The following is a 144,179-nucleotide window of genomic DNA, read 5'->3' as shown; positions in this document are numbered from 1 at the left end:
ACATCTCCCCCTCTAATGTTAGTATTAATTTTCTTCATTCCAAAGGCCAAAAGACCTTCAGAATTGCCATCATGAAATCTCAAAAAATGCCTGGCTATTGGTGTTAAAGGTTTGTATAGCTGTTGATCACATTTGGCATTTCTTATACTTCCAAGGTGTTCAAGAATCCTCTTCTTAAGAGGTCTTATAGTTTTACCAATATAGTGTTTTTTACATGGACATTGTAAATTATATATCACTGCTGTTGTATTGCAATCAATGTGTTCTTTAATATGCCAAATCTTTTTGAATTTATCACAGTAAGTTTCCATAGTTGTCATAACTGAACAAGCTTTACAGGTTCCGCATTTTCTTGAGCCCTTTTTGAAATATAAGGGCTTCTTAGGTGTTTCAAAATGGCTTTGGACTAAAATGTCCCTCAAGTTTTTGGACCATCTCCAGCTCATTTGGATTTTGTCTCCAGGGATTCTCATCAAATCTTGATCAGTATGTAATACATTAAGGTGTTTAAGTAAAATTCCTTGTATAAGTTTCCATTCGTGGCAAAAAGTCCCCACAAATCTCACACATTCTTGTTCTTTTTTCTTAATTTTTGGTGTGAAAAGTTGATCTCTAGTATATGTGTTAGTATCTTTATAGGCTCTTTTAATGCTCCTATTGCTGTATCCAGGAAATTTTAGTCTTTCAGATAATTGTCTAGATCTGACCCGAAAAGTCTGGTCTTCTGAACAGTTGCGCTTCATGCGCAAGAATTCCCCCTTGGGTAGACCCTTCAGAACCGGAGGAAAATGCGAACTAGTATTATGTAAAATACTGTTGGTAGATGTTTTTTTGCTAAATAAATCTGAGGATATGTGTCCATCATCTTCGATAGTCAATCTGATATCCAAAAAGTTAATTTTCTCTCTACTTGCCTCGAAAGTTAATTTTAGATTAAGGTCATTGGAATTTAGCTGATTTAAAAATTCCATAAATATCTCAACTTCTCCCTCCCAGATGATAAGGAGGTCATCAATATACCTCAACCACAAAATTATGTGTTTTGTATAGATCTCATTAATCTCGTTAAAAACATACTCTCGCTCCCACCACCCCAGGTAGAGGTTAGCATATGTGGGGGCACATGTGGTCCCCATTGCAGTGCCTCTTACCTGGAGATAGAAGTTGTTATTACACACGAAGTAGTTTTTGGTAAGTACGAATCGTAATAATGATATGAGAAAATTATTGAAGTTGCTATCCTGATCCATACTTAAAAAATATTTCACTGCTTTGATCCCATATTCATGGCTAATGCTTGTGTAAAGACTTTCCACGTCGCACGTAATAAGCCATGTATCATCATTCAAAAAAACGTCTTGAATTTTGCTCAAAACGTCTGGTGTATCCCTTATAAATGATGGTAATGCAAGAACATAATATCTAAGATGGGAGTCCAAAAATTTACTGGCGTTTTCAGTGAGACTACCCATCCCTGAGACAATCGGTCTCCCTGGTGGGTTAGTCTCATTTTTATGGATCTTGGGTAGTAAATAAAGGGTCGGGACTTTTGGATTTCCAGTCATTAAGAAATCATAGTCCCAATTGTTATAATACCCTTAATTTTAGCTTCTGTAATGATCTTATTATATAGATCCAAAAAATCATTGGTGGGATTAAAAGTAAGACGTCTGTAGCAGGATTCATCATTAAGTTGTCGATTCAATTCTACCACATATTGATGTCGAGACCACAAAACAACATTGCCCCCCTTGTCTGAGGGCTTGATCACTGTATCTTCCCATTTACGCATCTCTTTTAATGCCCTTCTTTCTTCCCTAGTCAAGTTGTTATCACAATCCTTAATTGTTTTCTGATTTTCTAATCTATCAAGATCTTTACTTACCAAGTCTACAAAGACCTGCACTTGTGGGCAAATAGAGATGTCTGGTGAGAATGTGGATTTTTTCTTTAAGGCAATTGCTTGATTCTCTATAGGATTTAGTACATTAATATCACTACGTCCTAAGGATTGTGTATCCTCTAATTCTTCCAATATGGCAATAGCTGTTAAATCATTCTATGAGAGTTCAACATTCGTATGGTTATTGCCTTTAGTCGTAAAGAACTTCTTTAATAATAACTTTCTGGCAAAGAGATTGATATCTTTTTCTATTTCAAATCTATCGAAAGATTGTGTGGGTGAAAAGGACAGTCCCTTATTAAGGACTCCAATTTGAGGAAGTGTTAGGTTCCGATCAGTAAGATTAATGATTCTCAAAGAATCAATATCATCTATTTTCTGTATCGACGATGATCTCTTGGTTCCTCCCTCCATTCCCTGAAACTCCTTTTTCCTCTTCTTTCCCCTTCTGATCCTCTTGAATGTCGTCCTATAGCATTCCTGGTTTCTCTGGGGGTAACCCCTAAAAAACTCCTCTGTTGTTGGTGAGGTGGTTCATTTTCAGATGATTCAATATCTGATGTAGTGTAATTTAGACAACTATCTGGTGTTCTTCTTTTAACATTATTCCATTTATATACTGTATCAGATATGAAATCATTCCTATCTCTCTGCAATTTTCCTCTTTTTCTACTGATAATATCTTTCTCAATGTTGTCTACTTCCTGCTTATATTTATCATATGTTTTTTGAAATTTTTCTAAACTTTCAAATTGCTTTAGTTTAGTTCCCAAAGTGGAAATTTCTTGTGAGTATTTTTTCAGTAGTAATTCATCATGTTTGATCAAAATGGTAATTAAACTCAAAGAGCAGGTTGTAAGTGTATTTTCCCATTCTATTTTTAAAGTATCAGAAGCTAATTCAAAAGAAGGGAATACCCTTGGTCTTAAACCCCTTGGTGTGATGGACTGCTTAATATAATTTTCAAAAGTCACTTTATTCCAAAAAGTTTTTGATTGTTTAATAAGCATTTGTTTCAAATGATATAAATCATTCATCCAATCTCCACATAGAGGATCAGAGTTAGATATTTCATTACTAAATACACTATCTGTATAATTTTTAAATCTTGTTTGTCTGTCATCTAACTCACGGCTCAGACTAAAGTTAGGCATATTTGATTCAGTTGCATTTGAACTAGACATGTCGTATATGATAGACAAGGCAGGTTCAATAAAAATTTGACTTAATTGTTATGATGGTTATATCAACAAATATAATTCTATTTATTATGTTTTCATCATATATTTCTGTGCTGACCAAAGAAAAAAGGGGTGAGTTGCCTCACCAAACATATGCTCAGACTAACAAATATCTAGTCGCACAAGAATAGCTCCTAAAGAGGAGAAAAAACCCTCACATTTATTATTTCCAAAAATCAGTATCATCAAATGAGGGGTGCTACCAAGGACATCTACAATATAGTTGCCAAAAAAGAAGAGAAAAGGGATGAAATGTCCCTGTTGGTGCACATAATTGAATATTAAAATGTAACTTTTATTAATGAATATTAAGAAGAGCAGCGAAAATAGATGAAAAATTATAGAGGTGAATATAAAGTAAAAAAATGTGATTAAAAAAGCGGCACATGAGTACCCCCTAAATTGACGTCACAATGTGATAGTAGGTTATACTATCCAACATGTATCATATACAATTGGAGTATCTGATTATACAAGTATCTATATGATAGTCACAGATAGGGTGTTATCAAGGAAAATATTCACTATTATTAAGCTAGTATTGAATCACAAGGAGTCATCCATGTGTAATGTTATCAGTTCTCAAATAATGTTTCAATAGCTGGGACAAAGATAATAATATGTCCCATAAATATATTATTAAATACAGATCTGCCCAGCTATTTTGTTGCTCATGGCGTGGCGTGAGTCGCGCCATGGCCTTGTGGCGTGGCGTGCAGGCCTCTGAGTCGTGCCATGGACTTGTGGAATACCGTGGTATTCTTCAACGAAGGATATGCTACGGCATGTAACACAGTGCTTAACTGCTGGGTGGCGAGTGCTCCACTTTTGTAATTGCATGTAATATAGTGCTTAACCGCTGGGTGGCGAGTGCTCCACTGTACTGATTGTCTATCATATTCACAGCATTTGTATGAACGCACAACCCATACTGTATTTTTAATGTCGCATAATATACATATACAGTATATACTGTAGTACTGTACCGTACTAGTGGTTAGGTGATCACTTTGGTAGAATTATGGTCCGGGGTTCGATCCCTGGAAAAGAATATACCGTACTGTATATTTTTTTTTGTCACTGTCTGCTCTGGACACTATAGTGAAACTTGTTTAAAAGGCTATAGTGTTGTTGTTTAAAAGGCTGCTTAAAAGTAAGACATTACAAACAGATTGTGTGTTTCAATAGTGCAAAACTTTCATCAATGTCTGCGCTTTCGTCAATCGGATTTCATGCGCATGCCCAGTGGAGGGTTTACAATGGGATCTGTAGTGCCCAGAGAGGGCTCTGTACTGTACTGTATTTCACTGAATAGTGATTTCATACTGTGGCTATGGTGGCTGACAGGGCTCTGCATCTGCAAACTGATGGTGCCGTACAATTTAGCACCACAGAATAGTGATTTCATACAGTAACAGCAGAAACTGTTAGTGAATCTATTGCCTCTGCATCACATACTGTGCTCCCAGAAACCGCAAAACACAAACATGTGACAATGCATATGCGGTCTCAGCCTTGTGCACTATGGCTACGTCCCTTGGACTGTGTCTGAGAGTGGTTTCCATCTGAGAGAGAGTGCTCTGTGTTCAAAGCTGACTGTGCGTTTGATGCGCAAAATAGCGTTGCATCGCAAACTGATGACATTGGTGATACTGCTCCAACCTTGCACACTAAGTACGGTAGTAGTGGGATCTGTATGAGAGAGAGCTCTCTGTATTACACGGTTGGCACTATGGTGGCTGTCAGCCATCTGCGATGGATTAGAAATGGAGGGGGGTACAATGGGATCTGTGGCGCCAAGCCATATGCCATGTAGCGCTATGCTATCACTGAGCATGCGCAGTTGGCTGTATTACTGCAGTCGGTACAGTATTGTATTCTGTTGCATTTCCATCTCTGGCGGGCGCATGCCCAGTAGGAGGGTTGCGATGGGATTTCTGGCGCATGCCCAGTGGGCCGAGAGTCATACACAGTGCATCAGGTCCCTTCCCCCAAAGCAAGCCAAGAGCCTCACATTACCATAATAAAGGAAGCTTTGTTAATCCATTTACTGTAAGCAGTCAGCTCTGCCCTAGCGTCCTGAAAAATGCTACGAATTGTCACCATTGCCAAAGACACCATCCCCCGTCTGCTAGGACAACTAGTGTGCCACTATGAATGTGCCTGTACTGAATATTCAAAACTGACGGTGCCGTACAATTTAGCACCATAGAATAGTGATTTCATAACTGCAGAAACTGTTAGTGAATCTACTGTCTAGAATGTGAGACAGGCCTCTGCATCACATACGTGCGCCCAGAAACCGCAAAACGCAAACATGCGACAATGCATATGCGGTCTCAGCCTTGTGCACTATGGCTACGTCCCTTGGACTGTGTCTGAGAGTGGTTTCCGTCTGTGAGAGAGCGCTCTGTGTTCAAAGCTGACTGTGCGTTTGATGCACAAAATAGCATTGCATCGCAAACTGATGACATTGGTGATGCTGCTCCAACCTTGCACACTAAAGTAGTGGTATCTGTATGAGAGAGAGCTCTCTGTATTACACGGTTGGCGCTATGGTGGCTGTCAGCCATCTGCGATGGATTAGAAATGAAGGGGGGTACAATGGGATCTGTGGCGCCAAGCCATACGCCATGTAGCGCTATGCTATCACTGAGCATGCGCAGTTGGCTGTATTACTGCAGTCAGTACAGTATTGTATTCTGTTGCATTTCCATCTCTGGCGGGCGCATGCCCAGTAGGAGGGTTGCGATGGGATTTCTGGCGCATGCCCAGTGGGCCGAGAATCATACACAGTGCATCAGGTCCCTTCCCCCAAAGCATGTCAAGAGCCTCACATTACCATAATAAAGGAAGCTTTGTTAATCCATTTACTGTAAGCAGTCAGCTCTGCCCTAGTGTCCTGAAAAATGCTACGAATTGTCACCATTGCCAAAGACACCATCCCCCGTCTGCTAGGACAACTAGTGTGCCGCTATGAATGTGCCTGTACTGAATATTCCAAACTGACGGTGCCGTACAATTTAGCACCACAGAATAGTGATTTCATAACTGCTATCACTGAGCATGCGCAGTTGGCTGTATTACTGCAGTCGGTACAGTATTTGTATTCTACTGTAATGCTGTTGCATTTCCATCTCTGGTGGGCGCATGCCCAGTAGGAGGACGCCGTGCGTCGTGCATCGTGCGAAGTACGACGTGCATCACTGGCTAGTCAAAATGGCTTCTATGAGGGCAAGACGCTACTCGTCCGGCGAGCTCTTTGTGTTGGTTAAGTGGCGGGACCAAGCGTTCGCCACTAACCAAGACAAAGAGCTCGCCTACAGAAGTGCAAGCCGTGAGATACACAGGCTATACGGCCTGCGCCGCAACGTTCGCTCACTGCAGCGCTGGTGGTCGGACCTGCTGAGGAGGGATAGGCCTCGCCTACAGCGCATCCACAATATTGCTGTGTTTATTGTCCTGTTTGTCTCCTTCATACGGTAGATGCATATTTGCGTATTTAGGGGCATACTGTATGAAAGCTTGATGTGAGATTAAATTGGGAAATATATATCACAAATTAGCTCAAAACTATCATTTATTAAACACAGCCTGCAAAATGAAATTTACTAGCTGGTTATACTGTACATATTATGGCTGATGTACAGTAAGAATGTAATAACCCCCTGTGTTTAAGATACTGAACATTAAATTATGTACTGTATACTGTACTCAGTCTGTACTCAGCAACAGTACTGTAACGTATTTCTCTTGTTCTTTACACAGATTTTGTCATCAAACATGGCAAAAATCAGCAAAGCCATCAGCAAGATAATTGCAAGCATGAAAAAAGAACACAAAACAACACGACAGATCCATGCCTGGCTGAAAGAGTGTGGTGTTCTTGTTAGTTTACAGACTGTGCGCTATCATGCATTTGAGAGAACGCGGACCAGATATAGATTTCCTTCTAAATGCACATGGTAGGTACTTTACATCAACCTTTTTTTATTACAGTATACTGTATGTTGCTAGATTGGTACTGTATTGTGTTCCAATTTCAACACTAACTGTCCAATAATTGCTATATGCTCTGTATGTGTTCTACCGTAGGAGCGTCAAAAAGATTGTGCACAAATTGACTTGTGAGGTTGATGAGCGTACAGCTTTACAAATCAAGCGTATTCTAAAAGCAGAATGTGACCTGGACATCTCCTGTTCCAGCATCAAACGGATGCGTAAGGAACTGGGATGGACTTTTGGCCCTACAAGGTACTGTACATACTGTAAAATATATATACTGTATATTAATAATGCACTGATTTTACATGACAGTAAACTAAAACTTGCTTTTATTTCACAGGATAAATCCCATGATAAGGGATGTTAATAAAGTAAAGAGAGTTGAACAAGCACAACGGTGGATAGATAGTGGAGAGAATTTTAATGACGTCATTTTCACAGATGAAACTTCGGTTTCTCTCGAGAGGTTCTCAAGACTGTCCTTCCGACACCGTGCACATCTCTCACTTAAACCACGTCCGAAGCATCCGTTAAAAGTCCATGTATGGGGAGGTATATCTCGTTGGGGTGCAGGACCGATCTATATTTTTGAAGGTGCAGTACAGTAATGCTTGTTCTAAAAATTATTTACAGTCCTGTACAGTGTATGCTTGTTACTGACAATTTCTCATCTCTTTAGGCATCATGGATAAGACCTTCTTCCAAGAAAAAATAGTAGATTGCTGTATGGTGCCATTTGTGAGAAAATGCTTCCCATCAGAACATCGATTATTCCAGGATAATGATCCCAAACATTCAGCTTCAGCAAAATTCATGGAAGAGAGAGGGATAAATTGGGAACGCACACCACCAGAGTGAGTATTGTCCTATAGTACTGTATTAACTGTTTATTGTACCAAAAAGTATGTACAGTACCAAGCAGTAATTATTCTAGTACACTTTTTACTAAAGTACAGTACTGTGACTGAATATTTTTTTTTTCACTTACCTGTAGGTCACCGGACATGAATCCCATTGAAATGGTCTGGGCCCAGTTGAAGAGGTTCATTAGGTCTGATGTGAAACCAACAACTAAACAGGAACTTTTGGATGGGATAATGAAGTTTTGGAGAACAGTATTGACACGTGCCCAGTGTAACAATTATATTGATCATCTCCATAGAGTCTTACCAGTTGTCATCGAAAGAAACGGTCAAGCAACTGCTATGTAGCTTATACTGTACTTTATATAATTTGTAATGTGGAGGAGGGGTTTAACTTCCTCTTTTCAGTTTGTGATCTGGACTGCTAAGTACTGTACACTGTGTCCATACTGTACTGTATGTACAGTATTGTGGTTGTGCTTTCTGTCCCTACATTATACAGTATTCTCCTAATTTATTTTGTAAGCTCTTTGTCTACAATAACTTTCCCTTATTGTACCTTATGTACTGTACTTCATACTTTTCCACTTTTCCTTACACCTACTGTACATTGACCCCTGTTCCAAGGCACACATTGGCATCGTCACAGATTGTGCTGCAGCTGCCACTTTCTGCTACTGCGCTTGATGTTGCCGTTTGTAATGCAGATGTTTCAAGTTTTCAGGTTCCTTTAGTTCATATACAGTACATTACTAGTGGCTGCTTCAACATCCACATCCATAGTTGCAGACATACAGTAGTGGGTGCACCGTGAATTGAGAGACAGGCTTCTACTGTACATCTACTGTATGGTTAGAGCGGCGGCCCCTTCGACATCAGGATAAGGTGAGATTTTTGGTAATGTTAGTGCTCTGTTATCGTATTCACACAGCTGGTGTTCACCTCCATCTGGGGCACCCAAATACTGTCTTGTTTCATGTATTTTTTTTTTTATCGTTATATTATGGGCTGTGGGCCTAGGGGCACTGCTTACAGTATTTCACCACCAGGCTTAATTACAGTATAATACAAATTACTGTAGTTATTAATAAAATTGTTAGTCTGGTTAGTTAGGGCATATATTAATGTGGAGAAGTGGATTAGTGTGACACTGTTAGAGCAGGGAAGGGCCCTGCACAGTGGATTCTCTCTCCTACAGTACAGGGTGTGTGGGATCAAGCAGGATGAACAACAAGAGCATCTCTGGTGAGAACCTGTGTGTCTGTCTTTTACTGTCTGTTTGTCTCTGCCTATCCTCCTTTCTTCAGGGCGTACAGTGGACCTTGCACTCTGATGCACGGTAGAGTCTGCACCTGGTATAGGTGAAACTCTGAATCTGAGGCCAAAAGTGCCAGTGATGATTTTAAATTAAAAGCCAACTCTTTTTCTGTAGTCCTCGGTCCCCCAGTAGGGCGTATCGGTCGGCATTGAGGAAGGACTGTTCTCACGTCATCTCTTTCCTCCTACTGTAGGTACTGTACAGTAGTCATGTCCGTGTCCAGCTTGGAACTCCAGGACATGCCAGCGGCAGAAGAAAGAAGCGTGTGACAGTAGAGGACTACAGGAGTGGAAAGCTAAACAAGTTCCCCCACCCCCCCTCTGTAAAGCATGTTACTGTAGGTTAAATAAAAATTGTCATTAATTTATACAATTGGTGTTTGTACTGTATGTAATTCAGTCTTTAAGTGCGCCTGAGATCCAACACGTGCATCTGTTATTAAAAAGGTACTGTACAAAAAGTCAATAACACACAGATGCAGGGGTGTATCATCCTATTTGCCAGGATTTCACTCACCAGGGGCGTGCCGGCTGATGGGGGTTGACGCCAACAGTCATATACTGTACAGTATCCCTGTTGCCCATCACAATGATTTCACAGCTGCCCGGCACTTACAGTAGAATACAGTACAGTAGACATACAGTACTGTATACACTGAGGGACGTTTTCAATTTTGGGGTGGTCTATTTACTGTTTTTAGCCGGTCTCGTCTTTTCACACCAAGGGGGTCTATTTACTGTACTAAGCAGTGTTAGACAGTGAGAAGTGATAAAAAAGTTATAAGGTGTCAGTCAATCAGCTCCCAACTGTCATTTTTCAAACACAGCCTGTGAGATGACAGTTGGGAGAACATTGGTTGGCACTTTTTCACCCATTGGAGCAAAAACACGGGATTGGCTAAAAACAGTTTGGGAGATTACGTCATTTTGCCAGGCGTGAAATTATCGCTGTATTCAATTTGAAAGCTTTTCTGCCTACTGTAGGCGGGAAGTCAATGCAATGTACAGTAAGACAGTATGTAAAAAAGTTTCGCCTACTGTATGAATAGCAGGCGGAAAAATTTGGTGAATTGGGGTGCAATGTTGCGGGAAGCCTTCAACGTCCCCTAAAGGTACTGTAAACTGCGTAACTTTTTTTAAAAAAGTCAGAACACACTAAAAATTCACTTTAATTTTGGGGGGCGGAAGAAAAAAAATTGGGGGGAAAAAGTGAAACTTGTAGGGGTAAATTTACTAAGATGGGAGTTCTATTTAAGAAGTTACTGTACTGTATGTTGCCCATAGCATCCAATCAGATTCTACTGTACTTAGCATTTATCTACAGTAGCACCTTCTAGAAGATACTGTACAGTAATACCTGGAATCAGATTGGCTGCTATGGGCAACATCACTTAATAGCACTACCATCTTAGTACATTTACCCCCTAATATATAAAATGTACTGAGTTTAGTAAAAAAAAAAAAAAGCGCTAAATGGGTATACAGTAGATCTGGGCATGCGCCTGAGATACGATGACGTACAGTATTGTAGGAAACACTCAAGCCAGGTGCAAACTTGGTATTGCAGGCAGCTGTAGTGTAATGGTAAATAATCAAACCAATACATTACGCTGCCTGTACAACCCTTTTGCGGGTTCGAAGCTTGAAAGGTTACACTTTTTATTTTTTATTAACAAGGTTAGACTTTTTGGTCAAAGTACTGTGGCATAGAAATACCAGAATTTCTGGATAATGTACTGTATTAGTGAAGATTTAAAACAAAATAAAATTACCGTATACAGTATGTACTTTAAAGGTCTCGAACCAGCGGGACAAGAAAATGGTAGATGCAGTAGGGCTAGGCATTAGCCCCCTAGACTACTGCATCTACTGTACTGTAGTTCCTAGAGTCAGGGAATCACTACAATGTCTACCGTATTGTACTTACAACTACAGTTATAAGTACCGTATAATACAGACAACTGGGCATGCACAGTGCTATGAGACTCAATACGCCACAGTGTAGCACGCAACAATGCGGTATACTGTATGGCGTACCGTATGGAGCAACAAACTACAGTACTGTAGCTGGGCACATATACAGTACAATAGATTGATTTTTGTAAGGGTTGGATAACAAGACTGAACTACAGTACTATAGTGAACATTAAAAAAATAAATTAAATTATAAAGGTCTCGAACATAAGGAGAGAAGTGTAAGCAAGATGGATCACCTAAGCCCTTGCTCACAAGTCTCTCCTAGTCCTCTACAGTACTTTATGTGACATCTACAGTACCATACGATGAAGTACAGTACTCAGGCGTCTGTAGCGTAGAGGTAAGAAATCGAACTTCTACATTGCAGACGTCTGTACAACCCAGGTTCGAAACCAGGAAGCTTAATAATGAAGCTTTTCATTATTATTAGACAGTCAAGGTTACACTTTTTATTTTTAATATTATTATTACACAGTCAGTGTAATAATAACACACTTGTGTGTGAATCATGACCTGGTACTGTACAGTATGATATTCCATACTGTATGCCATGGTGTACAGTACATAGCCATAGTGCTACAAGGGTATGGCTATGGCGCAGCACCACTGGCAATGCATTGCAACCCCGCCACTGGGCACAAGCCAGAGATCCTATTTGTACCGTAACCCATCAGAACTGGCTATAAGCTACCACAACGCAAACTGTGCTGACATTGACGCAATTTTGCGGTTTAAACGCTGAGTCAGTTTGTACTATAGAGACCCCTCTCTTATACACAGTCAACTATCAGTTACTAAACATATTAAATTACTAATGTTACCAAGTCTAAGACAGCATTTTCATTGACGCAAGTTTGCGCTCTGCATCTGCCCTACAAACTGCTGTTAGTCCACTACTGTAGCACCTTATGTACTGTAGTAATGAATTTACTATTGTGTATCCTGTGCAGTACTGTAAGTCTCGGACAGTGCAGAATGGCACTAGTGTGAAAATTCAACAGTACTGTTAGCAATACAGACAACTGGGCATGCACCATAAAATAGCGCTACTTAATGTATGGCTTGGCTCCACTGGACATGGGGCACACATTCCATTGTGATTAAAATCCGACCACTGGGCACGCGCAGACATTGACGCAATTTTGCGGTTTAAACGCGCAGTCAGTTTGATATACAGAAACCAGTTTCTTTAACAGGGCCCATTGCCACTTGATGGTCATAATAAATCACTATAATGTCCGCGTTCATGTCAGTGCCGGCATTGATGCAAGTTTGCGTTCTAAGGTACAGTACTGTATGTACAATAATAAAAATCCTAGTTTCGCTGTTTGACTCCCGAAGCACTGGGCAGACATGCGCTCCACATGTACTGTATTGAATACTGAATATTTTAAGTGAAGATTTTAAAAATAAATTAAAAAAACATACTGTATTTTCAAGGTCTCGAACCCACGGAACAAGAAGAGAGGAGAAGCAGTGAGACTAGGCATTAGACCGCTAGGCCACACGCTTCACCCATTACTAGAGTTCTGTAGTTTGTAAAGTCTAATGTCTAAGCTTCTGTCAAACAATCATCGGCCGGTGATACAGAACATTCCGTACGGTACATTGGAAAGTGACACCTGGTGGGCAAAATGTTGTATTACACGTAATGAATCACACGCATGCGCTATGTAGTTTAGGAAAAGTGACACCTGGTGGGCAAAATGTTGTATTACACTTAATGAAATCAGACGCATGCGCTATGTAGTTTAGGAAAAGTGACATCTGGTGGGCAAAATGTTGTATTACACGTAATGACTTTTTTCACTAATAAACTTTCTTTGTGGCGCGACTCATGGCGTGGTGTGTGGCGCGCCATGCGTGGCGTGAGAGATAGATATTTGAGAACTGATAAAATTACACATGGATGACTCCTTGTGATTCAATACTAGCTCAATAATAGTGAATATTTTCCTTGATAACACCCTATCTGTGACTATCATATAGATACTTGTATAATCAGATACTCCAATTGTATATGATACATGTTGGATAGTATAACCTACTATCACATTCTGACGTAGATTTAGGGGGTACTCATGTGCCGCTTTTTTAATCACATTTCTTTACTTTATATTCACCTCTATAATTTTTAATCTATTTTTGCTGCTCTTCTTAATATTCATTAATAAAAGTTACATTTTAATATTCAATTATGTGCACCAACTGGGACATGTATACTGGAGTGGGCTCTGAATCCGGAGAGCTGACAAATTCACAACAGTTTGGTAAGTATCGTGCTATGGCAGGGTAGATGCAGGTATACGGGAACAGCCTGAGGTGGAGACAGAGCAGGAAACGAGTCACAGATGGAACTGCAATAACAAACGAGCTAGGGAGCACAGAGAACTCTCACACAGCTATGCTATGTATACATTCCACTGGCAACTAGAGGGTGTGCTGAACACCCTTAAGTACCATGGGAAGGTGCATGATTGGTTGCTTAGAGTTCACACATGATGCTCTGACCTAATTGGCCCATTCAGGTCACATGCCCAAAACCAAGATGGCGGTGCCCAGCAGTCTCACCTGTCACCATATGGCCTGTACCTTTAGGACATCAACTCGCACCTCACACCAACCTACAGACACCAGCACCCCCACTGGTAGGACCGCACCAAAGCACCCGCACAGGCAGAGACCGCGACTCACCGGGTAAAACAGCTCTGGTTGTGACAGTACCCACTCCTTTACGAGTGGCCTCTGGACACTTTCCAGGCTTATCGGGTTAGAGGCATGAAACTCGAGAATGAGGCTAAGAGTGTGAACATCCTCTGCTTTAATCCAGCATCGCTCCTCTGGGCCATAACCCTTCCAGTCCAGTAGGTACTGCAAATGTCCATATCAAAAGCGGGAGTCCAGGACTTGTTTTAATTCGAATTCTACCCCTTTTTCAGTGAGAACTTTAGGAGGTGTTGGTAGGACTTTGAGGAATTTATTGAGAATGAGGGGTTTTAGTAGGGAAATGTGAAATGAATTAGGAATCTTGAGGTAAGCAGACAGTTTTAGACGGTAAGCCACAGGGTTAATGACCTCGATGATGGAGAATGGACCTATGAATCGGGGTGCAAATTTCATGGACGGCACTCTGAGACGTAGATTGCGAGTGGAAATCCAGAACTGATCCCCAGTTTGCATCTTGGGAACAGTTCTACTTCCTATCTGCTCCTCTTTTACAACGCTGAGAGGTCTTGAGTAGAGTAGCATGAACTTGTGTCCAAATCTGGGCAAATTTCCATAGAGTAGAGTCAACTGCAGGAAAATAGGACCTGATTCAGAGCCGTTCGCTAGGGCGCGATCGTTCGCTAGCGGGCGTTTGTTGAACAGTGCGCATGCGTATAATTTGCAGTGCTCGTGCGCAAGCCTGTCTTAGCGATGGGGAATCGTGTGCTCGTAGTACACAGACTTCCCGCTACTATGAGTGACAGATGGAGCCATTTGTGGGTGGTAACAGGGGAAGGTGCTTATGAACGGGGGAGTGGTGGTGCAAACGCAGGCATGCCTGACTGTCAAAACGGAGTTTTAAGGGCATCCGTAATTACAAGATAGCGTCATTGTACACGTCAGTTTGCATCTATTTCGATGGTAGAGCTTGCGGAAACCCAGGGTCTACCCCAAGCACTGCATGAGCAGGCGATGGTTCTTTACTCTGCCGACGTCTGCAGTCAAATAATAGAGTAGCAGGTGCTACTCATTGCACTGAATAATTGCCAAGTAGATGCGTTAATTAGCATATTTTTTTTATACATTTTTCTGGTTACTCTTTTGGTTTGTGATTGTGATATTTTTACAGATACCAATCCCAAAAATCTGTTTCTTCCCTAACAAGTACATGATAAATTGATTTTTGTAGTATTTAAAGTGTAATCTTTTTTTTTTTTTTCTGGAAACTCCTTTCAAGCTGGTGTGGAACTGCACATCCCAGCATGTCATTCCAGAGTAAATACATGCCTAATCAGTAATACTGTGCCGGGCTCGGGCCGGATTTGTAGTTCCATAGTAGATCTAGTGGTTTTTATTTTTTTTGAAGAAGGATAAAAAAGCATTTTAAAAAGACAAATGAGTGACTTTTTTAAAAACATTTTTGGGTGTTTATATTTCATAGTCCAAACATTTTTGGCATAACTTTTTTTTTGTTTACATTATTGAAAATAAGTGTTTTTTCAAAACGATAAAAAAATTTTACAACATAAAATATACTCGATTTTCTGGGCGAATTTGGTATGGGAATAGCATCAGAAAATGAAGATGTGGACACTTACAGATGTGGGTGAGGAAAGTGTGCCTGTGCCGCCACCAGATGATCCTCCTCTACCTCCTCCAAACACATCACCTCCAAATGTGGCTGGACCATCAGATGGCACGATACAAGGTGCTAACTTCCAGGGCTAACTTGACCGCTAGCATTTCCTGTTCTCTGATGGCGTAGTTCCTCTCTGCTGGAGAATTTTTTTTATAAAACATCCCACATGGGTGTGTAACCTTACTAAACCCTAGTGAGGTTGCTAGTACTCCTTTAATGTGATATTATGCCTCCACCTAAGCTCTAATAAAATGAACAGCTTAGGACAACCTGATAAAATACTATTGTCAGTATTAACCCAGGTTACTTTAAATGTGATGAATGCTGCACATATAAAGTTGCGTTGTGATGTACATAAAATAACATACAATAACTGACCACCTGTTATTTCTCTCCACAGGTCTCCGACGGTGACGCTCCCCCTGTTCCAAATGGTAAGTACTACACACCAATTATGATATGGTAACACTTTTTATCAATAAATTATATATTCACGTTTAACGTTAGGTGATTATACATTTATAAGAACATATAGTTATTTCCATGTGCAAAGGGAACACTCATTTACCATATAAGTACCCTAATATTAAATATCTTGCTATGCAATTAGTCTCTGCTTTTAAGTCTGTATTTATGGCAGATAAGTGAGTCTTTAAATGTCCTGAACCTTAAGGGTTGAATCTAGTAGCACTTAGCAAAGCTTAAAAGGAAGTCTATATATTATTAAAGTTCAATGCTGTCCTCCATAAGTGCTAAAGTTACCCTTTTCCATATATATTTACAAAGTTCATAATATTTACAAGTAGGTTTATAGAGATGAAGCCAGTGCTATATACAGCTAAATATGCTGTTCTCTGGAAGTCTACAAGATCGGATTTGTAATCCAATAACATTAGTCTATGTGGTCATCCCACTGTTATGAATGTAATATGTTGCAATAGGTATCCTTTCCTTTCTTCTGTCACACTGCTTTCTACCTCCCCAGCTTGGGATTTAATACTTCACAAGGATTTCCTGTATTACTCCCTGTACTACAAACAGATTCTTTTATTATGCTTCTTCTCCTCCCCGGATATGATTTGCATATGGCATAAACTTCCATGCAGTAGTTGCTGTTGAATATTATCCTATTAACTAAGATGCACTGAAACTCTCTTTGTCCCTTATGTGGGGATCTGCATTATTGATAATTAATGTGCTCCTGAATGCAGATAATTAAAGATAATACTGCTGATGCATAAGTGCTGCTTGCTGTGCAGTGTGTACATCTTTGTTTACTCACTCACGCTTTATCTGCACTGTATCTTCCTCCTTCTCCTACGGAGGGCTGGCTCTGCTGTCTGTGACAGGCAGGACAGGCAGTGAGTTAGCTTGAGCTGCAATGCAGGGTGCCGTGTGATGGCCACGCCCCCTTCCTACACAGCTGTCAATGTGGCCAGCTTCCCTGCCTCCAGCTCTGACAGGATGGCTGCTGCCCGCCGCATGACACGCTTCCTGTGTCTTACTCAGCAATGAAGCCGAAGCCCAGCTAGCACTGTCCTCTCCCTCAGCTGATGCAGGTAAGCCCTCTCTGGTTCCAGTGTCAACAGGCTCCCCCGTCGCTGCCACTAATAGCTCCAGTGGCTAGGCAGCGCCGGAGAGACAGTGTCCTAAGTGCTCGAGCGGGAACAGCAGACTGCCCCACAGCACTCCAACGGCTCCCTAACTCCCTTTCCTCCGCATGACTCCACTACTCTCCCACCCACAGCATGAGCCCCTCTCTAACTGCCCTATTCTAGTCGCATGCCATTTCTAGCACCTTCCAAAGCTTGTGCTGCTGCCACTGACTTCATCCCTGTCCCACATGTGTACAAATAAAATATATACATTACAAATCATGCCCTATTCTCTCTCTTCTAACTAATACAACATACTTGAGTCCTGCATCTATATTTAAACTAATTTAACCCTCTATTTACAACACCTCATTCCCCATATAAATACATATGAGCATTCCATATTTTACTTAAAATTATAAATAATTGTGTGGTAATTTGGACGTGTTTTTTGTTTTAGCCAAAATTAATATGGCTACAGGTGGATCTTGTTGTCCTCGGATTTCTGCAAGAGAACAGCTCCCACTGCCTCAGAGGAAGCATCCACCTCTAAGAGAAAAGGCTTGTTGGTGTCTGGTTGTCTCAGGACTGGGGCCAATATGAAGGCCTGCTTCAACATCTGAAAACTTGTTTGTGCCTCAGGAGGCCACTGGGAGGGAATGGACCCTTTACGGGTTAACGCGATGATGGGAGCCACAAGAGACGAGAATCCTTTTCTAAACTTCCTAATATAGTTAGAAAACCCAAGAAGTCTTTGTACTGCCTTTAGAGAAGTGGGACAAGACCAGTCCAGAATCGCTTGAACCTTTTTGGGATCCATTTCCAATCCAGAGCCAGAGATAATGTACCCTAAAAATGGAATGGAAGGAACTTCGAAGACACATTTCTCGAGTTTGCAGTACAGATTATTTTTCCTCAGCTGGGTCAGGACTTCTTTAACATGATATTGATGTTCCTTGAGGTTAGAAGAAAAAATCAAGACATCGTCCAGATACACTGTAACATAAAGTTAGTCTCTGAATATTTAATTTACAAATTTCTGGAAAACTGCAGGGGCATTACAGAGCCCAAATGGCATCACTAAATATTCAAAGTGCCCATCTTGAGTATTGAAAGCGGTCTTCCATTCGTCACCAGAATGAGATTATAAGTCCCTCGTAAATCCAGTTGAGAAAAGATTGTGGCTCCTTGACCCGATCAAACAGCTCTGTATTGAGAGGCAATGGGTATCGATTTTTATAGTCATATCATTTAGTCCCCGATAATCAAAACAGGGTCGGAGATCCATATCCTTCTTGGACACCCAGCTCCGGCAGGAGAAGTGGAAGGTCTGATGAAGTCCTTTTTCAGGTTCTCCTGGATATATTCTGACCTTGGTTTCGGGCAAAGACAAAGGGTATGTACGACCTCGGGGAGGAGTCTTATCTGGCATCAGGCTGATTGGACAGTCCCAGTCCAGATGTGGAGGTAGGATATTAGCCTTACTTTCAGAGAAAACATCAGAGAAAGACCTGTATGAAATAGGAAGTTGAAGATTTTCTGATGTCTGAATTTCTCTTATAGGTTTGATGTGTGGAAGACAAAACTTTTGACAATCATCGCCCCAGGAGTAGACTTGCATAGAATTCCAATCGATCTTGGGATTGTGCTTGCATAGCCAGTGGTAGCCTAGAATCACTTCATGGGATGCTTTGGGTATACTCAGAAAACTGATGAGATCTGAATGAAGGACTCCTATACAAACCAACACAGGATGAGTCCATTTGGAGACTATGCCATTGACAATAGGACTGCCATCGACTGCAGATAGGGTAATAGCATGATCAAGGGTAATACAGGATACTTGTAGTTTTTTTACAAATCCAAGAGTAATAAAGTTTTCTGCTGCCCCAGAATCTAGGAGGGAGGAAACGGGCACAGGACCTTGTTTTAAGTCCAGGATTATGGGCAGAACAGACTACATATTTAGGGAACGGTGTTACTTCTCCCGAGTGTCCAAGGGACTGATTAGGAGCAGAAGTTTCCCAGACGGCGGGAGCAGGAGGCTACATGATGGCCAGACTCCCTACAATACATGCAGAGATTTTCTTATCGGCACTTCTGCCATTCTTCATTAGTGAGGCAAGCCCAGTTAACCTGCAGAGGTTCATCATCTGTGGTTCCAAGAGTAGAGGCGGTGGGAGGAGTAACAGGACAAAACCTAGAACGATCATTCCTACTTCCCTCTGCCTGCCGCCCCCGAAACCGTAGATCCACTTTATTACACAAAGAGATGAGGTCGGTGAGTTTAGTGGGAAGATTTCGAGTGGCTAGATCATCCTTTAGCCAGTCAGAAAGGCCATTCCATAAAGCCAAGATTAATGCCTCCTCGTTCCATTTCAATTCTGATGCTAAGGTTTGAAACTGGATAACATACTGACTGACTGGACGAAACCCTTGTCTGAGGCATACAATTTCGGAGGATGCTGAAGTCGTCCTTCCCGGTTCATCGAAAATTCTGAGTGAAGCTGGAAAGTGTGAATAATTATACTGTAGAGGTTCTGATCACTCCCATAGTGGGGAAACCCAGTCCAATGTGGTTCTGGACAGCAGAGAAACAATATAAGCCACTTTGGTCCTGGGAGTAGGAAAATTGGAGAGTTGAAGGGTAAAGTAAACATCGCACTGGTTAAGAAAACAACGACAAATCTTGGGGTTACCATCGAATTTACTGGGCGTAGGTAAGTGCAGACGAGGAGAGATACTGGGTACTAAAACCACCAGTGTATGCTGATTGGTGGTCGCTGGAAAAGTAACAGTGACGAGGGAAGCCTGCAAGGTATCTTGTCTGAGAGACATCTCCTGGAGAAAAGTTGCTGCTGCGAGGCCTCCAGGCCTTCCAGTCGATTGGCAATACTCTGTAGCAAATCCATTCTAGGTTCCTGTTCAGTGGCCTAATCCATTTGGCCAGTGTAAACTGTCAGGGTTTATTATATTTTGAACCCGGGGTGGATGCAGGAGAAAATACAGAAACAGGTTTGCAGTATTGGAATGGAGCAGGTTTAATTGGATTATTAATATTCATGAAATGATAGTAAACAAGTAAGTGGCAGAGTGATGTGAGGCAGAAACAAATGTCTTGGCAGAAAAAAACAAAATCCAAATAGTGAGGCTGAGAATCAATGACAGGCAGAGAAGCAGAAAGTCCAATGGAGGCGTAACTGAGGAACAGAAGTCTGTATACTGGACTGGGCTCTGAATCCGGAGAGCTGACAAAGTCACAACAGTGAGGTAAGTATCGGGGTATGGCAGGGTAGATGCGGATATCCGGGAACAGCCTGAGGTGGAGACAGAGCAGGAAACGAGTCACAGATGGAATAGCAATAACAAACGAGCTAAGGAGTACAGAGAACTCTCACATAGCTACTGTATGCTGTGTATATGTTGCACTGGCAACTAGAGGGTGTGCTGAACACCCTTAAGTACCATGGGAAGGTGCATGATTGGTTGCTGAGAGTTCATACCAGATACTATGACCTAATTGGCCTATTCAGGTCACATGCCCAACAGGGGCGTATCTTCATATTGGCCAGGATGGCACACACCAGGGGCGCTGGCCGGTGGGGGGGCTCCACTCGGCAGTGCCAGTTCAGGACCACAACCACAACCGATCATGCCCTGCAGGAGGAACCGGCCGTCACAACCCCCAATCATGGGCACTAATTTTTAACATGTATACTGGTAGCGGTGTGCCCGGTTCCTCTGCTGCCGGGCACACCGCTACTCATACACTTTACATTTACAGTGGGCAGCGCTGCGCTGTCTTTCTCATGTGCTCCACTCCCTCCCTGGCTTGTCTTCTGTCTCTCCCATCCTGACCCACAGTGACTTGCACCGCCGAACAAGACCATGGTGCTCGGCGGTTTGACAGCTCCTCCTACCTCCAGGAAGGCCGGGAGCCAGATCGCGACATCACATCCCACTTTATGCCTGGAAGAAGAGCTGTTGGCCCCACACAGGCTATAGAGACAACCATGCAGGCTGCAGACAGAAAGAGGAAGCTGGTAAGACAGCACGGGGTGGGAGGGTCTTGAATTTACAGAGGGGAGCAGGAGGTGGTGGATGCAAGATTGACAGAGGGAGGCAAGAGGCTGGAAATACAGTGGGGGCTAGAGGCTGGAAATACAGTGGGGGCTAGAGGCAGGAAATACAGATTGGAGCCTTCAAAACAGGGCAGAGCCTTGTCAGACAGGTGGCAGGGGCAGGAACGACAGTGGGGGGCAGGTGTTAGAAATACAGAGGGGGAGAAGACTTGAAAGACAGGTAGCAGAGGAAGGAAAGAGTGGGACAGGAAGCTTAAGTGACATGGGGCAGGAGGTGACACAGGGAGCAGGAGGCTGGAATGATATGGAGTAGGAGACTGGAATGTCACAGTGAGCTGGAGGCAAAATGGAGTAGGAGGCTGGGGGAGGCTTCATGGGGCAGGACTTGATACAGAAAGCAGGAGGCTGGAGATGACACAGGACGCTGGAAGAGACAATGGGGCAGGAGGTTGGAGATGACAGAGCTGGATGCGACATTGGGCAGGAGGTTTGGGAGACACAGAACATTGGTGGAGACTTGGAGCAGGAGGTAACACAGGGAGCAGGAGGCTGGAGACGACACGAGGCACAAGACTTCAGAGATACAGGGCATGTAGCTTGAAAGACACATGGATGAATTGGACACAGAGCAGGAGTCTGGAGTGATAAAGATGGTCTGGAGGGGACATGAGCCATGAATTTGGTTGAACCTCTGTTGTATGATAATGACATTGGTTATAATCCTACACAAACAGGCATTTTCCGGTTAATGGGAGTTCCTACATGAATAGTGAATACCGACTGTGTGCCCAAGGAGGATCAATTTCTTCAGAGGTTCCCCATCGCAGAGAAATCACCATATAGGTAATGTGTAATTTTATTTAGTACACACATACACACTGCTCTGTCTGTCAAAAGTCTGTGCTGCTGCTGATCTCTGTCAGAAGCATCACTGACAATGATGCTGATCTCTGTCAGAAGCATCACTGACAATGATGCTGATCTCTGTCAGAAGCATCACTGACAATGATGCTGATCTCTGTCAGAAGCAGCCGGACGATGAAGGAAGGGAGAGGGGGTGATCGCCACCCGCACTGCCAACATGGTGTTGGTTTACTAACTGCTAGCAGGGAGAGGGGCACCAGTCCCTTACTCTGCCAGGGGCTCTCGGACCCCTAGACACACCCCTGATGCCCAAAACCAAGATGGTGGTGCCCAGCAGTACCCAGTGTGACAGTGCTGCCAGTCTCACCTGTCACCTTATGGCCTTTTCCTTTAGGAAATCCACACGCATCTCGCACCAACCTCCAGACACAAGCACCCCAACCGGTTGGACCATGCTAAAGGACCCGTACAAGCAGAGACCGCGACTCACCAGGTAAAACAGTTCTGGTCGTGACACCTGTCCCACATCAATTAACCCATTTTCCTGCACTTTGTACTTTTTCACCCCAAAAATTACATGTCATTATTGGCCAAATTAATCTAATTAAAACATTCTCTTTGCCTAATTAGTCATTAAGTGTCCTAGTGGTTCTGAAACAAGTCACAACATTTATACCTTAAAATAGGGATTTTCTCTAATAGGATAGCGCGATAATAGGATAGCACCATAAGTATTAATTTGCACGATAAGCCGTTTTTCACAAAAAAGTGGCTTATCACACCTAATTGAATTCCACCCTATATCGTATAATAGTATTTTCACTATGAGGGGGTCAATTCAATTAGCCACGAGTCCCCTCACATCATGAGTAAGTGCGGCCATATGCTGCACTTACTGTACCTCAGGAAACACTGTATTTTGGGCTGTGTACAAATATCCATGAGGTGGCAAGTGCGGTGCCATCGGTGACATTTCCATGCCGTTACAACGGCAAATCACCACCCTCATGACTAACTGAATTGAGACCTGTGTCTTTAGGTGATAATGGATTGAGTTAATTTGGGTAACAAAACATATCAATACATATAGTAGCTATTATGGGGTTTTATAAATATCGGAGAAGTAACAAATGGAAAAGTAATCCATAGCAATCAATTAGCTTCTACCTATCATTTTATAGAATGTACTTTACAAATGTACTTTATAAATGCTATCTAGAATCTGTTTGGTTACTATTTATAACTTCTCGACATGTCCATTAGGTTTTGATACATTTCTCCCATATAAAACCTCATGCAACTAAATACCATCAGTTTGATCGATGCTCGCAATGGGCCATTGAGCAGCCACAATGCAGCACATAGAGCACAATACAGGACAATAAGAGCCCCAGTACTCTATGACCAGGGCTGCCACACACAGAGATGTGATATTGGACCTGTAGCTCGGACTAACTAAACAGAATCTAGAAAATAATTTATTTATGTTTTCTTCTGAACAACAGATGGGTGACTTCATTTGAAACATTTTCTTGCAAAAAGCGCATCATGTGACTTGTGGCATGAGATGGTTTCCTGGTTTTCAATTATGAACTATCTAGCTTTTAGGGTAGGTAGTTAGTAATAAACAATATTTTATCTTTATATTTGAGTAGATTCATTTGTTTAAACACACTGCTCAATTATGAGTACACGGGCCTCCATCAGGGGGAAACTGCCGGGTCCTGACACTTGGCATAAAGGAGAGGGCCCGTCCGCTAATACTTCCTTAGGTGAAAAGGAGCCCACTCCGACCGGCGTGCCGCGTCGACTATTTGTGAAATAACTGATTTGACAGGGAACTAGGAGGCCTGTCACTCCTCCCACCCACCCACTAGTTCAATAAAGGTTTTTTTTTTAGTCGGCGTGCGTGACATCACACTGTGCCGTTGGAAGAGAGACGAGCCGTGCCAGCACGGGAGATGAAGGAGCCAGCCTCCTTCAAGGAGAAAGGGGTAAGTTATGGGACTTGCAGGCTTGCAGCAGCATCCAGCATGTCATGCGGGGAGTGGGGGCTTCCTGGCTAGGGATGGAGAGGGTGAGTGTAGAGGGCAGAAAGTTGGATAGAGTGAGCTGGGCCATCTGTATTACTTATATACCAGGCACACAGTGAGAGAAAGTGGGTACACAGTAGAGAAAGGCAGATAAAGCTGGGGCTGGGGCTTGGGGGTCCCTGTCTGTTTTGTTAGTCCTGGGCCCCGAAATTTCTGATGGCAGCCCTGTGAAGTTCCATGTGGTGAATACTATTATTTATATAAATGTAATTTATATAATGGCTATCATATCATAGTGCTGTGTTCATGATCACAACATACTAGCAGTAATTGTGCTTATACAGTAGCTCGTTCTATAACATGTATAATTAGCACATAAATTATGCTCACACAACCTCATATAACTATGAGAATATGAGTATTATAATAAGCATTAGTACGGGGGTTCCTCAAGCATGTGTTCTTTCCCCCTTGCTTTTTTCTTTATATATGAATGATTGCACCAAGGAGCCCCGTGTAAGAACCCTATAGCAGTGTTGTAACTAAGGAGGATGGGTGGGGTGCATGCCCTGGGCGCCACTGGCTGGCCTCTAGGTCAGTGGTCAGTGTGTAGTGCAGACCACAGTGAGTGCGGGCTGCAGTACACAGTAAAACAAACTCACTGTCGCTGGAGCCGGGTAGTACACTTGTACTATCCATTGGCGGTGTGTATATTTTAGAGGCAGACAGACTCTCATTGGCTGCTGCACCCAGGGCTGGAGCTCACTCATGAGTTCCTCCTTCTGGCTACCACACTGGGTGAAGGGAGAGATGTCATGACGTCTCTCCCATAGTGCAGAACGGGAGAACAGAGGAGCGGACAGCTGCTGGCGCGCGGATTCAGGTAAGTGTTATTTTGTCTGTCTACGTGTCTGTGTTTTATGTGCACAGTAAAAGGCACTACTACTGGGGGCACTGCATAGGGTACACTATATATGGGGCACTCCTGGGGGCACTGCATAAGGGGCACTACTGTGGGCTCTGTATAAGGGGCACTACTGGGGGCACTGTATATTGGGTACTGCATAGGGGGCACTATATAAGGGGCACTCCTGGGGGCATTATATATTGGGCGATACTAGAGGCACTGCATAAGGGGCACTACTGTGGGCACTGTATAAGGGGCACTACTGGAGGCACTGTATAAGGGGCACTACTGGGGACACTATATATTGGGCACTGCATGTGAGGCACTCCTGGGGGCACTGCATAAGGGACACTACTGACGGCACTGTATAATGTGCACTATAACAGGGGGCATTGCATAAGGGGCACTACTAGTGTAGACAATTTAATAAGGGGCACTACTACCACTGACAAGGGGTGGCCTTGAGGGCCGAGGTGCGGCAAAGGTGCCAAGGTGTGGTAATGCCGCAGATGCAGTGAGGCAGCAGGCAAAGATGAGACTAGAGGAGACCACGGCTTGCTGCAAACATCCCTTTAGCTGGTCCACTGCCCTGGGTTGTAACTGCAGTGACAAGCACAGAACGCAAAGACTGACAAGGTGCACACAAAAAACAATAACATAGGTATCCAACTTCCCCTTCTAAACGTGACTACCCCTTCCATAAGGAAGGTGGGCCTGATTCAGCAAGGATCGCAATTCTGCTAATATGCACACAACACAGTTGCTAATATCAGCAGTGATATGCATAAAATTGCATTCACATTGCGATTGCAGCCTAAAATAAAGATGCCCCCCCCGCTACTCAATCCATATACTTTAGCAATATAGCAAAACAATCGGTATCATCGAGTAACATCTGACCCATAACATCTGTGGTGTAGCAGTGGCTAATATATGCACGCCCCTGCAACGCCATTGAAGCGCACTGTCACGCCTGTGTTCGCCCGACCACCCCCCCATCACCGCCCACAAATGGCAGTTCCTGTCAATCACTCTGCGATGGGTCTGCGTGGTCTCTGCGATCGCAGTCCTAATCGCAGTGGAGCCTTCGTGAACGCTCACTGTGATGCATACGCATGTGCAGAATGCAACAACAAAACCTGCTTCTTGAAAAACCCGTGTGCCATGGGGAAACGTGTCAAAGCTACAGGTGTCTTCCACTTTGGAGCAGTTACTGCATACCTTGTTCACAGTCAGAATGTCTAACAACTCAGGAACATATTCAATATGGGGCGAAAAGTCCATTACTGGCAATAATTAATCGCCGATAACGTCATTTTCGCCTGTTTCCAATATCCTCATATTCAATTTCATTGACTTTTCGTTGGAGCGAAAGTCAATGTAAAAAAACGGGGATAATTTTTTCGCTTGCCTTTAGAATTGGGGTTTAGAAAAATTATCTGTGTTAAAAAAAAGTAAAAAAAAAAAATAGATTCGCCTCAAAAAATGAATTTAAATTTTGGGTTTTTAAAAAAAAAAAAGGGAACTCACTTCTACATTAGCGGAATGGAGTCCAGAGGGTTTCCCTTATATGCGGCAGGTGTTTTCTTCATTGCGGGAGTAGCGGCAGGTGCATTTTAGCAGAATTTTTAAAAATCATTTAAAGGACTTAAAAATATGCTTGCACCCATTTTCAAGTACCCCAAATTTGATGGGCATAGTTATTTTTTTCCCAAAAAAATTCTAAATGCTCTTCTGCATCACCTTCTTACAAGCCGCATTTATGCACCTGCCACGGCTATTTAAAAACCCGACTTTCTTCTGCAGGCAAAAATGGGGGCACCCATTGTGATCCCCCATTACTGGACATCTTTAGCAGGGTCCTAGGATTATTTCCCGAAAATTTCTGTATTTTTACGCGGATCCAAGTTTTGCTGGTTCCCGATTTCGCCTTCTTTGAAATTGAATACGGGGAATAGTGGGCACGCACACAATACTTTTCCACCTGGAAAACAGGCGAAGGAGGCGGAAAGTCCAGTAGGCGAAAAGTCTGGACTTTTCGCCTCAAATTGAATACGGACCTCAGTCTGCTGGAGCAAGCATTCACAGCCTGACGGAGATCCTGCATGCGGAGGCCCGGGGTGGCCCAAGACCTACTTGGGGAACCGGCGGCTATTCAGGAGCGAATGTCCTGAGCCGCCTCGTATTGTCCGTTGCCGACAGCCCAGCACACCTCATTATTTCCTACAGACGCTGGAATTACTAAGCAGAATCACAGACCGAAGTCTGATAAAGAGGACTGTGATGCTGTGAGTAACAAGGATTTCTCCTATGCGCTGTTTTTAATGTATCCCATTTACATCTAAAGGATTATTACTACATTCTACTTTGGAACTTACTATTTGTACATCTGTGAAAGATTTATATATTACAACATTTGGATACAAGTGACTTGCCACTTAGTTTCATATTTGAGACTGTTTACTACTCTTTTGGAACTAGCAACATTAAACTTTTATACGCTATTGCTATTTATTGGATACAAGTTCTTATGCTCTCACATTATTGATATAGTGAATGTTATGCAATAGTATTTATTTTACTCCCGGGAGCAATAAGTTTGTTTCTATGTATATATTTCATATATTTAATAAATGTATTTTATTGGAAGCATTGGTTGATACTGTGTTCATGATGGTTTAAGCGCCTTTGCAGTATTTCTCTGTTCTGATCGCAGTGGAGCCTTTGCAAATGCTCATTGTGATGCATACGCATGCACAGAAACCACCAATCAGATGATTGCATGTGTATTAGCAACTGTGATACTTGCTGAATCAGGCCCGGTGTTCGCTGACAAAGTTGAGTGCCCCACACAACAAATATAGATGTGACTCTAAATTTGCACCTGAGGGTAAATTTATCAAAGGTCGATTTTGCATTTTGAGATATTTGAGGTGCGATTTTCATTTGATTTGTATTCGATTTTGCTTTGGGGTATTTACTAAAGGCCAAATCGAATGTAAAATCGAATTTCAAATCGAATTTTAGTCAAATCGGCCTCAAATCGAACATCAGTAAAATATTGGTACTTTTACATAGCCCAACACACAAAACCCTTATTTACTATCATTCAAATTGAAATCGATCTCAAAATCGGACTTCAAATCGAACTCCAAATCACCAAATGAATAGACCTGCTTCATGCTTTCGATTTGACCATGAGCAGGTCGGATTGACACAGATACATGCAGACATTAGTGAGATACCTGCATGTATTTGCCTGCAAAAAGCAAATAAAGAGTTAAATGCCCCCCCCCCCCCCAAAACAGAACCAGCCCCGGACTTTGCAAAACCAGGTCTGGCTGACTAAGCACAGGGAGAAAAATTACATAGGGTCTCCCTCTACTTAGTTCAACCAGCACTGGGCTATGGGAACCAGGGCTGGGTCTGGAATTACAGGGAAAAATTTGCATAGGGTCTCCCTGTAATTCACAGAACCAGCCCTGGACCCTTTCTAACGGGGGACTGATGCCACAGCCAGGGGAGCCCTATCACCGGGCCCCCCAGCCCCAGCATCAGCCCTGACCGCTAGTCAGCGCAGGCCAGGGATCCCTAGGGAGTTGGAGACCCCTCCAATAAAGGGGTCCCTCTCTTCAGGGCACCCCTAGCCTAGGCTGATAGCCCGAGGCTATCTCCGCCACCCCTGGGTGGTGGGTGGCGGGATGATTGTGTTAGTGTAGTGTAAAAATAGAAGAATAAAAACATAGTCTTTACAGTAGAACAGCAGATCCCAGCAAGCCTCCCCCACATGCTGGTATTTGGAGAATCACAAGTACCAGCATGCGGGGCATTAAGGGCCCACTGGGACCTGTAGTTCACCTGTAAAGAAATGTTGAAATAAACACACACACACCTTACACAGTATAAGTTTAATACACACATATATACACACTCACACAATACTCACCTATATTACCTCGAGTGGTCTCCTTGTCCAGTAGGCATCCATGGGTCTTCTTAAAATAACAAAACAATAAATGCGTCCCTCGTACTAAGCAATAACCATCCTAACTAGGATGAATATTCCTTCCTGAATGAAGCGCACAGACGTGGCTTTCTCCTTTGAAGGTCCGGGTCTGAGCGTTCATTGGCTGAGAGAGGTTAGGCCCCGCCTCTCAGCCAATGAACGGCTCCCTCCATTGAATTCAATGGCGGGAACCGCAAAATAAACTTTAGTTACCCTGCAGCTCCCACCATTGAGTTAAAAAAAACAACCAACATGAAAAGAGAACAAAAGAAAATTGGGAGGCCGGTGGGGAAGGTCAGACTGAGAATGCATTGTTTATGCTAAATTTTCAAAGATATTTTGTCCCAAGTCATTATATGGGCTGGGCCACCAGAATGACTTGGGATTTAGGATTGGAGAAAAATTACTCTTATATATATATTTTATATAATACTGGGTTCACTGAGGGGCCAATGTTTCCTCTCTACGGTCAATTCATTACTTTTAATTCTGTTCCCCACAGCACAGTGTTGGTAACCTACTGGTGACATGGTGTTTTTTATTTTACATAGCCCTGAGATGAAAGTGCTGGAGACAATTAAACATTTGTACACTATTTCTTTATTTATTCATGTGCAGCGCGTCCTTTCAGTATGATAGCTGCTTTCATACAGAATGTTTGCTTTGGTTGTATTTACACTGCACATTGGATATATGTAGAAACAAAGATTGATTTAATAAAAAAGGCATATGGTCTTACACCACTATTGGGAGAGGTTATTGAGAAATGAGTTTGACAAATAGAGTAATAGTGCAGTGTACAGTATTTGTAGTGCAAACCCAATATTTAGTCAAGATGTCCTTCATAAATTGTTAATGATTTATTAATAAGGGTGACATCTACATTTTGTAACAAAGATTCAGTTGCCAATTATTGACTGACTTTCCATTTCCTAAATTATTCTGTGAAAAGGCAAAAGTGTGATTTCCCTCGGTGCCCCTGGTACAAGGAACCCACCTATAAATAGAGTGCAGATAAGGACACTTTGTAAACATCTCCATTTTGTTAGTCTCTTAGGAAGATCAGAAACCCATGAACAAAAGGTTTTGAATTACTTGAATTACTCTGGATCAATCATCTCTTACATTTAATGTGTAAACAAGTATGTTTATATATATATATATATATATATATATATAGTATCCAAGTCTCCAGCACTCCTCCTGGCAGTTTAAAAGAATATAATGGCGCATTTGCCTTCCATGGGGCAATCACCCGTATGCATCCAAAATAAATCAAGGCTGCACCCAGCGACTTAGGCAAACATCGTGTTCTTTAATCCAACGTTTCCAGCCCACAGCTCATCATCAGGGGTAAAGCAATCCAGTATGTATTGTTTTATCCCTGATGACGAGCTATAGATTTGAAACGTTGGATTAAACAACACGATGTTTGCCTAAATCGCTGGGTGCAGCCTTGATTTATTTTAGATATAAACTGTATATATATATATATATATATATATAGTATGTATATATGTGTGTGTGTATGTCTACCATTTCATAAATTCATGTGATTTGTAATATAGCTGGCCTCGATCCTAACCTAATTCTAATAAGTACAGATATGGCCCAACATGATAGGAATTTAGCGGTGATTATAAGAACAGGTCAGTACTGTGTGACTCATCTTCTGTGCTCAGGGGTGAGTGGTTTAGGCACCTATCAGAACCTACCATGGTATTGTGCATATAGTTAATAATGTGGTGTGGGGTCTCTTCTCTTACTGTACCAGTTCGAGTTGGTTACAGAATTCTACATTGAGGAGGCATCCAGGTGTTGGAGTTTTAGGCTGCTCTGTACTAAGAAGCTCATGCATGCTCCTGCAGAGCATTGCACCTGAGACTCTTGTCTCAGAGTGGGCATACTAGAAAGAGTGGTCCCATCTGCCAGAACACTGGAGTGTGGCATACTGTCCATTGCCAGATGAACTGCATGGGTACAATCTTAACTAGGGTACTGGCGAATATTGATAAATATGCCAGTTGATGTTTATTGCAATCGATTATTCAGTTATCATTGATTAATTCCACTCCTCCATCCAAGTGCCTACTTAATCCCCTTCTCCCTCTCATTGTCCCTATCATCATCCTCCATGCCTCGCAACCCCCCTATAAACATATCTGCTTTGTTAACTTTGCAATCCTGGCCCATCATCTCTTCAGACAGACACTCCAGGTCTCCCCTGTAAGATCTTACTCACCATTCTCCTGCTCCACACAATTCTCTATTCTTCCTATTATGTTTCTTTCCCTGCCCTCCCAGTGGGAGCAGCTGCTCTCAGGTGTATTACTCTGGACCTGTTCTGCACATGTTCAGAATGGATTCCAAAAACTGGGAATGTGCAATCAGCGGGCCCATAATGCCTAGTTACACTTCTTGCCAGACTTCATATCCTGTAAGAAGAGCAGCCAGACACAGGGGGTGGGCGTTCCTGGGGATTGCCCATCACTGCTGACTGGGAGCTGGGAGAGGGGGTGGTGGGTCCGTGGTGAGGCCAAACTGTGGGTGTTTCTATTAGGATCACCAATCACAGACTGTGTGTGGCTGTGGGAGTGCAGGGAAGCCACAGCTGCCTATACTGTACCCCAGTCAGGGAGATGAGACTCTGGACCTCATTCAGAGGCGGTCGTAGCGGCCGCACGGTCGTACTCATCCGATGTTTTTCTTTCTGCACCTGCGCACGTCTAGCTGTGCGCATGTGCGTACGAGCTCTACCGATGCAAAATACTGTCGGTTGTAGGGCTTCCGAACCGGAAGTGGCTTGCAAAAGTTGATTGACAGGAAAGTCCGTTTGTGGGTGTATACGGGGGTGGTGGTCTGCAAACGGAGGCGTGCTTCAGCATTTCCAGGCGTTTTAGGGGAGTCCATAATTTATCTGCTTCATACGACCATGAATTTCGGAAGCATGACAACGTCACTCTACGAACAGGATGATCGTCCAGGGTAAGGTAGGCAAGGAGCGTCCGTAAGCCACAACAGTACAATCGTTAATCCGATGTTACTTGTGATGTTTCTAATTGGAACCACACAAACCAAGCAGCTAAGAATCGTGCATTGTAACTATTAACACTGCTAATTACCTTGTAAATGATTTCACTTAGGGAATTCTTTACACAACTCTTTATTTGTGGTTTTTTAACTTATTTCTTTCTGTCCTTTTTTAAAACATCTAGCATTGTGTTTTGCGTAGCAGCCTTTTCAGATACCCTACTTTTTAAACCAATTATACATTGATATAGTCAAATATGGACATTTTGAAAATAACATTTAGTTTATTTTTTGTAATTAGCTGTAAATCATAATCATTTTTCATATTGTTATGGCAACATTTGCACAAAATAAAAACGAACAATCAAAAATAAAACAAATTAAAATATAAAGCAAAAAAAAGGGCAAATTATAAAAGAGCTTGAGACATTGGTGACAAGAAATATGGTGACTGGACAAGAGGTGAGGGAGGAGATATCCAGGGCTACTTGCGTCGTTTTGGCCAGCTCGGAGGAAGAGGAAAGCTACGGACAGCCGACTGGCGTGTAACACGCCGACTGGCCTGGCCAGAGATAGATGGTATTTCCTCTGGCCTAGGCATAGGGCTCTCCATACTTGCGGGGGTGGCTGTTGGGCTGCCAGAGGTGGTGGTCCTGGGAGGAAGGGAGTCTCGCTCCATCATGGCAGGTGGGTTTGCCTGCTCCTGGGTATTGGCCCAACGATCCTTGGCCCCAGCAATGGTCTCCAGGGCCACCGCCACCCTCACCAGAGTGGTCTCCTTCCTCAGGAGAACACATCTGTTCTCCTAAGTTTGGGAGACCAACCTGGTGAGGAGAAGCACTGCTCGTTCCGATGGTTGCCCTGGAGTAGTCCACAGGGTCCCCAGATGGAGTACTTGGATCCTCCCCTGCAGAGTCTCCATCTGTGCTGGATCCAGGCCTGACCTCAGGAGCAGGCACTACCTCCTCTGAGTCTGGAAATAAAAATATAAATATTAGTTTTTGAATTTTTTTTTCAAGCATACACGTTTTAGCTTTATACGTTTTCGAAACAATAAATATTTACATTTTTGAACATGTGGAGCACTGAAGTCGGCCATGTCAGTGTCCATAGTGGACACGCTGACTATCTCCTCTTCCGTCACACATCCCTGAGCCAACGTCTCCAACCTCATCAAGGCCAGCTCCTCAGGGATGGGACCACCACCTGTCCCCGCAGCATGGTCCACCCTACTCCGTAGCTTTCTCTTGAGCTGGTATGTAAAATCAGTCCATCTGACAATGTTAATTGTCATTTTTTCAGGGTTAGTTTATTATATTAATATCTAGCTTTTGACTTCAGTACACTCACAATATCATTTCCTTACCTTTTTTTTATGACTTTCATGGTTCTGTGGGTTGTCCCCACAGCATTAACAGCCCTGGATATCTCCTCCCAAATCCTCTCTTTGGCTCCAGCCCCCATATTTCTTGGGGCATGTACAAGGTTATCCATTGTCATGGTCACCAATGTCTCAAGCTCTAGCCTCGAAAATGGAGGATTTCTGGGCCTTGGCCTGCTGGGCCCCGCCTCCTCCTCCTCTCGTGGTGGTACTGGATTCACAGCAACTACAATAAGTTGTTGTTATTATAGCATTTTTGGAACATATGAACTGTTATTGACAATTTTTAAAAATGTGTTTCCAACTTACCTGCCTCATTTTGTCTCTGGCCACCATGCTCCTCGCTTGCCATTTTTAAAACTTGTGAGAGAGCATGAAGTCTAGTGCTTGTGAAGACTATTTGATAGATGTGATCGCATCTCTGGATTGGTTACCCGTGCATCCCTATTTGCCTACATACAATGCACACCTTGCCTGCATTATTCAATCACTGCGTGGGTTGGGCGAGATGTGATCGCATCTCTGGATTGGTTACCCGTGCATCCCTATTTGCCTACATACCATGCACACCTTGCTTGCATTATTCAATCACTGCGTGGGTTGGGCGAGATGTGATCGCATCTCTGGATTGGTTACCCGTGCATCCCTATTTGCCTACGTACAATGCACACCTTGCCTGCATTATTCAATCACTGCGTGGGTTGGGCGAGATGTGATCGCATCTCTGGATTGGTTACCCGTGCATCCCTATTAGCCTATATACAATGTACACCTTGCCTGCATTATTCAATCAATGTGTTATTTGTGCCCTTATTTAAGGCAAAGCCAAATGGTCCCTTACTTGTGGGTTGTAGTTGGAGTTATTTTTGCGGCTGGAAAGGATTTGTACTGTTTACAGTGTTTGGAGTTGTTTGAGTGGTGCTTGTGTGTGTTTTTTGAGTGGTGCTTGTGTGTGTTGTTTGAGTGGTGCTTGTGTGTATTTTTTGAGTGGTGTTTGTATGTGTTGTTTGAATGGTGCTTGTGTGTGTTTTTTGAGTGGTGCTTGTGTGTGTTTTTTGAGTGGTGCTTGTGTGTGTTGTTTGAGTGGTGCTTGTGTGTATTGTTTGAGTGGTGCTTGTGTATTTTTTTTGTTTGTTTGTTTTAATTTTTTTGGTGTTTTTTTTTTGTTTTTTGGTGTGTGTTTTTTGTTTAGGTTTTTTTGGGGGTGTGTTTGTTTATTTATTTATTTTGGAAAAAAAAATGGTTACTTCGTGTGCTTTAGTGGCCGTGTATTTTGTTGTGGAAAATAACAACATTGTTTGCAGACTCCAGTAAGTGTTTCAGCCTACTGCAAGCATATTTAATATTTTTATACCCCCCAAAAAAATACGAACATTCTTTCAACAATTATAGTCATGTTTTATATTTTTTTTTAGGCGTTCAACAGGCCAGTTTGTACTGGATCCAGGTAAGTGTCTATTTATTTAATCCAAAAAGTTTGTCGATTTTAAATTTAAAGGGTTTTATGCTGTTTCTTTCGATTTTACAAATGTTTTAGGGTGTTTTTTTAAAAATTGAACAGTGATTTTGTCATTTATTTATATTTCACAATTTCAAAGTTAAGGATTGTTTTACCAATAATAGTAGTAATATACTTGCGTATGACTTATTCTTTTTTTTACTTTTCCAAAAAAAACCAATTATTCGGAACACAAACAACACCTGTAGGGGTTCCAGAAGATGGCACAGGCCGACCCTGTAAGAATATGCACCATTATTACTAAGCTAAGTATTTTTTAAAAATTTTTTGAAAAAACATTCTCACCACAACTAATTTTTTTAAATTCAAACTTTACAGAGCGATGTTGGCCAGCTAATAGTGGCCATGTTGCCCCCCACCAACCTTCCTCAGCCTCCTCCTGGGCGTAGGCATAGGAGGCGTGCAAGGGCCAAGATATATAGAACATGTGTCACCCTTTTTGGAATGCCTGATGATGTGGTTTTAACAACTTATCTCCTGCCTCCAAATATTATCCTAGACACTCTTTCAATAATAAAGAATGATCTAGAAAGTGAGATTAACATTCCTACAGCAATCACACCACTTACACAGTTGTTGGTGGTGTTACATTTCTGCACCTCAGGGTCCTTCCAAACCACTGTGGGGCTGGTGGATGGCCTCTCCCAGCCCTCATTTTCATGGATCCTGAGGCATGTGCTAGATGCATTCTTCAATTGTATAGCACATTTTATTAGTATGCCTTTGGATATGGAAGCCCTTGATGTGGTAAAGCAGAAGTTTTTTGAGATTGCAGGCTTTCCACACATCATAGGGGTAGTGGATGGCACTCACATAACACTTCAGCCCCCTGCATGCAGTGAACAAATCTATAGGACCCGAAAACATTTCCATTCGCTAAATGTAATGGTGCTATGTGATGCCTCCCTCCAGATCCTCTCCCTGAATGCCAAATTTCCGGGCTGCAACCATGATGCGTACGTAATCCAGCATTCAGGGATTTGGCCATAATTAACCACACTGCAAGCTGGTGATGCGTGGCTTCTTGGTAAGTATAAAACCAGTATGTAGCTATAGTAATAGTGTAAACATGGTTTCATAAAAAATTTGTAGAACTTATGGTGTCCCATTTCCAACAGGTGACAGTGGATATCCTTGCACGCCCTGGCTGCTGACTCCTTATTTGAATCCCACACCAGGGCCACAAACTCAATATAATGCCGTGTTTACTGCCACCAGGCAGGTGGTGGAGCGCTGTATCAGCCTTTTAAAGGGCCAGTTCCGGTGCCTCCATCACTCTGGTGGTGCACCCATGTACTCGCTGGATATGGTTTCTCACATTGTGGTCCTGTGTGGGATTTTACACAACATTGCAATAAGGAGTCGAGTACCCATGCAGCCAGAGGATGCCTTTATGAGAAGATGGCCGCCTGGAGGAAGTTGTTGTGATGCTGACGGGGGGGGGGGGGGCAGACACGATTATGTGGTTTCCAGATTTTTTAGGTATTAATCTTTATGTTAAGTTTGTATTTTACACTTAGAGCAAATGTATTTTAAGGTGAAACTAATTTTTGTTTTGTTTTGTTTCCAACAAAAAATAGAGTTAGAATTAGAATTAGTTACACTATGGGAAGGCACCCAGCTTTGTTAGCAAACTATTTGAAATGCAGAATTACACCATTTAATTTGTTTAACAAAAGAGGACAAATGTTTTTTTAACACAAACTTTTCTTTAAATGAAAACATTTAGAACTGTGCGAATGTAAAAAAAAACTAAAAACGCTGCAGACTCCCCACTATTCACTGTAGGCAGCAGTAGGCCTCCAGAAGATGCCCACTTGCTCGAGTGAGCTCCTCTCTTATGCCTCCAAGTATGCTTGTTGGATCTGTGGACATAAAAATGTATTTGTAGGTTAAAAACATCTAAAAACTGACCCACATTTTAACAGTAAACATTATTCAATGTCCCAAACAGTGGGTGGACACAATGATGTTAGGGTGTGTTATAAGGTTTACTCCACACAACATTATTAATATGTTGAAACATTTAATGTCTGAAAACACTGGGAAACCCTAACTATGTGGCATAATAAAAAAAAACCCTAGGATGATTTGAAATCAACTGGGAGGTGTATTCCTAAATCATGATGGCCATAGGATTAAAACACACTGCACGTATTCACTTCTAGAATGTTCATGATAATCCAAAAGTACAATGTGTTTGTTTGCTGTGGCTAACATCACTTTTCCAAATGAAGTTACATCTTAGTACTTTTTAAACACAGTGTACACAACATTAACAAGGTTAGTCTGGTTCCTATCACCTTCCCAAGTCCTGTGACATTTTTTTTTATTTTAAAATACAAATAAAAAAAAAAAAATTTACACAAATTAATAAGCATTTAGAAAACCCCAAAAGGCAAAAATTTTTGGCCACGGAAAAAAAAATATAGTGCACAGCCACAAAACATAACCACAAAATATTGAGTAACATGATTACTGTGCACTGATTATGACACCCATACTATGATAATGAAAACAAACACACCCCCCAAAAAAGTAACGGCTAAAAACACAACATGGATAACAACACCACAAAAAAAAAAAAATGGTTAAAAATTTCAAAATACAAAAACATACCATCAGAGCCTGCCGGGGCAGCTACCGCTGGAGATGGTGGAAGGGTGGGAGGGGAAAACGGCTGGAAATTTTCCGAGGGAGGGGTTATTTGGGATGAGGACTCGGGTTCGGGAGGGGTGAGTTGGGATGAGTGGGCAGGGGAGGGAGGATTACTAGGGGAGTATTGGAAGAGGGAGGGAGGGTTACTGGGGGAGTATGGTGGTGGGGAGGGAGGGCTGGGTTGAGCGGATGGGGAAGGTGAGGATGAGGGCTGCAGGTTGGGCCCTGCATTGCGGGCAATTCTGAGGGCCCTTCTCCGTCTCCGCTGTTGTCCTAAAATAAAAAAAAAAGGATAACATCTTAGTTTAGTTTGCACTTTCTGCTACACAATACAAGTACACTTTACACATTCTGGACAATAGGGACAACATACATGAGTGTTTGTTTACATTTGGGAAAAGAATTGGAAAAGGTACAGACATTTTTAAGGGTCCTCTAATTTAATCATTTATACAAACACATACTTACGTCGGCGTATTAGCGCCCGCAAATTGGCCAAAAGGACCGGCGACTGGCGGTGCAAATCCGACCACCGCCTCTCAAGTTGTGCAATATTGCGGCGAAAACCCGCACGCCGAAGAGCACTCCTCACCTCCGCATAGGCCGCACGCTTTAAGCAGTTGGTAATGGGAGGCGGTGCTTTGGTTAGGCGCCTGTCCAGGATATTGACCAGGATGCTCATTTCACGACGGGTAAAGGCCGTGGCTCTCATGATGGCAATGGCAGTTTTTACAGAAAACATGAACTATACATGGGGTAAAAGAAAGATGATTGACTAAAATATTTACTCATTTTCATAAAATAAAAAACTATTGGACAATCTATTAATCATGTGACACCAAAAAAAAGGGCAGATTTGATTGGTTAAAACATGCACTGTGCAATTACAAACCTAAGAGTGCAAATGATCCTAACGCAAAATGCAAATGCATTTTTGAAGTTAACACAAATATCAACAGTACATTCAAAGATAATAAACATTACTTTGTATTCGAAACAAACTAAATACACGAGAATGGGGAAACCAAAAAAAAAAAGTGATCAATAAAGTTTATTGACAAACTAAAAAAAGCTGGTTAAAAAGAACAGCAAGAGTTAAACACTCTTAATTAGATAATTGACAACAAGCTAATAACAAGCTGTTCGATAGTCCATGTAAACATGACATGTGACCATCAATACAACACATACGGCCGCAACCATCACAACATAATTAGCATACAGCAACTGACAGCGCCTGACTACGATTGTCTCGATCGTTCGATCATATCAGTCGGTAGCTAGAGGAGGTGCAGTGCTAACGAATGGGCGTCACTTTGTTTACGATCGAGTCTGGATGGATGCGTAGAGCCTGGTAGCTACTGGAAGATTACACTCCAGCCGCCATTGATGCGTGTTTCTGGCATGATCATATCAGATACGACTGTGTCAAGGAAAGCCAAGCTTGGCGTGATCCCATCTGCCTAAAGTATTTTGCCTTAAATGTTCCAACCACACCACATAGAAGTAATTGACTTTGCTAGCTCTGAGAAGAACATGCTTGTAATATACAGCACCTTCCCCAGAGGTCAATTCTAGAGTCTGTTATGAGTGCGGTGTAACGTAATAGCTTCTTACCAATTCCCCAATTGTTTTTGCAGAGTGGACACAATTTTCTTGTCTTTTGCAATGCTTTACTCATTACGATTAGTTATAGTTTATGAGAGGATGTTCGTGCAGTGTTCACCACCACTGCGTGTTTGGTAGTCTACTATCATATATACCGATATACTGTATGGCACTGACATTGACCCCACAGGCCCCTGAAGAAAACCACCAGAAGGTGTATAGAACGTTTTGAGTTCTGCCTCATGCCTATATATATATATATATATATATAAACACACACACACACATCATAAACTTTATGTTTACTAGTTGTTAAGGACTCACTGCTGGCTGGGAAGGGAAAGAGAAGAGGGAGGCAGGGCTACTTCAGTGCAGTCGGCAGCCCAGGCTGGTGGGCAAACCCATCAGGATCGCTAAATCACTGCTGCCCCCTACCAAATAACTGCGATGGAAAAAACAGCATAATAAATTTCTCAGAGGCGTGGTCAGAGGCATGGTGTATCTTATGTGGGTGTGGTCAGAGGCATGGTGTATCTTATGTGGGTGTGGTTTAAATAGCCATAGAAAATGACTTGTGTCAAAGAGCTATAAACAAATACATAACCTACCAGCCCCATCTGACAAAACAGAAAGTTTACTAGTGTCCTCTCTTCAATAAAGAGACCATAACAGTGACCTCTATAGAATAATTAGACATTAAACCAGACCCACAATCTGGCTGCCTCTCCTTGCTCCCTCACTAAAAATAATGCACTAGATTAAACAGTCACACAAACAACTCCATAATTAAAAATGATGTAGATACCCTCTCATTAAGCATCTTATCCAAAATATGCCTCGTCTTTTTATTAAACTTATGGACCAAATCTATTCTCCTTTCTCCCTCATTGCAAATAGTGCCCAGAGACCTCAGATCTATGATGTGACCCACCCAACCATAGAACATACTTATCCTGCTGCAATCAGTCCCTCTGTCTCGTCTCAGTCTAGACTCTTCCTGCAGCCCTCTGAATTCTGATTGGTGGATAGCTCCAGATATCCACCAATCAGTGTGGAGAGACATCTCACCACTGTGTTTGGTCCATGGGACTAGAGCCATCCTCCAATCAGCATTCTGTCAAGCCAAACACAGCCGGACACTGCGGCTGCATCACAGGTATGTGACAGGTATGTGACCGGGAGACAGAGAGAAGATGCTCTCTGGCCACTCTGACTTTATGAATAACATAAATGGATCGGTCGGGAGCTTCTTCTCTCTGTCTCACAGCTGCCGGGCATGTGATGCCGCTGGCCGGCAGACCCTTACATTGAAATTGTAGGGACCCGTGGGGAAGATATCACTATGCCCCTTGGCCCATCCCACCCCTGTGTATTGATAAATAGGCTCCAAAGCATGTTCTTTTATTTGCTATGTGTATAAAGCAAGGAGGAAATAGACACCAAATGTACACCATATTAGTTCTATGAGAGAATACATTGTTTATTAGTAACAATTTAATAGGCAATCCATTGTACCGCACTGCAGAATTTTATGTCACAATATCATTAAATAATAGTAATAATATGTAGCCCTTGTGCTTTACTATTTTAGTATTTTTGGTTACTCAAATCTATTCACCTTCAAATTCTGCTGACCTTTTTCTTTTTGGCTGAATGTGGCATATTTTATGATGGCACTGTAGGAATAATTTCTGTATATAATGCTGCCCACTATGGATACCCCTTAATCGCTACACCCAATTGTCGCTATTTAGCGCTACTAGTCGCTTAAGAGATAATTGATTTCCAGTCCAATCGTGTGGTTTTCCTGCGAAGAACTGGTTTAAACTAGCCAAAAGACACTACATACAGAGGTATTCATTCTAGTCACTAATTCCCTATAATTCATATCTTGCAGACGCATGATGCGATCTCCTTGCCGATAGAACCGGAGATCTGCGAATAAACAGGGATTTAGAATGGTGCCAAGACATGTCTACTATGTTTCTGTACCTTAAATATCATATACATTACATTTCACAACATAAGCATTTGCTAATAAAACCTCTAATATTAAGCTTAATGTGATGGAACCTTTTTATAAGTGCGTGCATGTGTGAGTGTGAGAATACTGTGTACTTTCGGTAGTATGCGTTGTGCATATATGTGTTTTGTGCTTATCTGTAGGCTTTAATGAACAGCGCAAATGTGTGTCGTGCATCTTGTATATTTTACAGTATATGTATTATCTAATGTGCGTATAGGTTTTGTTTGGACTTTCAACAAAATGCAATAGCAAAACAGACTCACGACGCTAATAACCAAGTATAGCGTCGTACACAATGGTATCGTGCTGTTGACGCAAAATGGCGTAATTAGAGGTGACGCAAAATGGCGCCACCAGATATTAATTTAAAGATTTGGTCTCAGCCAATCATCCGGCTTCGACACCACCAACACGACATGATTGAAGTATGGCTTGAGGCATCAGGTCATTCAACAATCATGTCTAACAATGCAGCAATGTCAACCATTAACTATATGATCAAACAGGCAGTGGCATCACTATGGGGGCACGGGCCACACTGGATGTCACCCTTGGAGGGGGTGACACCAAAATGCAGACTCCTCCTCAGTGACAGGAGCCAGGTGCTGTAGTGTGACATTCTCCTGCAGCACTCGGCTCCTGTCACAGAGCAGGAGCCGATAGTGCAGGCACAGTCTCTGGGGACAGACCAGCATCCCTGGACATGCTGGTCTGTCCCCAGAGACTGTGCCTGCACTATCGGGATTTATAGTGCGCACTGGGTGTCACCAGACCTGGTGACGCCTCTACAAGCAGGCATATAAATCCCTATGGGATTTTTGTGAGGTTAGCTGGATATTTTGGCCTACACATAATGTTGTATTAGACATATTTTTATCTTTAAAATAGCTTTGATAATTCTTCTATTGAGTATTAAAGCTTGTCATCAACGTATGTTCCTGTACCTGCCGAGGCATGACATAAGCTGTTTTCAATTTTAAAATGTTTTTTTCAGCTATGTTTTGATCATAACAAGCAACCTCTATGACAGTGACTAGTAAGCAATTAATATAGAGAAAATAAACTACTTCTGAATTCTTATACTACTATGGAGTCTATTTAATTAAAAAAAAATATGTAATTTCTCTACCATTTTAGCTGAAGAAAGCCATCATTTTATTTTCTCTCTATTTAGTTACATGAAAAGTGTGTATAAATCACTGATGTCTCCACCTTTCATTTCTCCTCTCTTATCCTGCAGTCCCATTGATATAATGGGGGCTGGACAGGAATGTTATTTGTATAGATGAGAGAAATTGTGTCTTCTTACCTGTAGAAATGGAGAAAAGCTGGGAAGAGGCATTAAGTTCCTGCTGCTCTCCTCTGCCTCGGCTGGCTCCCTCTTCTCTGCTACCCTTGGCAGACTTCGCTGATTGGCTTTGGTCTAACATCATGATGCTGTCCTGCACATGTGCAGAGCATTCAAACATCTTTTGCAAATGTGAATGATGTGTGACGTGTCCTCGCTGGAACAGTCATTTGTCGCAAGAGCTGTCCTAGCGCCTCAAAATTATGAATACAGTGAATATTACAAAGCATAAAGTAGCGATTTGTTTGTGCCGCTTTTTGCTTTGTTTTTTAAATAGACCCCTATGTCTACATTATGCTCACTGAACATCTCAGGTATAAGTGTGATAAACTGTTGTAGCTATACATAGGTGGCAGCACTTTAGATAACCTCTGTGCCCATATAGTCATCTTCCCATTACAATAAAACATACAGTATATAAGGTTGATTTGAAGCAGTGGACCTGATTCTGAGTCACACACAGGACTGATTGCAGCTACAGTCAGAATGCAGATGGATAGCAAACAGAATGCTAATGAGACTATACATATGCATCACACTGCCCATCTTTTTTTCCATGAGCTAGTACAGTTTTCATCTCTATTATTGGCACTTACACTTACATATTGCTAGGTGCAAGATATTTGTCTGATATTGGTATGTGCACAGTGTAGATTAATATATAATACTGGCTACATGCAAACTACTTTCCACAACACATTTCCGTGCTAATGCCCGGTTACCAACAAGTTGATACCCAGTAACACCCATTTCATGGATTGAGAGAAACGTCTGCAGATATACTGTACAAAGATGAGTATGTTTGCTACAGTGATTGCTCCATTTGCTAAACTCACTACATGCGGCTGCATTTAGTCCTATGAGCAATAAGAAGCAGGTCCACTATCACCACTTTTTCCAGAATTCCTGCTCACTATTTGTTATCCTGGTCAAATTTCCTGTAAATTATATGTCAAATGGTTAAAATGTTATAGCACATACATAACAAAAGCAAACAAAACAAAGTACAGAACACAATACAAATAAAGCTGAAAGGATATTTTTTCCCTGATCAGAATCAAATTTGCCTGTAGTTAGTTAAAAAAATTCCAGAAGGTGAAAGCACTGCTCCTAATTATGGTCAGATTGACCTGTAAATGGGGGGGAAAAAACCTGTAAGTGAAAACAGGTCCTACAAGATCTACGTGATGACTACTTCAGCTACAGTACATTCCTGAAACCAGTTAGTCTACTGTAGCTGTCAACTCTCATTGCTGTTGTCTTCTCTATTCCTCCTTTGATTATCTCCACTAATTCTGGGTTTTCAGCTTCCATCCTAACATAGCGATAAACTATTCTGTTTTTTTTCTAGTAGTGAGCAGGACACTAAAGAAAAATACCAAAGTGACAGTGACAGATGACCACAAAAGAGCCTGTGCAGCATGAAAGTAAAAATCTTCTCTAGAAGCAGCATAGGAAGAATGCTCAGTTTTTATTAATGGTGAATTAAAGTTATGGTTGCTAGCAGATTACTGATTTAAGATTTGTTCAGTGACTGGTCCATGTTTCATGTTTCTGCCGTCTGATGTACAGTATCTCCTCATTGCAGCTACATTTCCTTGAAGCTGTTACCAATGAATGCTTTATTATTTTTCTCATAGTTATGTTACGTAACATTAGACACCAACATGTTCCCCACCAAATGTTATTCTGCTAACTTCTGTTAAATTTAAACTAACAATTTAACTACACCTGTTAAATTGTTAGTTTATTTGGGCAGTGCCATCTTTACTATCTGTTTAATGTCTTCAGTGCACAGTATTTACTATTTTAGTGTTTTATAAATAATATGATAATAAAGGGTACAATTAAGGGGGGGGGGGCAGATTGCCCAGAACCAGTTGTATACCGAATATACCAACCAAGTACCTACAGGTATTATGTACAAATATTAGAGTATTTTACAGTTTGTGTGAGAAGAACATTTGGAACGACGGCCAGCTAAGAATGTGTTCAGGGTGAATTTCATGAATATGTACTTATTTTACATTCCAGATTACGTGATGAGTCTCTGGTAAAATACAGATTACTGGGATACTTATAGCTAAGTGTTATGGGTAGAGAAAATAAGACTCCTTGTTGGGGGTACTCTAATGATACATCTTAATGGATTAAATGAAGAAATTTAAAACTTAATTTTTATTCTAAATGATATATAATATAAATGGTTTACAATACAATACAAATGACGTACAAACATATAGTTACCCCAATCAGTAGGTGCTGACTGGAGTGCCACTCGAGATGGGTGGGAAATAAATGTGCATCATGCACCAAAGTAATAATGTGAAAGATAACTAAATAGTAGCTATAGGTCACGGCAAATATTTTTAGATTGCAACGGTCCAAACAGTATTCTCATCAAATTGAGCATGAATCCAAAAGGGAATTGGATATCTCCTGATAATGCACATAAAATAACTAGATGCTCTAATTTTTTTGCCACAAAATTTGCAGGTCTAAGTATATAAAGGGAAGTAAAGATTACTATCAAGGGATGATATATATAGTTAACCAGTTCACTGGTTATTTACTGAAGCATAATTCTGAATATACTTAGCGTTTTCATAATAAAATTTGTTCAGATTGTACACAGATAACATATGTCCAACATGTCACGGCCAGGGCTTCTCAGCATGGTACACACCGGGTATTACCTGTGAGGTCGTTGTGGCGGGGGGTCTCTGGCAGCGGTGCTGGTGTTTGGCGAGGGGCATTGGCTGAGCGTGGTCCTGTGCGGGCACAAAGTCACTAGGCCTGGTGAGGTCTGGTGGTTTTTCCGTTCTGTTGGCATGGGCCCCGCCATCTTGCCTGCAGCCATGTGATCCCAGCTGTCCAATCCTGGTAGGTCATGTGCTCATTCCAGCCAGTCACAGCGCGTGTTTAGGTAGGTCCAGAGCCTTCCTTCCTTTGCCAGTGCAACGTGTTTCTCAGCTGCGGCTGAGAGAGAGTACCTGTGCCTTATCTGCCTGCCTGTCTGTTGCGCTACTAGCCTGAACCTTGCCTGCTCCAACCTGCTGGACTTACCCTGCACCCTCCATATACCTTCTTACCTGCCTGAGTACCTGAACCTACTGTTTCCCTGCACCTTGCTTCATTTCACTCCCAAGTGGACTTCATTACCATCAGTTACAGCTCACCATACCTGCATTCAGTTACAGCTCATCATACCTGCATTCTGTTTTAGCTCACCATACTTATACTGGACTGTTTCTGCCTGTCACTACCTGGACATTTGTTAATTAACCCTCACTACAGTTATCAAGTGCACTTTAGTGCTATTCCTGGACTTTTTATTTGCCATTCCCATGTCTTCTAAGTCACTTATTAAAAACCCCACTTTTTCATTTAAGTCTGCTCCTGTGTCTGCTCCTATCACCACCCCGGGTCCACAACAAATTCAGAACCTCACACAACATAAATTCAACATGAGACACAGGGACACAATATTCTCAAAAAAAATTATGCATGAAAATAAATCCAAAAGAAATATATACCTCCTGGTACTGCACACACAATAACTACATTCTATCAAATCTTTATGAAAAAAGATTTCTGCAACAAAGTTGTTAATTCATATCAGATACTTATGTCAGGTCTCAGAAAATATTTTTTAACCTTGCTGTTTTATATGGTGACAGCAGCCACAGCAGTCTCCTATGCCTGTGCGGGGGAGCGATCACACTGATCGCGCCCCCCCTGGCTTTGCGCCGGGCTGAGGGGGCTCAGAGCGCCCCCCCTCCCCAGCATGCAGCGCCGCGAATCTTTTGTTTTTTTCAAGGCAAGGGGGCGTGGCCATGCCTCCCAAAATTAGGCCACACCCCCTATCATCGGGGCCCGCCACAGCTCTTGGCGGGCCTGCATGGCACTTATAGTTAAGTCTGAAACAGATCACAATTACAGATCACTATTACAGATCACTATTACAATAGGTATGTCTTTTACCAAACCACATCAGGCTAGAAGAACTAGGGAAAACTATGTTAATATTTATACAAGTAACTGATAAATCTGTTTAAAATCCCTTTTTACAGATTGCAAGGAATGCCATGGAGGCAGTTCTCTGTCTCTTCATCCTGTTTGGTTGTCTTCAATCTTAAATTTTAATGTGTCCTCCACCTTCGCTCAAATAGCATAAATTAAGCATCCTTGGCAATGCACAAAATCTGAGACAAAGCCGCATATTGGGGCGCTAAGGTGTGAGATGGTTCACTCCATGCAGTACACAAATTAATCACCGAATGGCCAGTGCTCCGCTGAGTATATAGTAGCAGTGGATGGAGGCGGCACTGTAACAAGCCCCGACTGGTGGGCAAGGTCAGGGCTGGCGATCTTGTGGCTCTCCTGCTGAGGTGAAAGTATAGGCATACCCTTCCTCCGATCAAATGATAATACATTCTGGGACTTGTTGTTTCACAACAGCTGGAGAACCACAGGTTGGCCAGGCCTTCTGTAGATAAATAGCCGCACAGATGTGAACGTGACATTCAATACACAACACAATATAATTATGGATAGCAGTTCACGCTTATTCGTTTGTTTGTTTGTTTGTTTACTGTGTGTGCAACAATTTCTGACGTGATGTGCAACAATATAGAAATTTATGTTGTATGTCCCACATCTAGGATATCTGCTAGGGAATGTGGGGGTCATTCAGACCCGGTCACAAGCACCGATGTGCTCGCAACTGGGTCGATTGGTAGCCCTGCACATGCGCAGCGGCCGCACTGCAGGTGCGCAAGCCCCGGAGCAAGAGAGAAACTCTCTCGCTTCGGAGCTCGCTACAAAAGGGGTTGCTGTCGATGTTGATCGACAGCTCGCCCCTTTTTGTAGGTGGGCCGGGGGGGTGGTTTCCAAAATGGAGGCGTTCCTTAAGGAACGCCTACTGTTTTGTGGGCGGCCGCACTGACATCATCAGTGATGTCAGGGGGGGCTTCCTGCTCCATCAGAGCAGAAAGCTCCCTGGGGCTTGCGAGTGCCCAGACCCAACCTTAGGGTCTGGTCGCAAGCCCCGATGGTCGCGATGGTGATCACCATCGCGACCATCACCCTGGTCGCTAGCTAAGCTGTGGGTGGTAACCCACAGCTTAGCTTGCGACCAGGAGGCTGCACCAAAAAATAAGCAGCGCCCGCTCTCATTCAGAGAGAGTGATCGCTTCTTGCGACCGCCTCTGAATGAGGTCCTGTGTCTGAATAATATATAGCTATAAATATATCTAACAGATTTTTTAGGACAGAAAGTTAACTGTTGTTTTGGGTAAACTGAAAACTGCCTTTGTGGGTTGTAAATTAATAAGATTAGTTGGACTACGTATTAATTGGGCATTAATGTATAAACATTGCTACAATCAACCTCTTTGTGTCAATTTGGTTCATGAATACAATATATAAATGTATCCGTGAGGTTCATTGATACAATTAAATACAAAAATGCTATTGTTTTGCTATTTTACACTGTTGTTCTAACACCCATCAGTGTATTGGAAGGATCCTCAATGATTTGGAGAATTCAGCTCTATGCTGCAAGCTGGGGGCTGTGTCCTATTTTGCTGGGGGATACTTAGGTTATACTTCTCTAAGAGTAAAAAAAATTGCAAATGTAAGATACTGCAAAGTCTTCATGTGGATGCATGCATATATATTTTTTGTTTGCATGCACAATATAAAAATACAAAAATTCTGCAATAAAGGTTGTCCAACTCAGGACTTCAACTAGAAGTCAAACATCATTACATTGTGTGTGCTACAATTTTGGGCTACAACATCATGGAGGCTCAGTTGCCGAGACCAGAGTCAAGGTCATGGAGCAAAAGGCAAATCTGGAATAATTCATCATATCAGGCATCCGCCAGGAAACCTAGGGGTTAAAACTTGTGAGTGGGTAAGTCGGGCGACACCCCACCTCTCAATAGGCACCCATTGCAAGTACCATCTTAGCCAACTGGTGGCCCTGGTCCAACTGCCATTTTTTGTGAATAACTTTGCCTTTTGCAATGTCTCACTTTAATGTTTAATTTAAGATTTATTGGTGTTAATATCTACAAAGTTCTGTATCCCTACATTGTCTGATAGATAATTATATTGGGTAATAAAATATAATGTATTATGTTTTGTTTAAAGCTATAATGTTATCATCATTTTCATTAATAACATATATCACAGCTAGTAAAATTTGATAATTAATATGCCCCTTAGTCTTAGAAATTTTATATTTCTAAAGAAGCCAGTGCCAAATGAACAAAATACAGAAATCTACCATACATATATATATATTGTGACAGGGTCAGCATGATTCCACATGAAGTAAATGTGGAGTATCCGGATCTCCCAGGTTTGGCAGACCAAAGGCATTAGGAATGTGTAATGTTCATTTCACGTGTTGCCTGAATCAGATTCTGGAAGGTAGCTAATTACTGACATCTGTGTAAAGCTGGTTTAAGAACTGCAGAGACACTGGGGAAACTGAGGCGGATGGTGAAATAGTCGCCCAGCTTATAGGCCCTGCGGTGACTAGTGTTAGGGTTCCTGGACCTGCAAGTCCACTGAAGAAATATTGCTATTTGGAAGACTTTATGTATTGTCTTGTCTGTGAAACTGCCATGTCCTGTAAACCTGCCTGTGGTGAGCAATTAAGCTACTCTACTGATGGATTTTACCCGGTCTATGTGATTCTTGTCACATTTGGCGCCCGAACAGGGACCTTGCTGGATACTGCTATGCAAAAAGAGATACATTGACTGGATCCACCCACAGCGGCAGTGAGATGCTTTGCAGGATGCTACCCACTGCACAGTGGCTTGGTGAGTGAGTTGCTTTACTAGCAGCTGGGTGGGTGAGTGTTGCAGGCCAGCCATAAAATGGCAGTTGTTCACAGTGATAATATGTGTGTGTATATGCAAATTGTGTACAATATAAAAACAGCTTAATTCCTTTGTATGGGTGAATGGCCAGGGAATGTTTAAAGAGAAGCAAGCTGATATAGTTTGCTGGGAATCTGACTTCCAAAAGAGAATTTATAAAGCCTCCTAAGTTTGTCCATAAATGGATAAAGCAGTGTAATATGGAAGAGCTTTTGAAAAGTTTTGCTGAATTAGCTGCATGGCAACAAGCTCTAGCAGCAGGACAACAAGCACAGGTGCAAGGACAGCAAACTTTAATTCAAGGACAGCAAACTCAAATACAGTTAAGTGAAATAAGGAAAGGTGAGCATGAGTGAGAGGTGTTACAGAAGCTTTCTCCATCTGATGACATTGGAGCTTTTCTGTGCACCTTTGAGCATACTGCTGCACTTTAAAATAGCCTAGAGTAGGAGTGGGTTGCCAGACTCAGAGAGCATATGTTGATTTAAACATGACAAGAGGCAAACTCATATCCACACTTGAATAAGGCCATATTAAGCAGAGTTGGAGTGACTGGACCTAGCAAAGCTCAGGAGTTTCAGGAATGGTGGCTCAATTCATCTGAACCTCCAAGGGTCCAGCTGCCCAAATTAGCCAGGCTGAGTAAGGCATGGTTGTAGCCAGATAAGAATTCTGCTCAGCGTATAGTTGAGATGGTGGTTTTGGACTATGCTGTGTGGGTACTAGACCGTGTGGTGCAACAGTGGGCTCTACACGCCGATCCTCAAATATTTGAAGAGTTAGCGGTGGTGATTGAACGGTACCTGACTCTTGGGAAGTTAAACAGAGCCAAACAGGGATTACAGCCAGTTCCCAAGCCTAGAACCCATTGTTAAAGCCAACAGCCCACCTCCAGTTGTTTGTTTTGACTGCGGTGAGCCTGGTCATTTGCACTTGCACTGCCTAAAGCAGTGAGAGCCAATGGACTGTAGTGCTGGAAAAACAACTTGACCAGTTGTAAGCATGGCTGCTGGAAGCACTTCACCGGCACAAACCACCTTGTTCCATTTGATGGTGCGAGTGGAAGGCCAGGAGGTCTGGGTCTTAGTGGATACTGGCAGTGAATTAACCATCATCTCTGACAAACCTGGTTCCACCTGGGGCTGATCAGGTGCTACCCCCGGTAAAGATTATGACCCTCATTCAGAGGCAGTTGCAAGAAGCGATTGCTCTCTCTGAATCAGCGGCCACTTACTTTTTTTTAGTGTGGCCTCCTGGTTGCTAGCTAAGCTGTGGGTTACCACCCACAGCTTAGCGACCGACCAGGTTGATGGTCGCGATGGTGAACACCATCGCGACCATTGGGGCTTGCGACGAGACCCTAAGGTTGGGTCTCGGCAACCGCAAGCCCCAGGGAGCTTCCTGCTCTGATCGAGCCCCAGTGATATCGCCACAAAACAGTAGGCGTTCCTTAAGAAACACCTCCATTTTGGAAACCACCACCCCCGGCCCGCCTACAAAACTGGGTGAGCTGTTGATCAACATTGACAGCCGCCCCTTTTGTAGAGAGCTCCGGAGCAAGAGAGTTTCTCTCTCGCTCCAGGGCTTGCGCACGCGCAGTGCAGCCGCTGCGCATGCGCAGGGCTAACTATCGGCCCAGTTGCGAGCGCATCGGCGCTTGCAACCGGGTCTGAATGAGACCCTATATGTGTACATGGGTGATCCCTGAAGGTGGTAGCCACAGCAGCCGCCTGGCAACCCTACCCATTGATCCTAGGTCTGGACTTTCTGTTGTTACAAGAGGAGGTTATGTGGCATGATGACAGCAGAAGGTCCACATCAGAGGTGTCCCATGGAGCCAAGCTCTGCTGTTTCCCAAGGTTTGGTGGCTTTTTTGCTCTCCTTGTCCAGTGAGCAACCGTACGAGAGTGAGACAGAGACACTGAGGGTTTACCATTGCCAAGGAAGTGTCCTTGCAGGACTTTGGCCAGGATCAACAGAATGATGGGAACTTGATAAATGCATTTGAAAATGTTGTAGAGATAAATGGTATATTAATCACGGCTTTACCAGCAGACTGTGCACCATACTTTGCATTGAAAAATTATTTGTTATATCGTGTAACCTATTTGCAGGGTAAGAGAGTAGACCAATTGTTGAGCAGTTGGTGTTAAGGATGGCTCAAACACATCTGTGGGGTGGCCATTTGGGGGAGGAGAAAACTCTCCAGCATATTCAGTTAAGATTCTTCTGGCCCGGGAATTCATGTAGCACTAAAAAGGTATTGTCAGGAATGTCTAGTGTGTCAGAAGACAGCACCTTGGCCAGGGTTTAGGGCACCCTTGGTTCCCCTCCCTGTCATTTCTGTACCTTTTGAGAGAATTGGCATGGATCTGATAGGGTCAATTTTAAAATCTGCTCATGGGCATCAATACAAATTAGTGGTGGTAGATTATTCCACAAGGTACCCGGAGGCCATCCCGCTATGTATCATGAAATCTGGCACTATTGCCCAGGAATTGTTGATGCTATATACCCGCTTGGGAATACCAGAGGAGGTCTTAACGGACCAAGGTACCCCTTTTGTCTCTAAACTAATGAAAGATATGTACCGACTGTTAAAGGTGGATAGGATTACTACCTCAGTTTACAACCCGAAAACAGATGGGCTTGTTGAACGCTTTAACCAGATACTTAAACAAATTATAAAAAGGGCAGTGTCTGAGAAAAAGTGAGATTGGGACTTATTCCTACCCTATTTAATGTTTGCAATGCGAGAGGTACCCCAATCCTCTATGGGATTTAGGCCCTCATTCAGAGGCGGTCGTTAGATGCAAGCGGTCGCTCTGAATCAGGGCAGCCGCTTGCATCCTGAACGGCCGCCTCCTTGTCGATCGTTAAGCTGTTTCTCTGTCGCTACGGGGCTTGCGCAAGCACAGTGCAGCTGCTGCACGTGCGCAGGCCTAACCATTGAGTCGGTTATGAGCACATCGGTGCTCGCAACCGACTCTAAATAAGGTCCTTAGTCCCTTTGAACTCCTCTATGCGAGGCAACCTAGAGGGATTTTAGATCTGTTGAAAGAAGGGTGGGAACAACAGTCATGCAAAGAGCCTAACATTGTTCAGTTTGTGATCCATTTGTATGGCCATTTAAGGCAAATTGAGCCACTTGTGAATGAGCACATGGATAGCGCACAACAGTGGCAAAAATGTCGATATGACGTGACCGCGGTTAATCGGTCTTTTAAACCGGGAGACAAGGTACTGGTTCTGGTACCCACCATTGAAAGCAAAATGTATGCCCAGTGGGGAAGTTATAGAGGCAATGGGACCTGTTAATTATAAGGTTTGATAGGAAGGTAGAAGGAAAGAAGTGCAAATCTACCGTGTAAACCTGTTAAAACGCTGGAAAGAGAGCGCTGGTCAGTCCTCTTTGGTTGCCACGACAACCCCAGGTACCCATTGAAGTTACCCTTAATCCCTGGCAGAAACAGGAGGCGGTGAGTTTAGTAGCACGGCACCAAGTTGTGTTCTCTGCCATTCCCGGGAAAAACCCAAATTATCCAGTATGATATAGTTACTCCTCCTGGGGTGGTAATAAAACAGAGGCCATACCGTACACTCGAGGCAAATCGGGCAGCAGTTAAACAGGAAGTAGAGGAAATGCTGCGCCTAGGGATCATAGAGGAATCAATAAGCAAATGGAATAATCCCATAATTTTCAGGTGCTTTAAGATTATACAAAGATTTTCGCAAATTAAATAAAGTGTCACAGCTTGATTCCTATCCGATGCCCTAGGTGGACGAGCTGGTGGAGAATTTAGCAAACACTCAGTATCTCACCACCCTAGATTTGACAAAAGGGTATTGGCAGATTCCTTTAACTGAGGCTGCTAAGGCCAAAACAGCCTTCTCTACCCCAGAAGGTTTGTTTCAGTATAAACTGCTGCCATTTGGTCTGCAAGGGGCTCCGGCAACCTTCCAGAGGGCTATGAACAGGTTTCCACGACCACACAAGGAATATTCAGCTGCATATCTAGATGACATAGTCATCTTTAGCCCCGACTGGGAGTCACACCTACCAAGAGTAGAAGCAGTGTTGCAATCTTTACAGGCACATGGGTTTACTGCTAATCCTGAGACGTGTGCCATTGGAATGGTGGAGGCAAAATATTTGGGATATATTGTAGGCAGAGGGCAGGTAAAACCTCAGCCCAGTAAGGTGGAGGCGGTCCTCACATGGCCTAAACCCAAATGTAAATCCCAACTAAGAACATTCCTTGGCCTAGTGGGTTACTACTGCAGATTCATTCGTGATTTTGCCACTAGGGCAGAACCATTAGCTGAGTGTCTTAAAATACAGTCCCTAGACAAGATATTGTGGTCTAGAGCAGCAAAAGCTGCATGGCAGGATTTAAAAGCAGTTTATATTGCAGACAGGTGCCTCAGGTACAGGATTGGGAGTAGTCCTTTCCCAAGTGGAAGAAGGGGAAGAGAAAGCCATCCTCTACCACAGCCAGAAATTGCTGCCCAGGGAGCGCAAGTACTCCACTGTGGAGCAAGAGTGCTTGGCAATCAAGTGGGCAGTAGACTAGTAAAATATTATTTGTTGGGGTGGGAGTTTTTGTTGGTTACAGATCATGCCCCTTTACAGTTGATGCACACGAACAAAGAAGTGAATGCTCGTGTAACCCGCTGGTTTTTGTCTTTGCAGCCATTTAAGTTTGACATGCAGCATAATCCGGTGAAACAGCACCTCATTGCTGATGCTCTTTCCAGGAAGTTTGTTGGGCCCGATCCTCCAAGCAACCCTATGGTGAAGCTAGAGTAGAAGAAGGAAGAGGGTGAGGATGGCGAACTGTGGAAAATGGCAGAGAGCTGTGTACCCAGATGGATAGCACAAATAGATGTGGGCGAGGCAGATAGCTCGCCAGACAGTGTTTTAGTTTCACCAGGGTGGTTGAAGCTAAAGGGGGGTGTTACAAGGTCAGCATGATTCCACATGAAGTAAATGTGGAATATCGGGATCTCCCAGGTTTGGCAGCACAAAGGCATTAGGAATGTGTAATGTCCAATTCAGGTGTTGCCTCAATCAGAATCTGGAAGGCACCTGATTACAGACACCTGTGTAAATCTGGTTTAAGAACTGCAGAGACACTGGGGAAACTGAGGCTGATGGTGAGATAGTCACCGAGCTTATAGGCCTGGGGGTGACTAGTGTTAGGGGTCCTGGACCTGCGAGTCCACTGAAGAAATATTGCTGTTTGGAAGACTTTATGTATTGTCTTGCCTTTGAAACTGCCATGTCCTGTAAACCTGCCTGTGGTGAGCAATAAAGCTACTGATGGATTTTACCCGGTCTATGTGATTCTTGTCACAATATATATATATATATATATCTATATATATATATATATATATAATGTGTATGTATAAGGATATAGTGCAAAAATAATACACATAACATAGAAAATATAAAAGCTTATGTTTTTGTTGTGTGCAATACTTAATACTAATTAAATGCAAAGTCATATATCACATCATCGTACAGTATGACAGCTGTTGTGAGGGAATAGGTATGGAATCCCGACTGCCGCATGGCCGGCAGGTCAGTTCCCGGCAGCGGCAGCCCGACAGATGAGCAAAGCACGGCAGCGGAAGCCCGACAGCGCTGGAAATCCCGATCGTCCTAAAGGTAAGTAAAAACTAACCTAACCCTGACCCTCCTTAGGGGTGCCTAACCCTAACCTCCCCCCCCAAGTGCCTAACCCTAACCCCCCCTTCCTCGCTGCCTAAACCTAAGTCCCCCGGGGGGTCCCTAACCCTAAGTCCCCCCCGGGGGTGCCTAACCCTCCCGGGGGGGTGCCTATCCTTAAGTCTCCCCGGGTGCCCTAAACCTAACCCTCCCCCCCCCCGCGGCTGTCCGCTCGAGATGCCCGGCATCCCTTCGATCGTGATGCTGGGTGCCTGTCTCCCGGCGTCGGGGAAATGACAGGTGTCTAGATATAGACGCCCGGCATTTCTCCCTCACTGGGATGTGACAGTAGGGAAGCTGGCTGCCGGTATTAAGGCAGCCGGTTTCCCGATTGTATACCGTTGTGAGACCATATGATATTCAAAAACAAGCAAAGTTTTCTGAATTAAGGTGTGAAAGAAATGGCTTCACCTGCAAACTTTTTTTTTTAGTTTTCTGACTATTAATGAAAGTAACAAGTGCGCAGTATAACAAGAGATACATTATTTTAAGAGGAACAATTGGTTACATTATAAGGGGCAGATTCAATTAGCAGCAACATTAAGTCAGAACTTTGCACACTACTATAATGTGGTTGCTCAGACAGGATAACCTTGTTCCTTTTTGCTTCCACACAATAACAACAAGGTTTCCCAACTCCCTTAATTACCTGTAATTGTCCATCATATGTGTCTGAACCTCACACATATACCCCTTTTCCACTGCTGCAATAACCTAGGTTATTGCCGGGTCTACACGGGGCGCAGGTCAGTGGAAAGGGTCCCTGAAAAATAACCCAGGTCAAGTAACCCGGGAATCCAACCTAGGTAACTACCAAGGTCGGACCCAGGATGGACCTGGGTAATGGTGCAGTGTAAACGAGGCGACCCGGGTTATCTGACCTGGGTCATGCCTAAAATGAGCTGATTGGTAGTTGTGGAGCAGTCACTTCTATCTTTTTATGACCTAACAAGTTTAGCAGAGCAGACCCGGGTTTAGTGTGAAGAGGACTGACCTGGGAATAACCCAGGTCAAAGGTGCAGTATAAACGAGGTCTGACCTGGGTTTGAACCATTTCCGAAAACCCAGGTCGGAACTGTTTTTTTGGTTGAAGATGGGTATTACTTGAATCTTCCCCTAAACATGTTACAGCTTCTAAGGTATTGTGATAAAAAATTACATTTAAAATAAGAAGAAATTGGAAATAAAGATAGTATTCAGTATTTTTTCTCACAATTTTTACACAATACACTTTCTAAATATTATTACATAGCTGACTTTATAGTTCTAGAAAAAAAATAGGGTAGCTCAAACTCAGATGCTGATTTAAAATATATTTACTGAAAATCATATAATATAAAAACACATGAATAGCAGGTGGAATATAAAAAATCGAAGCATGTAAACATGTTATATTAGCACCAACAGACAATATTGCACATAGCCATTGGCCCATTAATAATATGTAACACTAGTATGAAATGATAGCAGTGATTTGGCAGCAAAAGCACAGATGACACTTGTAAAGATGGTGAGTCAGCAAGGAGAACATTAGCAGCAAGAGCACTGATATCAGGTTCAGAATCCGCCTGTTAGTCTCTTATAACAGCACATGCATGTATGAAGCGTATGTTAGTAGACCAGCTGGTATTGAATGTAAATAATGAGATGCTGTACTCCATGCATTAGAACCAGCACACATGTGATGGCAAAACTTAGATCTACAATGACACATGCGATACAGATGCACCCATGTTCATTGTGGCTGATCGCGGTACAAAAGTGCCAGCGAATCGCGCACTACGCTATGGTGCATCCCCAATCGCAGGACTGCTTCTCCATTCAGTCCTAAGGTGATGCGAAAGCGTGTCCCCGATCGCGGGAGTGCTTCTCCCATTATATCCTATGGAGACGCAAATGGGGGTCTCTGATCGCGGGAATCTGTCTCATAGCCACGCATAGCACGATTCCCTGCGCTATGGACAACAATGTAGCTGGGCAGATCTGTATAGTCAATTACCCTAAACATGTTACTGCTTCTAAAGTATTGTGATAAAAAAATACCTTTAAAATAAGAAGAACTTGGAAATACATACAGTATTCATTCTTTTTTATCACCCATTCTACACAATACAATTTCCAAGTATTGTTATATAGCTGACTTTACAGCTCCACCAGTTTTCTCTCAGTGGGATGTACTAGGCATGTAGCCATTTAAGGTGGATTAAGGTTAATGGGAGGTTTAATGTGTAACCTCTGAAGACTGCTAGTGAAAGTTACATTCCTGTCTAGAAAGGACTGAAGAAAGACGTGCAAATGTCTACCGCTGGGAAAGTAAGCAGAATACAACAAGCTCTTTTAAACTAATTTGCTTTACAGGTTATGATAAGCATCAGATTAAGTATCATAAGTATGTACTAACATGTGTATTGCATTTAATGTTAGTTAATGTGAAGCAACTATTAGTTTCTGCTATTTATTCATAAAGGATAATATAAACGTAAAAGTAAATAAGATATAGTTACAGGTTTGATTCATGTAGAGCAACAATCACAATCCTCCAGCTTTTGTGACAGCACATAATTTATTCTTCCCGTTAGTATTTCATTTTAATCATAATTCAATGTTCTGTAAATTACTTCTGCTATATGAATACATAATGAGTTGGGGATGGATCCAATTTCAATATTTGCAATGTTTACTGATTATTGCAGCTGTTCTTACTAAAATTCAAATTTAAGTTTTGGAATATGAATGCAAGGTAATAAGTATGTATTTATTATTATTCCCATTGTAAGTGTACAATTCAGTATATGACCTGTCATTTACTGTAACTTGAAATACATAAGCAAACTTTTTTTGTCCTTGATGCTATAAATTAATTTGAGAAATCTTTTAACAGGACATTAATGCCGTTATGGTCTTCTTACTTAACATTAGATTAAGTAATTTCCCTGTAACTCCTTTTTAGGTAGCATATGCAGATGCCTAACACCTAAACCTGCACTTAAAAGCTCATAAGAGGCATTTAGTAACTCACATTTAATAAGATCACCTTATTGCATTCTTAGGTGAACTTATTCATTAAATGCATATATGTGTACTTAATGCAATCATGTTACAGTAAACAAACCTTTGATATGCCTTTGTGTCATATTTAGTACAGTTTAGGTTTCTTTTTTATTGATGAGTGTAATGAATGACATCATTTTTTAACTATTGGAATGTACTATAGTATTGTAATGCCCTAAAGTCATACATGTCCTAGATTATATAATCTTGGGAAGATCTCTGCACAACTGTAGAATAATTTTGTATATAGAGATATAATTATATTTGGTATTCTGGTTTTCCACTAACATGATGCTAGTTTATATTTGTTACATTTGTTATATTAGAGGTTTAGAGTTTTATTATAAAAATAGCCTGCTTGGTACACTTGGCCTGATTCGTAGACAGATGCAATGCCAGAGGCGTATTTATAATGCAGGATGGGTGGTGCACATGGGCCCCTGAGTCCAGGGGGGCTCGCACCGCACACCCTGCACCCATATTATACTTACCTCTCCGGAGTCCCACATCAGTGCCGGTGTCAGTGCTGTAAAAACAGCAGGAAAATAGCAGCTGTGGCCATATTCTCATAATTTTGCACATGTGCAGTACGGAGTCTATAAGTGTGGCGCTGGCCGCGCAGCCGGACTGAGAGGAAGGGGCTTGTGACAGAGACAGCACTCTGCAATACGGCTGCATGGAGTTGCCCCTCTGACTTGCTGGAATTCAGGTAGAGGGGCCAATGGTAGGGACACTACATCAGAGAATGCAGTTTTAGCTGCTTTATTCTGTTTTTTAAAGCGTATCCTCTAATTTCACCTTTTGAAAATATGTTTATGTAAATCTCATCTGAGGCATTTGAGATGTCGTTATGTTTAATATATTACGTTTTATATATATAATATATGTATATATATAGACAAAAACAAACAGCGGCACTCACAGGACTTCCAAAAGAAAAAAGAATCCTGGACACAACAGTGTAGTTTAACGTTTCAGTCTTGGTAGACTTTTATCAAGAACAACATCAAAACACAAGTGAACATACCTTTATAGGACAGCGTGTAAAGTGTGGTGCATGGCCGCCCCTCCTGTCCAGCTCCGGGTGGGTGAAGCCATCCGCATGTGGCCGACGCGTCACTCAGCACTTCATGACGCTCGGCGTGTGAAGCGGTCAGTATGACTCCCCCATTCCGGTGATAGACCTCAGGTAGTGGGCGGTGAAGCGTGTGCGGTAACCATGGAAAGACATTACAGGGAACCACATAGGGTTAGAGCATAAGGAAAAACCATTGTGCAATATGATATGTTATATCAATACAAAACATGGTGCAGTATAGCTCAAGTATATGCAAAACAGAGTCCAAAGAGCGGACTCAAATGATAAAATACAAGTGACACATAAAGGACATATAACAAATATACAGGGCACATCGTTTTGTAAAATTTGGTTAGGTAATAATTAACTATTGAAATCTGACAGTGCTGGAATGTCTATATAATGCATGGCAATCAGTCATAAAACATTGTTATCTAAGAAACAAGATGAAGTAAGAAATATATATATATATACTGAATTGGGTATCATAAGCCAATAAATGAGGTACTCAAAAGATATCGAAGATATTATTGAAATGAGCCAATATATGAACAGGGGTGTATCTAGGGGTCCGAGCACCAATGGCAAAGTAATGGAATGGCGCCCCCTCCCCCCATATTTTCTGTATAAATACACACACTGTACTTAAAACCTCTCCCTAGCCAGCCCCCATGTCTTACCTGCAGTTACAGTAACACTACACCCTGTCACATACTCAGCCTGTCACCTGTAGCACTACACTCTGTCACATACTCACACTACACCCTGTCACCTGTAATACTACACCCTGTCACATACTCACACTACACTCTATCACCTGTAACACTACACCCTGTCACCTGTAACACTACACCCTGTCACCTGTAACACTACACTCTGTCACATACTCACACTACACCCTGTCACATACTCACACTACACCCTATCACCTGTAACACTATACCCTGTCACCTGTAACACTACACCCTGTCACCTGTAACACCACACCCTGTCACCTGTAACACTACACCCTGTCACCTGTAACACTCCACTCTGTCACATACTCACACTACACCCTGTCACCTGTAACACTACACCCTGTCACACACTCACACTACACCCTGTCACCTGTAACACTACACCCTGTCACACACTCACACTACACCCTGTCACCTGTAACACTACACCCTGTCACCTGTAACACTACACCCTGTCACATACTCACACTACACCCTGTCACCTGTAACACTACTCCCTGTCACATACACTACACCCTGTCACCTGTAACACTACACCCTGTCACACACTCACACTACACCCTGTCACCTGTAACACTACACCCTGTCACCTGTAACACTACACCCTGTCACATACTCACACTACACCCTGTCACCTGTAACACTACTCCATGTCACATACACTACACCCTGTCACCTGTAACACCACACCCTGTCACCTGTAACACCACACCCTGTCACATACTCACACTACACCCTGTCACCTGTAACACCACACCCTGTCACATACTCACAATACACCCTGTCACCTGTAACACTACACCCTGTCACACACTCACACTACACCCTGTCACCTGTAACCATACTTGCCTACTTTTAAAAAAGCATTTCAGGGAGATTGTGAAAGCAGCACCTATGAGCGCGTGTTACAGTGGGCGTGTACTGATAAATCTGAGAGACGTGTCCTAAACCTGACTTACATCCAAATGTAAACCAGCCCAAAAGCAGTTAGTAAGATCTGTTTGTTAATGAAAACACACTAAAGCTGGCCACACACTAGAACAACTTACATCCAACCAGCCAACTTGTTGATTGGTTGGAATGAAAATCTGGTAAGGAATGGGAGTAAATGATGATCAGAAATTTATTCCTAAATGCCAGAAAACAGATGAAAATGGTTGTCAGACAAGTTTGTTAAATGTTTGATTTAAACTATTTGTTTATACAACAGTTTTGGTCCATTTTTCAGCGTCTGGGAGCAAATTGCTGTTGTATTCCTTACCAGATTTTCATTCCAACAAATCTACTAGTTGGCTGGTTGGACAGATAATCTTTAGATGTGTGGCCAGCTTAATACTTTTCAGAAATTCATAGGGATCATTGTGCCTTAATAAAACCAATGCAAGGAAATAACACTAATGATCCCATTTGAATGTATATATCTCTGTTTTATAATATAACAGCTTCATAATGGGGGTAAGGATGAAATGAGGGAGATTGCTAGACTCTTCAGGGAGACAGGGAGACTGCTACTATTTCAGGTAGTCTCCCTGACAATGAGGGAGAGTTGGTAAGTATGCCTGTAACACTACACCCTGTCACACACTCACACTACACCCTGTCACCTGTAACACTACACCCTGTCACGTGTAACACTACACCCTGTCACATACTCACACTAAACCCTGTCACCTGTAACACTACACCCTGTCACACACTCACACAACACCCTGTCACATACTCACACTACATCCTGTTACATACTCACACTCACCCTGTCACCTGTAACACTACACCGTCACATACTCACACTCAGCCTGTCACACTACACCCTGTCATATACTCCCACTCAGCCTGTCACACTACACCCTGTCACATACACACACTCAGCCTGTCACACTATACTCTGTCACATACCTCTGGGGTCCCGCTGTCAGCCCGCACAGGAGCAGCCGGAAGGTACTCTCCCACATTCTCTGCTCCTCGGTTCCCGGCGGCATGTGAGATGGATGCCCGGGTGTCCCGCTGTCAGCCCGCACAGGAGCAGCCAGCAGGTACACTCCTTCATCCTCCACTCCGCGGCGGTATAGGAGACAGAGTCAGCCGCGAGCCCGGGTGTCCCGCTGTCAGGCGCACAGGAGCAGCCGTCAGGTACCCTCCTTCATCCTCCGCTCCCCGGTGCCCGGCAGCATGTGAGAGGGAGAGTCAGCCGCGGCTGCCGGGCAACCCAAGCTGGGGAGGATCCGGGGACAGGGAGGAGGAGGCTGGGGGAGGACGGGCGGGGAGGTGCTGGGGCGGGTGAGGAGGTGGTGCCGGGAAGTAGGGGGTGGGTGACTCCCTCTCCCTCTCACTCACCAGCGGCTCCCAGGCACTGGACGGACATCACAGGGGCATACCTGGGACTCCGCGGCAGTCCTGTATATTTCTACCCCTTGATCATGGGAGGAACTGCCGGACGGTGCCCCCCCCTCGGCCGGCGCCCCTGGCGAGTGCCATCCTGGCCAATGGGTAGATACGCCCCTGTATATGAACTAAAGCCAAAGATATGATCCAAAACCAATCATCCAGAGCCAGACCTGTCGTAGAGATGCACACGCACGGGGTGAAGTTAAATGTCCTTTTGTTTGGTCAAAAGGATGACATCACCTACCCGGAGCTGGACAGGAGGGGCGGCCATGCACCACACTTTACACACTGTCCTATAAAGGTATGGGCCTGATTCAGAGCCGTTCGCTATTTGCGGTCGTTCGTTCAAAAACAAAGGGTGGCTATTCAAATGATCCGTTCGCAAATTGCAGTCTGTTCACACCTCTAAGTCTGAACGAGCGAGCAAAACATACGCTCGTTTATTTGTTAAAAACGCCCCCTGGCCGCTCGCACCATACGTCATGTCCGCTATTTATTAGATTAATCGAGTACATCGACCAGCGTATGAACTGCTCGCTATTCTTGTGGTTGGTTTTTGCTACCACAATTTTGCGAACAGTTCTGGCTTAAAAAAAACCCAGTGACGTGGTCAATGACGCTGCTGTTTTAAATATGCACACCAATAAAACGCCCATTTTGACCTTTAAGCACGCCTGCGTTCTGATTTCCACTCCCCGTTTTCAAGCACCTTCCCCTGTTACCACCCACATACGCCTCTTTCTGTCACTCAAAGTAGCAGGCATTCGCTATTTTGCGAGCACATGAATTTCGGCCGCACTGACTGGTTCGCGCATGCGTATAACGATCCGTACGCATGCGCAGATGTGCGAACATCGCTCGGAACGAGCGTACTGCCGCTAGCGAGTGGCTCTGAATGAGGGCCTATGTTCACTTATGTTTTGATGTTGTTCTTGATAAAAGTCTACCAAGACTGAAACGTTGAACTACACTGTTGTGTCCAGGATTCTTTTTTCTTTTGGAAGTCCCCTGAGTGCCGCTGTTTGTTTTTGTCTAGATTTCAGGTTTCCATACCTCCGGATGGCACCAGGGCAAATAACTTTAATACTGTGGAGTGCCAAACCTATATTATTACCAGTTATTTATATAGCGCACACATATTCCGCAGCGCTTTAAATAGAATATCTTACCATTCACATCAGTCCCTGCCCCAATGGAGCTTACAATCTATATTCCCTACCACATGCTCGCAAACATACACACTATGGTCAATTTTGTGGGGAGCCAATTAACCTACCAATATATTTTTGGAGTGTGGGAGGAAACCGGAGTATCCGGAGGAAACCCACGCAAGCACAGGGAGAATATACAAACTCCACACAGACAGGGCTGTAGTGGGAATCGAACCCATGACCTCAGTGCTGTGAGGCAGTAACGCTAACCATTACACCGTCTGTGCTGTGCTGCTCTATATTGACTTTGTGTATATATATATATATATATATATATATATATATATGTTCCATAGACATGATCTGAAATTTCACAAAACCTACTGAATTTGTGCCACTCAAACTGTAAAAAGCAATTAATTTACGATCATTAAGGCTGACGCCTTAATGGACGTGTTCTTTGTGCAATACAGATATGGTATGCCATCACACCTTGCGGTTAACTGCAGATTCAGCACTCTCGCAGAATGAAATTGCTGTCACTCACAAAATGGTGGAGCTGCTAATTCACAGAATTGTGTGCTCATTGGAATACACACATCCAGTCTATGCAACTGAGGTTTGAGCAGTTATGTGGCTCCCACATCCCACTCAGTGCCCACAATCTTCCCATTTGATCACCAAAACAATCTCACTGGCTTCCAACATCCTTCTCACTGCATACATTTATCTAATTTAGAATACATGTTCCACTCCCTTATTTTTAAAACTATCATACTTTGCATGTACACTTTCTTCCCCTATATTCCTCCATGATGCTATATATTCCCCAATCCCTACTGCTGTGTGGTCTCCCAACTGTGCTAGTCATGTGGTGACTCATCCGCACCAATCTGTTTTTCCCCAGCCTTCTCCACAGCCACGTTGCTGTCTTTCTCTCATCTGTGGCACTCTTTCTTCCTCCATCTGCACTACTCTGGTCCCCCCAACCATGCAACTTTGTCTCCACCCACCACCCACACCACTCTGTCTTCCTCCCCATCCACACCAATCTGTCTTCCCCAATCCCTACTTCTGTGTGGTCTCTGAACTGTGCTAGTCTGTGTTCTCTTACCTGCATCAATCTGTCTTTCTCCATCCGCACCGCCCTGCATCCGTGCCACTCTGTTTCCTTCTGCACCACTGTATTCCCCTAAGCTACGCCGCTTTGTCTTCCTTTGCTCTGTGGCACTCTTTCTTCCTCCATTTGCACCACTCTGTCTACCTACCCATCCACACTAATCTGTCTTCCCCAATCCCTACTGTTGTGTGTTCTCCTACTTGTGCTAGTCTGTTTTCCTTATCCACACCAATCTGTCTTTACCCATCTGCACTGCTCTGTCTTCCCATGTTCATGCCACTCTCTACCGCCATCCATGTCGCTGTCCCCCCAAACCGTGTCACTCTGTTTCCCCCCCATCTGCACCACTGCTTTCCACCCATCTGCATTACTTTGTTCTTCCACCCTATCCGCTCCACTGTTTTTCACCTATCTGTATTACTTTGGCTACCCCCCCCTCTGTACTGCTTAACCTTCCCTCCTCTACATGCCTTTTTGTCTCACCTATCTATGCTGCTCTCTCTCCTCCCCCCATCCACACCACTTTTATTCCATCTGCAAAGCTCTATTTTCTGCTTAGACTTCAGTTGCATAGACTGCATATGTGTATTCCAATGAGCACACAATTCTGTGACTTAGCAGCTCCACCATTTTGTGAGTGACAGCAATCTCATTCTGTCAGAATGCTGAATCTGTAGTTAACCACAGGGTGTGATGGCATACCATATCTGTATTGCGCAAGGAACACATCCATTAAGACGTCAGCCTTAATGATCGTAATTTCATTACTTTTTTTAGTTTGACTGGCACAAATTCAGTAGGTTTTGTGAATTTTCAGATCATGTCTAAGAAGCCTTAATGGGACATGTAAAACCATAAGGTTTTTTGTCTATGGAATTTCATTGCTTTTTAATAATTTATTAACCATCAGGGTTTTGACGAGCAAACCAGGCCACCTGCAGGGCAGAAGGACAGCAAATAGGTACACTAACACGGGTGGAGGAGCAGACAGCACACATGAGGTGTTTTAAGGGTGCAGAGGGAGAGACAGCTGCAGGTGTGTGGGGAAGTAGCAGCAGTGGGGATGCAGAGCAGTGGCAGCAACTGGCGTGCACAGAAGCATCAGCAGGCAACAGAGGGACTCACTGGTGCTGGGCATGCACCTGAGTAAATCAAATCAATAAGACACAGATGCATGGACATATCAGTTAAATCCATCCATGTATTGTTTTAAAAAATGAATGTGTAATATAAAAAAAAATAACATGCCTCCACAGCACAACCAGCATCGAGCTTTGGAGCCCCTGTGCTGGTTGTGCAGGGGACAAAAGATGCAGGGGTTCCCTGTATTAAGCACAACCAGCACCAGGCTAATCAGAGCCAGTCTTGGTTGCCAATATACAGGGGATGAGCGATGTATGGGTCCTCTTGGAAAAAAAATAATTTTCCCATAGAGAAATTCCGATGGGGCATGGTGTTTAAAGGGCTACACCTCAAAAGTTATTGGAGGTACTATTTGGCATGGGCTGGTAGAACTGTCGCTCGGTGCGCATGCCAAATTTCAGGGCAAAAACATAAAAAATGGGGACTTGTGAGTAATTTAAATTTCCAACTGTCAGTATTTTCTGACATTCTCAATTAGGACCACTTTTCTGCTGTTCTCTATGGGGGGATTTTTGGGAAGGCATAACTCAGGGTATGGGGCAAATTTACACTTTGGTTTTGTTTTATTAGGTTGCTATTGTTCCTGGGTAGGTGCTTTTGGGGTTTAAGTAATTGAGAAAGTTATAGCTTTTAAACTATTCCCTCACAAATCCGCCATTATAGAGATACGAAGTTTCAACTTGATGCGCAGCCTTAGTAGGAGCCTCCATCAGGTGTACTCACTGTGGCTTCACTTGGGTGCACCAAGATGGCAGGTCAGTGCGGGCGGTAGCGGTGGTGGGCTCGGGGGAAGGAAGCAGCTGTGAGCTGCGGCCGGAACCCGGGGGATAGCGGGTGTTAGCCCGCCCGGGACCCATGGGCGTTAGCGGCGACGGTGGTGCAGGCTGGAGGACCCAGGGGAGGCAGCAGCAGACTGATGCAGGCTCGGATCTGAATGATCCATGATACCTGTATCTGTGTATAAATAAACACAGCAGGAGAACCACAAGTACCAGCACTACTCTGGTCCCCCCAACCATGCAACTTTGTCTCCACCCACCACCCACACCACTCTGTCATCCTCCCCATCCACACCAATCTGTCTTCCCCAATCCCTACTTCTGTGTGGTCTCTGAACTGTGCTAGTCTGTGTTCTCTTATCTGCATCAATCTGTCTTTCTCCATCCGCACCGCCCTGCATCCATGCCACTCTGTTTTCTTCTGCACCACTGTATTCCCCTAAGCTACGCCGCTTTGTCTTCATTTGCTCTGTGGCACTCTTTCTTCCTCCATTTGCACCACTCTGTCTACCTACCCATCCACACTAATCTGTCTTCCCCAATCCCTACTGTTGTGTGTTCTCCTACTTGTGCTAGTCTGTTTTCCTTATCCACACCAATCTGTCTTTACCCATCTGCACTGCTCTGTCTTCTCATGTTCATGCCACTCTCTACCGCCATCCATGTCGCTGTCCCCCCAAACCGTGTCACTCTGTTTCCCCCCCATCTGCACCACTGCTTTCCACCCATCTGCATTACTTTGTTCTTCCACCCTATCCGCTCCACTGTTTTTCACCTATCTGCATCACTTTGGCTACCCCCCCCTCTGTACTGCTTAACCTTCCCTCCTCTACATGCCTTTTTGTCTCACCTATCTATGCTGCTCTCTCTCCTCCCCCCATCCACACCACTTTTATTCCATCTGCAAAGCTCTATTTTCTGCTTAGACTTCAGTTGCATAGACTGCATATGTGTATTCCAATGAGCACACAATTCTGTGACTTAGCAGCTCCACCATTTTGTGAGTGACAGCAATCTCATTCTGTCAGAATGCTGAATCTGTAGTTAACCACAGGGTGTGATGGCATACCATATCTGTATTGCGCAAGGAACACATCCATTAAGACGTCAGCCTTAATGATCGTAATTTCATTACTTTTTTTAGTTTGACTGGCACAAATTCAGTAGGTTTTGTGAATTTTCAGATCATGTCTAAGAAGCCTTAATGGGACATGTAAAACCATAAGGTTTTTGGTCTATGGAATTTCATTGCTTTTTAATAATTTATTAACCATCAGGGTTTTGACGAACAAACCAGGCCACCTGCAGGGCAGAAGGACAGCAAATAGGTACACTAACACGGGTGGAGGAGCAGACAGCACACATGAGGTGTTTTAAGGGTGCAAAGGGAGAGACAGCTGCAGGTGTGTGGGGAAGTAGCAGCAGTGGGGATGCAGAGCAGTGGCAGCAACTGGCGTGCACAGAAGCATCAGCAGGCAACAGAGGGACTCACTGGTGCTGGGCATGCACCTGAGTAAATCAAATCAATAAGACACAGATGCATGGACATATCAGTTAAATCCATCCATGTATTGTTTTAAAAAATGAATGTGTAATATAAAAAAAAATAACATGCCTCCACAGCACAACCAGCATCGAGCTTTGGAGCCCCTGTGCTGGTTGTGCAGGGGACAAAAGATGCAGGGGTTCCCTGTATTAAGCACAACCAGCACCAGGCTAATCAGAGCCAGTCTTGGTTGCCAATATACAGGGGATGAGCAATGTATGGGTCCTCTTGGAAAAAAAATAATTTTCCCATAGAGAAATTCCGATGGGGCATGGTGTTTAAAGGGCTACACCTCAAAAGTTATTGGAGGTACTATTTGGCATGGGCTGGTAGAACTGTCGCTCGGTGCGCATGCCAAATTTCAGGGCAAAAACATAAAAAATGGGGACTTGTGAGTAATTTAAATTTCCAACTGTCAGTATTTTCTGACATTCTCAATTAGGACCACTTTTCTGCTGTTCTCTATGGGGGGATTTTTGGGAAGGCATAACTCAGGGTATGGGGCAAATTTACACTTTGGTTTTGTTTTATTAGGTAGCTATTGTTCCTGGGTAGGTGCTTTTGGGGTTTAAGTAATTGAGAAAGTTATAGCTTTTAAACTATTCCCTCACAAATCCGCCATTATAGAGATACGAAGTTTCAACTTGATGCGCAGCCTTAGTAGGAGCCTCCATCAGGTGTACTCACTGTGGCTTCACTTGGGTGCACCAAGATGGCAGGTCAGTGCGGGCGGTAGCGGTGGTGGGCTCGGGGGAAGGAAGCAGCTGTGAGCTGCGGCCGGAACCTGGGGGATAGCGGGTGTTAGCCCGCCCGGGACCCATGGGCGTTAGCGGCGACGGTGGTGCAGGCTGGAGGACCCAGGGGAGGCAGCAGCAGACTGATGCAGGCTCGGATCTGAATGATCCGTGATACCTGTATCTGTGTATAAATAAACACAGCAGGAGAACCACAAGTACCAGCAGGTGGGGCATTAAGAGCCCGCTGGTAATAAAGTACCCCTGCAAAAGAAATATCAAAATAAAACCAAGAGACTCTTTGTTGTAAAATTTTATTTTTCCACTACTTCACCTGGGGGGTGGCAGCCTTTAAGCTCTTTTTGATGGCTGCCGCTTCTCCCAGGACTCCCACGGCATCTTCACCTGGAGGTCAGCGGCCTTGAAGCTCTTTTGCATGGCCGCTGCCCATCCAGGGCTTCCGTGGCATCTTCTTACTTCAGCTGGTCTTCTCTCCAGTTACCCGGCCAACATACTGACTGGACGGCGCCTTGAACACAGAATATGCTTATGTGTCCTATTGCATCGCTTTGTGACGCATTTTAAGGAAAAAGGAAAAGATACTCGGCATGACTAGAAAGGCAGTTTAACAAGCAAGGACACATCTGAACAGACAAGAACTAGGCAGCAAGTTTTTGGTACATATGGAGTTAATCAGACTGGCGAAGTACAAACAATGGTTTAGATGATAAGGATTTGGTACAAGTGGCTTTAATTCAGGAAACAAGACAGGATCAAGGATTCACTAGGAACCAGGGAGCTGGAGTGGTTTGCAAGAACATACTGACAGCAGAAAGGCATCTACAATAAACAAACACTTAATGCTGGGCTGACCTTTTAAACCTGATCCTGGCTGTCTAAAAATCAAAGAAAAAAAAAACACGGAACCCTTTCATGATGAGGTGCGTGACTCCACCTCTCCATTCCCATCTACCAGGGTAATGATCTGGCCGAAGACATTGTGGGAGTGATATTTTAACATTATACTGTGCATGCACTGGCTGGAGAGCTCACACCAGGGTTGCCTACCCTCCCGATTTTAGCGGGAGGGTAGGCAACCCTAGACTAACGACAACAGCCTGAAGTTACAAGTAGGACTAGCAGAAGGCTTCACTGGTCTGAAGAAGAAAGCAAAACTTCCCCTTGTCTGTAATTGTAGCGACATGCAGTGTGGTATGCCGGTAGCCATACTTGCTGAACCAGGCAGTCTGCCAGGTCATAAGGTGGGTGGTGGCTGCCTGTGGCCCCCCTCAGTGGCCGACCCCGGCGCACTCCAACCGCTGGGGTAAGTGTGGCAAATGACGCTTGTGACATGGCTTAAAACTGGCTCTATAGTTATGACTCAATTGAGGTAAAGTGGAATCCTACTAATGAAGGATCACTTATCCAAGTAAAGGTTATGCAGGTTAAGGCGTCATTCAACAAGTGTTTTTGCAGTGGTTACTCACAACAAATTCCAAATGTAAAGCAATGTGAACAATATACTATGAAAGTTGTGCAGGCCGGAAATGTGTAAGATGTTTATTCAATGTATCTAGCTTTTAATGGATTATTATTATTATTTTATTATATAGTGACACAATTGGGAACAAACAGTAATAAAACAAGACTGGGTAATAATAACAGACAGACATGGAGATAACAGGGCTCTGCCATTAAGCTTATATTCTATAGGGAACTAGGCATTGATATGCAAGGAGAGGTGCAACCTATTGCATATCGGTCCAGCCAGATTGCAGATGTTCAGGTGGGCTCTATGATGTATAATAATGGAATTTAGCAGTACAACCCTGGTTTCCTGAAGTGCTGACAGTTTTCTTATTACTACTTGAAGTGCAGAAGCAACTTGCTTTTCCCCAATTTCACATATATCTTCTTGGAAAGCTTGCAGATGCCCAGTATGGACATGTGGGGATATGTTTACTGGGCATGTGTGAGCCATACTTGCCTACTTTTGAAAACTAGTTTCAGGGAGATTGTAGGTGGCAGTATAATGTGACTTTTGTGGGGTCTGCAAGTATGGGTGAGGTGTCTTTTTGATTGCAGATGCTTGTTTCAGGTGCATTTTTTAGGTTCTTTTAAACTTCACTTTAGCGACTTTAAACCATGCTTGCACCCATTTTCATGTACCCCAAATTTGACAGGACAACTTATTTTCACCAAAAATACTGCTTAATGAAATTCTTCACCACTTGTGTAAAGACGCTAATTCGAAGCAAATGACACAACATAAGTACCCCAAACAGTTTTATTAGGTCTATTTGGGGGCATCTACATTGAACCCCAATGTTAGTGAATGTTTTCGGGGGTGTCAGGCTGTTTCCCCCATTCTGACAGCACTTTTCGCCTGTTTCACATTTGCCCGGTTGCGTTTTCATGTCTTTTGGAACTGAATACGGCAAATAACAGGGGCGCGCACGAAAAGTTTATGCGGCCAAAACACGCGATGTTGGCGAAAAGTACAGCATGCAAAAAAGTTTTGCGGGTGCGAAACTAATTGAATACCACCCTAAGTCTGAAAGTGGAATGATAGCCCATTTACAGGATATGTTGAACATTATTGCAAATCATTGATAATTAAGTGGCTGTCACCTGTCCACTAAGAGACAGATGTTTTGCAAAGTACATTATTGTTAACGGACATAAATGGATTCCCCTGGAGATGAAGCACTGTCAGGTATTCCTATCTCTTATTAAGATTGATTGCAGATTTCTGCTGAAAGTGAAGACCACTTAGAGACCGAGGGCCTGATTCAGACCCGCTCGCGAGCGCTGAGCGCTCGCAAGTGTGTCGATGGTGCCCTAGTGCGCATGCGCACAACGGAGGGAGCTCCGTCGTGCGCATGCGCGAGACCCGAATAACGACGGGGTAGCCGTCGTTATGGGTCTCGCACCAAAGGGGGCGTGCTGTCGATGGGAACGCCTACCGTCTGGGTCCGGCCCCACTGACATCACTAATGATGTCAGTGGGAGTGATTTTGGCTCTGATAGAGCCACAATCACTCCAGGGCTTGCGGTCACCGAGACCCTACCGCAGGGTCTCGTCGCAAGCCCGATGGTCGCGACGGTCTTGACCATCGCGACCATCTTTTTGGCCGCTCGCATATGCTGTTGGTGGTCACCCACAGCTATGCGAGCTGCCAGGAGGCCGCTCCAAGTTTAGGTAGGAGGGCCCTGATTCAGAGCGAGCGCTCTGGTCAGAGCGTCCAGCTCTGTTTCAGGCCCTGAGACCTTTGCAGGCCACTGTAATTAAAGCTTTACGCTTGGCTAGGTATATTACATGGGATGTAGCTACTTTGCAGGTGGTCGAAATCCCGGGGCCGGAATCCCATCCCACGGCCAGAATACAGGCGCCGGAATCCCAACATAAGTTGATATGCTGATGCCGGAATCCTGATAGCCAGCATTCTGTATGTAAGTATAGCAGGTCGGGTTAGCTTTGCGCTGCTGGGGGGAGGGTTAGGTTTAGCCACCACCGGAGGGGTTAGGACTAGACTGCAGAGTTGGGGGGGAGGATTAGGGTTAGGCTGCGGACAGGGGGGGGATTAGGGTTAGGCACCAGCAGGGGGGAGGTTAGGGTTAGGTACTAAGGGGGGAGGGTTAGGTTTAGGCACTAATGGAGAGGGTTAGCGTTAGGGTGTGGAGGAGGAGGGTGGGGTTAGGATGCAGGAAGGGAGGGTTAGGTTTAGGACGTGAAGGGAAAGGGTTAGAATACTTATGGAGCCCCTGTCAGGATTCTAAGCATTGGGATGTCGCTGTTGGTGTTTTAACGGCCGGCCTCCCATACCCAACCCATGTTTTACAATTAAATTGTGATATACTGTATTAGTGGAAGATTACCCTGGTTTTAAATGATATTAAATTTATTTTATGAACCTATTAATATTTTAAGGAGTAGTAATTAAACTGTGATGGTGATGATTTCAAATGTAATATATTGGCTATAAGGAATTGTATTATGTATAATAAATATTTGGAAATTGAATATAAGGTTGACAGTATTTTACCATCTTTATAGTATTTCTAAAGCGCTTCTATATATTTTTTGTACAGTTTTATTACTTCAGAGGGAGGCAGTCCTCTATAAGCTGCTGATGGTGATTAATATTTACTCAGCGCTAGAGGGTTTTATTAGAGGTCTATAAATAAATATTGCTGTGATGAAGACTGTGTAAGTGCATTCTGCTCTGTGGTGTGCTATGAAGTCCAGGAGGAACAAATATGTAGTGTACTATATTTAATACCAAAGTCCACCACATAAACATTTCTATGCCCAAATGTGTGAATAAGGCATATAGGGCCTGATTCAGACCCACTCGCGAGCGGCTGTCCGCTCGCAAGTGGGTCGATGTTATGCACTGAGCATGCGCACGACGGAGGGAGCTCCGTCGTGCGCATGCGCCAGACGCGACGAGCGAAGGAAAGTCCTTCGCTCGTTGTGTCCGATCAGAGGGGGCGTGCTGTCAATGTTGATTGACAGCACGCCCCCTTTGGTGGGCGTGCCGGGGGCGTGCCTCCCTGACGGGGGCGTTCCCACGGGAACGCCTCCCGTCAGAAGCCGGCCCACTGACATCACTAGTGATGTTAGTGGGAGTGATTTTGGCTCTGATAGAGCCAAAATCACTCCGGAGCTTGCGGTTGAAAACCTCAACCGCAGGCTCCGGCTCGCAAATTCGATGGCCATCACAAAGCACGCTCGTATAGCCTGTGGGTGGTGACCCACAGCTATACGAGCGTCCAGGAGGACGCTCCATGAAAATGGAGCCCGGCCCTCATTCAGAGCGTGCGCTCTGCTCAGAGCGTACGGCTCTGAATGAGGGCCATAGTAAGCAGAACAGTTTTTAAATTGTCACTAGATGGCAATGCAATGCCTAAAGGTGGCCATAAACTGTCAAACTCACCATCAGACAGGCAGACCAATTAGCTGACATACTGAAATATACAGGGTCTAAATCAGAGTCACATGTATGCTGATATTCAGGCAAACAATGTGTTTTCTTTTGTGCTTGTGTAGAAGTTGCACAGCGCATAAACAGATTTGGATGCAGGGTCAGTGGAATTCGATGGGTGTTCCTGGGAGATAATGGGGTGCCTAAGCAGATGCAGGTGTGCTGCACAGGAGGCCATGGTCAGATGGAGAAGGGCGCCGAGAAGGGGGGGGAGCGGGTACAGATTACCCGGGCCCGGGCTTCCTGAGGGGCCCGGTGGGGGCCCGGGACCGGCGCCACTCCGCCCCCCTCACAGCAGCGCAGCACACAGCGTGTGCTGAGCTGTGGTTGGAGACTGCAGTGACTGCTGAGCAGCAGCCATTGCAGTCTCCTATGCCTGTGCGGGGGAGCGATCACACTGATCGCGCCCCCCTGGCTTTGCGCCAGGCTGAGGGGGCTCAGAGCGCCCCCTCTCCCCAGTGCGCAGCGCCGCTGCAAATCTTTTTTTTTTCTCGGCAAGGGGGCGTGGCCACGCCTCCCGCGATTAGGCCACACCACCTATTACTGGGGCCCGCCACGGCTCTTGGCAGGCCTGCCTGCACCTGCCATAGGGCTAGAGTAAGCTTTGATGGTGTGTCTAAAGACGCAACGAGAGAGAAATACACCGCTGCAAAATGCTACAAGTGGGCATCTCAGTATTAAGGACTCAATCAGACCCACAATATCCTTGCCACACTGTCAGATAATTGGTCTGTCTGTCTAATGGTGAGTATATCCACTGTCAGATTGGAGCACAAATTATGGTATCTGTCAGGCATGCTGGAAGATTTTCATGCTGGACAGACCGATCATTGGTGCTCGGTTACGGCCGTACACTGTGCAATTATTGGCCCTATCGCCACCATAACAAACTTTGTGCTTCCATTTTTGTTCCAAAATGTATACTGTACATATGTTTTGGTAATGCTGATGCTGTTGGCAGTAAATATGCCAATAGCATTTCAGGAGATTGCAGAAACTGTTGTAATGTTATTTTAAGCATCGTAATTGTGTTGGCATCATAACATGATCAGGAAGTATCATGTTTAAAGTATAATGCCATCACAGTTACAATACTTTAACATGACAACAGTGTTGCCAATCTCCTGTCAATCTAATGCTACAGTATTTGCATATTGATTGCCAACAGCATCCACATAGACAAATTAACTACTTCCTAGTCCAAAATGATGGGAGTTTTAGCGGTATGCGTTCAGCATCCCGGCGGTCTGGATGCCAATGCTTACCTTACTGACACCAGAATAAGGAGGCCAGTCAGAATCCCGGCGCAGGCATCCCAACCACCGAGATGTCAGAGGTAAGTAGCAGGGTGGGGGGAGGGTTAGGGTTATGTTTAGGGGTTAGGGTTAGGCACTAAGGGGAGGGTTAGGGTTAGGCACTAAGGGGGGAGGGTTAGGTTTAGGGTGAGGAGAGGGGGAGGTTAGGTTTACGCCCTAGGGGGGGAGGTTAGGTTCAGGCAACAGGATGGAAGGGTTAGGGTAGGGACAGGGGGAGGATTAGCATACTGACCACCAAGTGTCGATATGTTAACCCTTTAAGGGTCCAGGCATCAGGATTCTGACCACCTGGATCCCATCTGTTGGTATTACATACCGATTCCACTTTAGCAGTGGAAGAAAGCATAGCATTAGTGCATTAGGGGTGGCACCGTCGCTTCACCGAGGTCCTTGCTACTGGCTAGCAGGGTGTCGGAAACGGCACCCTTCAGCCAGTATGGCTGCTGCAGTGCTGCCCAGGGCATCCTTTGGATGCTCCAGGCAGGCATCCTGCAGTCTGTGCAGCCGCTTGGAGCATCCTCAGGGTCAGGTCCTGCACAGATTGTTACCCGTGATGCATTAGTGAGAGTAATGGATGCCTTAATTCACCTTTTAGCAGAATAACCTATTTAAAACTGTAAAATATAATTTAGTTCAAACTACAATGTGTTCTGTACCAAAGATAAGTAATTGGAAAATCCACTGGATTTGCAAATAAATTACAATTGTTTTCCCTGTTGTTGTTATTATTATTAATATTATTTATTTTACTTTTAGCCAATCAAATGTAAGGCTGCAGTATGCTGGGGACCTAAACAGCCACTCAGCATTGAAGAGATTGAAGTTGCTCCACCAAAGCATCATGAAGTTCGCATCAAGGTGATGTTTACTTAAGATGAAAAGATTATTTAATAATATTTTTTTCATTATTTTTTTTCCATATGAACTTAACAATTGTTTATATAATTGTGAATGTGATACAAAATGTATCAGCTTGCTTGTACAGATATTCTAGATTGCAAAGTTAAGAAATTGGTTAGTTTAAATATACATAAGGAAATGTTTATAATAATGTATTTAATGTATAATAATGTATTTAATCCATATAATATATATATATATATAATAAATGTATATAAACTTTACCGACTTTGACATCCTTCTCCCCTGTATCTGGAAAGGAAGTAATGGCCCTCATACAGTCCCCCCCCCTTCCACCTCCCCCCCTTGACCCCATCCCCTCCCACCTCCTCCACTACCTCTCTACTTCTGCCTGCACACATCTTGCCCACCTCCTTAATCTCTCCCTCTCTTCTGACACAGGGCCTTATTCAGACCCAGTCGCAAGCGCTGAGTGCTCGCAACCGGGTCGATGTTTGCCCACTGGGCTTGTGCACGTCGGAGCCGGCTCCGACGTGCGCATGCGCGAGACCCGGCAAGTGACGGGCGCTCCGTCGCTACGGGTCTCGCACCAAAGGGGGTGAGCTGTCGATGGTGATTGACAGCTCGCCCCGTTTGGGAGGCAGGCAGGGGGGTGGCTGTCCAAACGGAGGCGTTCCTGACAAAACACTTGCCGTTTGGGGGTGGCTACACTGACATATGTCAGTGGGGAGCTTCCAGCTCGATCAGAGCAGGAAGCTCCCTGGGGCTTGCGCTTGCCAAGACCCAACCTTAGGGTCTCGTCGCAAGCCCCGATGGTCCTGCCCATCGCGACCATCACCCTGATCGGTCGCTAAGCTGTGGGTGGTAACCCACAGCTTAGCTAGCGACCAGGAGGCCGCACTAAAAGAAAGAAGCGGCCACTCTCATTCAGAGAGAGCGATCACTTCTTGCGACCGCCTCTGAATGAGGGCCATTGTCCCTCCTGCATTCCAGCATGCCCTTGTCTCCCCCATTCTTAAAAAACCTACCCTTGAGCCTAACATTCTCTCTAACTACCGACCCATCTCTCTCTTTCCTTTTGCCTCCAAAACTCCTTGAGTGTATTGTTTACAACTGCTTCACCACATTTCTTTCCTCCCACCACCCTCTCCTGCTGCATATCCTTCACTCACTTGGTCTACATGATATTGCCCTCTCCTTGTTGTCCTCCTACCTCTCTGACCGTTCTTTTTCTGTTTCCTCTCATGACTCCTCCTCCCCCCACAGCCTCTTCCAGTAGGTGTTCCCCAAGGTTCTGTTCCTGGACCTCTCCTATTCTCTCTCTATACATCCTCTCTAGGTAAACTCATCCGCTCTTTTGACCTCCATTATCATCTCTATGCAGATGATACTCAGACCTATCTATCCTCACCTGATCTTTCCCCCTCTCTACTGACTCATATCTATAACTGTCTCTCTTCCATTCCTTCCTGGATGTCCCAGCGATTTCTCAAACTTAATATGTCTAAGACTGAGCTGATCATCTTCCCACCCTTCCACATAACCTCATTTTCCACTATTTTTTTTATCAATAGATGGCATAACTATCTCATCTAGTCCCAAAGTGTGTTTTCTTGGAGTCATCCTGGACTCTTCCCTCTCCTTCAAACCACAAATTCAGAACCTCTCACAGTCCTATCATTTCTATCTCAAGAATATTTCCAAGATCAGACCCTTTCTCATCCAGGATGCCACCAAAACCCTCATACATTCACTAGTCATCTCCAGATTGGACTACTGTAACCTCCTCCTATCTGGCCTCCCCAAATTCCTTCTCTCTCCTCTCCAGTTTGTCCACAATGCTGCTGCTTGGCTCATCTTCCTCTTTAAATATTCTACATCTGCCTCCACTCTCCTAGAAGCCCTCCACTGGCTCCCCTTCCCTTTCAGAATCCAATTCAATGTTCTCACACTCACTTACAAAGCCCTCACCCATTCCTCTCCCTTTTACGTATCTGATCTCATCTCCCTTCACTCTTCTGTCCGCCCTCTTTATTCACTTAATACACGCTGCCTTTCATGCCATTTGATTACTTCCTCCCACTCCCGCCTCCAAGATTTTGCCCGTGCTGCTCCTCACATTTGGAACTCTCTCCCTCTCCCTATCAGACTCTGCACCTCTCTACAATCATTCAAATGAGCTCTTAAGACCCACTACTTCATTAAAGCCTTCCAGCTCTCATCCTAACTTGCTGTTACATGCTCCTTCCTCCCCGCCTACACCATCTGTGTCACTCCTGTTTGTCTGCCCCTCCCTTTTAGAATGTAAGCTCTTAAAAGCAGGGCCCTCTACCCTTTTGTGTTTCTCCCTACTGTATTTTCATTTATCTCTTACTCCCCACTAGGGCAACTAACACTTGGCTGCTTATATGGGTGTAAAGGTCACTAATATAGCTATGTCTATTATCCAATGTCCATGTCCTGCTTTGTATTGTATTGTAAGTCACTGGTTACTTATTTGTTTATGTACTTTGCAAAGCACTGCAGAACACTTGTGGCGCCATATAAATAAATGATAATAATATATATAACTTAGATCAGAGGTTCCCGAACTCCTCCATTATAGTCCACATTTTAAAGATAGACAAATACAATATGCAAACTTCTGCACAACCAAAAGGAGCAGCTACACCCATAGTCGCCATAAGAATAAACACCACATGTGTAGTACAGTAGTTTCCTAATTGAGGTATAGGACAATCTGGTTAATTTTTAGTGGAATTTTCTTTAATTCCTTCAAAAATATCTGAATGAAATAAAACCTATATATCCAATGTGTAGCATGTATGAATACATTATCCAGAGTATTACTGGAAATACTCACAAAGGGATTTCATGAAGAGATGCACATGGTAATTTCTTATTTTGGAGTGATGTTCTTCTTAGATTACTGAATCTGTGATATTTCTCAAAATGAAACACAGATAAAAGCATTCCTCATAGCGCAACACAATTTATTGTAACACAAATTCTTTATAAAACATTTATAAAATCCACCAAATGTCTGGTGAGAGGACGTACTAGATCATAGAGATGACAGAGCCTTAAGGCCCCCATACATCAGAGATGGATTGCAGCAATCGTGCAATTTGCAATCGATTGTGTATAAAAATCTGCAATGTATGGGCTTCACAGATCACAGATTGCAACCAAAAAGTGATTGGAATTGTTTAATCAGATTGTCCAACATGTTGGATTTCACAGATCGATTGGGGCTGTAGATTGCTAGTGTATGGACATGATCAGGAGATTTGCAGACCGTTTCTAGCAAAATGATGGGCCTTTCAAGATTGCCAGATCTGTGTTTGCTGCAATCGATCTGTAAATCACTGAAAAAGATCTGTAGTGTATCAGCACAGATTGCTCGATTGGGAAATCCTAAGATCGGGCAATAAATCTTCAAATTGTTCAATTGTGGTTTTCAGATTGCTGATGTATGGGGGCCTTTAAATGCAGAATCACAAGTGAAATAATTATCTCCACCTGTGGATCTTTTAAAATGTGTCAGTGAGTAATGAATACATCTGTGCACCTGCTAGGAAAAATAGAAACCATGCACTGTTAAGATGGCCACACGTCTAAAGATTATCTGTCCAACCAGCCAACTAGTTGATTGGTTGGAATGAAAATCTGGTAAGGAATACAATCAGCAATTTGCTCCCAAACGCTGGAAAATGGACCAAAACTGTTGTTTGAACAAATAGTTTAAATCAAACATTTAACAAACTTGTCTGAACGACCATTTTCATCTGTTTTCTGGCATTTAGGAGCAAATTGCTGATCATCAGTTACTCCCATACGTTACCAGATTTTCATTCCAACCAATCAACAAGTTGGCTGGTTGGATGTAAGTTGGTCTAGTGTGTGGCTAGCTTTAGTGCTCCCCGAGGAATGGGTTTGGGAAACACTGCAAGTCTAACTCATCTGATGGCTTATTCCAAGCATACTGTGCTAGTAGAGGAGAATGGGGCACAGCATGAAACCAACAGAGCCACTGGTGAAATTGCATAACAGGTGGCAAGGTAGTGCTGTAGGCAGTGGTCGAAGTGAGACGGTAAATGGCTGTTTGTTATTTCACTGCCTCTCAACTATGACCGGAAGAAGGACATTATGTTACTCTTGCTTCATGGCAGATTCCAACACAGACTGTTTCTTTTGTGCCCACTAAACATGATTACGCATCTGGTGTCCTTGTACACGCCATAGCAACTCTTCGAATGATGGTCGCATTGTAGTGAGATTATCAAACTAAAATTATAGATTTATTGCTATCTAACACTAATTAAAGATATTGCACATCACCATTAAATATAATTTTTGTGTTATTTTAAATCCTAAAATGTTAAATTATATACATTTCTGCAGATTGTGGCCACTGGGATCTGCCGCTCAGATGACCATGTTCTAAGTGGGGCCTTAAGTGACATGACATTTCCAGTAATATTAGGCCATGAAGCTGCAGGGATTGTGGAAAGTGTAGGAGAAGGAGTAACTGGTCTGAAACCAGGTAAGACTATTATTACCGGAGATGTTGTACACATACCTATTATTATTATCATCATCATCATCATCAATATCATCATTGTAAATATTATCATCCATATAGAGCAGTAACTGACAACCTCTGAGGGTTGACAGTGAATGGATAGAAAAGCTTTGAAAGTTTGTGTTCATTGTCATAGAAGGCAACATCAGAATGTATATAAGCTGCCCACATGCAATCAGATGTCACCCTCCAAGGCAGTGGTTCCCTTACTTTATTCTTACGTGACAACTAGAAGAATGATGTCCACATACATGATGCAACATTTTAAAGATATAAAAAATAAACACAATGCTCTTGTTTAATACAGTTACATAAACCGCACTGAGAAGGAGTCTGTGAATTGTTCTAGAACTTAAAGTTAAAGCATGCCAACATGATGACTTCCACCAGGTACAAAATACTCTACTCCTGAGCCCAGGAGCAGAGCATTTTGTACCTATTGGAAGGGATCATGGTGGAGGGTATGCATGCACTGCCACCTTGGCCATGTTGAGACTTGCGGCCCTACACCTGCATACTGTAATGGTGCATACACACGGTCAGATTTTCTAGAATGATATAAACGATAACGATATCATTTATCGTTAAATTGTTTATATCATCCATTTTTTGGCCCCTTCCAACCCCCAAACGATGGACAATGCACGGGCATGGATGGTCGATAACAACCATTGCCCTGGCAGGCAGTCCAACCTGGTCAATATCGACCAGGTTACTATAGGGACCTGCGATCAATAATTACGGGCCCCTATAGTAAGCTTCTCATTTAGTCGTTTGGGGGTTGGAGCTGTGCTGGATGATCAATATCGATCATCCAGCACATGCAGGATGATCAGACAATAATATCGTTATCGATGTCTGATATGACCATGTGTATGCACCATTAGTCTACACTAAGGGGGTCATTCAGACCCGGTCGTTAGCGCCGATGCGCTCGGACCGGGTTGATGGCCCCCCCACAGAGCATGCACACGACGGCGCCGGCGCCGGCGTGCACATGCGTGAGACCCACTACGACCGACAGCGCCGGTTGTAGCGGGTCTCGATCCAAAGGGGGCGAGCTGTCGATGTTGATTGACAGCTCGCCCCGTTTGGAAGGTGGGCCGGGGGGGTGGCAGCCCAAACGGAGGCGTTCCCATGGGAATGCCTGCCATTTGGGGGAGGCCCCACTGACATCACTAGTGATGTCAGTGGAGAGCTTCCGGCTCTGACAGAGCCGGAAGCTCTCCGGGGCTTACGACAAGTGAGACCCGTCGTAAGCCCCGATGGGTCTCGTCGTAAGCCCCGATGGTCGCGATGGTCTCTGACCATCGCGACCATTACCGGAGCGGTCGTTAGAGCTGTGGGTGTAAACCCACAGCCTAACGACCGAAACAGAGGCAGCCGGTCAGGATGCAAGCGGCCGCCCAGTTTCTGAGCGACCGCTTGCATCCTCCGACCGCCTTTGAATCAGGCCCTAAGTGTGTTTAATGACAATTTACATTAACTTTCAACATGCTCCAAGCATGGTATGCAGTTCGGAAGCCGGCGGACCTAATCCCCACAGCCTTCTTCCCGACTGCTTAATCCCAGCGAGGGCTAAATGACAGGTGTCTAAATATAGATGCCTGTCATTTTACCAATGCTGGGAGACCGGCGCCCAGCATCCCGATCAAAGGGACGCCGGGCGTCAAGCGCGGATAGCTGCGCGGGGGGGTGGGTTAGGTTTAGGGTTCCCGGGGGGGGATTTAGGGTTAGGCACCCCCCGGGAGGTAAGGTTTAGGCTAAGGGAAGGGGGGTTAGCGTTAGTCACCCCCAGGGGGGACTTAGGGTTAGGCACCCCCCTGGGGACTTAGGTTTAGGCGGCACGGAAGGGGGGTTTAGGTTTAGGCACATAGAGGGAGGATTAGGGTTAGGCACTGGGGGGGGAAGCTTAGGGTTAGGGGGTAGAATTAAGTTAGACAATACTTACCTAGGACAATCGGGATTTCCTCCTCTGCCGGGATGTCGCTGACAGGATTCCAACCGCCAGGCATGAGTCCGGCGGTAAATCATACCGATTCCCCAAACATGAATCTAATTTCACCTGTCAGCATTAATTATCTGTGCATTCATTCTTTCCTGTCTGAGATTTAAACCCATTCTTTCTGATGTTACAAAGCATTTTCCATCAAATATTTATTCCTCCACATTCAATATTTTCTTTTTTCTTTAGGAGACAAAGTTATCCCGCTGTTTGTTCCTCAATGTGGAAAATGCAGATGCTGCCTAAATCCGGACAGTAATTTATGCTACAAGAATGAGTTAGTAATATGTGTGTCATATGTAAATGTCAAAAAGGCATATTAACTAATTGGCATAATAACACAACATTAAAAAGTTATCTTCTGCAGGGAAGATTAATAGTAATGAAAATTCTCAGAACACCAATTTATGCCAATGAATTGCATAGCTTCCAGGGATGAGTGTGTGGAGTCAGTTGTCCTTATTAAGATTTATGAAACCTCATTTACTCGTCTGAATTCACACTCAGAATCAGTGCTTTGCAGTAAATTTTGAAAATAACAGTTTATAATGATGAATTGGAGATTTGCTCTGATTTGCCATTTTAGCTGTTGATTTACAATTCACCTGCTCTGTTTTATGTCACAGGCATATGATGCTGACCCTAAAATGAATTAGGAGATCATGTGTTCTGCAAATCACTTTATTAATGTCCTAGTGTGCCTATCTGTACCTTCCTACACTCTAAAAGGATTTTGGAGTTCCTAGATTTGTGGCAGGCAGGAAATTATGAAATGTAATTAAAAGTCCAACACCCTATCCCTTTAGAACCAGCTCCTTCATTATATCAAATTTTCATAGTTTCTACAAAAATAATTCTGTTAGCTAAATTTATTTGGGGCTTATCACATTAATACATTTTTATCAAATGTTTTCATATATGACAACTTGTGTATTTCTTGGGAGTTAACTGACTATGTACTAAGCCTTGGAGAGAGATAAAATGGACGGAGATAAAGTACCCACCAATCAGCTCCTGTTACTTTACAGGCTGTGGGGTCTATTCATGTACAGATGTGCCCAGCTAGTTTATTGATCAAGGTGCGCCATTCAGGGCTCTGAGTCGTGCCATTGAATGTTACGTGATGCCTGGACTTGTGGCATACTGTGGTATTCTTCAACTAAGGATACGCTACGGCATGTAATACAGCGCTTAACCGCTGGGTGGCTAGTGCTCCACTATTGAATTTGTACAGAACACCATACTGTTAAATTGGATGGATATCACATTCATGCACTGTACAGTATTTACATGTTCACACAACCAATATATATTTTTTTTTTTTTCAAAAACTATTTTTTTATTTTTGTATTATATACTCACAAGTGCAAACATACATGTACATGTATATATCTATACAAACATACAGATATATTGCATAAATCCATATAGACATATATACAGAACTGCAATCTGTGTAAACAAATACAATTCAAGGGCAATGTCAGACAAATACATTTTATCTGTAGAATATATCTAGTCAAAAATGACTGTTAAACATAAGCACAGAGATAGAATATATAATTCAAATAGAACCATAATAACAAAAACAAATTATATATGTATAAAGTAAAATAAAATAAACACATACACCCCCCTCCCCCCACCCCCCCCGAACCCTGGTGCAGTTTATTCCCTCTCCATTAATCGGATATTCCTACACTGGAGGAAATAACATTGTTACTCTACAGGAGACAAAGAATCTTATCACCTGACCCGTAAATATAGGATTTAAAGATCTAAATATACAACATCACTCCAAATTACGGAGTAGAGACCAATTCGTAGTCTCAAATAATCTCATTATATGAGATCTAACATCAGAATCCAGGGAGTCGATATATATACCCCATTTAGCGTAAAAGCGAACCACCCCCTTCTCAACATCAGGTATAGTTGCTCTTCTATCAAAATAAAGTATTTGTAGCAATATGGTTTGAACTGCTTGAAGAGATGGTGCTGTGGAAACTGTCCAGTTACGGAGGATAGCTTTCTTCGCCACAGTTACCACTATCGTAAGAAAGGGCATAATTCCATCTTACGACCTTGCAGGTCCCAATTTATAAAATTAGCGCATAACATAGCCAATGGGTCCTTCATAAGATGTAAGGCGCATATATTGTTTAGAACATTTTAGGATAAGATTATGGTATTTCTAATTTTCCCACATTCCCACATATTATGGAAGAAAGTAGCTCGTGAGAATTTACACTTCGGGCAGCAGCCTGACTCCTCCTCCACAACATGCCTCCTCTGACTCTGGGACATATATGCCCTATGAATGGTCCTAATATGCACTTCCTGCCAAATAGCTGAATGGAGAACTCTTAAAGTCTTCTCAGTATACTTTAATAAAACATTGGGGGAGTCTACTTGTGGTATTTCTGAGGACCAATTTTGGATGCAACTCTCCCATAGAGCCTCAGCTGTCGCAGGAAGCAAGTAGGGGTATAACAACCATGGGTTATAATACCCAGTACTGGATACATTAAATAAGGGCCGTAAAATATCATCATCTTCCTCCCTCAACATAGGAGGGGGTAAAGATTGTATAAAATGACGAAGTTGCAGAAACATAAAAAAGTCTCTATTAGTAAGAAAAAATTTAGACTTCAGATCTTGAAAAGAATACATTTGACCCCCTGGATCAAACACATCACGAATGGCAGCGATACCCCTCACCCTCCAGACCAGGTATTCAGCGTATTCCAGGCCAGGAATAAACATAGGATTACCCCAGAACGTATTATACTGAGATACAGTGTGGCGCCTGTGAAGCTTTCGGATTATTTGTAACCAAACTAGGTAAGTGTCAAAAAATAGAATATTATTTCGCATCAATGGTGGGAGATGTGATCTTGGAGTATGAAGTAGAGCGGACAAAGAATAGGGAGAAGCTATTTCTTCCTCCAGGGATTTATGGATATATGTTTCACAACCCATCAACCAATCGCGTGTGTATCGAAAAAATACTGCATTAGTGAATGCAGAGACATGCGGAACAGCTAATCCACCATCTGATTTCCCCAAATACATTTTAGCTCTAGATATACGTGGTTTCCCACCCCTCCATAAAAACTTAAAAAATAGGCGAGTAATTTGAGTAATATCGAAAACGGGTTAATCGTATTGGCAACATTTGTATAGGATAGGCCAGTTTAGGAAATATGACAGATTTCAACAATGCGACTCTGCCCAGGAGAGATAATGGAAGGTGTCGCCAAATGTCTAATAGATTAGTTATGTCAGCTATCACTGGGGTGAAATTAACCGTATACAACTTAGAGATATTAGCCGGGATATAGATTCCAAGATACTTAATAGCTTGCTGAGCCAGTCGGAAATGATCCAAGCATATAGCAGAAAGAGACAAAGCCTGGGACCCTGAATCATGCATATAAAGGACCTCCGATTTATGTAGGTTAATCTTATACCCAGCAAAAGAACCAAATCGCGACAGTAATTCCAGAATAACAGGAACAGAGTTTGTGAGATCCGACACAAACAAGAGCATGTCATCCGCAAAGAGACACATCTTCAGCATTAGGTTCCCAATAGAAATCCCCCTAAATCCCCCATGCTGGCGAAGGGCTATCGCAAGAGGCTCCAGGGCCAGTGCAAATAACAGGGGTGAGAGAGGACAACCTTGTCGAGTGCCTTTCTGAACTTCAAAAGGGGTAGACAAGTAACCATTTGTAGAAACCTGCGTGAGTGGGTCACGATACAAAGTTTGAAATATTGACACAAACTCATCAGGGAATCCAAATCTCTTCAATGTTTCAAACAGGTGGTCCCAAGTGACAAGGTCAAAAGCCTTTTCGGCATCCATAGATATTATAGCCTGAGACCTAGGACCACCTGAGAAACCAAGAGCTTGTACGGCTGCCAGCACTTTCCGAATATTAACTACCGAATGGCAACCCATGATAAATCCTGTCTGGTCATTGGAAACAATAGTGGGTAAAATGTATTTCAAACGATCCGACAAAATTTTAGTTAACAATTTGTAGTCGACATCCAGCAGTGATATTGGGCGATATGATCGCGGATACTCCGGATCTCGATTGGGTTTGGGCAGAACTCTGACAACTGCAGAGTTAAAATATAAGGGTAATCTGCACTCTTTCAAGATGGAATTGAAGACCAAATACAATGTGTCACTTACTCTATTAGCTAATAATTTGTAGAATTCCCCGGAAGACCGTCCGGCCCCGGGGCCTTAAGAGGTTTCAATCCCACAATAGTCTTAAGAATTTCTTCCTTAGTAAATAGGGGCAAGCAAGGACTCAGCCTGTTCTTCAGAAATACGAGGAGTGGAAATATCTGTCCAAAAAGTAGCTTTTTGGAGTTCATCAATAGGACCTTGTGAATAAAGAGAGGCATAGAAGTCTCTAAAAGCTTAATTTATATCTTTCCCTTTATAAATTAGAGTACCATCCGGCTTTTTCAAAGCAGAGATTACAGTGGAAGATCATGTGGTCCTTACTAAATTAGACAAAAGTCGACCCGATTTGTTCCCACGCTTATAAAATTGAAAATTAGTAGAGAAGGTATGTCGAGTCGACTGTTGTGCCAACACCTCTTCAAACTGAATCTTTGCCTGTATATAAGCATCTTTATTACTAGGGGATGGGGAAGATGTCAAATTTACATAAGCGGCAGTTAATCTTTCCTGGGATTGCAGATATAAAGCTGAAATATCTTTCCTAAATTTGGAAACATAAGAAATAATTTCTCCACGCAAAACAGACTTTGCCGTCTGCCAAAATAATAAAGGGTCAGAAACATGTTCCCGGTTATCATGAACATATTCCTGCCACTTTGTTTCTATCATATTCCGGAATTTTATGGAGGAAGAAAGGTATGATGGGAAGCGCCACTGGCGACAAGATCCCACATCTACTGATGTTGCAATAGTGCACCATATAAGTGCATGATCAGATAAACATATAGGTGCAATTCCCTGTATCTAATACTTTAGAAAATAAAAGTTTGGTCGGCAGAATATAGTCGATACGGGACAAGGTACCATGTGCTGCTGACATGCACATGAAATCCCTATCAGTAGGATGATGCATTCTCCAACTATCCACTAAACCCAATTGAGAAATAAAAAATTGTAAACCTAATTTCAGAGGAGTGGGAATCCGTTTAGGGTTATGAGATTTATCAATAGCAGGTAGTACCGTTAAATTAAAATCCCCGCCCACCAATAACTGCGAATCAGTGAATGTGTATAGCTTTGCCAACAATCCCCGGAAGAAAACTTATCGGCCTTCAGGGTCGACTATATTAGATTGAACCTGGGGAGATAAATCTTTCCTGACCAGTATCGCTACCCCTCTGGCTTTGGAGTTGTAAGAGGCATGTGCCACCAATGTAAAACCCAGTGAAGACAATTTAACAACCTCGCTATCTGTCAGGTGCGTCTCCTGCAGTAATGCTATATCTATTTGCATTTTTTTAAGATACAAAAGTATTTTCTTCCGTTTCACAGGAGAATTAATCCCCCCCAAAGTAATAATGCTGATAAATAAAAGTATACCATATACCTATAGGTGGACAGACGTATCTGTGAAGGCATTCTAGGTACAATGAGCCAAAAACCCTCAATTGTGTATTATAGAAGGAAAAAAAAGAAAAAATACCATCCAAATAAATGAGGAATCGAACGCCAACCAACCATTTAAATATTAGGCAATAAAAGCAAGGCATATACATTACGTAACAATATACTCAAGTATTTTGATCCATATCGGAGGACGGTGCAGCGCCATCCTCTTCCTGAAGATAAGCCTGTGCATCAGCTACATTGGTGAAGTCTCTAGGACCTTGTGAAGTAAACACTCGTAGCCGAGCCAGATATAGAAGAGCAAATAGTTTACCAGCTTGAATAAGTTGAGAACAAAACGGAGACATTTCTCTGCGAGCTCTAGAGACCTCTGCAGAGTAGTCCTGGAAAATAGAGATACGCTTGCCATTACAGGAAAGAGGGCCATTCTTTTTGGCTGTAGACCAAATGAGTTCCTTATGGCGAAAATTTAGACACTTCAAGATGACTGCACGTGGCCTGGTGTTATGAGAGTCACGGAAACGGTGTGCTCGTTCAATCTCCATAGGCTGTAATTCTTCTGAAATGCCAATTAGCTCTGGAAGGTCGGATAGTAGAAATTTAGCAATGTCCGGGCCCCTGACAGATTCGCTCAGGCCTATCAGGCGCAGATTATTACATCGCGATGTATTTTCAAGATCATCGACCTTGGAGAGCAACTGTTGCTGTGTGGTAGTAAGTGAGGACACTTGCTGTTTTAACTCTGCAATGTCATGAAAATTAGCCCCGATCCGATTTTCATTTTTAGAGATTTGATGCGACATAGAGGACAATTGAGATTTTATGTCCGCTACTGCGCCCATAAATTTGTCAGCTTGTGTTTGTAATAACGGTCCAACAGTTTCTTGAATGGTTCTGACCACCTCCGCATACGATAAAGGAAAGGGGGATACCAGGAAGTTCAAAGCTGAAGGGGTGGCATAAGAGTCAGGAGTCGTAGGAGCGATTTCAGTACGCTGCAAGTTGGTGTCAACACGTTTGGCTCCACTTTTACCCCGCTGATTTTTAGGAGCGGGTGTTGAAGCCACGTATTTACCCATTCTTCAGAATAAAGTGTTAAAAGGCCAAAATCACAACCGAGGATCTTCAAATCACTTTGGTCTTGCAATAGATACCACGACCACTAGACGGCTTGTAATTCACATTATATCAAAGAACATATTCTTTATAATATTTAACCAAGTCCAGCAAAATTGCTATTCTGCGTGGTTCAATATGAGGACTGCAATCACACAGGAGAGTATTCCAAAATTAGTGACCTGACCAGCAGTGTCACCAATATATTAAGCTGACAGGTGATGATGATGGTGCCTGTTACAACAAAATAAATCACTCCAGCTGTGAAGCATGAACCACGGGTTTGGGGGGAGGCAGGATAATGATACCTGTGTAGCAGGCTGAGTGAGGAGTCTGGCAGGATAACAGCTACAGCCCCAGGAGGCAGGAGGGAAGTAGTACAGCCCAAGAGAAATCTGTGCCTGGTGAGCTGGATTAGGCAGCCCCAGGTTATCACCTCAGGGAAAGTCAGAGGAGCAGGTTCAGCAGGGTGGGGAGGCTGCACAGCAGGGAGAGGGTGGCCCGGTTACACCGCAGGGAGCCCAGCCTTATCCTGAACGCAGGCCTGCATCCAAGATGGCGGCTCCCATGATTCGTGGCTACGGCCGCGAGTGCTTTTATGTTTTTGCGGGCCCCCGGGGGTATGGGGTACCTCTCCCCAGATCTTTAATCCACCAGCAGGGTCCAGAGGGCAGACAGGGGTTCGCGATGACATCCAGCCGTGGCGCCGCTGATCCGCGGGGCACCAAAATTGAGTCCCCGGCCTCCGGAGCTGGTGTAGGCCACAGCACCGCCAGAGCCGGGAATCGTTCTCGGAGCTCAGAGATGCACCTAGCAGGGCAGCAGAAGGTAAGGAGAGGATGAAGGGACCCACTTACACCACAATAATCGCCCCAGTGGGGTAACTTATAAGGGGATCCTGAGGAGCTGCTAAAAGTGCGTCCACCTCACTTAGCAGCCAAGCCACGCCCCCCACACAACCAATATTTTTAATAACACAAACATACAGTAAGCTCTTAGAACGGGACGCAAATCAGTACACATACTGTACATAACTGTACAGTAGTGAAGTTGCCCAAGTTATCACGTTATAACCGATACTGTAGATTAATGAGATGCATGCACAGCTTTCACTGAGATGGGATGAATTATTCTCTAATGGTGGGGTACTGTGTATATATGTACTAGTACTGTATAATATTTGCAAAGGAAGACAATTTTTTTTATTATTAAAAACAGCAGCGGGTGGGTGGAGTGCACAAGGATGAGCCCGCTATGTGCAGTTCTTAATATTGCTAATTGTGGGCTAGTGGTTAGGTGATCGCTATGCAACAATGCTGGTCCCGGGTTCGAGCCATGTAAAAGAATAATTTTTTTTTGGCACTGTCGGCTCTGGACACTATAGTGAAACTACTGTAGTAGTGTTGTTTAAAAGGCTGTTTAAAAGTAAGGCATTACAAACTGATTGTGCATTTAAACAGTGCAAACTTGCGTCAATGTCTGCGCTGTGGTGGCTGTCAGCTCCGAGGGGTTACAATGGGATTTCTGGTGCATGCCCAGTGGAGGGGTTACAATGGGATCTGTGGCACATGCCCAGTGGAGCCAAGCCATATGCCATGTAGTGCTATGCCATGGCGCATGGAAGGTCATTGCACTGCGCATGCCCAGTTGTCTGTATTAGTGTAATGTACAGTATGCGGTTGAATTTTCACACTTGTGCCACTGTCTGTGCTGTCCCAGACTCAGACACTACTGTATAGTCAATTCATGACTTCAGAAACTGCTAGTGAGCTCTGTTTGAGAGAGTCTCTGTATTACAAATTGACTGTGCGTTTAAAGCGCAAACTTGCATCAATGTCGATGCTGTCCCGGACTTATACACAATAGTGATTTCATGAGTTCAGCAACTGGTAGTGGGCTCTGTTTGAGAGAGAGGTCTCGGCATCACAAACTGACTGTGCATTTAAACCGCAAACTTGCGTCAATGTTAGCATGGTTGGTGCTGTGGTGGCTGTCAGCCAGCTCCAAAGGGTTATAAATGGGAGGGGTTACAATGATAATGGAATCTGTGGCGCATGCCCAGTGGAGCCAAGCTATACGCCATGTATCGCTATGCCATGGCATATAAAAGATCAGCACTGTGCATGCCCAGTTGTCTGTATTACTATGCTGTTGAATTTTCACACATGTGCCACTCTGTGCTGTCCCAGGCTTGTACACAATAGTCATTTCATGACTTCAGAAACTGCTACAGCAGTGGGCTCAGTTTGAGAGAGAGGTCTCTGTATTATATATACAGTATACAAACTGACTGTGCATTTAAAGCGCAAACTTGTGTCAATGTCGATGCTGTCCTCATGAGCAGTAACTGGTAGTGGGCTCTGTTTGAGACAGAGGTCTCTGTATTACAAACTGACTTTGCGTTTAAAGCGCAAACTTGCGTCAATGTCATATGACGGGTCACCTCCTCTCAGACCTGCCTGCCCGCTGTCCCTGTGCCCTCTTGCTCTGCCCCACAGCATCGGCTCCCACTACATATTAGTAAGGTGACCCGACATATACATATGCAAGGTCTCCTGGCTCCTCCTTACTGCTGGCTACCACAATCCCTGCTTGCACTGCTCCTACCCACGCCACTGCTATATATATTGGTAAGGTAACCGGACATATCTATATGCCGGGTCACCTCCTCCTTACTGCCCACATTCCCCGCTGCCCCAGTGCCCCCTTGCTCTGCCCTTCCCCCTGCCACCTAGTAAGGTGACCCAACATATGCATATTTTGGGTCACCACCTATCAACTGCCAGTGCCCCCGCTGCCACCTCTGTCTTAGTAAGGTGACCTGAGATATGCATATGCCAGGTCACCACCTCTTAACTGGAGATGAACTGTAAAACTGAACCGCTCATCTCTACTGGTAACTGCCCACTGCCCCACACCAGCCGCAACACTGATGTGAGATGACCTGGCAGCCGACGCATGCGCAGATGGGGAGAGCCTTACCGAATCTAGAGGAACACAGGGAAAGACTGCATTGCTGTAAGGTGAATATACATGAATTGCTACTTAGCCAAGCTATATATTGCATCAAAATAATGTGATATATCGTTAAAAGTAACAATTCCATAATGCACAACTTCATGAATAGACCCATGTATTTGAAAAATTACAGTTAGGAACTGATTGGTTGGTACTTTATCTCCATCCACTTTCTCTCACCAAGGTGCAAACATTCATACAACAAGCTAGGACATGGGCAGGAAAGCATTTCAGTTACAAATTAGGATAATTGTTAAGCTTATTCTGCCAATATTACAGCAGATCACAATCAGTTGTATGTATAATCGAGCAATTCAACTATGCGTACTCCACTGAGTGCAGAATTTGGTATTTTTTATTATTTCAAAATATATTTGTTATATTATTTAGATTATTTATAGATGTTCTTGTCTTTCCTGGAAGGGAATTTTGGGGACAGTTTTGTTGAACTTCTTTATTAATGTTACTGCCAATGTAGAAGTCTCTGGCAAATTTCCTTTAATTACTGAAGAGTGAGTTTGTTTTCTGTCAACTAACAAGTGTCAACATACTTTCTGATCTGGCAAAGCATTTCCCAATTTCTCTCTTAACAAATACAATGGTTGTCTTCACAATAATCTCCTGTATATTTGTGACTGTGCTTTTACAAGTAGGAACTTGAATGGCAAAATTGTTTCTCCATTGTAAATTTAGGTGAAATAGTGCAAATCCTTTGCAAGATACAGTACAATGCAGTTTGCTCTATCTGTAACTTAATTTGCCCTATAGTATTTACTGTGTTTAGAATTAGCCTTTTACCACCTTTACAACAATATATTAACAATTATCCTAATTTGTAACTGAAATGCTTTCCTGCCCATGTCCTAGCTTGTTGTTTGATTGTTTGCACCTTGGTGAGAGAAAGTGGATGGAGATAAAGTACCAACCAATCAGTTCCTAACTGTAATTTTTCAAATACATGGGTCTATTCATGAAGTTGTGCATTATGGAATTGTTACTTTTAACAATATATCACATTATTTTGATGCAATATATAGCTTGGCTAAGTAGCAATTCATGTATATTTACCTTACAGCAATGCAGTCTTCCCCTGTGGTCCTCTAGATTCGGTAATAACCTTCTCATCACCAATACTAATAGAGAGTGAGTCTCTCTAATATTTAATAATTGCTATTTATTGATGGTGCACCGAAGTGTAGATTTCTACTTTATAAGACTTTCCAGATGATGGACAGGAAAAATTAAACAAAACTAGGTGAAAATATAAAATAATGCTTAGTAAATGCATAATATAGCCTTGTTTACTAAATCAGAGGGTGGACTCTCACGATTTGCATGTTGCATTGTTGACTGCAACATTTGTCAGTTTATGCATAAGTGCACTGTTGTCAAATTTGGAGCCAATGCCTTTATGAATAGTTTCCCACACCAGCTGTATAGGTGCAGTTGAAGACTGTCACCTTTACAGATGAATGTGTTCGGTAAGTGATTCCATGATAATTGTATGAAAGTAAATAATACAATACTATAATATTCCAACAATGTTGACTTTCAGCTTAAATAGTCAAATTAGGTGTATTGTGGTCAAAGCTTAAATGTTAAATCCAAATACTGTAAGAGAAAAGCTATTACTAGGTAGAAATTTGCATGATCAAAAAAAGAAAGGAGAAAATATATTCAGATATTTTTCCTTATATTAAACAGCATTGGTAAATACAATGGAATGTTATTGGACAACACCAGCAGGTTTACCTGCAAGGGGAAAGTTATTCATCACTTCATCAGCACCAGCACTTTCACGGAGTACACTGTGGTGGATGACATTGCTGTTGCTAAGATAAATAAGGATGCACCACTGGAAGAAGTCTGTTTGATTGGATGTGGATTTTCCACAGGATATGGCTCTGCTGTGAACACTGGTAAAGTAAGTTCTAAATTTACATTATTCTCTGTGTTTAAAAAGGTAAAAAGTAATTTGAGGAAATCTAACAATAGGATAAGATTAAACTGAGAGAAAAACAATACTTGGTTAGTTTGCACTACCTGGGTATCCCCCAAATAGATGGGCCCGGCTGTGTTTCCCCGAAACCAATAAGGTTGCCCTATTTGCATAACCAGAGGTGCATCATGTAGCCATGGAGCCTGGAGAATGTGTATGCTACCGCCCCCTCAAATGTAGCAGGTAGGGTGTGGTTCTAGCATTTAGGGGCAAAGTAAAGGGAACTAAAAATAAACATTAAGGGCAGTATCAAACTAGGGCATATATGTTTATAGATAACCTACTAAAATAATTCCACTAATAAAATATATACATCAGCAATAGAACATTAATATAAGCAATGTTACATTATATGTACTGTAATATAATGACCCCAATTTACATTAAGCCACATACAGTGCCCAAAATTCACATGCCATACAATAGTGCCCCCAATTCACTTTAAACCACTCATTAGTGCCCACAATTTATGTCACACAGTATACTTATTCATATTATGCCACATAGTTGTGCCCAGAATTCATGCTATGCCACAGTAGTGATCTTTATACACCTTATACCACAGTAGTGCTATGCCCCTTATTCATGTTACGCCACTGTAACACCCCTTAATCACATTATGTAACAGTAGTGTCCCATATTGGTATGCGTCATCTGAGCAGTCAGACATGACCTCACCAGACTCTCCCCAGCCACAGGTGCTGCAACCCAGGCTCTCGGCAGCAGCACCTGGATCAGCCTCCCCTTAGCAGCAGGGACACAGATGCCATGTTCTCTCCTCCTGTGTGACTGACACTCAATTTGTGATGTGTTGTGGTGATGGGAGGGAACTGCCGCCACCTCCATATCTGTTATTGCCTGTGGCACCATCCCTCTTCCCTTCTGCTCAGTCCCAGAGCCAGATGGAGACCCCACATATATTCCTCACACAGCTCTCCCCCCTCACTCAGATCCCCACCTCACATACTGTAAGCTCTCCCCATCTCACACACTCTCCCACATACACACACACACACACAAAAGCGCATGCGTGCACACACACACACCGTTCTTCCCCCTCACTCAGATCTCCTCCCCTCAACACACACATAGCACTCCCCCTTACTCAGATCCGCCCACACACAGCTTTCCTTCCCTCACACAGTCCGACCTCACACACACAGCTCTTCCCTTTCACTCAGATCCCCCCACAGAGCTCTGCCCCTTCACTCACTTCCCCTTCAAACAATATCCCATTCCCTCAAACACACACAGATCTCCCTCACTCAGATCGTCCCTCCTCACATACAGCACTCCCCACTCACACAGATCTCCCCTCCTCACACAGATCTTCTACTCTCTCTACTCTGATGTCCCTTTCTCACTGTTGCAGGCTGCAGGAGATCAGCCATACAAAGAGTTGGATCACCTACTGAGCCTGAAGCATATACAGAAATCAGTGCCTCCATACTGGGGGCATGGTGTGGGTGAAGCCACAAGCACTGCTTCACCCACACCATGCCACCCTGTCTGGAAGCACTGATCTCTCTATGTGCTTGCTTCAGGCTCATCAGGTGATCAGTCCCCAATCACAGTAGCCGACACCTGGAGCATAAGCTCCAATGGCACCACCCTCACTATGCCCATGCACATTAACAACTTGTGTCTTTTACTCCCCAGTCTAGCATGTAGCATGATGATTTGTGTGTGAGAACTGATTGGTATCCTTTTCCTAAATATAATCAGTTCAGGTGTAAAAGCCATTCTAAGCCAAATGTAATAACCTGTAATTTGTGGGAGCCGGTGCAATTCCTATGAAATAGTCATTAGATTTAAAGCGATAATTAGTTTAAATGCAAAACCAGGTTGGTTTTGTCCTTAAATTAATTGCCACTTCAAATCTAGTGACTATCGCAGGAATCACGCCAACTCATGCAAATCGTGGGGCATTACTTTTGGCCATCTTACTCCTGTGTCCTTCAGCTCCTGGGGTGCCTATGGCCATACACTACACTGGAGGCATCATTCACAGAAAGCTACCATTGTAAACCCAATCCTCTTGTTGAGGGCCCTTCATTTTTTTTGTGGCCCCCAACTTCCCTAATAACCTCCATTGATGCTATTGTATGATATCATTACTTCATAGCATTAGGCCCATAAATAAATAATTGTAACAAACATGCAGTCCTCTAATACTAGGACAGCACTGCTATAGGTCAACAAACATTTAAAATGGTTCAAGCTCTCACCTAAGGTAAGTGCAAACATCTTCTCTTATCAGAGTAATTTTCAATTATATCACAATATAGTATAGATTGTGGCAAAACTTGGGCGCTGTATTTACCACCACTTTTCTTTCATTTTTAGTTCTTCCACTCTGCCCAAAACTGCAATGATGTCCTATTACACCACTTGCCACTGGACCACACCTAAAGTTTTATCACAAATGGTTAATATTGATACATAGAGGTGATACATAGAAATGAAATGACTCAAATATTTTTATTGAAATACTTCATCTTGGGTTCATAACAGAATTTTATATATTATAAGGGCACAGTCGTGCCCTTATATTAAGGTGCATCTAAAAAAAATGGAATTCTCCATAGAGAATTCCAAAGGGGGGGCAGGGTGTGTAAGGGGCTACACCTCAAAAGCTATAGGAGGTACAGATCTGAAATTTGGCATGGTCGGGTAGAACTGTCACTAGGTGCTGCATGCCAATTTTCAGGGCAAAAACATAAAAAATGAGGATTTGGGAGTAATCTAAAGGTCCAACTGTCACATTTTTCTGACATTCTCAATTAGGAACCCTTTTCTGCTGTTCTCTATGGGTTTTTTTTGGGAAGGTAAAACTCAGGGTAGGGGTGGAATTTAGACTTGGGGTTTGTTTTATTAGGTAGCTATTGTGCCAGGGTACGTGCTTTTGGGGTTCAGGTAAATTAGAAAGTTGGTTTTTAAACTATTACCTCAAGAATGCACCATTGTAGAGATAGGATTTTTTAACTTGTTGCGCAGCCTCAGTAGGAGCCTCCAGCAGGTGTAGTCATAGTGGCTTCACTTGGGTGCAGCAAGATGGCCGTCATTTGTGGGCAAAAGTGGGCGCTGGATAGCGGGCAATGGTAGCAGCGGCGGGGACACAGATGCGGCGGCTGGGACATCAGCGGCAACAGTGTCATCGGCGGGCGGGGGCGCAGGTGTTGGCGGTGGAGGGTCCGGCAGCGGTGAGGAGGGTGGATGTCCACTGCGAGAAATTTACGGCTCGCGGCCACCACCTTTGAATTTCAAAAATGGCGCTGAGGCGCCGTTTTTTAAATGGGCACCGCTGCCGTACTCGGCAGAATGGCTGGTGGGGACTGGATACTCTTGGATCCAGGCCCATCACCGACACCTGAACAGGCACCAGTCACACAGCTGCTGGGTGCCGCCGATGATGACGTTGCGAGCCGTGATTGGCTCGCGGTGGTCATCTTTGATTTTCAAAGATGGCTGCCGCGAGTCAATCACAACTCGTGACATCATTGGAGGTGGTGGCACCTGAAGAGGACCACAGAAGCCCTGGGGAGGTGGCAGCCACCCCCCAGGTGAAGACGCCAGAAGCCCTGGCGGGTGGGCGCCCGCCAGGCAAAGACGCTGAAGCACTGCAGGGTTGGCGGCCCCCAATCGAAGTCACCACAAGTCCTTGTGGGTGGCAGCCATGAAAAAGAGCTGACACAGGCTGTCACCCACTAGGTGAAGATGTCGAAGCCCTGGTGGGTCGGTGCCCGCCAGGTGAAGACGCCGAAGCCCTGGCAGGTTGGCGCCTGCCAGGTGAAGACACCAGAAGACCTAGTGGGAGGCAGCCATGAAAAAGAGCTGGCACAGGCTGCTGACCACTAGGCAAAGACACCGAAGCCCTGGCGGGTTGGCACCCACCAGACAAAGACGCCGGAAATCCTAGTGGGAGGCAGCCATGAAAAAGATCTGGCACAGGCTGCCACCCAATAGGTGAAGGTGTCAAACCCCTGGTGGGTTGGTGCCCACCAGGTGAAGATGCCAAAGCACCCGCCAGGCGAAGACACCAGAAATCCTAGAGGGTGGTAGCCACGAAAAAGAGCTGACAGGCTGCCGCCCACTAGGTGAAGACATCGAAGCCCTGGCAGGTTGGTGCCCGCCAGGCAAAGATGCTGAAGCCCTGGTGGGTTGGCGCCCGCCAGGCGTAGACACAGAAGTCTGAGTGGGCGGCAGCCAGTTAAAGAGCTGACACAGGCTGATGCCCACTAGGTGAAGACGTCAAAGCCCTGGTAGGTTGGTGCCCACCAGGTGAAGACGCCGAAGCCCTGGCGGGTTGGCATCCACCAGGCGAAGCCCTGGCGGGTTGGCACCTGCCAGGCAAAGTCACTGAAGCCCTGGTGGATTGGCGCCCACCTGGCGAAGAGGCCTAAGCCCTGGGGTGGTGGCGGCCACGTAAAAGAGCCATGTGAAGACCTGTAAAATAAAATATTACAATATTAAAGTGTGTTGTGTTATTTTAATATTTTTTTTTTACAGGTGGACCATAGGTGGCAGTGGGCCCTAATGCCCAGCATGCTGGTACTTGTGGTTTTCCAAGTACCAGCATGCAGGGAGGCGTGCTGGGATCTTTAGTTCACCTGCAAAAGAAAATATTCTTTAAAATGCCCCACATCACACAATCAACCTGGTGGTGGGCCCAGGGGTGCTGGGGATAGCCCCGGGCTATCACCCTAGGCTTAAAGTGCCCTGAGGAGGGGGACCCCTTTATTGGGGGGGTCCCCAGCTCCTCAGGGATCCCCGGCCTGGATTGACTAGCGGTCAGGGTTGATGATGCTATGGCTGGGGGGCCTGGTGAAAGGGCTCCCTTGGCTGTGACATCAGCCCCCCATTAGAAATAGTCCGGTGCTGGTCCTGGAGTATACAGGGGGACCCTACTAATTTTTTCCCCTGTATTTCCAGAACCAGGATCGGATCAGAGCCCAGTGCTGGTTGCACAACTTACGGGGGACCCGTACGTTATTTGTCCTCCGTATTTTGGCAACCAGGGCTGGTTCTGACTAGCACGGTGCTGGTTGTGCTTAAATACGGGGGACCCCTATGTCATTTGTCCCCTGCATTTAAGCACAACCAGGACTGGCTGCCTGTGTTTAAATAAAAAAAAAAAAAATGGTGTGGCCCCACCCCCCAAAAAACAACCTGCACCGGGCTTTGGAGCCCCAGTACTGGTTGTGCTAAATACAGGGGACAAACAATGAAGGGGTCCCCCATATTAAGCACAACCAGCACCAGGCTTTTCAGAACCTGTTGTGGTTGCCAAAATATGGGGGACAAATGATGTAGGGGTGCCCCGTATTTAGCAAAACCAGCACAAGGCTCTGAGCAAGTCCTGATTCTGGAAATACAGGGGGAAAAAATGCATAAGGCCCCTCTGTATTTCGCAGAACCAGCACTGGACTTCAAGCGGGGAGTTATGCCACAGCCAGGGGAGCCCTTTCACCGGGCCTCCGAGCTGCAGCATCACCCCTGACAATTAGTCAGCCCAGACCGGGGATCCCTGGGGAGTTGGAGACCCCCCCAATAAAGGGGTCCTCCTCCTCAGGGCACCCCAGGCCCAGGCTGATAGCCCGGGGCTATCCCTGGCACCCCTGGGCAGTGGGTGCCGAGTTGATTATGTATAGTGTGGTGCATAAGAAAATTTAAATATTGTCTTTTGCAATAGTACTACAGGTCCCAGCAGGCATCCCCTGCATGCTGGTACTTGGAGAACCACAAGTACCAGCAGGCGGGGTATTAAGGGCCTGCTGGCATCTATATTACCCCTGCAAAAGAAATATTCAAATAAAACACACAGACACAGTCTTCTAAATATTTTATTTACCAGGACCTTCACCTGGAGCACGGCGGCCAGTAAGCTCTTTTGCGCGGCCGCCGCACCTCCAGGGCTAATGCGGCATCTTCACCTGGAGCCCGGCGGCCAGTAAGCTCTTTTGCGCGGCCGACAAACATCCAGGGCTTCCCGTCATCTTCATTCTTCAGCTGGTCTCTCCAGCTCCCTGGAAAAGTGTGGTGCATTTGAAAATATAAATATTGGCTTTTGCTGTGGAAGTACAGTTCCCAGCAAGCCTCCCCTGCATGCCGGTACTTGGAGAACCACAAGTATCAGCATGCGGGGCATTACGGGCTTTCTGGTACCTTTAGTATAGCAATATTGAAAAAAACACACACACCGTAGAAAAGTATAATTTTATTAAAACATACATGCACACACACATGTACTCACACATGCATACACACTATCTCACATACTCACCTATGTATCCCTGAAGCCAATTTGTCCTCTTCTCCAGTAGACAATCCAATGGATTACCTGTGAAAAAAAATTCCATACTCACCTCCTCCTATGCGTGGATCAGGTCCTCTTCACACAATCCAGGGTCTTGGCAAAAAAAAACAGAGATAACCGGAGCTGCCCTAATGACAGCTCCGCCCGGGATTTCAGTACAGAAATCCCGATGAGGAGCGCTCATTGGCTGAGAGAGGCGAGCCTTCCGCCTATCAGCCAATGAGCGGTTCTCACCATTGAATTGAATGGTGAGAACCGAGCATGCCCTTTTCAAAAATGGCGCCTCAGCGCCAATTTTGAAATTCAAAGATGGCCGCCGCGAGCCAATCACAGCTCGCGACGTAATCGGCCCGCTCCCTTGGCTGGCTTAAATACAGTTAGCAGCGCGAGCTCCGTCCATTCAGTCCGTCGGCCGGGGAACTGGAGAGACCAGCTGAAGAATGAAGACGACGGGAAGCCCTGGATGAGCGGCGGCCACGCAAAAGAGCTTACTGGCTGACGCGCTCCAGGTGAAGGTCCTGGTAAATAAAAGATTTAGAAGACTGTGTCTGTGTGTTTTATTGATTGGCTCGTGGCGCCCATCTTTGAATTTCACACATGCATAGTGTGTATGCATGTGTGAGTACATGTGTGTATGCTAATAGCCCAGGCTATCCCCAGCACCCCTGGGCGGTGAGTGCAGGCTTGATTATGTAAGGTGTGGTGCATTTGCAAATATAAATATTGGCTTTTGCTGTGGAACTACAGTTCCCAGAAAGCCTCCCCCGCATGCTGGTACTTGGAGAACCACAAGTACCAGCATGCAGGGCATTACGGGCATGCTGGTAGCTGTAGTTCCACAACAAAAGCAATATTAAAAAAACACACAACACACACTGTAGAAAAGTATAAATTTATTAAAACATACATGCACACACATGTACTTACACATGCACACACTATCTCACATTCTCACCTAGTATCCCTGAAGCCATTCTGTCCTCTTCTCCAGTAGGTAATCCAATGGGGAGGACATTAGGACACTACTACCCGAATGACAGTTCGGATGCGGGATTTCAGTCCAGAAATCCCGGTGCGGAGAGCTCATTGGCTGAGAGAGGTGAGCCTTCCGCCTCTCAGCCAATGAGCGGTTCTCACCATTGAACTCAATGGTGAGAACCGAGCGTACCCTTTTCAAAAATGGTGCCTCAGCGCCATTTTTGAAATTCAAAGATGGCCACCGCTTGAATACTGCCAGCGCGAGGTCCGTGCACTCAGTCGGCGGCGGGGAGGCAGCAGAGAATAGCTGCCGAAGACAGAAGATAGAAGACGCCGCGGAAGCCCTGGATGGGTGACGGCCAGGAAAAAGAGCTTCACGGCCGTCGCCCTCCAGGTGAAGACGCCATAGAAGTCCTGGGGGAGCAGCAGCCATGTAAAAGAGCTTAAGGCTGCCGGCCCCCAGGTGAAGGTCCCACTAAATAAGATATTTTAAAAAACGGTGTCTGTCTGTTTTATTTTAATATTTCTTTTGCAGGGGTACTATAGGTACCAGCAGGCCCTTAGTGCCCCACCTGCTGGTACTTGTGGTTCTCCAAGTGCCAGTATGCGTGGGATGCCTGCTGGGACCTGTAGTGCTACTGCAAAAGACAAAGGGCCTGATTCAGAGTTGGGAATAGAGAGCGATATCTCTCTCAACTGATCATCTTGGTGAAACCATGCTGCACTGCAGGGGGGGCAGATTTAAAATGTGCAGAGAGATCTAGATTTGGGAGGGAGGTGTCCAAACTGACATCTAAATTGTAGAGCAATAATAAAGCTGTGCAGTATTTGTGGGCTACATGTAAAAGCAGCCAGTATTTACCCCAAATTCAAAAAAAAAATTATGTATTTACACCCCTTGCATTGCAATATGATTTGTCAAGGTACACAGTTAAGTGCTATCTCTCTCTATTCCCAAGTCTGAATCAGGCCCAATATTTATATATTCATATGCACCACTATGGGCCTGGGGTGCCCTGGAGAAGGGGGACACCTTTAATGGGGGGGTCCTCAACTCCCCTAGGATCCCTGGCCTGGACTGACTAGTAGTCAGGGGTGGTGCTTTCGCTGGGGGCCCAGTGAAAGGGCTCCCCTGGCTGTGGCATCACCCCTGCTAGAAAGGGTCTGGTGCTGGTTCTGGGAAATACAGGGGGGTCCTATGCATTTTTACCCCCTGTATATCCAGAACCAGGACCGATTCAGAGCCCAGTGCTGGTTGCGCCAAATACGGGGGACCCCTACATCATTTCCCCCCCACGTATTTTGGCAACCAAGACTGGTTCTCAAAAGCCTGGTGCTGGTTGTGCCTCATACGGGGGACCCCTACATTGTTTGTCCCCTGTATTTAGCACAACCAGTACTGGGAAGCCCGGTGCTGGTTCTCCTCTAGGGGGCGGGGCTATGCTTTTTTTCTGTGAATTAGCAGCTCCACCATTTTGTGAGTGACAGCAATCTGTTTCTGTGAGAGTTCTGAATCTGCAGTTAATCACAGGGTGTGATGGCATACCATATCTGTATTACGCAAGGAACACGTCCATTAAGGCGTCAATGATCGTAATTTCATTGCTTTGTGAAGTTTGAGTGGCAGAAAATCAATAGGTTTTGTGAATTTTCAGATCATGTCTAAGCAGCCTTAATGGGACATGTGAAACCGTAAGGTTTTTGTCTATGGAATATATATATATATATATATATATATATATATATATATATATATATATATATATAGAAAAAAGAAAGACCGGTGCTCACTGTGTGATGAATCGTCTTGCTGAGTTGCACACCATGAGGTCAAACACCCCTCCACATAAATCCACAAAAAAAGCGGCACTCTCAGGCTATAATGTGCAAAAGATATACTTTACTGTGTCAACGTTTCGGGGTCCAACCCCCGTCTTCAGGACACAATGAGTGAATGAAAAAACAAAACATTTATACTTACAGGTGCGTGGACAATCCCTGCAGCGCGCCATTCAGGTCCCCGATGTGCAGCGTCTAACTTCCGGTATTCACGATGACATCATCCCGGAAGTGACACTGACCGAGTACAAACTACATGTGCACCATCTAGTGGTGAAAAATGTTAATGCTGTAGAGACCAAAGGTAGCTGTCACAAATATTACTATGAGCTGTTAACAAACTAGACAAACAAACAACAGAATTACTTAACCACTAGATGGTGCACATGTAGTTTGCAAAATAATGATGCAATAATATTGTACTTTTAGCAGGAATCATTAATTAAATTGCTACCTTCAGGATTATAAACAACAGGAGATAGATGGGAGTACAAAGATGGCAGCGAAAACGGAATATATGAGAGCTGTAAGATGGCCGCGAGTAGTAAAACAATTTGGAGTACCAAGATGGATGCGGATAGACATTGGAGATGCCGGCAAAGTAAGGACGCAGGACGTGACACACATGTGATCGGGGAACGAGAGGATCAACTGTCCTATCCGGAACAAGGAAGGAGGTGGCATAGCGCTCAATGGGGATGAGAACAACGGAAGCGAAGTGATGAAATGAACCGCTTACACCAATACTTAGAAGAGGGCGGAAGGACTGTGATGCACGGACACTAAGGGCGGAAGTGACGTGACGCGATGTACATGATAGAAGGAGCAATACACTAACAAATAACTCACATTTAAGAAATGGACTTTTAATCTGACTATGCAGTAATGAAGGAAGTAGCTTAATATAAATTCAAGCTATTATTCCCTTTTTTTCTGGATATGAATTAATAGGAAAACCGGAAGTGATGTCAGAAATGAACTCTATCAATCATTGTTTGTCCTTATTAGAGGGGGTATAAATATTAGATACCCCACAGGAGCTAAAATATCCCTTGAAGAAGTCCAGGATACGGATGAAACGCATTGGAGGCTCTTTCCATTCATGAACTTGCCATTTTTTATCAGATAAGCTACAATTTTTATCCTTATTTATTCTGATAAATTCATAGCTATTTTTTATTTATATATATATATATATACACATTTGTCCATGGTTTTATGTGTTCTATGTTGTTTATCCTTCATGTGGGAGGATTTTTGTTGTGTCTGATTAAAATAATTTATGTAATTTTAAATGAATTTTTTGCACTTTTATCAATTTGCACTTTAAATTATTTCTGCATTATTGCACATTTCTATGGAACATTATGGTTATCAATTTAGTCACTGATTTTTGATTCACCTTTGCAGTAGCACTTTAGTCATACAGACCGTTTTTATATTTTTTAAACAATATATATTAATCATATGTATTGGAGGATAATGGTAATTTAATATTGCCATCCTTGCATTAGCACTTTATTGCACTAAATCATTTATATATTAAGCTTGTTAGTACATTATAATAAGTTATATAAGCACGGTAGGCGCTCTATGCCAGCTCACTTTATTTTCTATTTGTTTGTATATGTAACAGATCACCACTGGTACATTATTTTGCTGGTTGAGCTGACACTCAAAAGTTGTTGGGGGTGTTGTTTTATAAACTTTAGTGTGAAATAAAAGACACACATTTGATATAATATTACTTAGGGGGACTTGTACCCAATTGGCGCTGCAATCTTCTGTCACTTTATATATATATATATATACTGTAACTGTAACAATCACTGTAACAATCAGTCAGCAATGCCATTTGTGGATGCAAGTACAGAGATCCGGGTGCCTCTAAACATAGAGGCTAACACACACTGGCAGTGAATCCCTGGCGAGCCAGTCTGGCACTAGTCTTGCCTTTTTCACACACACAATGCCCACATAAATAACCAATAATGGTGTCCGTGCTGAACATTGGGCACAAAAGTATCACATAAGCATTGTGCCCACATACATATGATGTTAGTAGTGCCAACATGCAAACAGTGCCCAGCAATGTCTATCACATTATGTTTCAAGGCAATTTACAATGGTGTTTGTCCACATGCCTTTAGGAGCAGGCAGTGTGGCATCCAAATACAGTTTTTCTACTGCTTGGCAATCCCCAGCCCAGCTTACTTAGATATTTAAGGTTTCATGGCCTATTGCGTAAGTGGAGGAGATGAACAAAGTAATAGGACATGCTTGGAGATGTGGTACAGTAATCAAATGCTACATGTGGATCATCAGATACGGTACAGTAACCATTGTGCCTTCTATTAATGGCCGCTTGCGCCATGGATGGTCAGACAGCATGACATGTGAAGTATCTCTGCTGGGTCCCAACCCAGAAGAAAAATGATGACATATGCGATCACTTTAATGTTTTGACATTGCAGGGATGGGCTACTATCGGAGCCCCTGTACCTGCATGATTTCTTTTATACACTACCATGATAAGTATAATTTACTATAATAAGAAATTAATTATGTAGGCTTTCTTGCAGGGCTTGATAAGTATGCCCCATAATTGAGCTATAAGTGTGACTCATAAAAAGGAAATACAGTATGTAAACCTGGAACAACAAAAATCATGGAGATGTTTATGGCAAAAGACTGGCTTGGAGGTAAAAACATAGGTATTGCCAGGCACGCTGAGAGCCGCGGCGGGCCCGGGTAATAGGGGGCATGGCATAATCGCTGGAGGCATGGCCACGCCCCCTTTCCAGAAAAAAAAGTTTTGCGGCGCTGCGCACTGGGGAGGGGGGCGCTCTGGGCCCCCTCAGCCCTGTTCAAAGCCAGGGGGGGTGTGATCAGTGTGATCGCTCCCTCCCACAGGCATAGGAGACTGCCGTGGCTGCTGCTCAGCAGTCACGAGCAGTCTCCACTGCAGCTCAGCACACGCTGTGTGCTGGGCTGCTCTGAGGGAGCGGGAGCGGCGCCGGACCCAGGCCCCCGCCAGGCCCCTCAGGAAGCCCGGGCCACGCTCCCCCCCCTCTCGGCGCCCCTGGGTATTGCTACGCTAATGTGGTTGTGGACCACTAAAAAACATATGAAATACAAATTGCAGCACCATGTAACCATTATTCAATGCGGTGTCTATTACCTATTCTAGGAGCCATTATACAATATATAAGTATTCTAATGACCTTAATGCAATACAGAGAACATAGTGTCAGATACTTTATATATAAAGAAAGCGTTCTAATGATATTGACCAATATCCAGCACAGAGAACATGTTGTAACCTATATACAATACATAGATCATCTTAACATGGTTCACATCAAAAGCATCGTAGCTGGTCCACATCTCTGATGGCCATATTATGAAGATCCCCAAATCTCTGGTTACTATGCATAAGCCATGGAAGATGTGACAGGTCTCTAATTGTTTAACCCAGTGCTGCCCTTGGGAATATATTTATCTGTGCCTGTGATGTCATTAACTGTTCTAAGACACTCTACTTGTTATCCAAGAAAGCATTTCTCATCTTTGGTGACACAGCCGTTCAGGCCAGACAACAGACACTAAGCAGAATTGGAGTACATAGGCAACAGTAACAAGATCAAAATAACTGTCAGGAAATACTGTAACCAGCAATGATCCTTCTAAAGCTGCCATTTAAAATAGCATGGGGCATCAGATATGGTACAGTATGAGAAAAGCTGCCAGATGAGTGGAGAGCTTCTAAAAACACGTGACCATACAGCGTACAGGACCCATAGCCCTGTCATAGAATTATTGTTGCTGTTCCTAGCACAAAATTAATATTCTGTATTATTCTCTTAAACAAACAAATAAGGAAAATAAAGGCATAGCAGACCTTTGCCAGTTGTTAACTCAACAATATTTTTTCTATTACAGGTAAAGCCTGGTTCTACATGTGCAGTATTTGGTTTAGGCGGAGTCGGCTTGTCTGTGGTTATTGGATGTAAAGTAGCAGGTGCTGCCCGAATTATTGGAGTTGATTTAAACAATGACAAATTTGCCAAAGCAAAAGAGTGCGGAGCCACTGAGTGTATTAACCCAAAAGATTACAAACTTCCCATCCATGAAGTTCTGGCACAGATGACTAATGATGGAGTTGATTATGCATTTGAAGTAATTGGAAACACTACAGTTATGGTTAGTAAAGGAAACATTATTTGAAAAAATATTGATATGTGTCTGAAATGTATTACAATAACTAGTACTATCTATTTGTATCAATTAAAATAAGGTGCAGATTTGCACCTTGGCAAAACCATGGGGGTCTATGGGGCTCATTTATCAAAGTGTATTTGAGGAGAAATTCCTGAAAACACCCATTTTTGGGGGTTTACCTCAAATACTAAGTATCCCGCACATGTATGAAGGAGGGCCCGCAGCAGGCATCTCCGATACCTGCTTAGATCCCTCCATTACCGCTGGCAGCCGCCTCCCCCATAGGTTTCTATGGGGGACGCGATGCTGCCAAGTTTACCAATATCCGGAATGCAAAGCTTTCCAGATATTGGCTCCCACAGCTAATGCCATCTGAAGGTGACGTTAGCCGCTGTAGCCTATGGGCTTCCAAGCGCACTATTAGCCAGCGGAGGGATCCGCCGGAACCCTCCCCAGCTATGGGGGATGTGCACATGCAGTCCACCAGACTGTGCATGCGCACCACCCCTTTCACTAGCTGGCAGCTCTCCGGAGACCTCGCAGGGATAGGCTTCTTTCAGAGCCCGTGTCCCTGCATGTCCCGGATGATACATCCGGCCGATAGGATAGCTTTTTGCAATGCGATCCGGGGCGTTACTGGCTTGCCCTGATCGCGTTGCAAAAGCGATTATTGATAAATGGGCCCTTCAATACTAAAACTCCACGTAGCATGGAGATAAAGCCGCTCCTGCTTCCCCTGCTACAGCATCTGTTACTAAAAATAGAACCGCCGAGGAGATTGAACGTTAAGTCTCGGCAGTAACAGCTCAGACCCCTTTCTCCTGACAGCCCTGTGTGTGACTCGCCCTGTATTCTGGCTAGCAGCTGCAGCACTGACCTTTTTTATTTTTTATAAAAACCTTATTAACAAATGGGCAAAATGACAAAAAGCTCTTCCTGCTTCTCCATTGAGGAGAATCCGATAACACCAGCAAGAGGAGGCGAAGACAGCGCTGGAGAAGACACCTAGCGGTAAGTTACCTCTTCTCTTAGGTTGCTATTCAGCGCTAAGTGCCCCAGGTGCAGCGCAATATTGTAGCCTGCACTTAGCACTAGCAGGCTGCAGATGGAGAAAATCCCTTTAGTACATACTGGGAAAGGGAATGTACAGGGATTTTCTCTCTTTACCGGTTTAACCCATTTTCTCCCCTTAGTACAATGGTTCCCAACCTCAGTCCTCAAGGCACACTAACAGTTTAGGTTTTAGTGATATCCATGCTTGAGCACAGATGGTCAAATCAAAATAACTGCAGTACTAATTAAGACACCTGTGCTCAAGTATGGATATCCTTAAAACCTGGACTGTTAGTGTGCCTTGAGAACCGTGGTTGGGAACCATTGCCTTAGTACATAGACCCCCATGTTACACAACAGATGGGAGGGAATGGCAAATTTAAAATGTGCTGACAGACTGAGATGCAGGAGTAGGGCAAATCCTATTTCAATTATAAATATCAGTGTAAAAATACAGTTGCCTAGTGTTTGTGTACTACATGCAATACAGACAGTATTTTATCTACATTAAACATCCTAGCAGTTGATGACATCTTCTGCCCCAAATGCATAATAACAATGATTAGACATTAATATTAACAAGATTGGGTGGTAGCAGAAGAAAGAACAGCCAGCTAATCAGTGACCCACTTGACTTAACGCACGTTCACTTCCAACATCTTCTACTTTGACCACTCCCCTAACGAAAGGTGAAAAACACCTCACCAGTGCAGCAAGATGGTGATTGAATTGCCATTATTTTCTACCAACCACTTATAAAGCTGACAAAATAACAAAGGGAGGAGGGAGAGAACATAAGAAATTCAGGAAAAAGAGGGTAAACTAATGCCATCCACACTATGGGCCTAATTCAGACTTGGGAATAGAGAGAGATATCGCTCTCAACTGTGAACCTGAACAAACCATATTGCAATGCAAGGGGTGTAAATATAAATACATAATTTTTTTTACATGTGGAGTAAATACTGGATGATTTTGCATGTAGCCCACAAATACTGCACAGCTTTATTATTACTCTACAATTTAGATGTCAGTTTTGAAACACTCCTCCCAAATCTAGATCTCTCTGCACATTTTAAATCTGCCCCACCTGCAGTGCAGCATGGTTTCACAAGATGATCAGTTGAGAGAGATATCTCACACTATTCCCAAGGCCCTATATACTGTAAGATCACAAGGCACAGCCTAGTTGCCAGCCACCACCAACTATAAGACAATCAAACTGTCCAAAAATGGGACCACACTATCAGAATTTGTCAATTGGGTTACCAACTGCTGCATCCTTGGGGTGTAAAGGTTGTCAGACTTATGTCAGCCCTCTGTTATTCTGAAGCCCTTTGCATCACAGCATGGTTTGTCCAGGTGCAAATTTTGATCATACTCGCCTCCCAGCGGGAGGTATGGAGTTGAAATTCTTATAATCACTACCTCACCTCCTGCTGCGTAATGGTGTGATTCATCATTCAACTGACATGATTCACCACAAAAGTTGTCAGGATCTGGAATGTGCATTGCTCTCCTGGTAGTCTGAGAGAACTACTAAAAATTCATGAATCTCCTAGACCGTCCCAAGTATGATTTAGTTGGATTTGCTCCTGATGATGAAATGTAGTACTTTATACCACCATGATTTTGTGTTCTATATAATAGGTGTAATAATAAAACTGTTCCCCACAGACAGAATACAGCACCATTTTTAGGCAGTGGGAACATTATAAGATACAATCTAATGTGGTTAATGTCAATAAAAACACGCTCTTTTATTTAATTACAAAAAATATTCAAGAAGACAATTTTCTTTTAGAATTTGATATTACACACAGTATATTTATTTGTTTTGATCAACATACTCTGTCATTTGACGAAATGAAAGGTGTTTATAATGGAGGGTACTACACACGGTCAGACTTGGAGACGATCAGATAACGATCATTATATGATCGTCCTGCTTGTGTTGTATGTTCGATATCGAACATCCAACACATGCATCAACCCCCCAACTACTATTACGACCCTGTGATCAACAAACGCGGGTCCATATAGTAAACAGGCTAACCTGGTCGATATCGACCAGGTTGGCCTGCATGCTCGGGCAATGGTCGATATCGACCATCCGTGTCCGCGCAGCGACCATCATTTGGTTGTTACAGGGGTTGAAAAAAAGAACGATAAAAATGAGCAAATGATAAACGATATCGATTTTGTTTATATCGTTCTTTTAAGTTGGACCTTGTGTATGCACCATAAGAGAGATAATTTTCAGTCACTATTGATATAAAATATGATACAATAATTTAAACCATGCCTAAAAAAGATGTTTATTAAATCATATTTGAGTTGCAATTACAATTTGAATCCTACCTTTTCCCATATTTGTTGTAAAGACTTTTAAAAAGATGGTTGAACTGAAAGAAATCTATGTAAATTAAAATTGTGATATTTATTGTTATTTGTATAATTTGAATAGACAAACAATATACGGGTTGGGTATGCGAAGCCGGCATCCCGACTGGGTTAGAATGCTGACAGCTACTTGTAAGTACCCTAACCTTACCCCTAAACCTAACCCTACCTGCAGCCTGAACCTAACCCTCCCCCCGCAGCAGCCTAACCATAACCCACCCTCTGGTGCCTAACATTAACCCTCCCCCTAACCCCAATACTTACCATCGGGATGTCCGCGGTTGGAATGCTGGTGCCGGGATTCTGACTGGTGTCAGGTTTCCAGCACCAGCTTTCTGAGCGTCGGCATCCCAAGCGCCGGATCATAACTAAATCCCCAATGTACAATATAGTATTCTGAAAAAGAAAAAAAAAGTATTATTCATGTACAGTGGAAAGAACCAACAGCTTGCAATTGCTCAGGAACAAGAATAGAACAGCAGAGGTTAATTAAAACGATTTTGCGGAAAACTGAACATACCTCCACTTTGGGGTTTAGAGTCGAACTGTGGACCTATTTCAGACCCGCTCGCGAGCGCTGTGCGCTCGCAAGCGGGTCAATGTTGGCCAAGTGCGCATGCGCACGAGGGAGCCGGGTCCATTGTGCGCATACGCGAGACCCGCATAGCGACTGGCAAGCCGTCGCTATGGGTCTCGCTACAAAGGGGTCATGCTGTCGATGGTGAGTGACAGCACGCCCACTTGGGTGGGCATGCCGGGGGCGTGGCTGCCCAGACGGAGGAACGCCTACCATCTGGGTCCGGCCCCACTGACAAGTGATGTCAGTGGGAGTGCTCTCGGCTCTGATAGAGCACTCCCACTGAAAGCACTCCAGGGCCGAAAGCACTCCAGGGCTTGCGGCAACGAGACCCTACCACAAGGGTCTTGTCGCAAGCCCGATGGTCGCGATGGTCTTTACCAATATATGTGTCGCCCCCCAGAATGGACGCTGGGACAGCTACATCTCCCAGCACCCCTTGCCCCTCCCACAAGCCCCTGGAGCATCCCAGCAGCCCCCTTTCAAGAAAGAAGATAGAGGGGAGGCCACCGGGAGCCAGGAAGACCACCAGAGACCCCCGGGCAGGTAAGTGCAGAATTATTATTTTTTTTTTGCGTCACAGGGTTTTCAGAGCTGAAAACCCTGCGACCACTTTTTTTAAATTGGACACCACGGGTATTGGGAGCGTGCATACCCGCGGTATTCAAAAATTGGGCGCAAGGGGCGCGAGGTATTTTACCTCGCTGAACCTCGTGCCCAATTGCATATGCCCCATAGTATATGTTTTTTGTAAAGTCATGTACATTGCTAAATAACATATAGTGCCAAAATAAAACCCTGTGGAGGCCCCCAATGGGGCAGTCGAAATCTTGGGGCCCCTTAAATAATTCCATGTGTTTTTAATTTTACCAACCAACAATTTGCGTAGGCTGCACTGAAAATTTTTGACAAACTGACACCTGAAATAAGATGAGCTTTTAAGAGACAAATAGGGGAATTCAATATGGGTGCGAAAACTCAGTTTTTGCGTTAATATCGCACCTATGACGTCATTATCAAAGGTTTTAGTTTTACACTGTATTCAATTTCAAAGACTTTTCGCAGGTTCGAAAAGTCTTTGATAAAAAACGGGGATAACTTATCACCATTGAATAGGTGTCGAAAAAAAGTGCAGATTTGGGGTTTAGGGGTGCAGGCTTAAAAAAATAGCCTGCACCCCTGGGAATGACATTTAAAAAATAACTGTGTAAAAAAAAGTTTAAAAAAAAATAGGGACACCCCAAAAAATTAATTTAAAAAATGGGGTGAAAAAAAAATGGGAAAAAATTGTTTAAAACTAGGGAAATAGGTTCAGGGCTATTCTGCAAGTATGCAGCAGGTGTTTTCTAGAATAGATTTATAGCGGCAGGTGCACAATTGCAGAATTTTTAAAAACTTACATTAAGGACATCAAAATATGCTAGCAGTGCACCCATTTTCATGTACCCCAAATTTGATGGGACCACTTAAAAAAACGAAAAAAATTACCTAAGTGCTCTTCTGCATCACTTCTTCAATGTCGGGAAAAAAACACCTGCCACAGCTGTTTAAATCCCCGACTTTCATTTGCAGGCTAAAACGGGGGTACCCATAGTGATCCCCCATGTTTTTACAACTTTAGGGGGGTCCTATAATTTTTTCCAGGAAATTTTCGTTTTTTTACGCAAATCCCACTTCGCCAGGTCCCGTTTTCAGAGGTTTTATATTGAATACGGGGATAAAGCGGGCGCGCGCCTGATACATTATCCCTGAAAATTCTCCGATGTGGAGCGAAAAGTCCAGCACTGACTTTTCGCTCCCATATTGAATACCCCTCAAACTGTAATGTGAATCTGATGTCTATGGTTTATGTACTTTAAATTGTTATAGGTTACATTACATTAATACAGTATTTTCTCTATAGAGTCTTTAATGTAAAGTTTTCAATTATTTGAGTTGATTCATTTTTTCTGTCTTTTGGAAACAATTTAAGAAAACTTCACTGTAATTTTCTTTCAAGATCAAATCAATATTATTTTGATCCATTGTCGCAGGGCCCAGAGGCCGGTGCCTACTCTGCCTATTTGGTAATCTGGCACTGATAACATAGTATTATTATTAATATTGTTTAATTATTTTGTGTCATTTCATTAGACATCTGCTCTTTCATCTACTCACTTTGGCTGTGGAAAAACAATAATTGTTGGATTAGCTCCATCAGATGCTACCATGCGCTTCGATCCATTACTCATTCTCACTGGACGCACAATGGTAGGAGCTGTGTTTGGAGGTAATAAGATCATTTTATTTCTGTGAGATAATGTGATTGCAGCTACTACTCTTACTACTGAAATATCAAACAAGAACTGTGTGAATATGATATTGTTTAACAAAATTCATTAATGCTGGTCTCCTTATTTTAACCCTTTTCCAGAATGGATATCTTGGGAATATTAACCACTTGCCTGGCGTGGTCACATCTGATGCGACCAGTCAGAAACACCCAATAGACGGCTGCTGGAAAACAATCTTCCAGCAGCCGTTAATCACAGAGGGACCTTCCGTCCTCTCTGCACTGTCTGATCCATACCCAATGTATACTGATTACTGCTGGCCACAATGATAAGGCAGTCCGTTGGCAACCCCAGATGGCTGAAGAGCAGCTGAGACTGCACTGTAATTGGAGCAGCCATGGCTCACATTAGCCGTGGCTACCACCTCGGTGTTTCATGGTCACTATGGCCAGCAGTGCTGCCAATCTCCTCCACTTGCAGACAGGATCAGCCACCGGGTATGCACAGTGGGGGCAGTGCTGGATTTACTGGCAGCTGCGCCTCTCTAACAATCAGTCTATTATTGTACCACTGACATCACTGTGTGTAAGTGACAAGTATATTATTGTACAGTGTTATGGAATAAGCTGATGCTATATAAAGTATGCTTGACTAAACTTAACTTAATACCTCCCTTCTTCTTGAGGGTGGTTATAACTTGATAACACCACTCATCTCATCAAGTGGGTGGGGAAAAGCATGTATTTAAACTAATTTTGTCATTACGCCTATGTCACGGCACTCACCGTATTTATGGGACCAGCTGAAGTAGGGTGTGTGTGAAACTAGGGATCTTGATGAGTGGTCTGCTCATGAAGCAGATATGACAAGCTCGGACGTCCATGACAAATCCAAACACACAAGAGGAACTCTGGACTGGAGTCTGCACAAGGATACAGAACTTGAATCTCAGCTGAGAGGGCTTGGAACCGTTTGCACAGAACTTCCCAGCTCCCAGCAGAGTAGCTAGATTGGAACCCACTACTGGGAACTCGGGCTAATACAAACAGAGAAAGTCAGAGGTGTATACTACTGAACCTAGAGTCTAGAAACTCAGAACAGAATGTCAGAATGAAGGAATTCAGGGTGAACAAGGCTCGAATTTGACGGCTACTACTTTCTGCAGCCAGCTATGCATCATGGCTAATATAATACCCCTTTTCCACCTGAATTCCAGGTCTGACCCGGAGTTGGAACAAAGTTCCTATCTGGATCAGACCCGGAATTTTGCCGGCGCCGACTCGGGATGTTCCCGAGTCATCGACGCTCACAACGCAGTCGGGTCTGCATAGACCCGGCTTTTGTGGAGTGAAAGCAGTCGCTTGGAGATGACGTCATCTCCAAGCGCCACTGAAGCTGGACCAATCGGCCGGCTAGCAGCGCACTCCAGGTCATCGTGACCCGGAGGGTGCGCTGTTCTCATAGCAGGTTTTCACGGGCTACGCCCGTGTTAAACCCTGCTAGTTACCTGGGTTGGATTGCCGGGGCACTCGACCCGGCGATCCAACCCTCTCCCCTTTTACACCAGGGAGCTGCCCGGGTTAACCCTTCAAAAACCCGGGTTTTAGCTCCGGTGTAAAAGGGGTATTAGTTTAGTAGCGCCTATTTCCCCTCATTATTCTGGAGTATCGATATTTACCTATTTTCCAATGTATCATAAAAATCTTTTTTTTTTTTGGAATAACACATTTTTTATTTATTTAAAAAATAAAATTGGTACAGGTATTATTGTTTAAGATAATTTTCATTATGGTGATTCCGTGTCCATCATATCTACTGATACAGGGCAACCTATTAAGGTTCTCCAATTATCTTAAATAGTTTAAAAGTGTTTAAAGTTCATGCACAGTATAATAGGGATGGCCATAGCTTGTATCCATTGTTAGTCTATGGTCAATTTATACCATTGACAGCAGCCCCGAAGTCAAGGGAATATTGGTGGAGTCGACCCGTTGGCCATGGTACATGCATACCCTAAACCATCAATCATTTTATAACTCTGGTTTAAAACCAACAGCCATTGATGGTACGGGGTCCATCACTACATAATACCATAAAAATCACTATTTTATGGTGTATTGTGTCGAAAAAAAATAATAAAATTATTTTGAATAAGTTTTAAATAGATGTTCTTGACCTAATTAAATAATTTAAAAAAAAAACAACAATTTCTAAGCGTTTTTTGTTTTAAATATTATAATGTTCAGTTGCTAAGTAATATAAAATTACAAATTACACTTTTCAGTTCCGATACCAGATTTTCATCTAAAGGCTTATACAAATACCCAAAGGTGTCAGTACACGGCATTTTCAAATAAGTGTAAACTAGAAATAAGAATCTAAAAGTACGGCATAAACACCTTGATGTCTTCTTACTGTATTGCATGAGTCATGAGGATGATAACTATGCTAGATCTATTAGCAAGTACGCATGGCAGTATGGTGCATTCTACTGTTTAAAGCAGCCTCCAATCTGATGCCTAGTATTTAAGGCAGACTCCTAATCTGCCGATCCATTACTTACAGCTAGAGGTAAATGCCATTAGGAGTAATCAATTACATATAGAAGGCAGCTTCACAAGCTTATTAGTTAATAGCACTATTTCTCGACCCTCAAGTTTTCCCAACATGTCATGTTTTGAGGATTTCCTTCTGTGGAAGCAGGTAGGATCATTTCTGACCCTGCAAAAAAAGATTAACTCACTTTTACATGATTAAAGAAATCCATAAAACATGACCTGTTCCTGGTACTTGAGGACTGGAGCTGAGAACCACTGGTTTATAGTACAGGAAACTGTTTGATCACTTTCCTATCTAACAGTATGAACCATGCAGACTTTTGGTATTTGGTTGGTTCTGTTAGGTAAAGCTGGAATATTATTGGTGTAGGTCACACACATAGAAGAGGAAAGGCATTTTCCCAATTGACCAAGCCCTAGTTAGCAGTTGTAGAGGATTAGATAGTGTTCACTGTAGGAATTTTTTAGGGCAGGGGTGCTGACTGCAGAGGACGACTCATATATACACACCAAAGCAGAGCTGTAATTATACATGTTGGTTCCCTGTGTACATAAAGAGCACTGGTGCCCCCATACACAATCGGAGCAAGGATAGCGCACCTGAAGGCGCGCGCCAAAAAATACAGATGTTGTCTTGATGGGAAGGGGCACGACTACACAATAGTTCCCCAAATGCAAATTATGCCACACATTGGTGCCCCTCCGTCACATTACATCGCACAGAGGTGCACCTTCATCACATTATACCGCAGTGGAGCTCCTTATTCATGTTACGTTGCAAAGTGGACTCCCATATTCATGTTACGTCACACAGTAGTGCCCCTTATTCACATTATGCCATGCAGTAGTAGTGCCCCTTCTACCTTATGCCACAACAGTAATGTCTCCAGAACATTATGCCATACAATAATGCCCCGAGAACATTATGCTAATACAGTAATGTCCCAGAACACATTATGCCAAAACAGTAATGCTCCCAGAACTAGTGTCCACTCTAGGACGGGAGGCGGGCAGTGCGCGGGACCTATAGAAAGGGCACATCTGTGTGCGCTGAAAGCGCTCATGCACCCAAAAGGGGGTGTGGTCAATAAAAAGAGGCGTGTATTTAATACACAATCACTTTTAATCACTCTTGGGGGCTTGCCCGGTACTTGCGAACATGCCGGGCTGCCCCCAAGTGCTGATGCCTGTGTGAATAGATGGAGGGCACATGCGCCCGGCATCTATTCACTGGCAGTGACCGCTACACCACAGTTTTCCCCACCCACAGGACAGGTTGTTTTAGCAGGGTGCTTTTTGCCCTTTAGAAATAGTGCAGGATGCAGCGCCCCGCTAAAACAGCCTAGCAGGAATGCTACAGAACATTATGCCAAAACAGTAATGCCCCAGAACATTATGCCAAAACAGTAATGATGAAAGAACATTATGCCAAAACAGTGATGATCAAAGAACATTATGGCAAAACAGTAATGCCCCCAGAACACATTATGGCAAAACAGTAATGCCCCCAGAACACATTATGGCAAAACAGTAATGCCCCCAGAACACATTATGGCAAAACAGTAATGCCCAAATAACATTTTGCCAAAACAGTAATGACCCCTCAGCAGGGGCGTTTCTAGAGAGGAGGGGGCCCGTGTGCAGTCTCCGACACAGGCCCCCTCCTCTCCGCCCGGCAGCGCACTGAGCTGTGCACGGCCAGCGCCGGAGTTATAGACTCTGGGCACTAGAGTGTGCCCATAGTCTATAGTGTCTGCACACTATAGACGGCCATTTTCCCATGCACAAATGATGGGAAAATGCCGCCGCAGCTATTTTCCAGTCGTTTTACAGTGCCAGACCCCACGCCGACGTGGGACTCCGGAGAGGTAAGTAATATTATGGGTGCAGGGTGTGCGGTGCGGGGCCCCCCTGGACCCAGGTGCCCGTGTTCCCCACACACCCTGCACCCATTATAGATACGCCCCTGCCCCTCAGCAACTCATCTCCCCCCAGGTAGACTGCTTCGGCTCCAGGTGCTGGTGGCTGCCCCGACTCCTCTGGCTGCCGCCGGTCTCCTCATGACCATGCCAATGGCACCCGCATCGGGAGAGCTGGAAGATTTGACTAGAGTTGTCCTCAGCTCCTCGCGTCAGTGTGCGACCGTGTCATGATTTCACTATGCGGCCGCACATGATCCTTCACCCATTAACTGCAGGACTGCCCTGCACGCCAGGAGGTGCCTGGACTCAAACCTTCCACTGAGAATCCCCACTACACTGCACTTTTCAAGCATGGCTGCTGCGGAATGACATCATTACACTGCGGCGTCATGGCGTCATTCCGCAATGATGCAGCTGTCCGCATATAACTGACTGAGCATAGTGTAGTGCCGCCCGGGAGGCAGTGCCACCGGGCGGGCCTGCGGACATCTGAATTAGCCCATCTGGCCATCGGCCCTTCTGGCATTTGCAGAAGTGCCAGATGGCCAGTCCGGCCCTGCGTTACAGTATATGGTACTTACACAATGTAGATAAGTTGTATTCATGCATGCTCCATTAATACAACAATTACAAAAAAAAAAAATAATAACAGTTTATTAAAAATTTTTATTTTCCCAGGGGATTTGATGATAAATTAAATTAGCTGTGTGTAAATGAGGCTCTTTGCAATAGAGCAGGGGTTCTCAAGTCCAGTTGACAATCACCAACAGGTCATGTTTTGTGGATTTCTTTTATCATGCACAGGTCAGGCTATTTTACTTTGCTGGGTCAGTAATTATCCTACCTGCTTCCACAGACAGAAATTCTCAAAACATGACCTGTTGGGAAATTTGAGGTTTGAGGTTGAGAACCACTGCAATAGAGGCAAAGCATGTTGGTAATTATATACACCCAAAAACTTTCACGTGTACTTTTTAATTCAGTACATTCAAATAGAGCAATGAGATTTTGACAATAATTAATAATTTTATATACTCTTTGCTATACTTTATATATCTTATTTTTACAGGTTGGAAGAGCAAAGATGATGTACCAAAATTGGTGAATGATTATCTAAATAAGAAGTTTGATTTTAAGGAGCTCATAACACATAACTTACCATTTGACCAAATCAATGAAGGATTTGAACTACTGCGTAAAGGAGAGAGGTAAGTCACTTGTCTGTACGGTAATTTTGCATTACATCCTTTTATGGTGCATACACATGTAGCGATCAGCCAGCAATACGATATCACTGGCTGATCGTCCTGCACCCTTCCTGGTGTACTGGATGATCGATATCGATCATCCAGCACACCACCTATTCACCGACGACTATAGCGAACATGCCGGGCTTTAGCGAATAACGATTGCGGGTTCGTATAGTAACTTGCTCGATGTCGAGCAAGTTGACCTGCATGCACGGCTGATATGTAGGGACCTAAAAATGAACGATTTAAACGATAATGATAACAATATTGTTATTGTTCAAATCGCTCATTTATATTGATCTGTGTGTACGCACCATTATGATTCTAAAAATATACCTCATTAATGAGCAATAGATCTATATTCAGCATGTAAAGGTAGCCTTACGTGTTTCTTGCCACTGGAAAAATATTGCAAATTATTTTGTTATCTAACAGCCAGTCCTTAAGAGTCAATAATAAATGGTATTTTTTAATTTGTAATATCATTGTGTTTTCTCTCCAGCATCCGTACAGTGTTGACTTTTTGAAGACCCCGGTTTTGCTGATGAACTCATCAGCATCTTACTATTAAAAATGATACTCATTAATCATCAATACAATATACTTTTACTGAATTCTAATAATGAGAGGTCTATAAGATTGTTTCTTAAATGGATCTTACACGATTCTGAAGCTCTATTAATCAATTTAGGTACTGTCACAGATTTAGCTGTTACTTATATTTTACTACTTTATATTTTAGCACGCAAACAGCTATACATGTGCACACAGTGCAGGACACAGTGGTGCTTTACAGAAGCTGAGGAGAGAAGGTGTAAAGTAGAACATACAGTATCTTCCCTGTCTCTACTGTCATCAGGCTCTGTAAAGCCGTCATGTGTACTAAATTAATGTACATCCTTAACGAACGAACCCTGTGTGCAGAATGCGTAAATCCAGTTTACTTAAATAGAATGATAAATAAGCCTATGTGATGATAAAAGATAGCTATATGTGACTTAGGTGGCTATGCTATTTAGAGACAGCGGTGGTTAAATAAATATGTTTTCCAGAAATGGGTAATTAATATTTTCAATGTCTTAGAAAATAGATTCCTTTTTCAAGTTTTACTAATATGACTTGATGATTAGTGCTAATGTGAATAGTGCAGCTGTATTTGTAAGTAAATTCATATTTTATGGAGATATTTTGCCATGAGCGCATGGAGAGCCACGTTAGTACAATCTTTCAGTATGGATTTTGCAGCCTGAAAACATCCCCTACTTGGACATGTACACGTAATAATAATGAGTCACTGTTGTTCTCATAATGTAGCTTAAAATTAATAAAATGTTCTACGGTGTTATTGTTGTGATTATTGTTGCTGAAACATTAAAACGTAATAATCTATGGAATATGTGTATATAGGTGTTTTCTACCCCTGGGAATGCCAGTCCAGGCTGCTATTAGAAGCCACTCCTCTGCCTTTTAGAGGCTGCAGCTGATGCAGTCCCAAGAAGCCAGGATACAGCCCTAGAAGCCAGTGTTTGGCACATGTGTGGCACCTTCGCCGCTTCTGCGCCAGTTCCAGCGCCTGCCAGATTCATTGCACAGATGCTGGGACCTGGCTGGCCAGGACTGCATGGAGTGTCTCCCCTCTCATTCAGCAGAGGCAGTCCCTGTCATTCAAGAGGGTAGGAGTTGCTGCTAATTTCTATGACTAAAAACCTAAGATTTGTATTTAATTCCATTATGCCATATAAAATGCACTGGGTCCTATGAATCATCAAATCAGTTTTTAAAGAATTTATGTAGCATAGAGAACTAGATCTGTTGTACTGTGCAGTTGTCCATAGATTCGGTATAACAAAGAATGCTAAAATTTACATTCAATGTACAGAAAAAAAAAACAGATGATTATAAACATATTCAGCATGTAGATCAAAACAAATTTTCCATCTATATTTATAAAATCAAATGTCCTGACTGACTCACTGACTCATCAACGCTCAGCATAAACCCCTGGACCTAAAAACATAAAAATTGTGGCGAATATGCTTTCCATGACGTAGGTCAAAAGGTGAAAAGGGCTAAAAATGTTCCTCCCTCTGTGCAATGTCCTGCCTGACTGACTGTCTCATGATGGCTGCAGCACAGTTCAATTCAAACACCAACTGTCATCCCAAGTGCTGCCAAACATCACTGGCAGGTGGTGTGGCTCCCCTATTTGAATAGTGAGGGAAGGGAATGTGTTACTACACAGATGGGGGTGTGGGAATGTGTTACTACACAGGTGAGGGAGGGGGATGTGTTACTAGACAGGTGATGAGGGGAATGTGTTACTACACAGATGAGGGTGTGGAATGTGTTGCTACACAGGTGAGGGAGGGGAATGTGTTACTACACAGATGAGGGAGTGGAATGTAAAATGTGTTAATAAAGGAAGAGGGATGGTAATGTGTTACAACATGGACTATGGAGTGTAATGTGTTACTACAGGGGTGGAGTGGGGATAATGTGTTACCACAGAGGTGAGGGAGGGGAATGTGCAACTACAGGGGTGTGTGCTTGGGTATGTCTTACTACAGAGGTGATAAGGGGGATCTGTTACCCCAGAGGTGAGGGAGGGAATAAGTTACTACAGATATGATCGAGGGATTGTATTTCCATACAGGTGAGGGAAGGGAATGTCGAATGTGTTACAACATGGGCGAGGAAAGGAGGAAACATGTTACTACACAGGTGAGGGAGGGTAATGTCTTACTACAGCAGTGAGAGAGGGGATGCATTACTATAGAGGTGAAGAATTAATGTGTTACTGGAATGGTGAGATAGAAATGGAAACAGTAAATACCTAAGGTCTACCAGGGTGAAATCAATTACATCAGCTAGTATATACATAAATAAATTAGAAAGATATTGGGGGCGATTCAATTTACCAGGATGTAAATAGCGCCGGGATGTTGGTCCTGGAGCTATTCAAATCTAATGAGTCTATAATTGCTGAAGTCGAATAATGGTGTTTCTTGTGACTAAAGTGCCGGCCATGAGGCTGTTAGCGCCGCACTAAGCCGGAAAACAGCCTCGCGTAATTTCTCCTCGCACCTTCAGGAGAGTGCGAGGCAGGGCCATCTCCTCCATTGGGCTTGTTGGGCAGTTGCCCAAGGACCCGAAGCTTGTAGGGGCACACCAACCCGCCCCCTACAGCTGCGAGTATTTACCTCAGTCACAGTTTTACTTCATCCGCCGGCTTCAGACCAGTCAGACAGAGTCTCTCTGCATGTGTGGGAGGGCTGAGGGGCGTGCATGGGGGTTTAAATTATTGACCATTTACATGAGTGGGTGGGTAGGGGACCCAGTGCATTGATTTGCCCAGGGCCCACACTGCTGTTAAGACAACCCTGGTGCGAGGAGCAATCATTAGTTGCCCTAACAGCACTCTGAATTGAATACATTTGGGAGCTAACTCCAGGCGCTATTAATAGCACACTGATTTGAATCGGCCACATTGAGAATTAAATTGAGCATATAGAACAAAAGGACTATTGTACAGTTGTTCTTACATATAAAGTAAATTCATAGAATAGAAGTGAGAGCGGGCCAAAGACGATGTACTGACCAGAGTATTCTTGAAGATTAGATAGAAGAGTGAGGATAGGAGAATTCATGAGGGTATCAATGGAAAAGGAAGGGAGCTATCTGATAAAAAGACAAATTAGCATTATTAACCACAAGGTATACATACTTTTAAATTGTTAATTTATATGGAAATAATATGGAGATCTTAGGAGGAGATTTAATAAACCTTGGAGAGAAAATTGAGAGAGATAAAGCACCAACCAATCAGCTCCTGTCACTTTACAGGCTGTGTTTGAAAAATGACAGGAGCTGATTGGTTGGTACTTTATCTCTCACAATTGTATCTCTATCCAAGCTTTATTAAATCTCACCTTAGAGAGATCACACTTTCACTACCTGTAGAAGAGAAAAAGCACGTATCTAGCTATTAACCCAATCCACGGCTGAGAGAAAAGATAGTACTTTAGTTTCATTTACTGAACATGCCAACATAAGAGGATTGCCAAAGGCATCCAAGGGCATATCATGCTTATGCATATACAGAAAGAAAACTAGATCTAAATGACCAAGAAAATGGAGTGCAATCGAGTAATTTGCATAGGAATCACAGCAGGCAATCCAGCTCTTAATGTATCAGTATATGGCAGCATAATTATAGAGAATAACATTTGGGGAGATTTATACTACCAACAGCTATGAGTCTATTCATCCTCTCTTAATTTATACAAAAGCAGGTGAAAATTTATACTTTTTGTATAAAGTAAGTGTCAGGGCCATTCCTCAAGTTCCGAAAAAGCATTTTTTTTAGGGTTTGGTGGTGTTACTGTATGCCATCATGAGATGGCGTACAGCCCCTGATAATCTTCGCAAGCTGCCTCTCTGCTGTATCTGCATAACTTCGGGATCTGAGAGCTCTGGTGATACCACAGCCCATTGTCCTCCACACTTCCTCCAGCTCATCTCAGTAGCTCCTCCCATCCAGGCTCCACAGCGCCGCAAGGAGACAGGTTAGAGGATGCAGGGTATGACACCAGCGGACAGATATCAGCAGCAGGGGGGACAGAGACTGGCTGGGCGGGGGGTGGAAACGGTGGTCAGTAGTTACAGACAGCAGCACGGTCAGAGCGGGGGAAGGGGGGATGGGGGGTTGACCCAACAGTGACAATGCATCCTTATAGACACCTCAGCTGCAGGGGAAAAGTATCACATTTCCGAATAGCTGACTCCGCAAAAAGAGCAGTTTTTCAGAAGTGATACTTTAGGCAGTGAGGCATGATGAATGCCTACGAAAGGTTGTTTTAACTCGCAGTGAGTTTAAAACATAATTATCTTTGGAAGAGTGTAAAACTCAGATTTTTTTATGTTTCCAAATATATATCATAAATGCTGTGTCTGTTTCCTTTTCATCTGATTATGTTGATGCTATACAGTAGGTAGAATTAATTGTTTCCTTTTTAGTGATCTGAACCAGGGTACGTCTGTATGGAAAGACAAATTAAGCCTATGTTGGGGCACTCTTGAAGAATTATGAATCTCGCTGGATAAAGAAAGCAGAATTAATTAATAAGGTGTAGGGAAACAGATGGTAACAAGGGAAATGTAGGAGGACAGAAAAATTAGTGATAAGGTGAGTGTGAATGCGGTGTTAGAAAACATACAATGAGAGGGAAGGAAAAATTGTATATATTGGTGATACTGAACAAAGTGTTGTCCTAAAAATGTGATATAAATGATGAGTACAAATGTGGAAATATGTGTGAGAATGAGGAAGTCTAGGTGAGTGTGGTGAATGTAGTTGAAATAGGTCAACCCAATTGGGTTCAAGAACGTGGGTCATGTGAATGGTCAGTGGTAAGTGAGAGGAAGTGCCTAAAGGGTATGTTGCACACCTTAGTGGTAAGAAAATAGCCAAACTATAATAACAGTATATCTGTGGAAAAATATAAGAAAAGTATGAAAGAATGTCATAACAGGCTTGTTGGGGGGTCTAATACAGATGTACAGATAACAGGGTGAACGAGGGGCAAGAGAAGGGGGAAGGGTAAGAAACAAAAGGCAAAAAAAAGGGTTATTAAAAAGGAAAAAGAGAGAGGGGGGATATATCATGTAATGAATCCAGAATGAAATAAATTGAAATGTCGAAAGGGATCTAGGCCCTGATTCAGACCAGCTCGCTGCCGGAGGCAGCTCGCAGGTCTAAAGGGTGTTTTTTGGGGGTTCTTTTCAGTCCAGCCTAGTGGCCAATCTCCAAGCTGTGGGTGACCACCCACAGCTTTAGCGAGTGGCCAGGTGATGGTCGTGACCATCGCGACTTGCGACGAGACCCTTGTGGTAGGGTCTCGTCTGCCGCAAGCCCCAGTGAGCTTCCAGCTCTAATAGAGACGGAAGCTCACCACTGACATCACTCGTGATGTCAATGGGGCCGTCCACAAACGGCCTGCGTTCCTTCAGGAACACGTCCGTGTGGCCAGCCACCCCCCCCTGACCCGCCTACCAAACGGGGCGAGCTGTTAATCAACATCGACAGCCGCCCCTTTTGGATGCAAGCGCCGGAGCAAGTGATTCTCGCTCGCTCCGGGGCTCACACACTGCCCGGCCATCGACCCGCTTGCGAGCGGGTCTGAATCAGGCCCATAGTTAGGAAGGGAAACATATAAGAATCTAACCATAAAAACCACTAGAATCCAATTAAGAGAGGTTTAGGATTAGAATGACAATTTGAGAATCTTTTGAAGCAAAATTAAAATAAGAAGGTCAAAGAAAGAGGAAGCAGCGGAAATTGAGTATTGATCACTGATCTATTCTACTTTTAGGATATTCTTATTTCAAGGTTCTTTAATAAAAGTTAAGTCTTAAGGGGCCTATCCATTAGCAGATAAATTGGAACGGTGAACGATATATCATTCAGTCGTTCAATTTATCTGTGATGGTTAGGCCCTGAACGATGACAGATGCGCACTCCCGTGGTCGACAAATTGTGTCTTTCGTCCCTCCAACATGTTGGTCAACTATCGCTTATCGCTGAAAGATATTAGAAATATCTGTCAGTTTATAAGTGGTAAACGACGAACGATAATTTTAATGAAAATTTATAGAAACATTAAAAAAAATCCACTCCCTGAATGATGTCATGTAATATCGTTTGTCGTTCGTCGTTTGAAAAAATCTGTCACCGCAGCCCCAGGAATTTTCAAGGGATAAATCTTTTGTCTTTCATCGTAGAGAAAGATCTGATAATGGATAGGCCCCTTTGTATTATCTACGCAAATCACTTCATTATATCCATTGCCAATATAATTTATTTTTTTTCTTCAAGAGTTCCCCAAAATAGGCATAATTTGTCTTTCCCCTCTCTTTTGCTTCGTTCAAAAGATACCCTTTTTCATGTGTACAACACAAATCCTTTGGGTGCACCACCAACCAAGAGTTATCCAGGATTGTCCCAGTGATATACCCAAATGTTGGTTATTAATGATTTAATAGCTATAAAAATATTTTTTCCTTCTCAATTCTCCAAAATATTACTAGTGCGGGCTTTTCCTTCTTTTTTTGTTTGATTTTAAGTCTGTATGGACAAAGTAACATTTGGGTTACATTGTTTCTGTTTATCTGTAAACCAGACTAGTGTCAACGACCAATTATAGCATATTATTGTCTTGTTACTTAGTATCACTGTGTGATTCAGCAAAGAATGCAAAGGAGAGAACGCACGCATCTGTCTGCTGTGAGGATATGCTAATCAATGCATACGGACAGAGACAGCAGCACAAGATGCAGACTCCCAGCCCTATATTAAGCCGCCCATCTCCCTTTACTCAAAGCTAGCTGCTACGTAACAGTCTGGCAGGATTTCATGTAGATTGTCAACCAAAAAGGGTGTTCATTTCTTGTATAACCCTGTTCATTTTAAATAAAAATGATTTGTTTTTGAAGAATACCTGTCTTGGTCCATGTGTCTGCACTAAGGGGATCATTACACCAGGCTTACCTCTCTGTCATGGTATGTTAAGAAGCAAGATGCAGTCACCATATTGTTTAAGTGGAATATCACCACCACACCTGGAACCTGGCCTTGTAGCTACCACACCGAGGTACTACATGAAATTAGGTTGATCAGGTAGAGATTGAGATCAGAATGCAGGTACCAAGATCCCAGGGGCTCTACAGCCACATCAGGCCTCTATATTTGTGGTATATCTGTTTAGAATGATTGTATGTCCAGCACCATAAAAGTAGAGAAATGCAATTTGCAGTGTTCAGAGAGTATAGAAGTAAGACATAGGGGTCATTTACTAAGCAGTGTTAGGAGACATAGTGAAAAGTGATAAGAAAGTGATAAGGTGCCAGCCAATCAGCTCCCAACTGTCATCTTACAGGCTGTGTTTGAAAAATGACAGTTGGGAGCTGATTGGCTGGCACCTTATCACTTTCTTATCACTTTACACTCTGTCTCCTAACACTGCTTAGTAAATAGACCCCATAGAATGGGAAAGGAAATTTTAAGATGCAATAAAATTATGTAATTGCTGTGATTAGAGGAAAATGTATCAAACATCCTAAAGAGTGTAGAAGTGGACAAGAGAAGTTACCCATACTGCAGCAATCAATCAGCTTCTAGCTAGCATTTATCAAGTACTATAAAATGTTAAGTAGATGCTGATTGGTTACAATGGACAACATGTCCAATTCTCCACTCTAGAAGGCTTGATACATTTCTCCATATAAATGTTAGTTTTCCTGAATAAGCTTAAAATTTGCTTTAAATAAAATAGGAATGGTAAAGATCACAGGTGGCCACAGGAGGGCAGTATAGCCTTAAATATATTCTAGCAGCCTTCTTTTTTATCGGAAATTCAACACAAATAGATGGAACGACACAAATTTAGCACTGCTGTAGATATTTGCACAGGTATGGTGATAGTGTTATGATTGGTAATCACAAGCTCTTTTCCCTTAGACCTTTTGTGAGAATCTCAAGGCTTAGAGTAGTTCTGAATTCACCCTCCCAAATGGCTCATACACAGAGACTGATTGTGTCCCAAACCCACTAATTTACCTTGGAAGAAATAACTATAACTAGAACCAATTCAGACATACTGTATCACAAAACATCTTAACTCAACGATGTACTGTAGTACATTTAAAGTCATAAGATAAGTTTGGTATTTCTGAAAAGGTTGTTCTCTCTTTCATTGTACTCTTTGAGTGACTATCAGGACTGGGAAGCAGAAGTGTATTGTATATGGTGTCCACAGTTAGGATAAATAGCACTGTTGCCTGCTCACATGTATGTGTCTGACAATAGCAGCGGGTGCCACAATTTGCATAGCTGCAATTTTGACAAGTTCCTGGTATGCTTAGAATTTCTGCCATAGATTGTCCTAATGGAATTTAAGTGATGAGAGGAGCTGCAAGCTTGGTGAGGTGCTGTCCAGGGTCGCATTCTCTTCTAACCAGCGCCACGGCTTGGCAGTGTAACAAAGCATGGACAGATGGCAGCAGAGTCCATATTGAGGGATCATAGCACAATTTGTCTACTGAAGCAGTCCTTCGGAGCACAAGGGGGCTGTTATAGACTGTGGTGTTAGGGTCAGCAATACCCCGGTAAAGTGGTGAATTCGTTGGCAGGTCACATGGCCGCTTGATGTGGCTGCTTTGCCATGCCCCCATCATAACACAATCTAAACATAAAGAAAGGCACATAAAGAGATTAAAAGAAGCATCAAAATAGAAAAGGTGAAATTCATCAAACCTTCTAAAAAGGTAAAGTGACATTTGCATCTATTCCCACATGTGAATCCGTGAGAAATCACAGCCACTGTGTTCACCTCTAAATCAGGCCCATCATGCTGGGCAATCCCATTCACCATTCTTATTTCGCTCAGTACTGTGTTTTTCTCCCATTGGGATCTAGTAGATTTTGTTACTAGGACTTTCATTTGCGGCTTGACCATTAAACTAATTACCACATAAAAAGGGGACATTTAGGGCCTGATTCAGAGCCGGATGCTCTAACCAGAGCGCTCGCTCTGAATCAGGGCCGGCCTACCTAAAATTGGAGCGGCTCGCATAGCTGTTGGTGACCACCCACAGCTTATGCGAGCGGCCAAAAAGATGGTCGCGATGGTCAAGACCATCGCGACCATCGGGCTTGCGATGAGACCCTTGTGGTAGGGTCTCGTCTGCTGCAAGCCCGGAGTGCTTTTGGCTCTATCAGAGCTAAAAACACTCCCACTGACATCACTAGTGATGTCAGTGGGGCCGGACCCAGACGGTAGGCGTTCCCATGGGAACGCCTCCGTCTGGGCAGCCACGCCCCCGGCACGCCCACCAAAGGGGGCATGCTGTCAATCACCATCGACAGCTCTCCGGGTCTCGCGCATGCGCACGATGGAGCAGCCTCCGTCGTGCGCATGCGCATTTGGGTAACACTGACCTGCTTGCGAGCGTACAGCGTTTGCAAGAGGGTCTGAATGAGACCCTTAGTCAGCATATTTAATGATCTACTATGTGGTATTTGTACTATTGCAATACATTTTTATGGTTTATTAAGCCAATCTTTTTAATGTGTTAAAGCTTGTGTTTCAGATTAAAATGTTAAAATATCACCTACATATTTCCACATATAGGGCCTGATTCAGCAAGGATCGCAATTGCAAAGCTGCACGCAGGCAGCTTTGCAATTGCGATCCTTGCAATAATGCATATGCAGCACTGCGACAGAGGTCGCAGGCTGGGATCACCATTGCGACAATCAGTGGACAATCGTGCGGCCGGCCAGATTAATAAGCCTCAGCTTACTCAGGCTGGCTGGCTTGCGAGCCCAGCAGACTGCATACATACACACAGTCGCTGGGCTGGCCACTCCGGGAAAACAGGGCGGACACGCCAGCTGACCTCGCCTCTGTACCGCCTCTTAAATGCCTCTCCCTGTCAATCAGGCAGAGGCATTCAAGGGCTTGCATGCGTTTTAGCAGGACCCATTCTGCACAATCTAAAACTGCCACCTTTCCATCAATTTTTAGCTACCAGTGAAGGAAAACGTACATTTTAGATAAAATTTTGGGGTAAAAATGGAACAAATGTAGAATGAAAAGTATTTGAATTTGATAAATCATTATCCCTTTCTTGTGTTTTGGTTTTTAGACCACTTCCTGATAATTGATAAATATTCCCCAAAAAAACAACTTTACTTTTATATCAGTATTTTACCTTGTCTTTGGTTAAACATAAAGCACACACTAAAGTCTCCCAATAATAATTTATGTCCGTGTTTTATCTCCTTGTGTGCACTGGCCTGTTTTTTCCTAGTTGCCCCCATGTTACCCCCATGTTATGAAGCTACAGTACAGTAATTATTGATGAACCCTATTTCTTGGAAACTGTAGCAGATCAGGGAGAGAACAGAGGGCCTGATTCAGAGCCGCTCGTAAGCGGCCGCTCGTTCGCTCCGAGCGATGTTCACACATCTGCGCATGCGTATGGGTTGTAATGCGCATGCGCCAACCAGTCAGTGCAGTCGGAAATCGTGTGCTCGCAAAATAGCGAATGCCTGCTAATATGAGTGACAGAATGAGGCGTTTGTGGGTGGTAATAGGGGAAGGTGCTTGAAAACGGGGAGTGGAGATCCGAACGCAGGCGTGCCAAACGGTCAAAACGGGCGTTTAATGGGAGTGCATAATTAACAAAGCAGCGTCATCGACCACGTCACTTGGTTGTCTTTTAGCCTGAACTGCTCGCATGATTGCGGTAGGAAAATGCTACCACAAGAATAGCGAGCAGTTCATACGCCGGTCGATGTACTCGATTAATCTAATAAATAGCGGAGATGACGTATGATGCGAGCGTCCAGGGGGCGTTTTTTCAAAATATCGAGCGCATGTTTCGTTCGCTCGTTCAGACATAGAGGCGTCAACAGACCGCAAAGAGCGAGCGCTTAATTTAAATATCCGGCCCCTTTTTCAGAACGACCGTCCGCAAATAGCGTCCGGCTCTGAATCAGGCCCAGAGATCTGCTGGAAAGTGAGATGCACTTAGTGCAGCATTTGTTTGCATGACTGTGGCTCTTGTCCAATATGGTATCACAATCACTTCCTTACTATTGTCAACCAAATTCAGCCTCCAGAGCCCAGTGCATGTTCCAGCAGTTACTGGATTAATAATTCACACACACAAAAACACTCTATGGTTGAAAGAAAATGTTCTCTAGTTTTATAAAGAAATTATGGGCAAATAACAGGTCACAAACACTGTAGTGTTACAAGAAAATCAATAGTAGAGCTGTTACCCTCAGTTTCATCTACTGTATATCCAGAGACCTTAATGTAGGGTTGCCTACAGTCAGTAAATGCATTGACAGCGAAACAGAAAACCTCAATTGACATGAAAGATGATGAGTAACAGTTCCAATTTGTAGACTGTGGTTTGCATTAAAGTGGACTTGGCCATCGTTAGGTTAACTACAAGTCTGCAAGTCATTGCGTGTGTATGTGTATGTGAATAAAAAAAATTAGACCACATTGATAGTATGTTCAATTTAACTTAGATAGTTTTTAAATATAGATATATGTAAACATGTTCATTTTGTAGGAAGAAGTGCGCTCCTGCACTGCCTCCCTCCAGCACTGTACAGGTAGGAGAGAGTCTTGGTGACCGCCAGGACTCAACTAGGAGAGGTCTGACCCCTAACAGGCACTACTGCACATGTGTGGTGTCTCCGTGGGTATTTTCTCCCTTATTGTCCATGTTCACAGTTTGGACCAGGAGACTTTCACCATCAAAAAGCCTTGCTACATGCCCACAAGCCCACAAGTACACTATACCACCACTGATGAACACTAGACCCCCAGTGCTACTATCCAGCGGTGTCAGAATCCCAATCATGCATGGAGCATTATAACACCCAGCAAAACCCTGAGCTCCAGGCTGCCACAAACAGTGTAATACATCTACCACTGTTACACCTGTGTAATTCCCTGTGTCACATGATACCTGTTGTTCTCTATCATCTCTCTATATATAAAATAAAGTTCCCGTTCTGGGGTCAGCCTGTTTGTTTGGGATAATCTCTTGAACTACTGGATGAATTTTGATGGTGTTTTCACTATTCTATACAACATTGGTTGAGAAAGGTTTAGTTATATGAACCATTCATCTGTGACAAAAGGGAGCCGAGCAGTGACTGTTTTAGTAAAGCCATAGAAAAAAAATCTAACCATACACCAAGTTGAAGTAGTGTAGCTGTCCATAGTGCTGAAACAGCAAAGTGACAGCCAATCAGAGCTAGCAATGAACCCTGTTGCTTAGCAACAGCCTAGAGAGGGGACGGGGTCAGGGACTGGAGCAGGATCATGTCTGAGGCAGACAGAGAGCCTGACTCAGATTTTGGAATAGAATAAGAAAGAGCAAGTAACTGTGCATCTTTGTAAAACCTGAAATCTTAAATCCAGTTTAAAAATAAAACTGTCCAGTATTTGTAGGCCACATGCAAAAGCAGCCAGAATATACCCACATGCAAAACAAAGTATGTATTTGCACCCCTTGCATTGCTACATGGTTTTTCCAGGTACAGAGTTACTTCTCTATTCTCAAATCTGAATCAGGCCCAGAGAGTAATGATGCAGAAAAAAAAAAAAATTACTTCCAGTGCAATAAAACATAAAAAATGTAACCAATTAGTTATTCATTAAGAATTTTATTGAGACAATAAAATATAGAATCTAAAATATATTGGACATGTATTAGTTATATAAATAGGCTATAAATATATGTAAATGTATCATAAGTATAGGGAATTCCTAATACCGGTATACAACAATCAAGACATAAATAGAAACAACAACATTTAACATACACTGAGTGGCAAAACGCTTTGAGAGCGTATTACTTCCGCCTTGAGAGATTATCGAGGTAAATTCCTCCTTAGTATCTTATGATATGTAGTTAATTCTAAGTGGTTTGTATCCTCACAATGTACTTAAAGTATGGAAGTCTTTTCCAGATAGTCTTTATAAAGGGATGAGGAAGACACCTAAAGGTTTGTATCTCTGCCTATTTCTGGTCTTAATATTCCAAATATGAAGCAAGTAGGTTTACCTTCCTTTTGGTGTGCTCTCCTTTCGAGGGATACAATAGATGTGGAGTCTGCCGGCAGACATGTACTTCCTTGTCCAACGTTTCACCCTATACTAGGGCTTCCTCAGGAGCAAAAACAGAAGTCCCTTCCCTCATCCATGTACCTTTTTTTATACCTTCTAATTAGGTTTAACTGGAGTCAGTTGTGAACAATTACTTCCTATCCTGGTTGGCAGATTACGTGTGATTTGCATATCTCATGTGGTTACATGCAACCATCCATTTCCTGGTGTGATTGGCGGACTACATATGGTTGGCATATTTCATGGGAGACCTGCAGTGGAGCCGCCGGGTTGTTGACTTCCGATTCAGGTTGGCATTTTCACATGATCGCTTACGTTTGATTGGCATTATCACTTTGCCGCTCTTATAGAATCTCTCATCTGGGTTAATCCTTAGGGCTGCCTGGATCATTGGCTTCCTGTTCTGGTTGGCGTCATCACGTGGGCACTCGCTTCTGGTTGGTGCGGCCATGTGATCGCTCCATTTTGATAGATGTCCCTCATCTGGGATCCATACTTATGTCTGGTCCGTATTCATCCTTTTGGAGTCCCCTCCGTGCCTATTTTGCGTTGTTTCTGGTTCCGGATGGCGTTTAAATTCTAATCAACGCTTTGGTTGGCAATCAGTGATTTCTTTTTAGAGGAATTTTCAACATATTCTCAAATTTACAGTTACAAAGACTTACACAAAACAAACACTTAACAATAAATATAGCAGTAATACACATGTTAATAACTATAGATAAATATTACAAATTTATAGAATTCTAAATCAATATAGATAAAGATACATATAATTTTAAATTTAATACAAATGTTGAGGATATTAATATTTCTATCCTTGTACTCTGAAACACATCAGGCCTCTATATTTGTGGTATATCTGTTTAGAATGATTGTATGTCCAGCACCATAAAAGTAGAGAAATGCAATTTGCAGTGTTCAGAGAGTATAGAAGTAAGACATAGGGGTCATTTACTAAGCAGTGTTAGGAGACATAGTGAAAAGTGATAAGAAAGTGATAAGGTGCCAGCCAATCAGCTCCCAACTGTCATCTTACAGGCTGTGTTTGAAAAATGACAGTTGGGAGCTGATTGGCTGGCACCTTATCACTTTCTTATCACTTTACACTCTGTCTCCTAACACTGCTTAGTAAATAGACCCCATAGAATGGGAAAGGAAATTTTAAGATGCAATAAAATTATGTAATTGCTGTGATTAGAGGAAAATGTATCAAACATCCTAAAGAGTGTAGAAGTGGACAAGAGAAGTTACCCATACTGCAGCAATCAATCAGCTTCTAGCTAGCATTTATCAAGTACTATAAAATGTTAAGTAGATGCTGATTGGTTACAATGGACAACATGTCCAATTCTCCACTCTAGAAGGCTTGATACATTTCTCCATATAAATGTTAGTTTTCCTGAATAAGCTTAAAATTTGCTTTAAATAAAATAGGAATGGTAAAGATCACAGGTGGCCACAGGAGGGCAGTATAGCCTTAAATATATTCTAGCAGCCTTCTTTTTTATCGGAAATTCAACACAAATAGATGGAACGACACAAATTTAGCACTGCTGTAGATATTTGCACAGGTATGGTGATAGTGTTATGATTGGTAATCACAAGCTCTTTTCCCTTAGACCTTTTGTGAGAATCTCAAGGCTTAGAGTAGTTCTGAATTCACCCTCCCAAATGGCTCATACACAGAGACTGATTGTGTCCCAAACCCACTAATTTACCTTGGAAGAAATAACTATAACTAGAACCAATTCAGACATACTGTATCACAAAACATCTTAACTCAACGATGTACTGTAGTACATTTAAAGTCATAAGATAAGTTTGGTATTTCTGAAAAGGTTGTTCTCTCTTTCATTGTACTCTTTGAGTGACTATCAGGACTGGGAAGCAGAAGTGTATTGTATATGGTGTCCACAGTTAGGATAAATAGCACTGTTGCCTGCTCACATGTATGTGTCTGACAATAGCAGCGGGTGCCACAATTTGCATAGCTGCAATTTTGACAAGTTCCTGGTATGCTTAGAATTTCTGCCATAGATTGTCCTAATGGAATTTAAGTGATGAGAGGAGCTGCAAGCTTGGTGAGGTGCTGTCCAGGGTCGCATTCTCTTCTAACCAGCGCCACGGCTTGGCAGTGTAACAAAGCATGGACAGATGGCAGCAGAGTCCATATTGAGGGATCATAGCACAATTTGTCTACTGAAGCAGTCCTTCGGAGCACAAGGGGGCTGTTATAGACTGTGGTGTTAGGGTCAGCAATACCCCGGTAAAGTGGTGAATTCGTTGGCAGGTCACATGGCCGCTTGATGTGGCTGCTTTGCCATGCCCCCATCATAACACAATCTAAACATAAAGAAAGGCACATAAAGAGATTAAAAGAAGCATCAAAATAGAAAAGGTGAAATTCATCAAACCTTCTAAAAAGGTAAAGTGACATTTGCATCTATTCCCACATGTGAATCCGTGAGAAATCACAGCCACTGTGTTCACCTCTAAATCAGGCCCATCATGCTGGGCAATCCCATTCACCATTCTTATTTCGCTCAGTACTGTGTTTTTCTCCCATTGGGATCTAGTAGATTTTGTTACTAGGACTTTCATTTGCGGCTTGACCATTAAACTAATTACCACATAAAAAGGGGACATTTAGGGCCTGATTCAGAGCCGGATGCTCTAACCAGAGCGCTCGCTCTGAATCAGGGCCGGCCTACCTAAAATTGGAGCGGCTCGCATAGCTGTTGGTGACCACCCACAGCTTATGCGAGCGGCCAAAAAGATGGTCGCGATGGTCAAGACCATCGCGACCATCGGGCTTGCGATGAGACCCTTGTGGTAGGGTCTCGTCTGCTGCAAGCCCGGAGTGCTTTTGGCTCTATCAGAGCTAAAAACACTCCCACTGACATCACTAGTGATGTCAGTGGGGCCGGACCCAGACGGTAGGCGTTCCCATGGGAACGCCTCCGTCTGGGCAGCCACGCCCCCGGCACGCCCACCAAAGGGGGCATGCTGTCAATCACCATCGACAGCTCTCCGGGTCTCGCGCATGCGCACGATGGAGCAGCCTCCGTCGTGCGCATGCGCATTTGGGTAACACTGACCTGCTTGCGAGCGTACAGCGTTTGCAAGAGGGTCTGAATGAGACCCTTAGTCAGCATATTTAATGATCTACTATGTGGTATTTGTACTATTGCAATACATTTTTATGGTTTATTAAGCCAATCTTTTTAATGTGTTAAAGCTTGTGTTTCAGATTAAAATGTTAAAATATCACCTACATATTTCCACATATAGGGCCTGATTCAGCAAGGATCGCAATTGCAAAGCTGCACGCAGGCAGCTTTGCAATTGCGATCCTTGCAATAATGCATATGCAGCACTGCGACAGAGGTCGCAGGCTGGGATCACCATTGCGACAATCAGTGGACAATCGTGCGGCCGGCCAGATTAATAAGCCTCAGCTTACTCAGGCTGGCTGGCTTGCGAGCCCAGCAGACTGCATACATACACACAGTCGCTGGGCTGGCCACTCCGGGAAAACAGGGCGGACACGCCAGCTGACCTCGCCTCTGTACCGCCTCTTAAATGCCTCTCCCTGTCAATCAGGCAGAGGCATTCAAGGGCTTGCATGCGTTTTAGCAGGACCCATTCTGCACAATCTAAAACTGCCACCTTTCCATCAATTTTTAGCTACCAGTGAAGGAAAACGTACATTTTAGATAAAATTTTGGGGTAAAAATGGAACAAATGTAGAATGAAAAGTATTTGAATTTGATAAATCATTATCCCTTTCTTGTGTTTTGGTTTTTAGACCACTTCCTGATAATTGATAAATATTCCCCAAAAAAACAACTTTACTTTTATATCAGTATTTTACCTTGTCTTTGGTTAAACATAAAGCACACACTAAAGTCTCCCAATAATAATTTATGTCCGTGTTTTATCTCCTTGTGTGCACTGGCCTGTTTTTTCCTAGTTGCCCCCATGTTACCCCCATGTTATGAAGCTACAGTACAGTAATTATTGATGAACCCTATTTCTTGGAAACTGTAGCAGATCAGGGAGAGAACAGAGGGCCTGATTCAGAGCCGCTCGTAAGCGGCCGCTCGTTCGCTCCGAGCGATGTTCACACATCTGCGCATGCGTATGGGTTGTAATGCGCATGCGCCAACCAGTCAGTGCAGTCGGAAATCGTGTGCTCGCAAAATAGCGAATGCCTGCTAATATGAGTGACAGAATGAGGCGTTTGTGGGTGGTAATAGGGGAAGGTGCTTGAAAACGGGGAGTGGAGATCCGAACGCAGGCGTGCCAAACGGTCAAAACGGGCGTTTAATGGGAGTGCATAATTAACAAAGCAGCGTCATCGACCACGTCACTTGGTTGTCTTTTAGCCTGAACTGCTCGCATGATTGCGGTAGGAAAATGCTACCACAAGAATAGCGAGCAGTTCATACGCCGGTCGATGTACTCGATTAATCTAATAAATAGCGGAGATGACGTATGATGCGAGCGTCCAGGGGGCGTTTTTTCAAAATATCGAGCGCATGTTTCGTTCGCTCGTTCAGACATAGAGGCGTCAACAGACCGCAAAGAGCGAGCGCTTAATTTAAATATCCGGCCCCTTTTTCAGAACGACCGTCCGCAAATAGCGTCCGGCTCTGAATCAGGCCCAGAGATCTGCTGGAAAGTGAGATGCACTTAGTGCAGCATTTGTTTGCATGACTGTGGCTCTTGTCCAATATGGTATCACAATCACTTCCTTACTATTGTCAACCAAATTCAGCCTCCAGAGCCCAGTGCATGTTCCAGCAGTTACTGGATTAATAATTCACACACACAAAAACACTCTATGGTTGAAAGAAAATGTTCTCTAGTTTTATAAAGAAATTATGGGCAAATAACAGGTCACAAACACTGTAGTGTTACAAGAAAATCAATAGTAGAGCTGTTACCCTCAGTTTCATCTACTGTATATCCAGAGACCTTAATGTAAGGTTGCCTACAGTCAGTAAATGCATTGACAGCGAAACAGAAAACCTCAATTGACATGAAAGATGATGAGTAACAGTTCCAATTTGTAGACTGTGGTTTGCATTAAAGTGGACTTGGCCATCGTTAGGTTAACTACAAGTCTGCAAGTCATTGCGTGTGTATGTGTATGTGAATAAAAAAAATTAGACCACATTGATAGTATGTTCAATTTAACTTAGATAGTTTTTAAATATAGATATATGTAAACATGTTCATTTTGTAGGAAGAAGTGCGCTCCTGCACTGCCTCCCTCCAGCACTGTACAGGTAGGAGAGAGTCTTGGTGACCGCCAGGACTCAACTAGGAGAGGTCTGACCCCTAACAGGCACTACTGCACATGTGTGGTGTCTCCGTGGGTATTTTCTCCCTTATTGTCCATGTTCACAGTTTGGACCAGGAGACTTTCACCATCAAAAAGCCTTGCTACAAGCCCACAAGTACACTATACCACCACTGATGAACACTAGACCCCCAGTGCTACTATCCAGCGGTGTCAGAATCCCAATCATGCATGGAGCATTATAACACCCAGCAAAACCCTGAGCTCCAGGCTGCCACAAACAGTGTAATACATCTACCACTGTTACACCTGTGTAATTCCCTGTGTCACATGATACCTGTTGTTCTCTATCATCTCTCTATATATAAAATAAAGTTCCCGTTCTGGGGTCAGCCTGTTTGTTTGGGATAATCTCTTGAACTACTGGATGAATTTTGATGGTGTTTTCACTATTCTATACAACATTGGTTGAGAAAGGTTTAGTTATATGAACCATTCATCTGTGACAAAAGGGAGCCGAGCAGTGACTGTTTTAGTAAAGCCATAGAAAAAAAATCTAACCATACACCAAGTTGAAGTAGTGTAGCTGTCCATAGTGCTGAAACAGCAAAGTGACAGCCAATCAGAGCTAGCAATGAACCCTGTTGCTTAGCAACAGCCTAGAGAGGGGACGGGGTCAGGGACTGGAGCAGGATCATGTCTGAGGCAGACAGAGAGCCTGACTCAGATTTTGGAATAGAATAAGAAAGAGCAAGTAACTGTGCATCTTTGTAAAACCTGAAATCTTAAATCCAGTTTAAAAATAAAACTGTCCAGTATTTGTAGGCCACATGCAAAAGCAGCCAGAATATACCCACATGCAAAACAAAGTATGTATTTGCACCCCTTGCATTGCTACATGGTTTTTCCAGGTACAGAGTTACTTCTCTATTCTCAAATCTGAATCAGGCCCAGAGAGTAATGATGCAGAAAAAAAAAAAAATTACTTCCAGTGCAATAAAACATAAAAAATGTAACCAATTAGTTATTCATTAAGAATTTTATTGAGACAATAAAATATAGAATCTAAAATATATTGGACATGTATTAGTTATATAAATAGGCTATAAATATATGTAAATGTATCATAAGTATAGGGAATTCCTAATACCGGTATACAACAATCAAGACATAAATAGAAACAACAACATTTAACATACACTGAGTGGCAAAACGCTTTGAGAGCGTATTACTTCCGCCTTGAGAGATTATCGAGGTAAATTCCTCCTTAGTATCTTATGATATGTAGTTAATTCTAAGTGGTTTGTATCCTCACAATGTACTTAAAGTATGGAAGTCTTTTCCAGATAGTCTTTATAAAGGGATGAGGAAGACACCTAAAGGTTTGTATCTCTGCCTATTTCTGGTCTTAATATTCCAAATATGAAGCAAGTAGGTTTACCTTCCTTTTGGTGTGCTCTCCTTTCGAGGGATACAATAGATGTGGAGTCTGCCGGCAGACATGTACTTCCTTGTCCAACGTTTCACCCTATACTAGGGCTTCCTCAGGAGCAAAAACAGAAGTCCCTTCCCTCATCCATGTACCTTTTTTTATACCTTCTAATTAGGTTTAACTGGAGTCAGTTGTGAACAATTACTTCCTATCCTGGTTGGCAGATTACGTGTGATTTGCATATCTCATGTGGTTACATGCAACCATCCATTTCCTGGTGTGATTGGCGGACTACATATGGTTGGCATATTTCATGGGAGACCTGCAGTGGAGCCGCCGGGTTGTTGACTTCCGATTCAGGTTGGCATTTTCACATGATCGCTTACGTTTGATTGGCATTATCACTTTGCCGCTCTTATAGAATCTCTCATCTGGGTTAATCCTTAGGGCTGCCTGGATCATTGGCTTCCTGTTCTGGTTGGCGTCATCACGTGGGCACTCGCTTCTGGTTGGTGCGGCCATGTGATCGCTCCATTTTGATAGATGTCCCTCATCTGGGATCCATACTTATGTCTGGTCCGTATTCATCCTTTTGGAGTCCCCTCCGTGCCTATTTTGCGTTGTTTCTGGTTCCGGATGGCGTTTAAATTCTAATCAACGCTTTGGTTGGCAATCAGTGATTTCTTTTTAGAGGAATTTTCAACATATTCTCAAATTTACAGTTACAAAGACTTACACAAAACAAACACTTAACAATAAATATAGCAGTAATACACATGTTAATAACTATAGATAAATATTACAAATTTATAGAATTCTAAATCAATATAGATAAAGATACATATAATTTTAAATTTAATACAAATGTTGAGGATATTAATATTTCTATCCTTGTACTCTGAAATACAGACTATACCTTATCTACAATACATACATACATCCAGGATAGATCAAAAAGGTATAGAAAAGCACTTAAGCACATTTTGTGACACATTCTTAAAGGACATATTTAAGAAATTTTAAATAATAATAATAATAGAGAGAAATGCTGCATACAGACGGTCAGATTTTGTTAAAGATCTGAACAATAGCGATTGTAAAAATCGTTCAATCGTTCACAACTTTGACATGCTGGGCATGCATCGACCAACGATGGGCATTCCCGCATGTCAGATAACGATATCTGACATCGACTGTGTTTGCAGTAAGATTTGGACAATTTCATTCATTTTAATACTGTCAGAAATCAATCAATCGTTCATCATTCATAAAATCGTTCAAATCGTTGATAAAATCATTCAGTCGTTCCTCGTTCATCATTATCATTCAACGAAAGTGATGATCTGACAAATCTGACCGTGTGTATGCACCATAAGAGACAGCCTCCAACGAACCCATGGCGATGTCATGATGCAGTCACAGAGGCGAGGAAGGAGCCAGGGGAGGCATAGCTTTCAGGAATTTAATAAAAACAAACAACCATTGGAAGACCATCAAATGATTTCCATTTGATGGAGTCAAACATCGGACCACCACAGTTAAATGCAGGGGTCAGAAGTAATAAGCAGGAGACTATTGTAAGATGCAGGTGGCTGTGGTGAAATGACATAGGTTGTAATGAGTTGCAGGGGGCTTTGGCGAGATTAAATTGCTCCCATGCATCAAATGTTAAAAACACTACTATCGGAACAAAAAAATTAATGGTTAGTAACCATCGGATTCCAATGTCCATCCCTATGCTAAACCTGCAGGCGGACTCCGGCCAACAATTTTCCAACCTTGAAGTACTCTCTCTTCAGCGTGATGGTCCCGCTTAGCCACATGCCCTCGGTGAAGAGGACACATCTCCCATGGAGTCCCTAATATGCAGTCTAAAATAGTGCAGGTGTTCACCAGGGTCCCCCACAAACCTACCCAAACCTACACACTACACATATAAATCTGTTGAAAATGCCTTAATCAATTACATTCTTGTTAGCATATTTGAAATTGGGATAGTCATTCCCTATTTATTTTATCATTTTAGTCCAGTGAGATGTGTCCCGTCGGGGACACATCTCACCGGACTGCAGGGCTTTCGGCGTTGGGATCCCAGCGCTGGTGTCACGCTTGGCGCTGGGGAAGTGGAAACTCTGGGTCCGGGTTGAGGGAGGAAACGAAGGCGAGGGGCCTGGATATATGTTCTACTCATCCACAGCTCTCGAGTGTTGACGAGACCTGGGCAATGGTGCAGAGTCTACCCCACAGGATGGTGTTCGCACAGTGATCAGCTGACGCTCACCTATCCCAGGCCGGAAGTACAGTCACATGGGCCGACTGACATGGCGGCGCCCATGCCGGGAACCCCAATTCCAGACACCGGACCGCCCGCAGTCCCCTACGCATGGGGAGAATGCTCAGCGTCCTCTCAGCCGCCGCGCCAGCTGCCCGACCACCCAGGAGATCAAAGGAAGCCGGCGAGGAGGTAAGGCCGCGCTGATCCCCGGCAGAGCCCTGACAGTACCCCCCCTTTCAGGGTGGGCACCGAACACCCCATAGGCTTATTTGGAAATTTCCTATGGAAGTCTCGGACCAACCATGGAGCATGCACATCGGAAGCCTTGACCCAAGCCCTTTCTTCGGGACCATAGCCCCTCCAATCGATGAGGTATTGAAGTGTATTAAACTTAAGGCGTGAATCCAAGATCTTCTCCACTTCAAACTCAGTACCCTGTAAAGTCTGTACTTGAGGCAATTTGGGAGGAACAATTTGAAATCGATTAAGCACCAGAGGACGTAAAAGAGAAATATGGAATGTATTGCAGATTTTCATTTGTGGAGGAAGTTCCAATTTATATACTACTGGATTGATTATCTTAATGATGCGATAGGGACCAATAAAGCGTGGAGCAAATTTCATCGTGGGTACCTTCAAACGAATGTTCTTGGAAGATAACCAAACCCTATCCCCAACTTTTAAATAGGGAACAGCCAAACGTTTCCTATCGGCAAATCTCTTATAATTCTTTGAGGATTGTACCAAGGAATGGTGAATTTTATTCCACAGGGTTGAAAATGACTCAATCTCCTTGACTGCTGCCGGAACTTCTACCGCTGGAAGATGTTCGAAGTCAGGGACTCGGGGATGTCTACCGAAGACAGTGAAGAAGGGTGTGGACTTGGATGATGAATGATACTTAAAATTGTGAGAAAATTCTGCCCATGGTAGAAGGTCCACCCAATCATCCTGAGAAGATGATACAAAAAGGCTGATGAAGGTCTCAAGTTCTTGATTAACCCTTTCGGTTTGACCATTCGTCTGAGGGTGGTATGCTGAAGAAAATTTTAATTTAATTCCACATGTATTGCACAGGGCTCTCCAAAATTTGGCCACGAATTGGACCCCACGATCAGAGATTATCTCCTTAGGGAGACCGTGTAATCTGAAGATATCCCGGATGAATATTTTAGCCAATTGAGGAGCCGATGGAAGGCCGACCAGAGGAACAAAATGTGCCATTTTTGAGAAGTGATCCACGACCACCCATACCGTATTGTGTCCCCTGCATCGAGGTAGCTCGGAAATGAAGTCCATAGAGATATGAGTCCATGGGGCAACTGGAACCGGTAATGGGCGTAATGGACCCATCACCCTCCTGCGAGGTGTTTTATGCTGCGCACATTTAATACAGGACAGGACAAATTCTCTGACATCTCCCTTCATGGTGGGCCACCAGTAGGAACATAGTAGGAATTGATAAGTTTTAGTGATTCCTGTATGACCAGCA

The 144,179-nt window shown here is 43.5% G+C and overlaps 1 protein-coding gene across 1 annotated transcript; it reads left to right on the top strand.

Moving 5' to 3' along the window:
* The first annotated feature begins 57,616 nt into the window (after positions 1-57,616).
* LOC148481554 (alcohol dehydrogenase 1) lies at positions 57,617-121,296 on the top strand. Its single transcript, XM_088453246.1, has 9 exons — positions 57,617-57,654; positions 76,126-76,227; positions 80,635-80,776; positions 83,010-83,097; positions 94,270-94,489; positions 107,640-107,900; positions 114,085-114,220; positions 119,774-119,912; positions 120,457-121,296. Exons 1-9 carry the CDS (start codon positions 57,637-57,639, stop codon positions 120,479-120,481), a joined length of 1,131 nt encoding a protein of 376 aa, XP_088309372.1. The 5' UTR covers positions 57,617-57,636; the 3' UTR covers positions 120,482-121,296.
* The last annotated feature ends 22,883 nt before the right edge of the window (positions 121,297-144,179 follow it).

This window comes from Taudactylus pleione, unplaced genomic scaffold, assembly GCF_031769625.1.
Source record: "Taudactylus pleione unplaced genomic scaffold, aTauple2 ptg000573l, whole genome shotgun sequence".
NCBI lineage: Eukaryota > Metazoa > Chordata > Amphibia > Anura > Myobatrachidae > Taudactylus > Taudactylus pleione.
Note: the sequence above shows the minus strand (reverse complement) of the source record. Positions and strands in the feature narration are given on the sequence as shown.

Coding starts and splice junctions, on each gene's coding strand:
- LOC148481554 (XM_088453246.1), top strand. Junction 80,777..83,009: donor AGTAACTGGTCTGAAACCAG/GTAAGACTATTA, acceptor TTTTTTCTTTAG/GAGACAAAGTTATCCCGCTG. Junction 83,098..94,269: donor AATTTATGCTACAAGAATGA/GTTAGTAATATG, acceptor TATATTAAACAG/CATTGGTAAATACAATGGAA.